Source organism: Crocodylus siamensis, chromosome 2, assembly GCF_052110815.1.
Source record: "Crocodylus siamensis isolate JL-2025a chromosome 2, ASM5211081v1, whole genome shotgun sequence".
Lineage (NCBI taxonomy): Eukaryota > Metazoa > Chordata > Crocodylia > Crocodylidae > Crocodylus > Crocodylus siamensis.
The window spans coordinates 102660593-102804771 of record NC_143396.1 but is presented as its reverse complement, the minus strand read 5'-3'; the positions used below and the strand labels follow the sequence as shown (position 1 = coordinate 102804771).

General features: G+C 41.6%; 1 long non-coding RNA gene across 1 annotated transcript; it reads right to left on the bottom strand.

The window, feature by feature from the left end:
• Window positions 1-51785: 51785 nt before the first annotated feature.
• Window positions 51786-118932, bottom strand: LOC149870584 (uncharacterized). Its single transcript, XR_016440464.1, has 3 exons — window positions 118779-118932; window positions 61166-61330; window positions 51786-52027 (listed from the first exon to the last, which is right to left on the bottom strand). It is a non-coding gene; the product is annotated as an uncharacterized LOC149870584 (long non-coding RNA).
• Window positions 118933-144179: the final 25247 nt, after the last annotated feature.

Genomic DNA, 144179 nt, shown 5'->3' with positions numbered 1-144179 from the left:
ATTTTATATGTAACATATCCATTTTTAGCAACATATAATATTTAAAAAACAATTAAAACTCATAAAAAGCATAGTTTAAGCTACATTTTTTTTCCACATTTAAAAAAAATCTTGTATTCAGAGAGAAGGTCCTCAAAATTATACCTGCTTTGAAAAGCTTTTCATTGCTGTAGGCAGAGCAAATGTGATAATGAACAAGATAATTGAAATAAAGTCACTGTGGAAGTGGAAAACAAAACTTTTTTTTCCCCTGTTTCACACATCATTAGAAACAGCAAGGCCCCATGCTGCACCCTTCATGCATGCTGACTTTACTCTTTTTCTGATCTAAAGAATTAAAGTAGGTCTTAAACAAGTCTTGGTTTTGAACAAGCTACCTAAAAATTACAGTCGTATAGACCATACAAACCCAGAGACGATTTCCACATGGCTAGAGTCCCAGTTTTATCTCCTTTTCTTTACCATAAGCAGCAGCATCTCTGGAATTCTGTGAAAGGACATTAAGGGTCAACTTTATCAAAGCACTAGTCATTTGCTTTCATGCTTTGTTGAACTGGAGTGGATTTAAGCTCATGATCAAGTAACAAAAATAACAGACATTTCTTAAAAGAAACATGCCTCCAACCACAGATGGACAAACAAGGTGCCATTTAAGTTCCTAAACATTACCATACAATAGTACTCAATGGGTGTGTCTACACATGCATTTGATGCAGCACCAGTTTACTCATGAGTAAATTAGTCATGAATAAACAGTCCCAGGCACATGTCTACATATGCTGGGAAGTGAAAGCAGATTTGCTGCCAGTCAGCTGCTGTTTCCTGGGACCCTGCAATGGGCCCCTGATGCCACTGGGGTGGAGATCCAGGCTCTGGCTGCAGCTGCCAGCAGCTGGCAGCCCTTTTTAAAAGCCAACCCTGCTCACTGCTCCCTAGCCAGACACTTCCCTGCCCAGGACCAACATGGACAGCACACAGCGCTCTCCTTGTAGCCTGTGCTTCCCCATGCCATGGCCGTTCCAGCCCCTGCCCCTGACACTGATGATGCTCCTGCTGGCCGATCATGCTGACCGCCAGGTGGCCCATGGCCACATCAGTCCTCCCAGCTCTTTCACACAAAGTAACTGCCTGCCTGCCTGCTGGCAAGTATATCTACGCATTTAAACAATAATGAAAGACCCTTGTTCACAATTTACTTGCAATTAAGGTCATTTATTGTGCAGTAAGCAATAAACTTTGCTACTGTGCAGTGAAGCATCTCGTGTAGACACACCCAGTTCCACTAAAACCAGTAGGGGCATACTCCAATGTATCAGGTAGGTATCCAAATGTAAGTATCTCAGTACATGAAAACTAGACACCAAGACCCAGGAAAGAAATCCACTGTTTCCATAGACCCCTAAATGAAACTGAGTCCCATTTAGGTACTTCCACATTAGATCAAATGCTAATGTACTTGCTTTTTTCACTTCCAGATTCACTAATCTACATATTTTTGTCACATGAAAATAACTTGTGTGATTTTAAAACAGGACTTCTAAAAGTTAGGCGTTGGAATTTACTAACAAAATCAGATAAAAGCAAAATTAAAGGTAGTGTAGGACTCTGTAAGTATCTGTATATGTGATGAGTGACTTCAACAATTATCTGACTAAATATTCCTTTCAGTAGTCTCTGGTATGATTCTTGTAAACCAAATGTACACTTCATATTTTTAATAGACTTAAGGAAAAATATACTTTGTCAAGGTGATAATTAAGAATGAGTCAGTGAATTGTAGCTATGTGTATATCTAAATACTGAAGATCTATGAAAGACCTTAACAGTTTTATACAGACTACATCTACCAAACATTTGCACTTTTAAGATGCAGTATTAACATACAGGAAAAAATGATTGTCTTGTTTCTCTTTCCACAAGACTCAGAGTTTTACTTTATCCTTAAAAACTGCCATTGAGCAGTTAATTAGTTTGCCAGTCAACTGCCTAAAATTGGATTGAGTGTTTTTTGTTGTTTTGTTTTTTAATTTCAGATCTTTGTGACTGAAATGGTGGGAAAAAGAGAATAACACTTACAGCTGCCTATAGGCATATGAATACAGTAAAATGAAGATGCAAAAATATTTCCAGTTTCTTTTTGGTGCATTGCTGCACAATACTGACCAATCAAAACTTTTTTCCATCATTTGCTCATTGATGCTATTTTTCACATTATAGATCAAATACTGTGGTATTTATAGAATTCATAGAATATTGAGAAATCATTTAAACATGCCAAATTTTGTCATTAAATATACCAACATGAGTTTCTGAAAAAGTTGTTGAAATACTTAAGAAAATGTAATAAGCTGTTTTGAAAGGAAATATATTAGTGGGAGTGTGTTGACAAAAATCTTGCTAAAGTACTAAAAAGAACATGAATACATAAATTGTGTTAATGTAATATTTTACATTAAATCTCTACTTTGATTTAAAACAGGAATTAGTGAAATTATGTTATTGTCCCCAAATCACACTTGTTGCCAATAAAGGTATTAAGATATTTGTTTTTCAAGTGACTTCTAGCCAGCTGAGTTTGTTCTTATACTCAAAGGAAAAAATGTGCCCTAGATTGTTGTTTGCAATGGATATTTTTCTTACACATCTATAAAGGCTCAAGTCCAAATTATACCCTGAATCAAGGTAATGGTCTGAAGTAGGTTCAAATATTCATACCATAATATATATTTCACTGCAGATGAAGTGAAATTTGTAGCAGTTACTGCTTTTTTGAGTTCAGCATCTCTTTCCACAGATGCTATACATTAATTACACCTATTAAGTTAAGCACATTGCTCTTCCATTTAAACAAATTTTCATGATAATTAATTTTTTTTACAGATATACCTGTTAAACATCTTTCCCTCCAACTTCCTTTTGGAAGAATATATACTTAATTGATAGAATCTGCACATTTGACCACAATATACATTATTAATTAAAATTTAAAAATACTATGGGTAGGTGGGAAAAAAATATTTTTTTCACCCCTGGTATGGACTGTTCCATGACTGTAGTCAAATCTGTAGGCAAACTTCTATGCTTCGGTTTATTCAGCTGCAAAACAACTGCTGAATAAACGAGGCTTCTCTACTTTATAGGGGTTTTGTGAAGCTTACAGTAATTAATATTTGAAAAGCACTATGATATTTTAGATGAAAGGAGCTATACAAGTGCAAAGTAGTCACTGAATTTAAGTATACTGGGGGTTATGAAATAAGGGACAAATACATTTAAATAGACTAACAGGAAGTGAATGATAGTTTTTGCCCGAATTCACAGAGTCAAAAAAAAATTCCTAAATGTCACATATTTTCTATACATATTATCACATTTCAAGCCTAGAACATTTTTCTGATTAGCCTGAAGTTAATACCAACTCTCTTTCTCCCTTGTTTTAAAGACAAAAATAATCTGCAAATGTTAGGTATACCCATATAGTTAAGTTGAAAACTTAATTTTCCAGTCTTGAAGAATAAGAATAACAATCTCTTACATCTTAAATGCAAATCACTGCTAAATGTTTTACATGATTTCAGATACGATTCAAATGAAGAATGTCTCTCAAATAAGAGCTGGACAGGAGAAGTCTCTTACCATACATAGTTCATGACTAGGTGCAATAAATATGAGTTGTCAGTAGACTGTTGAAAAGTGCATAAGCACCTAATTGTCACTGATTTGAAGTTGGATGTGTTTGAATATTTCACTTTGAGCCATCTGGTAGGTCTGTTTCGAGATGGTTAATTGGTTAAGTATAGTTAATGATTATTTTAGTCTATAACCAGTAAAAATATACTCCATATGTGTTTAAAGTGCAGATTTCAAACAAGGGTCTGAAAAAATTATAAGCTAGCGAAAACCATGCTCTCATTGCCAAAATTATCATTTTCATAGAGTTTTATTTAAGCAAATGATGTGTCAGGGAAATTATTTATCTTTCCCAAAGAACCTAGGAGAAGGTTCGGTCTATGAGGAAGATGCCAATATTTTCGGAAATCTTTGTTTTTATAATAACGACTATTATACCTTACTGTAATAAAATGCTAATTTCTGATCAAGTATGGGGTTTTGAATATATTCTCCTTTCAATGAATTTGTTTTTTAACAATATTCTCCTTTCAGTATATTTATGTTATTTAACATGAATGGAGGGAAGGTAGTAAGCGTAAAAGGACATTTCTATGCTGTGAAAGAACCATGCTAGGGAATCTCACAGTAAAGCATGACACATACAGCTTCCCACAGCATTAGAGTAGCACTGAGAGTTAGAGAGACATGAGAGAGTGGACATATTGGCACACAGACCACTCTTGTATGAGTGGCTACATTACAGTCATTTTGAGTTGCAGCATATTTTACTTTGGGGTTCCCCAACACTGTCCTTCGATGACATAGAAATGTTCACAATATTTGTAATGCAACTATTTCTTTCTAATGGAGAAGAAACACACTTCTGGATAATGAATTCTAGGGGACCTTTCCCAACTGTATTTTCCTTTCAATAAGAAAGATTAATTAAATTCTTGTTTTGATGTTTCAGAAGTCTGATATAAGTGCATATGAATCTTTATATGTAGTTGATTTAATAGACCAAATCCTCAGGTGCTTTAAACCATGTAGCTTTACTGAAGTCACTGAGACAGATTCTCTGTTCCCATAAATCAGTATAATTCCAATAAAGTTGCTCTGGCCATGATCCAGGACAGCACTTGTACAAGCGCTTAACTTTAAGTACTTGATTGGTCCCATTGACTTCAACTGAAGTGTTAAGTGAAAATGAACTTCATGCCATTTAACATTAGAGAAGATATAAGGAAAGCCAGAGTATAAATGCCACTTATGACAGCTTTCTACAGGCTGAATTTTAGCCAAGTAATTAGCATGAATTCAGTGGAACTGTTTATTAGGGGGGTGTGAAGCAAGCCGTATTCAATTCAGAATCACATTCAGCCCAATTTGGGGAACAGTGATTTGATTAATTGATTCAGATCTCTGTCCTGAATCAATTCAGCTGAATCCAAATCTGAAGATTTGATTCTGATTCAGAGAATCAGTGATTAGGCCATAGAGACAGCTTTATATGTTTTTTCTATATAATGCGAGGTACCAGGCACAGCTCATGAATGCTGAGATGGTGGGGCTGATGGAGCATCCTACAGCAGCATAGAGGAGGGGAGGGGAGCCCGGTCTACTCGGCAGAGGACCCAGAAATGGACCGGAAGTACTTCTGGTCTACTTCTGGGTGCACTGTCAAGTGTGCAGGCCCCTCCCTCCGCCCCCCCTGCAGATCAGTGATCAGCTGCAGGGGTACCCCTTGTGCTCCTCCAGACCCAGGAGGCACCAGTCGCTGAGCCAGGGGGCGGGGGCTGCATGCTCTGCATTGGACTCAGAAGTGGTCAGGAAGTACTTCCAGGTCTGCCACCAAGCATGCAGGGGACCCCCACCATGTTCCCATGGGATTCTCCATCTGCCCCACCATCTCAGCATTCATGAGCCACTCCTGGAACTTTGAGGTATGTATACAAAAATATAAAGCTGTGTCTATGGCCAAATTGTCAAATCTCTCTGTATCAAATTGGAGGATTCTAATTTGATTTAGAGAGATTAATGGGTCTCCTGATTCGGATTCGGAGATTTGGCTGCCAAATCGGGCCTGCACCTGTCGGGCTTCGATCATCTGGTCACGTACCACGCGGCTTTGGATGTATAGGATTGTCCGTCGATCCATCCCTGTGGTCCTGCTGAGCGGATGTCCCTCCCCTGGGTTGTCTCCTCCCCCAATCTCGCCTGCCATGACTTTGTATCTTACTCCAGTGGTGGGGTCTTACTACTGGGGTTCTCGAGCGCCTGGGACCTCTGAGCAGCAATCTTCTGCGAGGCTCCACCTCCCCTATACTTCGCCCTGATACCCAGCCTCAACGAGTTGCTGATGTCTTGCGGCCAGACCTCCAACTGTTGGTGTCCCGTGTTCTCTTGTAGAGACATATTATGGGCCCCCTGGACCCACTCTGTGCTCTACCCACAGGGTCTCACAACTGTCTAGTTTCCCTTGGGACTACACCCCCTTTTGATTGAGCCAACACGGGGGCTTTCTATACTATACTGCACAACCCCTCCAAAAGTGGGAAACAAAAAGAGACAACAAAAAAAACATATCAATACCAGAGTGGCTCACAGGCTATATAGAATGAGCCCAACTGGCCTCTTAATCCCCGACCTCCTGGTCCACTCTACACCAATAGGCCCCAGCCCCTAAAGCTCCTGACTGGCCCTGCCCTGGGTATGTACTACCCTGCCAGCTACCACATTCTCCCCTCCAGCCTGTGGGTTTGCTGGACCCTCGGTGATCCCTCTAGTCATGTCTTCCCCATGTCCCCTGTTGGGTGGCTCTACACAGCTGGACCCCATCTTCCACAGCCCCTCCCACTGCTTAGGCTCTTTGTACCCCACCTAGGGTTTCTCCTTGAGCCTCCCTGAGCCTGCACCAGTCCCACCTGGTGAGATATCTCTAGCTCTGCCACTCTCCCCAGCTCCTTGGGGGTACCTGTCATCTTATCTCTCCTCCTGCTCCCTTGGATCTTCCCATCCAAATCCTTTGTCCGTGTGTGGTGTGTCCTCCTCTCCTTTCTCTGTGCCATCACTGGCGTCTTCCCTGCGATGGACTTCAAAGCGCTCTTCAGCCCAGTAGGTGTTCTGGGGATGCATTCACCGCTGGCGACCTTCCGGGTCTTTCCTCCTCTCTCTCTCTCATGGCTGTGTTTATATTCCCCTCCGGCTCCTGCCACTCCTCTCCTCAGCTGGACGCAGCTTTAAAAAAATGCGGTTAATGAGGCGCGTGGGTTCTGCTGCCATTTCTGGCTTCACCGCTGCTCTGGCTACAAGTAAGGAATTTTTGTTTTCTTGTCTCTTCTCCTGGCTTCCCCAGTGCGTTCCTGTGTAACTTGATTCCTGGATGGATGGGGATGAATGAGGGTGCTTGAGGGGGCAGTAGGTGTAAAAATAGCTCCCCCTGAATGACCAAACCATCAACACCAATACCTGGATCAATGAGCCAGCCCTTGGAACCACCCTCAGCATCCAAGAAACAAAAGATGAGGCAACCCACCATTGTGTCAGGCTGCACATGCTCAGAAAGAACACCTGGGACAGGACTGACCTGGCCTGGACAGGCCCTCCACATATGAGATCAGAGGTAGTCTGCCCCATAAAAGGAGTAGCGAAGACTGACTCCTTGGGATGCCCTCTCCATCTGGACCAGCACCATGTCACACCACCTATCCACCCAGAGGACCTGCCAACGACCCTCCTCCAGACAACACCTACTGGACAAGGACCCCTTTCCAGCCTGGATTAGTAGCTGTCACCACCCACCCCCTCTTCAACCGAGGACTTTGACTTTGCTTCTCTTCCCTACCTGGACTCCAACCCTTCAACTGAGTGTCTTTCTCCTGCTGCCATTGTGTGAGTGTGTGTGCGCGTGTGTGTGTGAACCAATAACTCCATGGGGCTGTGCAGTGTGTTGTCTGTTTAATAAAACTGTTATTTAGACCCCTAAGTTGGGTTTTACTTTACTATGGTTTGGCCCTGCTCCAGTCTCTGCTCCTTGCCCCTCTAACTTCTCTCTTATTTCAACCTCTTCTGCTTCTGGCTCACTGCCACCTCCAACACCTGTCTTGAGCTCCTCTTTGCCTCCAACCCCTCCTGTTTCTTTGTCACTGTCTTATCCCCACTCCCTTTTCCTTTTCCCCTGAGCTCCCAGGTTTCTGCCTTAGTTTCTTTCCTGGCTGTCTCCACCTTGCCACCACTTATCTGCCCCCTCCCCCACAAATATCTCAGCTGTCGGCCTCAGTTTCCAGCCCCAGTCTACCTTAAGTAAACTCAAGCCTCAGTTCTTCAGCCAGCTTCTCTGTAATCCCCACATTCTAATCCCAGTTCTGGAAACTTTCACTCCCTACACTTTAACACTTTACCCTCAAGTATCCCAGGTACCCCCAAACACATACATACACACTGTACCATCCAAGTTAGGAACTTACCTATATGTATGTGTAGGTGGGTTGTATGTGTGTTGTAAGGGGATGGGGGTGCATCACTTACTGTGGGACCCCGATCCCCGGATGTCCCCTGGAGAGGAGGGGGTACGCGTTGGACCGTCCCGCTTCGCCGCTCTCGCCTGCCACGACTTGATGGAAATATGGGGGTTCACCCGTGCCGGGAAGCTGGCGGTCCACGTGGGGTACAGTACCTCCAAGGTCCAGGGGTCCTGAGGGCTCCTCCTCCCCTACACCCTCGCCCGGTCCTCCGGGGTGGGGAGCCTCCGTTAGGGGTCCCTTGTCTTCGTCCTAGCTCCGCAGTGGGGGGGGGGTACCCCACACTGCTGGGCCCTCACCAGGAGTCCTATCAGCACCTAGTCTCCCTGGTGCTGATCGCTCCACTAGTCCTGAGGTGTCTCTACCTCGGGGGCCTCACTCTCTCGACCCGGGGGAACTACAACTCTGCCCCCCCCTGCGGCCCGCAGCCACCGGAGGAGGGTCCCTCCGACCCAGCCTCCCTTCCCGGCTTCCTCCGGTGCAATGGCCACCGGTCCCTTTTGTACCTTCGTCCCTTCGGGGCCTGCTGCGCCCCCTGGCTCCGCCGGCTCCGGCCTTGCCAGCTGGTGCTGCGCCGCTCCTGGCTTCGCGGCGGCCGGCCTCACTGCCGCCGGTCCTTGCCGCCCGGCTCCCGGCTTTACCGCACCCGGCCCAGCTGCCTCTGGCCCTCCGGCTCCCGGCTCCGCCGCCGCCAGCTCCCCGGCTCCTGGCCTCGCCGCTGCCGGCTCCCGTCGCGTGGCACGCGGCGCGGCTGTACCTGTCTCCGCCGCTCCAGGCTCCGCAGCCCCCGGTCTCACCGCTCCCGGCTCCGCAGCTCCCGGTCTCGCCGCTCCCGGCTCCGCAGCTGCCGGTCTCGCCGCTCCTGGCTCCGCGGCTCCCGGCCTCGCAGCTCCAGGCTCCGCGGCTCCCGGCCTCGCAGCTCCCGGCTCCGCAGCTCCCGGGGCAGGCTCCCGCCGGAGCCTCCATCCTCCTCTGCTCGGGGTAGGCGGTTCCTTTTTATCTCCCCGCGCCAGTCCCGCGTCGGCATGGTTCCAGTTCCGGGAAACCTTAAGTTCCCGGCCGGGCTTCCGGGTCCGGACCCGGGAGCGGGGCGGAACTCCGGGGTTCCCCACTCGGGCCGGGCCCCTCAGGGTCCTGGCCCCCTCACATGTGTGAACTGGCAAGTGTGTGTGTGTGTGTGTGTGTGTGTGTGTGTGTGTGCACGCGCGCATGTTATATGAATTAGTGATCTGTATATAACCTTTGGGGTATATAGTGTATGTGCTTGGTGATAGGTATGCATGTGCCTAGGCTGGTTTGGATGTGTATGTGCACCTAATTGATTGTGTGTTTATATATGTGCAATTGTGTAACACCCTCCTGTCTAACAACACAATATTGAAACCCTGAGAGTTGGCCTGACCCCATGGGGCAACATACTGACCATTCAGTACTTTTCACTAATATTTATTTTCCACCCTGGCCTCACTCTCCAGAGCTCCTGGTTCCTTTACTTTGCCTTTTAACATTTCCATATTTTGCATTTGTAAAGCCTAAAGTTACAAAAAAATCCTCCACCTCTAAGGAAGTTGAAAAGAGGGATGTGATGAGATAATTTTGACAGTTTGGAAAAGTTTACTCAAACTATTCCTCTCTCACATTTTGTCACTCCCATAAAGAGTTCCCTTTCTTGGCATTTCCTGTTGTGACGGAATGCTGCTAATCACGTAACTAAAATTTGGCTTGTGGAAAAGAGTTACAGCAGGCAGAATTTGTCTTGTGACCTTCCTTCCTTTTCCCAACTCCACTGAAGCAGAACAATGTTTATTTATTTATTTTTAACTATTTCACTGGGAAAGGTGGTGAAATTTGCTGGATTTAAATACGTTTTTCTAAATCACAGCATACCACCAGTTATACTAATAATGGGTAGGTACCCTACATCTGTATTTGCACGGCTTTTGCACATTTTTGCCCTGTGTAACACCCAACAATGAATGGAAACTTTGCTTTCCCCACTGGATAATAAGTCCAAGGAAATGAAAGAAGAAAAATCATTGATTTGATATGATAATAAAGCAAAACAATCCCCTTCCCATCAAATCACCAATTTTCAACAAAGCAAAACAAGTCATTTTATGAAATTGGTTTGAGATAATTGCCAGTGAAATCAGGATACTCAACTGAGGAGAACAATTGTAATGACGTTGCAACACTCTAATGTAGCTTATAAAAATCTCCACTGCTATTACATTTCTGGTTATCTCACAACAAAAACATTTTAAAATCTATTCCTCATGTTACCCACATAACTAAAATATTCCTCATTCATACTGTCTGCAAGTCTCTTGTAGTTAAATGACTTGATCTCAGAAAGCTACATAAATTTTAAGCTGTTTGGAGCCATAAATGTGTCAGGAATCAATATAAATTCAAGATCATTACATATTGCATAGGAAGATCTTTACTGGAATTTGAGATGCTCTACAAATATTGACAAAATGTCATCCAAGGTGTTTTAAGGATCCCAATCACGGAATATTCACTAAATAAAAGAAACAGAGCAGACTGAGGAAATAAAGCATTTGCATGCATGGGTTCAAAACTTCAGAAAATACATCTTATCTTTTACAGCATATATACAATTTTATCTAATTTCACACACTTTTCAATTCAATTCCTAAGACATTAGAAGACATAGAAAATAAAAATAACCTGGTATCAAAATAATTAACTATGATTTAAACTTAGTGAAGGGAAAAAAAAAGGGAGGACTAATTGGCAAACTATTGCATTTTTAAAATAATGTAAAGGGTCTTTAATGAATTTATAGAATGTAGAGACAGGTCTCTGTGGGTGTTGCCTACTTTGGCATTCATCCTGCTGGGACTGTTATACACAGAGAAAGAAAGGGATAAACATATAGGAGTGCTAGATTATTTATTTCATTTTTTCCCCTCAACTGGCCTAATACAATCAGATCTCTAAGGAAACTTAACACCATGCTTGGATCCAGCCATAACAATGGGCCTTTCATTCAAATAGATTTTTTGTGCATTAAGCTTCCATTCTTTAGACCAGGGGTTCCCAATGTTTATGTGCCAAAGGGCAAATTCAAATTGAAAAGAAAAAGCAGCAGGCGCCAATAGGAATATTAAAGTTTAGAATTTAGATCAATTTGATCATCTCATCCATCACTTAAAATTGCATTAGATCTGCAACTTCAAAATGCAGCTTCACTTTTCCTACAAAAATATTTAGGTAAAAAATATTTGTTGGAATAATGTTTTTTACTGATTGTGAAAATGTGCTCAGGCACCTAAATAAACCTCGGGGGGTGCCATGGCACCTGCAGGCACCGCGTTGGGAACTGCTGCTTTAGACAATAAAAATATACACCTTGCAATATTGGGATCATCAGTATATAAAAAAGTCCACCTGTAATATAGAATTACCCACATGGGAATCTTTCTCTTTACCCTAGCTATGTAGGAGGTGCCTTTCCTTTATTTCTTTGCCCTTTGCCTTCCTTTCCTATTATGCCAAAAATTCCACTCCCTTTTTTTGCTATCTTTTAAGCATGTACATACATACACACATAACTTGTTTCCCATTTCCTCTTAGAGCTTTTCACCATAGATTATGTCACTGAAAGCCACCAGTTATCTTAAACCTCTATCAGCCCCTCTACCCATTCTGTGGAATCTCTGTTCTTCTGTCTTCCAAACGTCTTCTTCTCTTTGCCCAGCTGGTAACCTCTGGTGCAGTGTGTGCTCAGCTCTTCATCCCAAACTCTTGTTTCATTCATTTACAGCCACCTGATATTTTCTCCCCTCCTCACTTTGCTCACTTTAGTCCAGGAGATACAGTGTGACAGTTTGAATTAGTATTCAGAGAATCACATTGGATCCAGGTAGATACTGCTCAGTTATGGTGCATTTAATTAATATATACAATAAAAATATGTAATACTATAATACATATAAGTATAAAGTATAATATATATGTGTAAATCATAATATAAACACATTATATATAATACTATATATGCACGTATTTATATAAAGATAAATAAGATTAAATACAACACAACTCTCTGTGTGTGTGTGTGTGCGCGCGCACATGTGTGTGCGCGCGCAGCAGCAGTGCACCTTGTGCTGCTGCTAGCTGTCCCCAGGGAATGTCTGTGCCATATGCCGTCTGGGCTAGGGACAGACATTATACATAAATGATCAGAAACTGGTTTAAACCTGCAGCAAAATAGACATTCAGTGCACATAAAAAGACTTGAAAATGGCTGAAACTGGTGTGATAAACTTGGTTGAATGTACATTCAGACTTAATTGATTTGGCTCAAACTGGTTCATGCACTGTCTGTCCAAGACTCCGTGCTGGTTTAAAGTTAAATCAGAATCCCCCAGAATCCTGGCATGCTCTCTGGGCTGGGGAGGGCTCTGCTCTCTGCCCTGGTCTGGCCCCTCCCCTCTGCTCTCTAGCCATTTTAACAAGTTTTAAGATGGAGGAAGGAGTTTCTAAAAAAACCCTCTGGAGTCTGGAATAGAATTGGGTTCTTAACATCTGATACAATGATGAGAAAATACCTTCTTCTGAGCCACTTAACTTATATATTAGGAGAGAGAAGTAGGGTTGCAACAATGGGCAGGGACCAAGTCTGGAGAGTGGCTGCTGAAGGCAGTTCTCTAAAACAGGTGCAGGCAACTGAAGAAGAAAGAACAACCTGCACTGCATGAGCTATATTGACCAATAAGTTGCAGATGAGTTCAGCTAATAAAGTTTTAAGCCTCTTCCTTTGCTCCTTGTAGGCATAAGGAACAACTCCTCATGGCAACTGCCTCTTTTCCAAGTAAATGATAGCTATACAGTTTTATCACTGTTAAGTGACGTCACATACAATACTCTTTTTGTTTAAATCTAGTGTAAAATACTGTGATTTGTTTTCACATTTTACAGTAATGCTTTGGTAAATCAGAATTTAATTTTTTATTTTGACAGCAGACAATTTTATGCCTCAAGGTTTATTGTAATTGCATTCTTTGAACATATCACACAATTATTTTATCAATTAAGATAAATGAAAACTTATTTTTGTTTTCCATCATTACACACAAGTCTGAACTCTGACTTGGTGTGCCTTTGAGATGGATAATACATCACATTCTATAATTATTGGAAGGGTTAAGTAATCTCTAATTTGAAATTTTCAACTCTCTAATTGTGACATCAAAGGCAATTTCCACATGTATTACAACCACATAGGCATAGTGTAAATTAGGATCTAACTTATCATATCTATTTTAGTGTAAACTAGTTGTCACATAAGAAATTATAAAGATAGTTTTAAAATATTTGAGCACTTGATCAGATCACAGAGTGAAAATTGCTGATGTCACTTTGATTTTGGAAAACATATGTGTTTTGGCAAAAGCAACTATACTATATGCAAAAAATCCAATAGTCCCCAAAAGCAAATACACACACGTACACACAGACCACTTTTTAAAATTACATCTGAAAGTGAGGTAATAATATTTTGACCAAGGTATGTACTCATTAAGCTTCCATGAACCAACTCTGAAATCCCACCTGTAACCAACTCTCTTAATTCCACCTCACTTCTCACCTGATATTGCAATTCCTGACCTCTCACAACAACATTACCTTTCTGGCTTTTCACATTTTAAGTAGCAAGATTTCAATTCCACCTGTTCTTCCACAGGAAAAAGAAGACCTAAAATGTTTTTACCCTCTATTTTCAGTTAGTAACAGGGAGATGGGAACACAACTAGAAAAAACAAGTAATTGTGCTGAAGTTTGCAATGCTCTTATGAGATGGACAAATATATTTAAAGTTAGGTTAAAACTAACATACTTATTTTCATTTATAGCATAGGATCAGGTTGAACCCAGTTTCCTAGAGGTGAAAGTCTAGCATATCTACGGTCTTCCTCATGTAGCATATTTTTAAGTTTTGTAGTAAAATTTAATTATTAATATAAACAATTTGTCTAGTTTTGCCTGGTTTTTTTTCTATACAAACAATTAAATATACCAATGAAACATTCCTTTTTTTCTTCCTTGGGTGAAGAATAATACAAGAGAAAGACAAACAACACACACTATCTCATCTTAAAGAAAACAACTGGGAATTAATACAATCCTGAAGGCAACTTACATGCAATATATGAGGTCTGTCTTTACTACTTAGAGAAATGTGGAAATAACTTGAAACAAATTAGAAAAGCATTAGACAAGATAAGTGGTAATTCCACAAGAGACATTTTTTTTTCACAAACTCTTTGAAAATTGACTTCCATGGAGCATTGCTTTGTTGCCTCTAGGAATGGCAACAGCAGATATCACCGGTCTCTTTATTACCAACTGGAATTAGAGGGTGAAGACAGTTCAGGTCCTCTTTTCCAGGGGAATAACAGATGGAATTACAACTTGAAAAGCCAGAAAGGCAATAAAATGACAAAAAAAAAGAGAAAAATTAAATCACAATTTCAAGACCTACACCCAAGTTCTTAATTTGTGGATCACTTCAATGACACCTTCAGAAACTAATTGGCTATTTCAATTTCAAACTATGAGTTGAATGAGGTTTCTCATTTAAAAAGAGAATAATTAAAAATGAAATAGGGAATATAGTATATACTCTTATATAAAAGATAATATTACTATGAAATTAGATAAGGTTGAACTGAACATTTAACCAGATACTGTGTTCCATATAGTCATGGACAGCATTTTCTCAAAATCATCAATATATGTTTAACAGACTGCCAATGTGGACTCACCAGATTGGCCTGAGATACTTTCCCTGGGCTAGAAACTGCGCCGGTGAACTCTGAGCAACCCCAAGGGTAGGGGAGACGAGCCCTGCCCTGTGGAGAAGGAGAAGCCAGTCGAAAGACGGGGTTTTCAATCCCCTCATTTGCATGGAAGGGGGTGGCTGGGGTGGGGGGCCAGCCACCCTGAGCCCTAGTAGGCCAGTTTGGAAGCCAGGGAGGGGCAGCCTGAGGGGATAAAAGCAGCAGCCAAAGGGGCATGGGGGGGGGGGGGGGGGCTGCTGACAGTGACTCTGGGGAATGATGCAGGAGCCTAAGAAGAGCTGGGGTGAGCTGACCCAGCAGAGGGAGCAGACAGACCCCTCTGAAGAGCCTTGAAAGCCCTGGGAGAAGGCAGCAGTAGTCGGCCATGCCTCCAGCCCTGCAGCAGAGGGAGCAGTGGCCAGGGCCTGGGGCAGAGAACTGGTGCCCGAAGGCCCCATCACAGTGTGCTGGATGTGCTGGGCGTCCCAGAGGTTAGGGGTGGCAGTCGGCCCCCCACTCCACTGAGGAGAAGCAGCAGCGGCCAGGAGTGTAGGCAGCATCCTTATCCGGGCATGGGAGCTGGGCTGGTGAGTTGAGGAAACCGCTCACCTTCCCTGGGGAAGTGGGACAGCAGCAGGCAAGGCATTGGGATCCTGAGGAGCAGCAGAGCGCCAGGGTGAGGGTCCCTGGGAGCTTGAGGTGCAGGCTGGCGCTCAGAGCAGGATTAGCACACCACAAGGCATGTGGGGTGCCTGGCTAGTCAACTGGAGCAGGGGTTTAGAGCAATGACCCCTGGCAATTGCCTGTGCTGCTGACCCTCTGCCACTGACTGCCTCAGAGGGGACTCAGTCCTGTCCCTTATTCTGCAGCTGATTGTCATAGGATGGAGTCCCTGAGCTTTGTGCTTGGGTCATGCTGATTGCTGCAGCAGCCTACTCTGTTGCTCGTTGCTTGCCTTTTTGGTTGCCATAGAGGGTCACCCTTCAATCTCTTTGTGGGTTTGAGGTTGGATACAATTTGATTGCTGCAGACCAAACAAGCTTAACCTGTTGCAGTCTGTCGCTTATTGTGAAGCCTGTTGGAGCTGCTGGGAGTGAGCACCTTGCTTCTTTGTGGTAACATCTCAGCAGTGACTGAAAGCTGCCTGTTACCCTACCTGTGGTTCCTGAGTCAAGGTTGACCAATGCATTCTGGTTTGTTTTGTGATTACAGTTATGCCACTTAAGTTCACTTGTAAATAACCTTTCCTATTATTCTTGTTTTGTAAATAAAGTGGAAACAGTTAAATCAGTTAAGTGTTAGACCTTCTTGGGACCATGGGCTGCTCTGTGGGGAGCAGGGCCTGGCTGCAAAGTCAATTGGTGCTGGCCGGAAGCCCTGCCCCACACTCACCACACCATCCCTGATATTGGGCAGGGGTGGCAACTATTCGGCCAGGCACCCCACATATGGATATACACTTTAGTACCATTCTAGAGTTTAGATAATTAATATGAGCCCCTAAGAGGTAAAGAACAATGTTCATTCTCCCTCAGTGTCTTGTTTTACCTGAAAGTGCTGCAAAAGCCCCATGTTAATCCCTTCATATAAAAGGGCTGTATTTACATATTTAACAACAACCACCCCTGCCAATTTTGACATCCCCCAGAGTCATTCTAGTTCTCTTTTCTGAGGTGATACCCCGCAGATCGCATTTTTCCTAAAATGTTTGTGAACTAAAGAAGTCTCCTGCCATCAAAATGTCTGCAAAATGAAAATTCAGTAGTGAGTTATTAAATCCTCATTCTATGTACCAAGGGACCATTTGTGCAATTGCCCGTCTTAACCAGCTTTCACAACATGTGTTTTACTAAAAACAAATTAAGAACAATATAACCAAGTTCACCTTGTGACTTCTCCCCAGACATGACTGTTCCTCGAATTTCTTCCATCTGGCTACTCCCTAGTCTACACTCTAGATTTCCTCTCTCTCAGCTCCAAGTTCCCACCGTTAAGTGGTCTGAAGCCTTCTTCCCACATTTTGACTCTTTCACTTAAGTATTTTCCCCTCCAGACTAATCATTGCTAACAGGCCAAGTATGGAAAAAAAGCTGAATTCTGTCATGCTAGATTATTAAATCTTTCAGTTGGGTCACAACTAGCAATTATTGTTGCCTGGGCACAGATGCTGAAGAGCTGGAGGACAGAGAGTCAGAGACCTAGACTGTAGCCATAGCATTGGTCCATTCATTTGGCAAATGGCTTCTTGCTCTGCTCTCCTTCCCTTCAATCACAAGAGAAGAAGCTAAGCTGAGTTTTACAAAAGGGGAAAGTGTCTAGCAAGCAAGGAGATCCCTAAAGGATCATTCTGTAAAAGGAGTACGATAACAGGGTAATAAAAACTCATTGTCTGAACCCACTGGAGGAACTACCAATCAGTCCCTGAATAGGTGCCCTGACAGTAGGGAGATGGCAGGCATCTGTGGGTCTCTGCTTATGACCACAACACTTGCACTTGCAAAGTATGACATATTTGCATGCCTCACAAAGAGACAATTAGCAAATAGCTGATTCTGTTTTCCTTGGAAACCAAAAGGAGCTAAAAAAGGGCGGGGGGAGGGAGGAAGGATGGGAAGAGGCTGAATTAAAATGAAATTGAGTATTGTTTATTTTTCATTGCCTTCAATTTGAAATATTTCATCCAATTCACAATAAAGGTTTTAATTTGGCTACTAACCACTATATGAAAAGAAATAAAATTAAAGGGCTGAATGAAAGAGAAGCCACTGGGAGTCTCTTTTACTTCTGGTTCATGATTTTAAACCTGGGTAAATTTTATTTTCCATTCTTCCTGCCACTGGTGCCAGTGTTATCAAAGTTCACTGATGCTGGGAGACAAGGAAGCAAGTCCTAGTGTGGGAGGGATGGGACGATAGGTTTGCTGAGGTTTGGGGGACTAAAAATACCTCCTCGTTCAGGATGATGTAGGGAAAGCCTGGTACTCTCATTCTCTTTGTCTTAATCACTACTTAAATTTGTTATATAAAGTGAAAGGTCTAAGCTGGAGGCAACAAGAGAAGCTGCTGTTGAGGTTAGAGTGTTCATCTGGGAGTAACAAAGGTCAAACAGATTCTCTATCAGATTTAGGGAAGAGATTTCTAGTAAAGTCACATGTCTAAAGGTTGGGACAATCTCCTAGAGGTGGAAGATATGGGTTTAAATTATGTCAAAGGAGGAAACTGAATGCAAGTCTCCAATATCCTGATTCAGTGTTCTAACCCCTGATCTATTGGGAAAATGGTGGCCATCACCATTGCTGTCTCACAGGGCCTTGTTACACGTTATACAGTATGCTGAACAGGCATTTATCAGTTTAGTATTGTTTGGCTTATTGGAGAAGTCACACCTTAAGGCAAAAAACCACCTTTGGATATCCTTTACCTGTACACCTGTGACTTGCTGCCAAAAGCTTGCTAAGCAGAGGCAGGATTAGGAGCTAGGGGCAGTACCAGCTTGCTGCTTGAGCTTCAGATCACAGTGCTGAAAGCAGCAAGGCTAAAACCCCTAACTGTATAATCCCAAGGTTCCTCAAAAGGTTCCCTTTATTGCGATGGCCTCTGGGCCACAGGGAAGAGCCTGCAGAGGTTGGCCCTAACACAGCCAAAGCTCAAAAGCATCAGCAAAAGTCCTAACTGCTTTTGGTTTTCACACAACCCAGGTCTTGTCTACAAGAGCTAGGTGGATCCTGCCAAAATCCCAATTTGGATCACTGCAGTGTTTCTATTGAGGTTTCCCTTACAGCTGCAACTGGATGATAGAGTTTTCTTTAGTTTCCTGTCCTAAACTGAGTGGTGAAATGCAGACTTGCTGGTGACATTCCACCCTGGGGGAAGATGATCTGCATTTCAAGGATGGGCAAAGTGGTCCCTTTTTATTTCTTGGCCCCAACCTTTCTCCCTTGAGATATTGTAACAGTTCTTCACTGAATGGAAGTTTTCCAGAGCAGAGACAGTCTCTGGGGTTATACAGCACCTGCTCTCAAACCAGGCAGCTTGCCTCTAACTCCCCACCTCCCCAAGCTACTGCTGCCCAGGCTACTAGCCAGCCAGTTGCTGCCTAAGCTCCGAAAAGGACCGAGCCCTTCAGAGATCAGGTGACACCTGGCTGGGCAGCATCCCAGCATGCGATGGCAGTGGGGAGGAGGTGGCAAACTGTCAGCCTGAGCTTGGAGGGGTCTGAGCCTCTTTTTTCTCTGGAGCTTGCCCCCCTGTGCTGCCACCAGCTGAGCTGCTGGCCAGCCAGCCAGGCATTGGCTGAGCCCCAATCCTTTTGAGAGCAACCAGTGGCCTGGGCAGGGTTGGTAGGGTCCAGATAGAAAGAGGATTGGGGCCTTCGAAGCTCAAAGAGTGAGTTTTTCTGGTCAGCAGTTGGATCTCCAGGGCTACGGCCTTCTCTTTGCCTGACATCCCCGGGAGAAGGGATGCAATGCCTGGCCCCTCTGTACTTCTGCATCCCCACTCACCCTGACTCAGGAGAGGCCACTGCATCCTGGGATGCTGAAGGACTTTAATTTGGGTGAAATAGCTATGGAGAGTGGTCCCACCTCAATGGAAGAGGAGTACAATTAGATGGAATGGAGATAATTCTGCCCTGGAATGGTGTAACTTTAAGACAATTAGGTTGCATCCACATGAGCATGAATGTTTATTTACCTGGGGATAATAAGTAGCAACATACCTGTGCTGCTGCTACTTGTCCCTGTAGAATGCTTGTGTCACACATCCTCTGCCATGCAGCAAGTTTCCCTCGATGGGGTAGGGGAGGCTACGGGCAGCACTGTGCTGGCCCCAGCAGCCTTATCTGGGGGCCTCCTGGGGCTGCAGACTCAGTGATCTTGCTGCTCAAAGCTTGCCTGGCAGCTCAAGTATGGCTCCCACTTGTCAGGCTCCAATTTTGGGTAGCATGCGCTGTCCCCATGTGCACCGCCCAACCTTTTTCTTGTGGGTATGTGGGGTTTTTTGACCCCCGGATCTCCTGGGGTCAAACTCTCCCCACCCCCGGTGCTGCTACCTTGCAGCATGGAGGACACCTGACTATGCAATGTGTGGCACGACAGACATGTCTGTCGTGCCACATACTGCATGAAAATAGTTTCAGGGTAAATGAAAGTGTGTTATTTGCTGACTTAAGTTTTTGCTGAAAAATTACTACCATTCCTATTTTCAAATTCTATTCATAGGGATATATAAAATCCCCTTCCATAGACATTGAGGAAACTCACATTTGATTAATTTTATTTATTCTTAATTCATGTAAAAGTGATGGATGCTGCTTAGTATAGTAGTAAGTAAGTATATCCATTTTTGGAAGACTGCTACATGTCTAACTCTGCTTATCCCTTCTTTTGTGTCTTAAAATCAGAATTTAAAAGTAATTTTAATGTGGCATTTTAATTCACATACAAGAGCTCTGGTTTAGCTATATAGTTCAATTTCAGTTTACATACAATGTGAGCATTTGATGCCACCATATCTTTGGATTTAAAATGATCAGTTTGAAGATATCCACAGTGATACAACATTCACAGATATTGCAAACGTTCAGCCCAAGCATATAACCCCGATGCATACAAGGTTTGGAATTTAAGCTGTTCAATCTTTAATTGTAGAGTTGAAAATATGCTTGAAACAAATAGCATATATGTATTTTAAACAAATGCATTTTATCCTTTTTGAGAACTAATATATTAATTTCAGGTCTCTAATTCTTCAGAACCTTACTGCAGCAAAATTCTTGTGGACATAAATGGGAGCTTTCATGATGGATTTCGGGATGTGGTTCATCTGATGTGGTTCATGCCACTACTATAAAATACAATGGTTAAGAATCTGCCAGATGTTGCTTTATATAAAATAAATCTACTGATTTTTTAGGTAGCATGGAGTGAAACATGCAACACAATTCTAACCTAAGAATGAAAATGAAATATAACACTTCTTTCATCGATTCCTATAGTAATCATTAATCACTTTGCATAATCCTTTACAATTACTTGAAGATTGTAATGTAGATAGAGTGACATGGGAGTGTTTGGGGAAATACAATGGCCTGTGATATTTGGGAAGTTATTATAAAATGACCTAATGGTATTTTCTGGCCTTAAACTCTGTGAAATTAATAGGCAAGATGGGCAGAATCTGGCCCATAGTAATACCATGGCTATACTGGATGTTATTGTTGACTGCTGTGCAACACCTATATCCAAAACAATGAGCACAATAAACTAGATGAATTTAAAGTCCTCTGCACAGTGAGAAAAATAGGTTCACATGTTTCCTTACAGCACAGGCATTGTATTATCCATCATACAGAATTATAGAATTAGATCAAAAAGAACTGTAGGCCTATCACCTTCTGTCACATCTAGATCAGTTATCCGTACACTGATTACCATTACATGATGGATGTCAAACCTAGTGCTCCTAGTCAAGGTGATTCTCCAATATCTCCTGGCAAATTAAAGCATTTTATGCACATTAAAAAAAAAAAAATCAGTAATTTGTAATTCAAATTATAGCTGCTAGGGAAAGTGAAAAAGAATCCTTCAATTCCCTGCTTTTCACTTTGGGTTACTTGCGTCACATCAGTTTACATGAACTTACATCACATCACATACAATGCAACATAATGTAATATGGCACAAACTAACCCAATGTAACCTAAAGGAAGTTATGACTTTCATACATTAAAAAAAATCCACCCTGGAGATAGGAACCAGGCTGATCATTTCAGGACACTCCGAAGGATTTCAAGGCTGTCTTGTGCTTGTGTACTTTCCAATTATGTCACTAGTGCACCAGCATCAAGAAGAAGATTACTCCATGTGTCATAATCTCCTGCTCTTGGAATCTATTCCCCCCTGCATATAGTGAGATCTTCATTACAAGCCTTTCCGCCTTTAAGAATATTTTTGGTCCAGATACTTAGGGTACTCACATTACTTCTCAACTTGCCAAATAATGAACTATAATAATTCCACTGGTAAGAAACAGTTAGCATTGAGACTTTTTTTTTGTAAACCCTTTACACTATTTCACGTGCATACTATATATTTCAATAATAGACCTAATATTTCAAATAGTTGCCCAGAGGCTGATCAATAGGATACTGTTTTAAATGCCTGATTTTTGCTGTGTCATAATCTTTGGTGGTGGGAAAAAAGAGAAAGAAGGCTCTCAGAAAGAAGGAACAAGCAAATGGTGTTTCAACATATAGAGAGGATACTGAGCAAATCCAGCTAGATGGCTTGGAGCAACTCAAAAATGGCCCTTTTCTGTAGTGACTTATACAGCATGTGGCTTCACGTGACTACACTATCTGCAAATAGCTCTAGGTAGTGCTTTTATGAAGCCCAGCATGGTGCTGGGCAGGCACCAATAAATTCAGAGTCTTATGTGTGTTTGTTCATGCATGCTCCATACCCTCTAAAACAGCTACATTACATTCATTTTGGGGTGTACTGCCTTCAGAATGGGCATGCTCTGCTTCATGGTTCTTATTTCCTAGTGTTGTTCTCCACTACTGTAGAAATGCCCACCCTTGTGAAATAATGACCTAATAAGCCATGACTACTAACATTAAGTCATTACAGCCATCAACTGTGGTTAAACTCACTCCATCAACATAAAAAAACCAACCATGAGATAGCAGTAGACGTAAACATAAAATATTTGGATAATACATTCATTGGGAACAATTGCCAGAAGGAGAAACCCCCACATACAGTAGTCAGTGTAGTCTAATGTCACAGAATCACCCAATTACAAGATTTTTGCTATTTTAAAACATGTAGTCTATTGCACTATAGTATGTAATTCTATGATAATAGTGGGTATCCCAGTAAGAAAAATAAAAACAGCGGGCCATCAGTTAGGTAGGCTGTCCCCTTAGCAGACAATCCTCAGACATACCCCTTCCAATTCCCTTTGTTTTATTGCGATACCAGTCTATGAAGATGTACTCTGCTTGACAATCTCATATAAATTGCAATTGCTCAATGTTTGCTCCTGAGATCAATGATAAAAAAAATAATAAACGGCAGCTCTAACCTTCTTGATTACAATGCCTTCTGTTAGAACAATAGAGAACAGAAGTAGCACTTCTGCAGTTCTCAGGATGACAACAAGAACTAGATGAAATGCCAAAAAGACAATGTTAAATAAAACCTGCACAATATCCATTTTGTTTTGCATGGCTTGGGGGACCACAATTGAAAAAGGTCTTATTTTATAGATCCTCATTTTGGGGTGTTGTTCAAAAAAAATATTTCAGATTTTTTTTTTTTGAATTTGCAAATAGACACAGATGCCCCAAACTTCATTGAATAGAGATAATGATATGTATTGCCTCTAGCTGAACAGTACAAAACCATTGTTAGCTTCATTTGCATTAGCAACTATTCAGTTGCTCCATATGTCCATACAATATCTATAAAAGCTTTGAGGTCTTCATTTTTCTGTCAGAAGCTGTAAAGATTAGTTAATGTGTTTTTCTTTAGGAACAGACTATTTCCATATGCAGATTCATAAACTACCTGATGGTTTATTCAAATTCATAACACTAAGTATTGCAGAATATTTTGCTGCTAATTGAAAGCAGTATATTCCTTGAATTGACTTTTGACTACTGACCTCACTCACCTTTCTCCCTAGATTAACTCTGCATTTGGTCAAACTTTTTATAGCAAAGTGTAAAAGCATTATTACTTATTGTTTGTATGACCTCTCATCCTATGCCAACTCAGTCTCCTTTGGTAATGTGTGAAGTGAGTGTATGCTGAAAAGGAAGACACCTAAAATTCCACATAACTGAAATCAACACAGTTTCACTGTAGTGAACAAAGTCATTTTGCCTAAACCTAAATTTTGTTTTTAATCCGAGTCCATGGTGTCAGGGCACCAGTAAAAAAAGGGATGCTTTATGCTAACAGCAGTAGTGTGGATGGGCTCCTTTATGGCTGAGGAGAATTTCCAGTGGTCAAGTGTTTGTTCATATGACCTTCATATGATTAAGGATAGTTTAATGGGCAATGTAACTATAATGTTGGCAAGATGGCTTGCCAGACAGTACTTGAAAATCTGGCCCAATACTCTATGCAAATTCAAATGTAGTGAAGGGCTATGTAATCAAGTGCAGCCTTTCAAAGCATTTTTTTAAAAACTTTGATAATTGATCTGCATCCTTCACTGAAAATAACTCTGTTTTCACTCAATCAGATGCAAAATATTATAAGGCTATATAATTAAATGGGATTTTTTTTTCTGTGTGACAGGAGGCCATCCCAAGACCAGTCACACTATCAGCCCACTCACGTGTCTAGGGCAGTCTGCCCACCTGATTTCACTGCCATGCCTTTGTTAGAATTAAATTGTTGTTCCTCAGTGGGAGGGTGCCTATTTAATGCCCTGATGCCAAGGGCATAATACATGGCACAATGTCCCATACCTCACAGATAAAATCCACTATTAATCCCCTGGCCCCTTAGCTGGACTGCACTCAGCTTCAGGCCCAAACTTGGCCTCAGGCATCCTCAGATATACCTTGGCCACATACCTGCCTCATTGGAGTCTCTACTTCCAGTTGGCCTACACACAGTCCTTTAGGCCCCCACAAACCCTACTCTATGCAGCCTCTGGCTCTCTTTTCCACACTGGGTCAACTTGAACTCTGGCCCCTCACTGGGCTCCTGAGCCTTATGCCCCATGGGTCTCAGGTGTTTGTTGACATTGTTGGACCCTGCCTCAGGCCCCATTCAGTGGGCCTGGGCTCTGTGCTTTTTTGTTGGGGTGTGCTCCCCTAGCCTTTCTGCTCCACAGGATAGCCACAAGGCAGCGGGAGCTCAGGCTTTCCAGTGCTCCATACTTGCCTTTTACTAGGGAGGCACAGGTGTGGCATTTCCTAGAGACTGCCCTGCCACAAGCAGCCCCACCATACCATCCAACCCCAGCAGAACATAGTTTCAGTTCATGCCCTAGGACCAGGAACCTCCTCCATCCACATACTTCCTACTCTGTCCTCCAGGTGCTTTTGGAGCTGCAGGCTGAGCAATATTGCTCCTCTGGCTCTCTGGATATAACTGCCATCTCTGATCCTAGGGACTGGGCTTATACTGAAGCTGCCCAGCCCTCCTCCAATCCAGGGCCCTCTTGACCATATGACCATATGACCACTGCATTGAGCCTAACCACACTTGGTGACTCCTCTACAGCCTGCTCAAGCCCTTTGAAGTGTAGGCACCAAAGGTGTCCTGCCACATTCTGCTTGTGCATCACCAATAGAATTGTTAACTATGAACCAGAAATGTGCTAAGGTGCCTGCATAATTTATATATATGTGTGTGTGTGTGTGTGTGTGTGTGTGTGTGTATGGTGTTTGATATATATCTCCAATGACAAACATAAATATATATATATGTCTGTGTGTGCATGAGTGCATGTCTGTGCGTATACACACACACAGGTACGCATGCGTGTGTGTGTGTGTGTGTGTATGTGTGTGCACACACGTACATGTATTAAGCCAGTGCAAAGCAGCTAGTATTCGCTTTGAATTTGGATTCGGTTGATTCGAATCACTGTTCCGAATCGATTTGGCCAAATCTGATTCAGAGATTCAGCCTGCCACCGAATCAGCTGAATCTCAGAATCAAACATGCCCCATCCCCTGCCCACTCTCCCAGCCCTGTCAATGGCTGCTCTGCCTGGCCCCAGCTTCCTAGCTCTTTTAAAAAAAAAAAAAAAAAAAGGCTGCCCACACTGCCCTGTGCTGCATGGGGGACTCTACCATGAGCCCCTATCTCCCTTCTGCTCTCCCAGCCCCTGCATGGTTGCCCTGCCTGACCTCAGCTCTTTTTTTTTAATCCCTGCACTCACCAGCTCCTAACAGGTGAGGGGCAAGCCCCACTGCCCCCCACCGCCATACACTGCATGGGGGGGGGGCGGGCTCTGCCATGATCCCCTAGAAGCCCGGATGGCCACTGCAGCATCTGCTGAGTGCGGGGCTTTTTTGGTTCTTTTTTTAAAGAATCGGGAGCTGGGGCCAGGTGGGGCAGCCATTGGAGGGCAAGAAGAGTGCTTGGGGGATGGGGGCTCATGGCAGAGCCCCCTATGCAGCACAGCGCAGTGGGGGGCAGTGAGGATTGACTCCCTGCCTGGTACAGGCCAGTGAGTGGAGGGTTTTTGTTAAAAAAAGAGCTGAAATCCCGGGGCTGGGCAGGACAGCCATTAACATGGCTGAAAGAGCAGGCGGGGTTTGGGAGGGTGCTCAGGAGTATAGGGGAGCAGACAGGGGATGGGGCCTGGTTGGGATCCCCTCCCCCCTCCTCCAGGCATCTACCCCTCCCCCCCATTTACTGTCACAGAGTCTGGGTCCAGCTCCCTGTGGTAGTGAGTGGGGATATCCTGAATCCATGAAGCTCTCTGAATCTTTTCTAAATTGATTCAGAGAGTTTTGAATCAATTCAGACCTTTTATTGGTGTCCCAATTTGAGTTGGATTCAGAATTTCAGCTGCCAAATTGGGCTGAATCTCCTCCAAATCAAATCAGCACCCAAAACTTTGCACAGCCCTAGCATACGTGTGTGTATGTGCTGTGTTTCTCATTGGCAATTTTACACATACACACTCTTATTTCTTTATAATTTTACATTAAAAAGAGAAAATCTTATATCTTTAATAAATAATATTTTCAAGAACCTTAGAATGGCATGGTTTTATGTTTCTTATGACAGTATCTGGACAGAAATAAGTAGAGTAATAGAAGATTTGTGTGTGACAGAGATTAATTAGGAGCTCAAATGAGGGGCATTTGAATTTTGTGCTGTTAAGTTCAGTAAGCTCACTTTACTTAGCTAATATAAAAAAAATGCTTGACTGAATGTGCCCTTTATCCACTAAAACTGATCAAAAATATTTCTGAGAATTAATCAAATCATGAGTTAACATAGAATCTACTGGGTCCAAGGGAAATTAGGAACATGAAAGTTCCTGGTTACTGTGAGTTAAATTACAGGCTCTCATTTGTATATGATAAACTTTTGGAAATAGCCATGTATTTCTATATAGGATATATGATCTAAAAGAGAAACACTGCAGAGAATAATAAAGAATGAACAAATGAATAGACTAAATGAAAACTGTTTTGAGCATCAACATGCATTATGGACTTTTCGACTCGATCAGATCATCAATGTGAACTTACTGGTGTCAGAAGGTAAGATGGCCATTTCTTCTAGATTACAGTGAAAATCTACCCTCAGGAACACTACTTATGAGATTCTTATTTTCTAGTCTCAAAAGCTGGAAAGAACTTTAATGCAGTATGTGATTGAAGACATGTTTTGCACATTCTGCCGGATCGTCTCAAGACTAAATGAAAGGAGGCAGATTTTTGACTGATGACATAGGTAAAATATGGAGTGTTTGTAGAATTGGGATGAGTTACCTACCTCCTTAAGGATAAACAGAAACTATTCATTTTAGCTGCGTAGAAGTGTTTGGTGACAGTTTCTTTTTTTTCCCTCCATGATAATTTGAGTATTCTGGTTATGTACAGGTTATGGACTGATTTGGGAAATCCTATGTTGTGTATGTGTCAGCTTACCTGTTTTCTCTGTTGTCATTTTACTTTTAGAATGAACTCAAATTCCAAGGCTTGGTGATAAATGGTCATTAAAACTTTGCCCTGAACTTTCTCCTTGGCAAAGACAGCTTTTTGTGCTTAACAATGCTCTGACATTTCTGAAATGGACCTTTCACCCTGAAAAGTAAAAACGTGACTTTTTCAAAATATTCATTAACTTTTTGGCCAAATATATTTGGTGAAATATATTAAAAATTGTGAATAGTTTCAGCTGCCCCCAAATTATATATTTTGGTAAATAAACGAACCATCAAAAATGGATTTCACATAACTCTACTAACAAGTTCCCAGTTTCATCTCTTTTTTTTCCTCTGGTCCACCAGGTTCACTGGAGTTCAGAAAAAAAGCTGCTGGATTCCACAGGCATAGAACTGGGTCTTTGAATTCACTGAGGAAAAAGTGAATTTTGTAGGAAAAACATTAGAAACTAAGAACACCAGTTTTTAGCAGTAGAAATACTGCATAGAGAAACAGCAGATCATCTTGGAAACTCAAGATGACAATATGGATAAAAACAAAATGGCTATTTAAATAAGAATTACTTCATATTAGCTAAGCATACCTCCTGACCTCTGAGTATCTCTTTTAGCCTGATTTTATTAATCAAGTGTTATATTAAGCAAATGTGACAATCTCATTTAAGTCCTTGAAAGCAATGGAACTCCTTTTTTTTCCAATATATCTGCAACTTTTCTTGAGTATGGACTTAGCATTTTAAAAGCAGTAGAGTAAAATGTGGCCATGAAACATGCCATCAATTCTTCCTGCTGCATGTTTAGAAGCATATCTATATTTAAATGCATTAGTCATAATTTCTAAACATGTTCCCCTGTAAGTTTTCTCCTCTGTTAAAAGAAGCATTTGCTGTAGAATAGTGAATAGAATAATGAGCATGAATTATGCAAAGAAAATCTTTAAAGAAATTCTTGCATATTTTAAACCTGTTAAAAACTTGAGTTTGAAAGACATTGTCATCCAAAGAGATTCATTTCTTTTCATAATAATGAAAATCGTTGCAAAATTATAGAACAGAATGTGTCAGTTATGTCACTCTAGGCATAGAGACTCATGCCACAGTTATTCTTTTGAATTTTTTAAAGGCCCAAACCTTGCACAGTTCACATTATGGAAACTAAAAATAATTATAATTCAGTTCCTCAACTTAACTGGAACTTAGGGGAAAAAAGCCCTAATGTTACCAGTCTTCTATAAAAAAAATGTATATTTAAAATAAAATTTCACTTGAAATAATTTATCAGTCTTAGAAAAAGATGTGGGACTAATTTTCTTTTCAACTTCAAAGGTGCAAGTCCTACTGAATTCAACAGAAGAGGATCTTGGACAACTGAGAGCAGAATTTTAACTGGATAAATATTTTTTAAATATCTACTCAGGGAAAAATGGGATAATCATTGAAATATGCACACCAATCAAGACATCATTTGTATTAACATGGCATTTCTAGGTTACATGAATCTGTGCAAATTATGCTCTGAAATGGGCCCAGTCTGGTAATTTGTTTTACAGAGGCAACCCTCCCTGGGTCCACAGAAACTCTACTGGAGCCCCAAGCAGGATAGGGATTTGTATATGCATCTGGGATTTCAGGCATGACGCAATTGTGTCCGAGTTTATCCAACATCCAGGATCATCACATCCTAGTGTAACAATCCTCCTTTTCTCTCCTTTTCATTCTAATGAAGACTCAAAGGAACACAAAGGTTGTGTTCCATGTGGTAAATCATTGTGCGGGGTGTATAGGTACCTTAGAAAAGACATCACAAGGGAAGTGAGGAAGTTTCCTTGTGCTTTTCTCTAATCCCTTTAAAATTTATGCAGGGTCAGTCACTATCTGCCTCTCTACAGCAAACTCCTGTGGCAATTGGTAAAAGAATGAGCCATTTATTTCTGTATCTATTCCTGTGTTTTTTTCAATAGCTATTGCAAAAAAGTACACAAGGCAATTTTGTTTTCATTCTCTTTTTTCTACATTAGTCTGAAGAGTGTCTTTATGGAGGCAGTTTTAGTACACAGAGAAAAATGACACTTGCCTCCCGAGAGAATTGTAAGTAAAGGAAACTTTCTCCTCCCCTCAACCCCCCGTTTTATGTACGCACTTTCAAAGTCATGTTGGCTCTTAGACCTAAATCTACCTTGATCTTTAAGCACTTTGAGCTCTGCAGAAAAGTCAAGTTTGCATTAACTTTGACAGGAGCTTTCATCCCATCAGACTTTGCTTCTTTTGTTCATGGTGAGGTCTTTCAAACTACAAATGAATTCAAATTTCTGGATAATAAGAGAAAAGTGGACTTACACATAGTGTTTTAATTTTGAAGTATTTATTTTCTGCAGTCCTAGAAAGAGCATTTGAGAATTAATTAATTTCAGAGGGTTTTATGATTTAATAAATTATTATTAAAATATCTAGTCTCATACACTTGCAGGTATCAATATCTATTTCTGGGCTGGTTTGTGTCTCACACTGTTGATTGATTTACAACCTATTATATAAGATTTAAATAGGATTAAGGGAAGCCTAACAATAAACATTTGCTATGTGCATAAGAATTGCTTTCAAAAGGGCCTTCAGCACTACATGTCAGTCTTACATATGACAGCATTCTTACATATTTTAATGCTGGTAAACTTAGCAAAGGCAAGCCAAAGGGCAAAGGCCCATGAGTTCTAGTAGATACATAACTCAGTTATAAATACCAAGAGACAATTTCAGAATAATCTGCACAATATGTGCAGAAACCTGCCAACATGAAGTCCTACTGCCTAAATAATGTAGTATATGCCTTGAGTTTCATTATCTGGGTTTGTTTTTTTCCATCATTTCTCACAAACAGAAAAAGAGGAGAAGATCAAGTTTATAAAACATATTGTGAAATGTTTTCAAATTGTTACCAAGGAAAAAAAAATGCACAAGGTTTTCCTTTTCTGTAAATGCATAGTTGAAGTTTATAAGAATTAAGTATAATTCATTTAAAAACAGACACATCCCTTTGGTTCTGGCACTGCTTAGAGAACTTCCTTGCTATTTCAATTAATAAGAAAGATAAATGCTCAAATTTCCTTTTGTGCATCAAATTTGTGAAGTCCAGTCACAGTTCATTTACTAAGAATGAGTCCAGACATCTATCATAAATTGACTTAGCAAAAAACATTTATTCAAAACCAGAGACCAGGTAATGATGTTCAATCAATTAAAGTTTGTTCATCCATAAAGAAAATAAACATAGAAGGGGAATAAAAGATACTGTAATGCTAATAAATATTTGAATAAATATTGATAGAATTAATTGAATAAACAATGACAATATTGTTTTAGGTGTGTACCAAGCCCCAGTCTATTTGTATGAAACACAAAAACAAAACAAAAAACAAATCACAGCTTTGTGTGAAGCTGAAGACAGAAGAAACCTGGTCAAATCTGAGGCCTAGCAGGTCTAAATCCTGAAGGGAGATAGCTTCATTTAAAGTGAGAGCATGAGCGACTGGTGCCTCCCAAGGTTGGGGGGGGCACCAGATAGCCGATGGGGGGTTCCCCCAGATGCCGACTGCTGACCAGGTAGGGACAGGAGCTGTGCAGCCAGGATGGGGCAGGGTACAGGACTGAGCTGCAAGTGACTCTTCCAAGGGGTATGGCTTCTGCTGCTATGTGTACTGAGGGAGACATGGGAGGGGTGTGCGTGGGGAAGAGCAGGCTGCTGCTGCAGGCTGGGGCTAGGGCTGGGGCCATGGCCGGGGCTGGACCATGCTGTGCTCCAGGTGGGTAGCGGTGGGACTGGGAGAGGGGTTGCGGGGGGCTATGGCAAATTTTGGGGTGGCTGCAGTCCCCCCAAAGGCCCCTCTCCTAGCAGTGGCACTGCCTTCCCTGAGCACAGCACAGCCCAGACCCCTCCAGTGGGACAAGCCTGACACAGCCCCAGTCCCAGCCCACATTGGCAGCCTGCCCTGCATGCACAGATCCAGCGACACACCCCTTCATGCTTCCTGGAGTACAGAAGAAGCTGTGCCCCCTGGATGAGCCGCTTGCAGCTCAGTCCCACACCCTGTCCCATCCCAGATGTGCAGCTCTTATTCCCGCCCCACCTAGCCCCAGCCTCACTCCCTCTTTTACCGCTATGCACATGTCACCTGTGCTGCTGCTGCTGGAAACCCATAGCTGGGGTGCCTTGCGACCCTACCATTGCCCTGCATTTGGGGGGGTAAGCCCTGTTAGCTTCCCCTTTCCACCACCTATGCTCATAATGCCAACTACACCTCCAGATACAGGAGGCACACCATGCTCTTCTATGGGGAAATGTCTCAACCCTCCACACCTATGCCACCACCTAGGAAGAGTTGCAGCTGGTGGCAGCAGGTCACCAGTGGTACACAGTGCAGGAAGGCCCCATGGAGACAGAAGGACTGCATATACAGGAACAGTTGCCCAGGGACACATGAAAAGCAGGGTGTTAGTAATCATCCTCAGGGCATGGGGAAACCAAGGGTGAGGGTACAGCTAGAGCTGGATTATGTTTCCTTTGCCTCTTCTTGGGTAGCAGGGTCATTGGCCCTGAGGGGCAGGATCTGGGGGACAGCTCTAACAAAATGATGATGAAAACATAAGACATGGACCCCAATGTTGTCCACATCACAGGAGGCCCCAGGACAAACACCTGGCTCTCAACAGACCTTGACTGCTCTGAATCTGGTATACAGAAACACCATTTCCATGGCAGGGCCCAGGATGTCTGGCCCCTTTCCTTCAACAGCTCCTCAAAGGCCCTGCCACTGATGTAGGCACCCACCAGTTCTCGTGGTCTTTAGTATAGGGAAGATCACCCATTTCTCCTTATGGTCCTCATATGTGGGCCTGAAAAATGCACAGTCCCACTTCTGGCCCCAGTGTAGGGACCTTAACAGTGCCCACTCCTTGTCCTGATCTCAGCTCTGATTCTAATGGTTCTGAGGCAGAACCCATTGCTAATGAAGACAGGGGTCAGCACTGCATTGCATGGACAGAATGGGGACCCAGGTGCAGAGTGAACTGCATACCCCTAAGCTGTAACTGAGCCCTATGGATAGGAGGGCAGGGTGGTAGCAGGAATCAGGGACCTACAACCCATAGCACACTCTCCAAGGCTATCACTCAAAGGCACTTATACTTTCATAGTTTCTAGGGTTGGAAGGGACCTGAACAGATCATCAAGTCTGGCCCCCTATCCTGGGCAGGAATGAGTGCTGGGATCATAATACCCTCACCAAATATCTATCCAACATCCTCTTGAAGACCCCCAAGGTAGGGGAGAGCACTACCTCCCTTGGGAGCCCATTCCAGAGCCTGGTAGCCACTTTTGGTTCTTATATCCTTTTTTCTTGTGGCAAGTGACCTCTTCTGAATATCTTCCAGTCATAATTTTCAAGCAGCCCATCATGGCACAACATCCAAAAAGGGAATGTCCCAATGCATGTATAGCAAAACCCCCAGTATTCCATTTTTTTTTTTTTACCTTTTAAATGCATTCCCTCCCCTTTCCCAACCATTTCTGACTTGTTATCTCCCTCTCTATTGCCTATAGATAAGTATAAGTGAGCTAAGACATAGGATAAGCTTCAGCATTTTATTTTGGTAGCAAGTTGTATTTCTTTTGTCTTTTTTCTCCTTTATATTGTATAATTATTAAGTTTATATTGATTTTCACTGCACTATATTACTATTTTACTGATACAATATGATTTTGGCCTACATATGTAAGTTAGCATAAATCATGTCAAGTTTCCATTTTGTTTGTCAATTATCCATCTTTTCCCCATGCCCTGTTGTGTAACCTATGACTCATACCTACCCCTCCTATGTAACTTGGTTTCTGGATGACTTCATGCCCTTCAGGCGGGGAGGCTGGACTCAATGATTCTTCTGAGGTCCCTTCCAGCTGTAATGTCTATGAAGTCTATGAAATATACATCATTGTGTGCATGATATACAAATTAGTGATCTGTGTATGTCTACTGAATGTGTGGGTATTGACAACTCATTGTTGTCTAATTTTTGGTGTGTAGTGTGTATGTGCTCGAATTGATGATAGGTATGCATGTGCCTAGGCTCTTTTGGATGTGTATGTGCCTGCATTGGTAGTGTGTGTGTGTGTGTGTGTGTGTGTGTGTGTGTGTGTGTGTGTGTGTATGCACCTAATTGATTTGTGCATTGTATATGTACAATTGTGTCACACCCTCCTGTCTAACAGCACAATATTGAGATCCTAAGAGTTGGCCTGAATCCACAGGGCAACAAATGGAAAGAGGAGGGTGGGTACTGGTATTATGCCTTCATCCTAGTTGCTCAATTATTCATTCAATGCTGCATCAGCATGACAGTAGAGTCTGATACCTACTCAGAACACAACCCCTTTCCTTGGGACTGGATCACAGTTAAGCTGGGAATGCCAACAGAAGAGATCTGGCACAAGCGACTTACCATTTCCAGCTGCTCTCTCTGCTGGAGTGCCTTGCTGAGATATGGTGAGGACCAGTACTTCTGCTGTTATACCCCATGTCGTCAAAAGAGTTTGATAGTTTTCACAGAGCCATAGTTTTTCTATTCTCAGGGACAACACATGAATGCAGGAGGGGAGCCCACAGAGAATATAATGGCCCAGGGACAGGCTGCTGCACAGCTACAGAGTAAATGAGACATATCTCTGGGAGATGGTGAAGAAGTAAGGAAGAGATCCTAGAAGCCCTGTAGCAATTCCTGAGCACCAGGTGTATTGCAGACTTCTGAGGCCATGAGCTTCAGCACCAAAGTGAGGAGAGAGTACAAATATAGAAGGGGGGGCATTGTGATGCTAAAGGATGTCTACATCTAGTCTCCTGAGGTGCAGGAATAAGACAGCCACTCCATGTTTGAAGGAGGCTACTACACCTTCACAGAGCTGACAAAGTCCCAGCAGAATGAAAGGGAGTTCATAGACAGGGGGATGGATCACCTATGCCCCTGAATGACATCAAGGCTGTTTCCCTGAAAGATACCATAGCCCCCTGGGCACCATGTGGCGCAAGAAGGTTCTCCCATCCCCAGTTACCAAAGTGTGCCCCACCCTGGGGATTATTTTGCAAGCTGTGGTGAACAGGGGTCTTGCAAATGGAACACCTGGAGGCAAGGTGCGAGGGGAGGACTGTTCCCCTAGGAAACTTGACTGCAAGTATGGGGGACCAGGAGGCAAAAAGGTAAACCAGGCACGGTAGAACTGAAGACTGTGGCCCTGGTGGCTGGTGGCAGAAGGGGAAACCAGACATGCCATCTCTGGAGGGCAAGGACAGATGGCATGACTGGGACTGGACCACCTAGGATCCCAGGGCAGGCCTACCCCAGCTGATACAGTGTTCCTTGGTTCAACCACAACCCCAGCAGCTGTGGTGTTCCCACTATGAATGCAGGCCCTACCTTGGTACCAGGACAGCTCTAGCAAGGTGCTGGACTGCCCATGCAAGGGATGACTGCAGTCCACTGCCTCACTATGCCAGACCTTTGCTAAGATAGGGTTTAGAGATAGCACATAGAACCCCCCACCTCCTCCTCCCACCAGGACCAGCAGCCATGGAAGATCACATTTGGACCCTTAGGCCTTAGTCCCATTCCTAGGAACTCTTCTAGCTAAAGCAGGGAGAGGGACTTGCCACCCCTGGTCTCCGGGCATGAGGCATTCCCCAACCAGTCTAGGATCATGTGATTAGGGTCCTTGTAGAGGGAGAGGGGGATACCATTACCAAGGACATCCTTTTTCTTCAGAGACCCACAAGGAGCCCACAGTCTAGGCAGTGGAGCTGGCTCCTGCACTTCCCATACCCATACTTCCACTTACCATGCCTTCTTCTTCACCCAGGCCTTGCAGAAGACTTTAGCTTGGCATCATGGGTGTTGTGCATGATACAGGCAGTGGTCATGAGTTATCAGGTACTCCTAAGCCATGTTTATGCACCTGCTCAGAGTCCACAAGCGTACCTTGAAACAGCTCAACACACACTTAATTGTCATGCTGCATTTGCTGAGGCAGTGGTTGAAGTGTTCTTTCCTGTAGTCCATATGCCCATTCAGAGTTTCATGAGCCAGGGAAAGAGGTGGTAAACTAGATCCCTGATGATTAGAGTGGGAAATGACTCTGCTGATCCAGATACTGAGATCCTCAGGGCTATAGTATCTATTGTCCACCACATAGGGGAAAGTAAAGTTCTGGGAGACCCTGGAATCATGAACATTGCCTGCCCAGTTGGGGAAGATATGGGTGAAGTACCCATGGTGGCTGACAATACCATGAAGCATGATGGAGAAGAAGCCCTTTTACTGGATGAACTCCGCAGTGTATTGGGGTATGCAGAGAAGGAGGATGTGGGTGCTGTCAAAGGCTCCCACACAGTTTGGGAAGCCCATGCAGCAGAAGCCAGTGATGCCCTTCTGTGGGTTGATGAGGTGCATGAAGCAGTTCACCAACATATCCTGGATGATGCCACACACCTCCTGGACCACTTCTCTGGTTATGGACTCTCCCACACTGAACTGCTTGGCAAAGGAACAGAGAATGTTGGGGGCATTGAGCTTCCAAACAGTGGTAGAGACTTGTTTCTCTGTAGTTTGGGGTGGCCTTATTCCTATGCCCTGCCACTCAATATAGAGAGCCAGCTGGGTGACAATGTCCATGAAGGGGGCTTAAAAAATATGGAAATTCTGCAGCCACCTCAGGTGCCTAGGGAAAAACACTGCTCCCAGTCACTGCTGGTCTCACAGGCCCTGAACCACTGCTTAATTCCCACAGCACCCCAGAACCAACGGCATCAGGAGAGCCTCTGCTTCCTTGGTCAGGTGGAAACAGTTGATAGATTCCAGGACTCCTGGTAGCCATAGGGTCCAGTACGTTGCCCTGCATGAAACACTAGGTTCCTATCTCATAGGCAGGAAGGTTCATACCAATGCAAACATGCTGTGTTATGTGCAGATGAGCATGTGTAATGGCCCACAAACTCTGGTAAGAACTGTGCAGGACAATAAGGATATGCTACAGCTCTTGAAGTCAGGAGGGGTAGGGATCCATGTTGGGGTTCATGCAATGAAACTGATACATTTTCAATTAACAAGAGAAGGCAGTCAGTCTAGGTCTCTTCTGGAAGCCTCTTGGCAGGGCCAGAGGGAGGGGTCACTGAGATTAACCCCTCTGTGGGAGGGGGCATGGTCCCTTGTAGTGGTCAGCCACTCAGGACTCCCATACATGCTCAGCAATCTCTGGCAGCCCAGGGAGCCTGCTGGGCATGTTGGGATGTATACTGAGGAGTCCCTTGTCTGCCAGCTGTCACCATGTCTGCATGCCTTCTCCCCTGAACACTTGCTCCATCAGAAGAAGTTTAAGCTGCTCTAACTAAACTGCACAATTTAGACCATGTCATTTGAATGCTTGCACACACCCGAAGCGAAATAAACAAACAAGAGAAACAAAAGATGCTCTGTATGCATCTGACAGAAGAATTTGTTAACAGAAATTACAAAACTGATTAGCTAGATTCCTAGCTTAGAAGATAGAAAATAGAATTAAATGAGCAGAGAGATGGAAATAATTAAAAGAACATATTTCCTGCCACCAGGAGAAAAAAAGTAATAAAAAACTAATACCACACCAACATGAACAGAAGGAACAAAAAAACCCCACTCAAAGCATAGCAAAAGTGTTGACTAGAAAGGGTGAAATATTTAAATGAGAGTACAAATCTAAGTTAAAAGCCCTGCTATTACTCGAGTCGCATTGTGTGTCAGACTAGCACAGTCAGTCTCCAACAGTAAATGAACAGCTTATGGAAATAGCTACTTATCACTGTAAGCAGGATGGTGAAAGTACAACTCCAGCTGGGTCAGTTCTTCTCTCATAGTATAGAGGATTTGTATGCAAAACTCCTGAGAGTTCCATGCATAAATCCTACACATATAGAAATGTAATTTGTAAACATTTATTTTATAAGGGAATTTGTACAAGATTAGCAAATCTGTCACCATGGGGTCCAGATTAATGCATCAAATAGATGCAGCTTGCTAGGCAGGTGCTGGCAGGTTGTAGAATGCTCTTCCTTTCTAATAGAGGGCAGAAGGAGCCACCAGAAGGAAGAGGGAAACTCCCTTCAGTATATGCACTACAAAGTGCAATAACATACAAATGCCTAAGCTAATTGTAAAAGAATGAGCTGTGGTACTGGAAGCGGTATATCCAGCTGAAATGCAGCTCAACACAGGCTATTTTACCCTGCTGAAAAGAGAGGCAGGAGACTCCCAGGTAGGTAATTTATTTTCTGGGAAGCCTCCCTCCCATAACTCCTACTCTAGATACCATCTCTCCCCAGCTGTAGATCTCAAATCTCATGGGGAAAGGTTATCAACATTACTTTGAATAACTTTTTGGATATTCTGATGAAATAGAAATCTTTGTAGAGAATGTCCCCTTTTATCACTTTTCATTGCACTGTCATTTGGGAGGAAAAACAAATTTTGTCAAAAATGAAATTTGTTAATTAAATCTGTTTTTTTCTGTTCATTTATTTGGTGGTTTGGTTTTGTTGGTTTTATTTTGAAAGGACACAAGGAATTATTTTCATCAGACACTCTAAATGCATCATGGGGACAACATGCACTTAAGGATGAGTGTTAATTAAAAAGGATGGGGAGTTGGTAGACCTGTACCTATGCTTTTCAGGAAAGGTCCCTGAGTTATACTCCCCCTTATTTGACTTCTCAGGGACAATTTATTTTTAAATTATTTATTTTATATGAAGGATGCTGTTTATCTAGCTTAACCTGATTATTTTCCAATAGTATATGTGTGTGAGTGTGTGTGTATTCTGCTGAAACTTCCATCTGCTTTTTATCTTTTACATCTGCACTACTGTCCTGTTCCTCTTTTCTGTGATGGATGTTAAATATGTTGTAAACAAGTACATCAAGGAAGGTTTTGGATTCCACAACATAATGAATTACTGTCAGGATAGGAAACTAGGATCCATCTCCCAATCCTGGTGACTCTGGGGAATTCTACAGAGACATCAGATTCAAACTCTAGAGGGAAAATATCACTTTATACTTTTCAATTCTAACAAAATTAGCATGCAGCCTAAAATAGTTATGAGCAGAGTGCACTTCACACTCACTGGTCTTTGAAAAGGTTATGCCTCCATCAAGCGGCCCCTTTGTTTTCATATTTATTAATTCAGATTTTTTTTCTATTTGAAATTAGTGTAGAGAACTTCACATTTATGAAAATGTTTTCCTAAGGTTCTTTAGTTGTATTTTTGTCCTTTATGTCTGGGAAAAACTGAGATATCTATTTCTTTTCATCATCTCTGCTTGTTTTCTTCTGGTTCTATTTCTTTTTCTAATCCTTTTCCCTTTAAAGAAGCAATGACCTTCTAGAGTTACTTTGTTAAGCAGGTAATTATACTTCCCCAATACTACCCTGTGGTCCATGTGAGAGTCATACAAAAATGTTGGGGTCTTCTCCCCCCTCAGGTAATTAAGACATCTGTGATAGCTGCATTTCCTTTTTAAAAAGAAAGAAAAGGATTTTAATGTCATAAGTGGCAACAAATCAAAAGGCAACAAAAAGTCAGAATATTTATTGAAAAACATTGTGCTTCATCCTGCACACAAGTGTCTTTCAGGTTTAGTATTTACCATCAATACTGGCTGTATCTACATGAGTGGCAGACTACACAGTTGTTACTCTGCAGTAATTTGGTACTTGCATAACTAAGCACTAAATGACTGCATGGTAACTGGTGTTACTGCACTGTAGCATCCCTGCAATTTTTTTTCCAGATGCTACCACGCAGTAGCAATGAGCTCATTACTACTGCACAGTAGTGTTGCATCATGGTTAGTGCCCGCCTAGTTTACTGCACAGTACCGTCTTGCTTAGACGTGCCTGCTGAGTAGCAGCTGTTTATAGGATTAGACATGTTTCTTGCTACCTGTAGGTATCTTTCATCTAAAGACTATATGAGTCAGAGAGACTTGGTTAAGAAGAAATATTAATAGGGAACAACATGAGTGTAGGCATAGTCATAAGACATTCATACAAGAAAATTTGAGAAAGCTAAACCTCCATATAACATCACATTTTCTATCCACCAATTTCAATTCATCTATCTATACTGTTATCAGAAGGAGGTATCATTTATGACATTATGTTGCCCTTAGCAACAAGTCATCCTTTGTATTTTCTTTGATTGTAAGTAGAGGGTAATATCAGTTCTTGCTACACAAGTATAAAACATAATATAAACCTTATTAGAAAAATAGTAGCTGTTCAAGTCTATGGTAGAAAATAAAAGCCATTGTTTTATATGAATGAACTGTCGATAGTTTAAACGTATATTTTACTGTTTACATTTTGACAAATATTTCTGAGTCATTATTGAAATAAGCAGAAATATTACTAAATATGCATTAGTAAGGCCACGATCCTGGAAATACATATGATATGTGCTTAAGTTTAAATGCTAAAATAATTCTATTGTTTTTAATGAGGTATTTTGTATGTAGATAATCACTTATGTAAGTGCAGAATGATAATATGAATGGCATATCCTCTTCTGTGACAGGTGTGTCACACTTGGGAACAAAATCTTCTGGAATGTCCAGCCCACTCATTCCCCCTCTTGCTGTAACAAATCCCTGAAATGAGGCACTGCAGTTGCCTTACAAAGGTCCTCAGTAATAACCCAACACTTATTTTAGGTTCTGTGTCTCAGGCAGGCTTACTGGGCTGCACTCAGAAGACGTGTCTACATATTCAATTAATCAGAAGCAATAAACACTGGAGCAGTTTGAGCCAGGATAAACTACTCCTGAGTGCAGTGTTTACACATGCACCTGAGACAGCAGCAACTTGAGCCACAGCAGAGCAGGTCCAGGCTGAGAAGGGAAACGAGGGGTCAGCCCTGGGCTCTGGGTCACAGTGCTGGGTAGTGGAGGGGATGGCTGGGGCACCAGGGTGCTGAAAGTGTGGAGCCATGTGGTTAAGTGGCAGGCAAGAGTCTGGCCTCCAGCTGACTGGGCTGACCAAGTGCAATTTATGCCCCAGTCAGCTTCTACAGCCATGTCCTGACAAGCACAACTGTTTGATTCCTTGGGGACAAGTAGCAGTGCTGCACCTAGCACCACAGCTACTTGTCCCTGGGGAACGCCCTTGCCTTGTATGCTTTGGTGCATAGTACGTAACACCAGCTGGGGTTGGGGGCACTGGGCCCAGCACTGTGCTGGCCCCAGCAGCCTTACCTGGGATCCTAGGGGCCTCCCAGGGCTGCTGCAGCTGCGACAATCCTGCTGCGTGGAGCCAGCTGGCAGCTGCAGTGCAGTTCCAGGCAGCCTGGCTCTGCTTTGCTTTTCAACTGCACATGCTGCCCAAGCATGTGCTGCCCAAGCATGTGCTGACCCTGGATAGCCAGTGGTCAAAAAACCCACAGGAAAAAAACAACAGATCAGTGCATGCATGGGCAGAGAACAGCTGACTGTGCAGTACGTGGCACTGCAAATGTGTTTGTGGGGCCACATATCACATGGCTGCACTCATCTCTGGATGCACCCTACATGTGTATTTCATTGCAGTAAGTTACCCTGGCATAAGATAGTACTGTCCCCAACAATACTATCTTACTGCAGCATTAATTACTTTACTGCAGTCTAATACTGTTGCACATGTAAATGATGATGCTTTACTCCACAGCTAATTAGTCTACTCTGTAATAAACTGCATGTGTAGATACGGCCAGAGTTGCTTTAAGGTGGATACATTGCTTCATTGAAGGAATATGGCATAACCCAAAGCAGAATCAAGTGGACTAGACATGATTCTTAAAGTACCTTAAAGTACTTACAGAATGAAGAATGGATAGGTAGTCATAGTTAGCACCTGTCTCAAGAGAACAGAATTGTGCTGAGACATATCAAACAATTCTGAAGTGGTGTGGGCTTCTTCCTGAGGTTTCTTTTTTCCTTCGTATGTTGGACTCTTCTTTCCTCACAAGCCTTCATTCCATGATTGTTTCCAAGCAATCTTCTCCCAGTCATTTGGCCTGATCTTCATTACCTTCATTTTTCTCTTGCATGCAACTTTGAACCAGAGATAAGGATGCCCACATGGTCTTCTTCCTGTAAAGACTTCTCCATATAAGAGATTCTTAGGTAGATTCATTCTCTATATATGACCAAGCCATTGAAGTCGATGCTGATTAAGAAAAAAATTGTCAGAATGTTGGTATGTTCCAAGATACCAGTGTGGGCAGCTTTGTCCCACCAGGAAATTCCTAGAATGGAGTGAAGGCAATGTTAATGAAAGCTGTTGAGGCACTTTTCCTGAATAAAATATTTGGTCCAGGATTTGCTGCCATACAAGTGTGTGCTGGTGATGTGAGCATGGTATACTTTGATCTTGGTTCTAACAGTCGGTTTGTTGTTGTTTCATCCTTGTTTGACTTAGTTCTACCTGTTGTTGCATTTAGTTGTATTACTAGGACCATAAAATATATTTATAAGCAAACAAAAAAGTAGACTATATTTTATCACCCTAATCTATAGTATTAGAAGTGCTAGTTATATTTGTGGGAGTATCATAGCTTTTTATAGAGATAGGGATAGAGTTATAATGGAGTTTCATGAGATTCTATAGGAAATGCTCTTGAACAGTCTGTAGAAATTGAGAACACAATATTTTTGTCCATAGAGCTCAAAGCTGGAAAACAAGTAAAAAAAAAATCAAGCAGCATGAGCAAAGGTGGGGAAATATTAAAGAAAATTTGTCTAAAAATAACACAAAAAGGGAGACTAATATTAGGATATATGATAGAGGGAAAGAAAAAAGACAAATACAAGAAAGAAAGAAATATTTGCACTACATAAAGTTTAGCATCCCCAAATTGCATAAAATACATACATTCTGTTTCATTGTGGATATTTTCTAGTGAGAGGCAGACTTTGGTAAATCACAGATTTTTGGGGGCTTTTGTAACCTGAATTTTTGGGAAAATAAATATATTAAAAATTACAAACTGATCACATATTATAGTAGTAGGGGCCATATATCTTATTCTCAGCTGTCTCCCAAACAAAACAAAAAGAAAATAAAAAACTGAGCTAATATTGTCCTTCAGAGTATAATGAAAAAAGGGAAACAGTAATGAGAGAGGGAAAAAATCCAAATTATTACTAAACTGGAATAATTTTCTTAATACAGTAAAGCATTCAAACTCAACAATACCTGGATATCCATGACCTTTCTAGTATTCAAGCCCCAGGAGACTGACTGCAGCAGAACTTGACTTTTTGGGAACTTAATATATTTAGGCGTGGTCTATAAATATAAACATACCTTCAGTTCACACACTTAATTCTGATATAATATGATAACTTTTCTAATCAAAACCTGTAAGTAAACAGAAAAGAATGTTATTTAAAGGGCAGATACAATGAAAAGATTATATCCAAGAAATTAAACATCAGAAGATAGTGTGTCCTCTCTCTCTCATATTAGTCAAACCCAGCCTAGGCCCAGAAAAATTATTCTTTATGGTACATATCTAATTTCTACTTAGTCACCAGTATAAAGCAAAGTACCCACAATGAAACCATAGTGCACCTATATTAGGGCTCTGCAAAATGGCAGTGTTCTGCGCTAGCCCCTGCTGAGGCCACAAAGCCTGTCAAGTTTCAAGGAGATAGGTGCAGGGTTTTGGGGGAAACTACACCCCAAATTGTGCATTGAGTTGGTCCCTGAGTGAATCATGATTGATAGCATAAACACAGTAGCTAGTGAGGACAAAGAGTTAATGAGCAAGGATTAACACCTACAAAATCACAGACTAAGGAGAGGAAAGAACCTATACAGAGCCAGGAACTGCTTCTGCCCCAAGACAGACAGTCAGTTGCACAAGTACCCATATCACGAGTTTTGTCTGTCATCAGCTAGAGGTGCAGGGCCCCAAAACCCAGAAGCCTCTGCACCTATCTCCTTGAAAGCTTGCAGGACTTGTCACTGCAGCAGGGGCTATCAGGCCTGCAGCTTTCACCCTGCTGCTCCTTAACATGCACAGTGTCACCCATGTCATGAGTTTTGCTTGTCCGCAGCTCCAGGTACAGTTTCCCCCAAACCCCTGCACTATCTCCTTGAAACTTGGCAGGCTTTGTAGCCTCTGCAGGGGATAGCTTGCCTGTAGTTTTGATGCACTGTGGCTTAACACATACATGTGACACAAGTTTTGCTTTCAAAACTTTGGCATGCAGTTTCCCCGACCCCCCTGCAAATATCTCCTTGAAACATGACTAGCTTCATGATCTCAGAAAGGAATACCATTCCAGCAAGTTTCATCCAAATCAGGCCAGAAATTACAAAGTTATAGGCTGTTTCAACCTTCCCCATTATAGCCTATGGGCGAAACATCGAAACGGCGTTGAAACAGCAACACGCAAAGCCCTAATCTATATTACAAAATAACACCATAAATAAATGTTACACATGTTGGTGCTGTCTCAGCAACTAAGTAACTGATCAAATGGATGATCACTTTCTTGATCACTTATTCTTGATCACTTTCAGGTCAGGCTTTAGTCTCCCTGACAGTGGGAAGAGAAAAAGCTGCTTGTATTTCCACAATCTATATTTTGTCTCCTCTGTAGATAGAAAACTTAAGTTTCCAAAAGGACACTTAATCTATATTGGGGGTAGGCAACCCCCAGCATGCATGCCAGAGTGTGGCACACAATGGCATTTTGCTTGGCACGTATGCCTCAGGGAAGGGGCTGGGACTGCAGTGCCACAACAAAGATAGGGCACCTTATGGCTCCCCCCATGACCCACCCCTCCCATCTTGTAACATCTACTGGGCACTTTGCCCAAAAACATTGCCAACCCCTGATCTATATCCTTTCAGTTTAGCGCACAAAAATATAAAACTGCTTAAAGAAAATTTGTAAGAAAACCCTTTGTGGATTATTTAAATTTTCCCCCTTAAAGTAATATGAAGCCACACCCATTCTTAGCATCTGATGAAGGCTGCCATCATCTATGAAAGCTTATGCCTTTTTGAAAGTGTTTCAAGGGTGCAATTTTACCCTGACTTCCTTCAATACAGTCTGGCAAGCATAGTTTTAAAAGTGATGTTCCTTGGGGAAAGCGGGGGGGGGGGGGGGAGGGAGAAAAAAAGAAAAAAAATTCCTCTTCAAAACTTGCATCTCAGCTTCTGGCTAAGCACAAAAAATTGTCTTGAGACAAAGCTGGGTTAGTTTCCACAATTTCAGTGTCCTTCATAGGAGCTGGAAAGTAGCCAGGAAGCTTCTGTTCCTGAAAATATATATCATTTCAGAATTATTCTTTCTTCTTTTTCTGACCAAGCAAAGCAGTATCTTCACAAAAAGGCTTTAGCAGCCTTTAAAATTTAGAAATGATAGGCAAATTAGAGGGAGGAGAGCTATGTTTCCTTGTGGATCTTAGGTCAATTTCACTCAGTCATTGTCACTTTCAAGCTTAAAAAATTATGTTTGCAAATGACTTGCTTTACATTTTTCCTCTTAAGAACAACAGAATTATTATTTTTTTAAATCCCTTTAGACAATAAAACTCTTCTGTCCTGATGCGTTATGTGACAGTGACATTTCTCATACTAAGAATTTAAGCATATACTTCAAACTGTTAGCTATTTATTTTATTTATTTATTTAAGTTTATTTAAATTCAAGAGTCTGAGATAAATACTATTTGGAGTCTTTGGAATAACTCCCACTAGCTTTAATGGCTCTTGGATAAAGCTCTCCATTAGTATAATGCGCACAAAGCATGCCAAATAGACCAAAAGGCAACTTTACTTTAAAGAACTTTTTTTCAAAGTGCATCAACACCAGTGCAAGCTTCTGCATGTTGCCTTATGTTGGTGATGGTAGTGTTGCCATCACCACCCTGAACTTGACACTTCTGTTTCACTATTCATTCAGTTCTTTTTGCTTTGTTCTGAGACTACAAGTGGTACTGAGAATCAGTGTAAATCTACAGTGTTTCCATATGACAAATAATATAGTACTTTGAAATTAGCTTAAGACTTCCAATTCACTATGTAAAATGGCCCCCAAATAATGGTGGGTTCCTTCTCCTCTTTCTTCCCATGATACTGCCTGCCTTCCCTTTTTTGTGCTGCCTGTCTTCTTTCCCCTCCAATTTCTTCACCTCACTAAATACTATCCACATAAATTCCTACATAGTTCCAGCTACATACTACATTATGAAATAAAGAGGATATAGGCTAATGAACCATGCAAGGAAAACATTTTCTTTCAGATATCTAAAGTATTATTTTACTAAAAAATACAGCAGTAAGCAAAACAATGACCCTATGCACTATTAATATAGCCTAGCATACATTATACTTATTGTGTGATAAGCATACAGAAAGTGCTCTATGGATATTCACTGCACACAAAGCACTTTAAAAATGGCAGATACCAATCTAAGATAACCCTGGATGGATGTGGTATCAGACTAAAATTGTTTTACGTTGGAGTGCTTTATTGAACATCTGTACCATATCCCAGCATGACAAGTTAGACCACAGTCCTCTGGTATCTGAGGGGCCCCTCACAGGGTAGTGTGCTAGCCTTCATCACTACCTATCTGCTCCAGAAAAGTACCAGTCCAGCTCCACCCCCAGACTTTCACAGATTGGAGACAGAAAAGGCTCTTTTTCCTCCTTGTGCAGCCAGACAGGGGGTGGCGGAATGGAACTCCCATGACGCATACAGATTCCCTCCCTCCTGTTTTCTGGCTCATATCTTGGGGAGTGGGGTAGCTGTTTCTGAGAGGCAGGGAGTCTCCATTCCTCTAGCCCTCCACCCCCAGATCCTGGTCTGGTGAAAAGTTGCATGCAGCACTGAGGCTGGGGCAGAGCAATGAGAATGGAGCCCCCTAGTAGATAGGTGCCTCCCAGTTTAATGGGGGGGCTGAAGAGGTCTTTGTGGTGGGGGGGGCTCTGTTCCCCCCTGCCTACTCATCCTGATGTGGGCGTGGCCCATCCCCTCCCAAGACCCATGCCAGCAAGTTGAGGCTGGGGTGGGGCATGTGGCAGGGGATTATATTCCCCCTCCTTGCAACCCCTGCTGACAGCCACCAGCTGATGGGGGGCAAAGCTGGGAAGAGGGGCCTCTCTGACAGCATCCTGGGAGGCATGCAGAAGCACCCCCAGCCTGCTGACCTCAGCCGGTGCCCTCCAAGGGTGAACTTCAGTTCTGTTCAGTCCTGTACAAATCTAGGGTGCTTTTAGTAAAGTGTGAAAGTTAGAGTGCTTCCACATTAGGATCCTGAACATCTGTACTTAGCCACAGTGCATAAGCAATACAAGTGTATCTTAAATTAGTCCTGGTGAAGTTAGGCAGACAAGATTCTTTGGACAATTACAATATAAATTCTATTTTTTTTATATTATAGTGGATAGCCCAGCATCCTGTTAGTCATGTACATAACTGCAAAATTGTAGTAATTATTATTTTACATTACTGGACTGCTTCCATAGCCAATGATGAGGTAGTGTACCGTACTTTCTGCCATACCTCCCCCATTTTACTTTTGTACACCCTTCCATCCACTTTGCTTGAATGCAGTGCTCTGATGAGATAGTGGATGTCTGAGTATTTACCTACCAGTTTACAGATACAGCTCAGATTTGTGCATCTGAATCTGGAAATGCATATGCGCTCTGAAATTTGCAGCCTTAACCTCTGAAATTTTACATACATTATACAAAGTATCTGCAATTAAATAAGCTTAAAAATAAGAACTGCCTAGCTAAAGAACTGTGTAAATACATTTCATTTAATTTATGAAAGTAACTTCATATTAGATATTTTTCCTTATTCACCTTTTTCCTCTATCCAGAAGTGCTCATTAATCTTAATGCCCCACCCCCCCCACACAGCGTCACACCTACTATGTCAACTATGGACTGTGCTGTTGCACTGAGTCAATCTAGATAATTGGTTACTTGAAAGACCTTGATCCATCTGTGGTATTCCTTCTATGCTGACGTAATGTCTCCTTTCAGTACAAGTAGGAAATTCAAGGATGAGTTCTAACCATTTCAGTTATTGGTATTCATGCATGCTTGTTCAGATGGATTATTGTTACTGCGCTAGGCAGCTAACATTAATGTCAAATTAACATAAAATATAAGGATGACAATATGCTGGAATTTGTATAATATACACTTGAATCTAAAGGTATTTTGGAATTGATCCTCAAGGACTAAATAAGACATTTTAGTTAACTCATTGTAATATCTTTCCTCCCCCCCGGCAAAAGCAGGGATCAGCAACACTGGATAAGGGATACCATATAATTCATAGAGATGGACTACATTGGCTTAGGGTTAGTTTAAGGGTTTTTGAATTTTAGGGCATTTAAAGCTTCAAAAAAAAGTCTGAAACACTTGCCTGGTGGTGTCATTCATAGAGACACTTGCACTAAGAGTACAGCAGTGATTAATATAGATTGACTGATAATAATCTTGATTGAATATTAATGGTGATCTTGTTATAAAAACAGTGCCCCCCCTTTCCCTATTCAAGTCAGTGTTTTGACTGGCAACAGGGAAACATGGTTGAAGAACCATGTCACTGGTATAACACCAATAGAATTTTCTGTAGATCATCTAGAAATATTCATGGCAAATTTCAAGCTTTAGGAATTGAACCTATAAATATTAAGAAGGTATAAGAATAAAAGCCAATAAAACTCTTCATGCAAATAAGTGTTACTCAAGTTAGTGCCTGGCCTGCATAATTGGATCCATGTAACAGAATGTAGACTGTAGATACAACAGTATTAAAATTGCAATATTTTTCTTGCGCCCCATAACGCCGGTGCACCCTTGACCTGCGAGCCTGGGTTGGCACAACCGGCTTGGCGCGAGGAGGGGGATTTATAACCGAGCAGGTGGGTGATAACGGTATGATTTAAACACAACGTGATGGTTTCACAAAAGATTTATTTTACTTACGCTTCTGATGGCTTGCAGCGTAGGCAGAGGAGCTGATTGATTTAGTTACAGCATGCAGATATCATGTTACCCAGCATTTACAGGGTGGGTAAGACAGTTCCTTCTGAGTGATTCATATAAGCCATTGCAGTCTGCAGATTACTAAGAGCTCTTCATAAGAAAGATAACGCCAAAGATAGAAAAATAAATGGACCAGTAAGACGAGATACGCCAGAAAGATAACGTAGGTGGAGAGATGCATGATCTGTTTTTCTTGAGTGTATACACAGTTCTCTGTTCTCTGCTTTGGGCGGAAGTTCTTTCAAAGTTTTATTTGACACGGGTGACCAATTACTATACGCCAATCATAAATAATTAACGAGCTGGCACTTGTGCTCTCTATGTTTGCTCAAGTTTCATAAAAAAGGGGGGTTATTTTTACTTGGGTGGTACTGGTCCTGTTTGGTCACAGGATTGTGCGCATAGCATATTTAATTTTACAACTTCATTAAAGTAGTTTCATTTTTATCTGGTCACTATGGGTACCGATATCTCTTGTACTGAATTGTCAAGGCCAGTTTCTCTCTCTAGTGTGGGAACTCAAGGGATTTGAAATGAGGCACAGATAGGGGTGTGTATATGCAACACTGTTAATACAGAGGGATAAATTACAACCACAGAGTTTGCTGCGTTAGCTTCTGACCCTTTGCCATTTGACCTTTTGGCATCGGCATTTGAAATCAAAGACTTTTATCTTTGACATTTTCAGACAAAACAAGTTTCTCCAAGTAAAATCAAAGACCAAATGTAAGTCTTTTGTTATATCCTGTTAAATACTCTTTACTTGTGTGGGTTTAACAGGTTATAAAATACAAAGGGCACATCCACACATGCAGGCATGTGTGCTTGCAGCAGCTCAAATGGAAGTGGCACAAATTTGAGCCAGGGCTTTTTGTCTCAGCATATGTGCCCAGACATGCACTTTGGTGTGGGGCAAATTGTGCCGCTTGGGGCATAATAACCTTGCCTGGCTCCTCCCAGATCTGCAGCCAGGGAGAGCTAGAGACTGGGCCCAGCACCTGTGCTGGCTGCAGCAGTATAAAAATCTGCCCTGGCCAGCACCTCAGGGCTACTTGCTCTCAGGAACCCCTTGGGTAGTCCCCATGAAAAGGGGCTACTAGTTAGCTTGGTCGGTCTTAGCCCATGGTAAGTGAATGGATGCATAGACAGAAGCTTTAGGGGCCCGGCCAAGTGGTATCTGGGACACTAGCCTCTTGTACCCTAAAATCCATGTTCTTCCACAATTAGAACAAGAGACCACTATACATGCATACACACACACACAAAGGGATTGATTAGTTGGACAATGTTTATTGATATATTTACAATGTTAAAGCAATATTTACAATTTGAAAGCCTACAAGTGTTTCTATCATCATAATAAAATAATATCTAAATATCTATTTGTGTTGATGTGTGTTCTTGGTTTTCTTTTCACATGATGGGTGTGTGATGGGGGTATGGGGTTTGCACATGGGGTGTAGCGGGATGCAGGTGGGCATATGGGTAAGGTGGGATGAGAGAGCAACTGTGGCAGAATTGTGGGGGAAATGTGGGTGTGGGGGAATGTATAGGAAGAGCTGCTGAGGAGTGGGTCCCCTGCCCTCCCACAGGGTGCAGCCCCCCCACATAGCACATGGGATGCCTCTCGCAGGGCCCCAGCTCCCCCCTGCAGGGTTCCAGTCCCCCCACAGGGTCTCAGTCACCCTACAGGGCCATATGACCCCCCCAGTGTGCAGGGTCCAAAATGGACCTGGCGCTGGCTATGGGAAACAACCTGGTGAGGGGGGTGCGGGTGCTCAACCACCTGGGCGACAGTGATCATCGCCTGCTGGAATTCACCATCCAGCGCAAGGTGACAAAGGCCTACAGCAAGGCAGCAGCCATAGATTTCAGGAGGGCAGACTTCAATGAGCTAAGGAGAATAGTTGGAGAAGCACTGGGGTCCCGGAGGGGAGGGGAGGGGAGCTAGGTGTCCAAGGAGAGTGGTCATTCCTTAAGGAGACAATCCTCCAAGCCCAAAGGGAGGTAATTCCAACATGGATCAAAGGGAGCAGGAGGGCACATAAGCCCCCATGGCTCACCAAAAGCATCCGGGAATGTCTCCTAGCAAAAAGGGAGGCATACACCCAATGGAAGGGAGGGGCCATCACCAGGGAGGACTGTACTGCAGTTGCTCAAGGATGCAGGGGGGCAGTCAGGAAGGCCAAGGCAGAGATGGAACTGGGACTAGCTTCCTGGATTAAGGACAACAAGAAGTCCTTTTTTAAATACATAGGGGGCAAAAAGAAGGTTCCAGGTAATGTGGGGCCCCTGTAGGACACATTAGGAAATTTGGTCGTCACACCAGACGACAAAACCAACGTATTTAATGATTTCTTTGCCTCTCTTTTCCTAAGCAGGGACTGGAACAGTCAGCCCCCCCCGGACCCCCCTTAGATCCCAGGGGAGGCACACCTAGGCCAAGGGTTAGTGAGGAACTAGTCAGGGAACTTCTGGAAGGACTGGATGTATTCAAATCAGCTGGTCTGGACAATCTCCACCCTAGAATACTGGGGGAATTGGCTGAGGTCATTGTAGGACCCCTGGCACAGCTTTATGAACACTTGTGGTACTCTGGTGTGGTGCCAGAAGACTGGAAGAGGGCCAATGTGGTTCCCATCTTCAAAAAGGGGAGGAAGGAGGACCCAGGAAACTATAAGCCAGTTAGTCTTACCTCAATCCTGGGCAAGCTTTTTGAGAAAATTATTCTGGCGCATTTCCATGAGGGGCCAGCAGGGGAGATTATCCTTAGGGGTAACCAACACGGGTTCATAGCGGCAAGTCCTGTCAGACCAACCTGGTGGCCTTCTATGACCAGATCGCCAAATCCTTAGATGAAGGGGTAGCAGTGGACATAGTCTTCCTGGACTTTCGGAAGGCCTTCGACACTGTCTCTCACCCTGTTCTCATTAAGAAACTGGGGGACTGTGGTGTCAACACCCACACAGTCAATTGGGTCGCCAACTGGCTGGAGGGCTGCACCCAGACAGTGGTGGTGGATGGGTCATTTTCGACTTGGAGGGATGTGGGCAGTGGGGTTCAGAAAGAGAGACCAACACTCAGTCTCTCCAGAATAGAAACAGTCAATGTTTATGACACTCAGAAGATTGAAACTCAAGTCTTTAATCTAAATTTGTCCAAGCACCTTGGTCTCTTTCACCCACAATGAATTCAATATACCAGGCTATTGGCATTTCTGTGATGGGTGATATTCTCTCTTGGATAGATAGGAGAAGTCAGCATCTTCTTCTTATGGAAAACAGGAAATGGATAGCTAAGATGAAATGGGAAAAGATTTAATTTTCAAAAATATTGTTGGGATGAATAAAACATTTGCCACCTGTCTGTATAAAGAACATACCACAACAAGTCATGGACACAAAAGCAGACTTAATGTATATGCACATTTATGCCAGTAAACAGCAATTGTTCATGAGTTGCAACAGAAAAGGGTCACAATCACAGTGATTCCACAGGTAACTCTTTTTCAAATTTGAGCAAACACTTATTCATTTGAGGTCCCAAGCTTATTCGTGATCCCCAGGCTTATTAACCACTACCTGAGCAATGCCATCTCAGCTGGTTGAACTTGTAGCTGCATATCAGAGCCCATCACTATGTCGAGGTTCTAATTTCCACTGTCACTTCTTCATACTTGGTCCTATAATAAGTTTTATTCATGGCAGAAGTGATCCAATCATAGGAGCACTTCTGAATTTTAAAATAAGATTGAAATGTATATTATCTGTAAATTAAACATTTGCTAATTAACAAGAATGCCAGAAGAGAGAATTCTAAGGTCAGTTACTTGTAATTTATTTTAAAATGTTCAGAAAAATATTTTAATTCCTCATATTTTGCATATAGTATAAGTTGGAGTTTTTCTACTATTTAGGTTTACCATTCATTCATTTTTCTTTTTAGCTTTAATCACACCCCCATCTTGGAAATTTAACTTTCCTTGAGACAGGGACCAAGTTACCTTATGTGAGTCCTCCAGTTGGGCCCTCGCCTTGAGTGACCTTATCCTTCAGATATTGCTTCTAAACTAATCTTATCATGAAGTTTATTGCCTTTGTTAAGGACGATCTTATCCCCTAGTAGCATAACTGAAGGCGGGGCGGAGATGAAGGCAGCAGTGCAGGTGCTGTCTTTGTAGTGGGACATGTCACCAAGAACAACATGGTGGCCAATGCCATCTTATATAGAGTTGCTGAGCAGGATAAAGAGTTCCCTTGCTATGCCTCTGTTATTGCCTACCATTCTTGCTATCTTCTTTAAGTATTGCCAGAAGAAAAAACACATTATGGCACAAAAACTAAATGTGCATAAAATAATATCTTACTTTTCAGACATGAGAGAAATACAACTGCAGTATTTGGAGTGCACTCAACTAGAGAGGTCAGATGTACTAGGAGAGCAAAGGTAGTTTATGGTATGAGAACTCTCAAAGAACAACTACAGTGTTGGATAGGAATCCTCTCCATTTTCCATATACTTCACCACAAGAGGAGTAAAAATGTTGGGGTTAAAACAGAAGAAACAAGAATGCATACAAATATAATGAAATATTTTCAATAGTGTGATCAATAATCATGTGCAACATGAAAAAAATGTCAAAATGATTCACAATTACAATACAAAGTTTAAAGGAAATTTAAGTACCAATAAATGACACATGATAGCAATCTGAGAGATTACAGAAATGCCAGGAACAACTTTTTAAAATAGATGCCAACTGCAAATTACAATAGTCTATACTATCCATGTAATTACTAAGGATGACATGAAGTCAGATCATTGAAAACATAAATTAAAAAAAAAGAGATTGGAAGTGTGTTGGGATTTTTTTTTTATTACAAAGCTGAATGCTTTTCAAGAGTTGTTCAAGCCAGAATACAACTATGCTGTTTCATCCGCTGAGGACAACAGTTCCGGGGGATTGAAGGAATAACATAGGCACAGTTAAGTTAACCCCATATAAAGGGGTTCTCATCAAGTTATCAGTAATACCAGTATTTTTTCCTTAAATGTGATTGAGGAATTAACCTACCAGGTTGGTATCTATTAGGAACATCTGGTGACAGTTGCTCACAAAAATGGATGTCAGTAATCTTTGGATCAAGTGATTTTAAGAGAAATTTAGACCAGATGATGTGTGATTCCTTGAAAATAGAACTACCAGGCAATTGTGGGTAATCACAAGAAGTTTATGACTAGAGCATAAAAATGTCAGATCATAAACCACAGAAAAGCTAGGTCAGCAATCCCATAAATTCAGCCTATATGTGATGCCTGCAGAAGATGCTAGTAAAAGTACAGATTTTGACATACATGGAAAATATGTTTCTAGATAAGAAATAATCATGGTAGACACATTGTCAAGCAAAATTTACCCTGATATCTCATGGGATGACCCATTACTAAAGCAACATGTATTCCCTGTAGGCTCACAATTACCTATTTCAGCAGATTTAGAAGACAAAATGAGAGCTGCCACTAGCATGGAACAAGTAGTACAGCATTTGACCAATTTAGTATCTACCGCATATTCTGAAAAAGGAAACCATTTAAAGGGGTGCTTGCAGCTATTCTAACAATAGGATAGACTCGGAAGACTTCATTCTGATAGAGGAAATAATAGCTCTAAGAAAATATTGAACCCCTCTCAACCTCCATGAGCACAAAGACATTGCAGTTCCGTAATACAAAACAGCACATAATGAATATGCTTTCTGTTACGCACAAGTATGAAGGATCTGATGCAACATTACATTCTTTATGTCAGAATATACATGAGTAAGCATGATATGTCACAAGCTAGACAATCTAGCTAGACAAGCTAGACAATTATTACTTACTATATAAAGCTGTTAATTATTGTGCAACAGCCAAAAAGTTATGAAACTGAATTAAACCTATTTAAAAAAAAGAAAAAAAGAAACACATTGTCGTGGATCACTTCAGTAACTATCTGAAACTTAGCTGACCAACAAAAAAAAATCCCTTAAGAGTTATTAGAGTCATGATCTTAAACTTAGTCATCATTTCTGCAGGATGATCAAAATAGACAACAGGCTTCAATTATCAGGTAAATAATTCAGTATATTTCCAATGGAATACAAATAAAAAAAAACTTCAACACCAAGCCCAAAACTTCCTCAGTTAAATTATTTTTTATTTGGTACAAAGTTTCCAGGATTTAAAGGAAAACCTCAAGGGCTTGAATCAACTGGCAAAGGAGGCTACTTTCTTATAGAAACACATAATACAGATCATGTGTATGGTTTACACAAATGCCAGTGTCCAACTCCAGAAAAAACACGAGTTTGCTGGCTGCTTGAAAAGCAAGCTGTTATTTCCTTTAATTTTTTTAGACATTATTTTCTAAGTTGATCTAAACCCAAAGGGAAAAAAAACCCCACATAACAGAAAATGGATTTTAGGCAGACTTAGTATTGAAGATGACAAGAAAAAAAGATTCTCAGAAATCATTTTAGAAACATTACAGCTGAAGGAGTTAAAAGTAATATTGTGAGATACATGTCCATGAATCAAAAACAAAGAATATGTGAACCACTCACTGTAAAAACCAAATATCAGAACTCATACCCCTGTGCAAAAGATGGACTGGCTAGACCACTCAGAGAGACAGGAAACATCTGAGACCTGCCCACAACATGATGTGCTCTAACTGATTTGAACAGTAATGATACAGATGGGACAAACCAACCATGTCAAACCCAGCAGACCAGCTTTATTGTTCATCACATTGGGATTGTATTACACACAATTCTCTACAGAATAGCTGAAGAAAAAAATAGAGACGGTAGTTTCAAGTGAATACACATGTGCACTGCACCAAACCTAACTATAACAGCCCAAAGAGGTTGGGGTTTTTTGTTTGTTTTTGTTTTTGGGGGGAGGGGTTGGTTTTGATGCTTATCTATTCCATTTTTAATTATTTGGATTATAGCTACTTTTGCAACTGGACAAAAATCAGAAGTTCTTTTCCCCTAGTTAAATGTCATGATGGCATATATTGTTTTGAATTAAATAGCACTTTACATTTTTCCTGTCCCAAAGTCGTTAATGGTGTTCAGATGTTCATCTTAAAAATATTTTACTTCAGACCTCATTGGTGTGCTTTTCCTATTACAGTATAATATTAGTCATTGCTTGCTTTGTTCTGTATGTTTGGCTTCTTTCCTACAATGAAAATAATAAAGAACCTTTAATACATTTGAGATAAGAGATTTAAAATGAATCCATGCTTACAGTAAACTTATTGACCAGTTTGGGATATGTATTGCTATTTCAGTTTTATATAGACATAGACACAAAATCTCTCTTTCTCTCTGTCATGTACAGTATGTAATATGATCACTGTCTTCTTTCATCATCATTTTATCCTGTCCAAATTAAAAAAAAAGAATTCTTCACATGGCATTACCATGTGATAATATAAAGAAGAAGAACCATCATAAGCTTGTGCTAGACCATACTGCTCTATGTAACTCCTCCTTCCTTACATACTGTGTAGGTATGCAATAAGCCTTTTTCCATTTATTGTGTTATTTGTTATGCTTTGGTATCTCCATCATATAACTATTCCATACAAGACATTTCTATTTTATTGATAAGAAAATTAAATAGCCTTTCTCCTTTTTTTCTTTATGAGCAGCAAAACACACCTCAGTTAGCACATCTTAGACAATCAGATACATATCCAAGAAAGTGAGATCAGTAATTCAGTTTGGGCCTCTAACCATTAGAAGAAGAAATGATCTATAATTAGATAATAAGTAGCACACCACGATGGGTAAGTTATAGGCTATCCAATAATACATATTTTATTCTTTTTTTTTGTGAAATAAATGAAGCTGTGGCCTTTCATACAAACAACTGTGCATTCATTCATTTAAAATAGGGTAGAACATTGCTATTGCTGTGCTTTCACACTATGTTTGATCATCTGAGATGCATCATTACGATTTTTGCATATAAACTACAAAACAACGAAATATTTTAAACATTATTTAAGATCTTAAGATTTACGTTTTTAAGGTAGGCTGCTGTTATGCTTTCTTAAGGTACAGTAACATTTGAACTGACTAGACAGTAACAGAACATATCTGTTAACAGATTATAAGTTTCTGTCAGTATCCTCAAAAAAAATTCTATGAACAATTTTAAATAAGGCTGAGAGGAACCATAAACAACGCATGTTGACAAGAAAGATGTTAACATTTAGAAACTAAGAGGATACCTTAAAAAAAAACAACTTACATAGCTTGAAAAAAAGACAATACTTTGTTCACTTCACTAGGAGAAAGATCATAATTAACAAATTAAATATACAGAAAGTCTGTGTTTTTTCATTCTCTGTTGTCTCGCCTACCAATAAACAATTACCACCCCCTTCACCCCCTAGTAATTATCCACCCTGTAGATTAGGTAGAAAATCATTTGTCCTCCAGACATTCCAAATAGACATCAACTGTAAATGGGACTGAGGTATTAAACTGTAGCTATAGTATTCCAAATATTATTGTAATATTTATGTTATTCCAATTGTTCTTTGTTCCTGTACTGAGCTATATTTATTGATGCCAAAAACACATTTCTAGTTTAAAAAAAAGAAAGAAAGAAGTAAGTAGTCATGTTGGAGGGGGTTGGTTTGGAACACTAATAAAGCACTTTCACATGGGCAGGCTTAAGCTCTCTGAATTAATGGGAATAACCAATGATTTAGCTGTAGTTCATATTAAATAAGTAAGGAAGAAAAATAATTTTAAAATTTCTATTCATACTGCCATGGATGCCAGCTCCAATGAATAAGCTAAAACTTATTTTGGATCATGATCTTTGTATAAGGGTAAATATAGCACTAAGCAGTGCTGATCATGTTGTTGATCTAAGTTGCATGTCTCCATAATGTTGCGCTGAAATGTCCATCTAGTTTGAAGTATACAACTTAAAGTTATATTTAATAGGAAATGTTCTAATGTAATCTGTTTCTTTTGAGGGCTGCATTTTTTTCAGGGGGTAGTGAGGAGAAAAAGAGGAGACTTCCTTTAAAAAAAAAGGGAGCTCAAAATAATAGCATCAGGAAGAACAGCAATATAACCCATTTTCGAACAGTAACCTGAAGAAGGTGTGTTAAGAAATAAAGCTATGCTGAAAACTAAGAAAACTGTCTTAATGGCTGCTTGGGCCTATGTCCAGCAGCTGGAAATTTCCTGACTGCACATCTGTTCTTGAATGGCTCCAAATAGAGGATTTAGCTTACAGCTAAAATGCAGAACGTATGTAGATAATGAAATAGTTGGCCTTCCTGTATAACTTGAGATAGTGTATAGTATTGCTAATTATTGATAAGGGTATAGAAAAGAGAGACCAAATTCAAGCATGCTCAAGAAGCTGTGTCATGTTTAAACTGTCTTGCTAATTTGACCATGGTGTATGTAACTTTTCTCTTGCTTTCTGTAGCTTTATTCATACCACCACTTTTATCACCTCCCCACCTGCTCTTCAAATCTGATTACGCCCATGGTCTCCCTACTATCTTAAGTGCCAAAATCTAGTCAGTCCTTTCTCAAATCCAAATTTAGAGGCAGGGGTGTGCTCCTTGTGCCACAGGAAAAGGTCTCTGCTTCTGTTATGTCTACTTTGTAACTGATATTTATGCTGATGGGGTTTAGAACTTGAAGCATGACAGTTTAAGTGTATATAGTCATATAAGATTACTGTACAATTTTAAACGGGTACAAAAATGACATTTTCACTAACCCAGAATGAGTTAGCTGTGCAGCTCTGATAAGAGCCATTGAAAAGTATATACCACAATCAAACTTCAAAAGCTTTTATAGAACACTTTGGCATGGATGTACATGTTTGTGTGGTTGTGTGTGTGTGTATGTGCACGTGTGTGCTTATGCACACACATCCCTATTTCTTTCTTTTCCTAAATCTTTTGCAGACCATTTTAAGCTACTGGACTCGTGCAAAGATGATACTTGAATACATTACTTTATTTGCAGTGAGATTTTCACTGTTATATCATTCATTAGACTGCATAAAAATAGTGGCATTTCAAACAGGGTTTAGGATAAGCCCATGATTAGCAACATGAAATACATTCAGTGATGAATGTTATTTAACTGGCCTCAGAAAAGTAAGAAGCTTCTCCATACTATTACTTGCTAGAATATTGTGGGAGGATGTTGTAAAACAAGTTTTACAATTATGGCTTATGTTGATTTGCATTAATATTTAACATCACAAAATGACAAAATCCACATAAAATTACCCTTGCTACTTATAGAAAATTCCAATTTTGCTGCAAAGTTACTTGTGTGCTGTAAGAAGAGAATTCAATCTCTTAATTAATACATTGTTTCTTTGGAGATATTTATTTAACTTGATCTACTTGATAATATGCCTGTAAAATTGGATACCACAGGAAATACTGTGTTAAACCTGCCACAGTCATCCCACCTTTATTCAAAACACAAGCTATTTTTGTGTTGTCATGTAAATGTGACAACACCTTTGTTTATAGCAGTTAAGTGTAAACTGCTTACAGTTGTGACATCCTCAGGTGCTAATTTTGTTCTCTTGATATCTTGAGCTTCTCACAGCCAGGTACGGTGCTAAGAAACTCATTGATTCCAAGATTTTAAAAGCTGAATGTAACTACTATAAATCACCTAATCCAACCTCCTGCAAAACAGGGGCAATATAACCTCACCCAGCAATTTCTGCAGCAGAGAGAACTGTTCTTCTCTATGTAAGTGAACACCATTATGAACAGCAAATAGGAAGGTTTTCCAAGTATATACCCAGGAGACTTTGGTGTGTTCTGCAATAGTCCAGAATAAATTTAACAGCATTTAAATATGCTAGATGTTAAAATAAAATCTTTAATCATTCATGCCCTACATTCTGAAACATTCCTTGTAGTTTTCAAGGCAATCAGACATATACAGCATTACAAAACAGAGCTTGTGAAAAGCAGTAGGCAGCTGGAAGCAAATAGCACAGGAAAGTGACATTACCAGTATTCTCCGCAAGAATCCCAATTTCCAGTAAAAAACAAAACAAACACTCTCCCCTTCTTATGAAGATCAAGTTGGTCTTCCTCCCTTCTATTTACATTCAAATTTACTTCCTTTCTGTTGCAACTGAGGTGTGTGCGGTGGGGTAGGGAAGGGGGAGAACATATGGATGGAAAGGAAAGAGCTGGTTCTAAGAGGAAAAAATGATAGTATAGAAAAAGAGGTTGGTCAGGTGCATAAAGAAAGGAAGGATGATAGAGTGGATCATAGAAGGAATACAACTCCTCTTCAAGAGTAGAGCTACACTCCAGCTTTTATTCTATATACAGTTTTAAAATGACAATCTACGTGTAATCTACGGTCTGGTTTCTAAGCATACTATAAAAAACTTCACAAAGGTCCTGGTATACCACATATAAAAAATTACATTATTATCACATGGTCGCCAAAAGCTTTATTTTTTTCCAACCCTGAACACTATTAGACAGCACCAACCACTATTGTAACTTACTTACATTCAAAGCAAAGCATATCAAAACAAAACAGCTTTTTCTTCACAGCTCTTTCCATTTTCCCCTATGACAAGTTTGGGTTTCTCCTCTGTTCCCATCCCTTTTAATATTTATCCTTCACATCCTCAAGCATATAACACTTCATTTCAAACCACTCTTGTCCAAACACTTCTATAATATCTTCAGACTCCTTTCTCTTCCTGATAAACTTCCATAATAGTTTTTGCTTCTAATACTCAGATCTCTCTAATGAAATTACCAAAAGTCTGCCATTGTCCCTCTGTCCCTTTAAGCTTTTAATGGCTTCTATTCATTCTAAGCTGATTCTGCTGCCTTTCTTGATTAAAGCCCTATATAGGAGAGGGTTTTTTTACTTTCCCATATTCAAATACACTAAGATTTACTCTCATGAAAAATATGCCCTCAGTTTCTGCCAGAGATTAAGTCAAAGACACAATTCAAAAAGGTGTGGGGGAGAAGCTATTCTAGAATGAGCAAATTATATTGTTTTCTATACATCAAATAGAAACGTTTTTCCTCATTTAGCCATGCTCTAGTCCAACTAATACTAAAGAAACCTACCCTTGGTCCTAGCCAGCTACCAAGTCAAACTTCCCACTTCTGAGCAAGGCCATAGGGGAAGGTAGTCAAAGGCTTAGATTAAGGTCTATTATGGAAGCTAGTATTTCAAACATAATACAATCTGGACTTAGGTCAGAACATAAGAGATGAAAATGCATTAGCAAAAATAATCTTATTTTGTCAATGAAGAAAGGGGAAGTATCCATGGACTTTTCTTCAACATTAAACACTGTTAAGTATGAGATACTGCTTTCTTACCTGAGAGATGTGACCAAGTTCAACATAATGATCTTGAATAATCAGAGCCTTTCTGGGATGGATACTCCTAATCAACAACGAAGAGAAACTGTTCCACCACTCACTCAGGTAGTCCCACAATGATCAATTTCCCTTCCATCCATTTTTATCATGTAAATATGTACCCTGGATGAAAAGGAAAGATAACAAAGGCTCAAGTACCAGTAATATCCAGATATTACTGCACACCATTATTGCAAGGATGATTTGGTGCTTGGACAAGAACAGCCCATGTTTGAAAAAAAGTTGAATGAAGTTTAACCTGAGCAAGAAAAAGGTGATACTCATGGGCAACAAAAACATTTTAAAAGGCTTGCACCCAGAAACCAATCCATTCAGACCAGTTTAGAAGTTCTCTTGGATTTTTCATAAATGCTTACCCCCTAGATAGCAGTACCTATGTGTAACACTGTACCACTTCTGGTTTGCTTAGATACTTTGTCTTATGTATATATACATATAATCTATATCTATCTATCTAGAAGAGAAGATAACTACCTCTCTATAACTATATCTGTCTATAAAACTCTTTCTATATAGAGAGAGAGATAGCTATCTATCTATATCTATAAAACCATTTTGAGATAAATATCTAGAAAGGGTTTTATCTACCTATCAACTCTTTCTAGATATATAGACATAGATATCTCATCTAGATATCTATATCTCTATAGCTATATATATCTACATGTCTATATAGATATCTAGATGAGCCGCTAACATGAGGCTCAATGTATGACCACACTATTATTGGTAGGATGATTTAGTGCTTGGAGAAGAACAGCCCATGACTAAAAAAAGTTGGATGAAGTTCCTACTATATAGCTATCTACTATCTATCTATCTATCTATATATACCTAAGCATTATAGATATATGTATAGATATAAACCTTTTCTACATATCTATCTATCAAGATAAATGATAGATAGATAAACTCTTTCATATTACTCCATATCCTAAGATAGTACACAATATACAATCTACTAAGTGTTGTATATTGATTGACATGCCATTTAATGAAGGCCCACAATGTGCACAGCATGAACTGCAAATTGTCCTTTTCACTTCTTGGATATTCAGTTTCACAAATGTCAATATAATGCTTAAGTCAATACTAAAGTCAATTAATTGACTGAAGACAACTGGCTAAGATTAGATCATGTTCATGTAAAGATGGGCTAGACATCCAGTGGTGTGAGGAAAAACTATGGTGATTTTGGTATTCACAAGATGGAATTACTTATTATTGCTTTATCACTTTATAAGTTTGCTATCTATTTACTAGAGTCTTACTTTACTGTCTGAAGTGTTATTCTAATATCCTTGTTTGGTCAAAGTAAAATATAACTGCCTATAACTTAACACAGGAATGGCCATAGTTCTTTGGGGCCACACTATGCCCATTTTCCTTCTTCCTTTTTTCCAGCCTGGTCTCATTCTGTTACCTGCCATGTCTTGATGTTAACATTAATATATTTGGGAGGAGGCTCCCTTCAGAGACCCAGAGTTGAGTTTCAGTGCCTTGCCTCCACCATGCTGATCATCAGGCTGCCCAATACACACTCTGCAGCCTGAGCAGGGCTTGGTCTCTCTCTTGTCTGGCCCCCCTGACCCTGTCTTTATTTAGGATTTAGGCCCTCACAGACTACCAGGTGCCAGACCTTTTCAGGGCTTTATCTGGACTTTAGCCCCTCATAACAGAGTACCTCTCAGGCACCCAACCCATGGTCTCCTCCTCCCCTTTAAACCACCTCAAACCTCACTGTTATCATAAACCCAAACACTAAACCTATAATTTATCTCACTCCCTGCAGAGCTCCTACACTCACAGGGTTCTGTGTCACAGTGACGTCACAGTCTTGTACAAAGGTTTATATGATCCCTGATTCCTCCTCACTTTGATCACCTGACCCAAAAAACAGGACTCAGACACTGCCAATCCTTCAACCTCCCTTAAATCCCCCTTCATTAGCTACTCATCCCTGCAGCTCAGCTTCCTGCAGGCTACATTTCTACAACCTTAGGCAGACCATAAGGAAATCCCAAAAAACTGGGACATCATCTTGGAAATCTGGGACTCTGCTCTGGGACACAGGCTGATACTGAAAACCTGCTTTGTTAAAAAGATACCTTACTGAAAAAGGACTTCGCTTACTCCTGTCATCATAACTAATTAGGAAATGTCAATAGTTTGTGTAATACCTATGATTTCCTTGATTTCTGTGTTTTTATCCAAAGACTAGCGGCACATATACAAAGCTTTTCTTTTTTGATAAAAGGATGATAGGGATGTACTAAAATACCCATGTCATCCATTCCTGAATGTACCTGTTACAGCTACTCCAAATTATGCTACACCAAAATAACTTGACTGACTGTCAGTGAGGAACACAGCTATCTGAAGTACACATATGTGGGCAGATTAAATTGTAGGGAAATACATTAATATAGGTCCTAATATGACTTCATACGTCTTAGAGTAATTATTGGCCACAGGTGAATATCTTTCTTTGGGAACCCCTCACTGCTGAGGATGATCGTCTTTCATAATTTTCTTATTGGTGTGTTAGAAAATGTGTGACGAGGCCTATCTGGGATGAATGAACTTTATTGCAAGTGAACATATTATGTGGCATAATATGTGAGGCACAAAGATTTTGTAAGGTGATACTTCTATTGGACTAATTGAATAGATGAGTTAGTGGTAGACAAGCTTTTGAATGCAAGACATTCTTCTTCAAGGCACTTCAGCTGGCATACTGTATTTACTTGAATATAAGATGAGGTTTTTCCCTACCGTCAACATGGGGTGGAAATCCCCTAGTCTTACATTCATAAAAGAAAACCTCATTAAATGTTTTATCTATCATTAAACTGCTGCCAAAAGCAGCATATGCTCACTAATGGCTCAAACAGTTCACCCAGAATCCATTGGTCTCTCAGCCTGTCACCTATGAATAGCATGGCCCCACCCTCCACACTATACAGCTGGACCAGGTTGCATTGTACCTTATCTGCATATAAATTTTTGAAGGATCCCAGGGCTCACAACAAGAATGCCTGGTTCCAGTCATGAGGGGGGCTAATTAGCAAATGGATGTTGTGTAGGGGTATCTGGAGTACACACTCATACTAAGCAGTGATGAGCTGTGGGGTCGCCATGCCTTGAAACGCTGTGGTCTCTGGTGGGATTCAGGCCAATGACCTATATGGTAAATCATGAGCCTTTTGGTTTGGACTAATGCCATGCATAATTTGTACTATATATAAGAAGGGACAGAAGTGTTACTTAAAAGTACGTTTACAGAGTACCTGTGTTACAACCTATATGCAAGTTACTAGATCAGCATTTTCAAATTTGCTTGTCACTTCCATGTGCTCAGGAAAAGCAGGGTTTGAGAGTAAGGAAGGGCAGAATGGCTGCAAGAGAAAAGAGTTGAAAGGGTAGAAGGCAAGGTGGCTACCTGACTGCCCAGATTTATCTTCCCTGCTTCTAATTTCCGTGCGCTCAGGGAGAGCAGATTTGTGAGTAAGGGTTTGCCCTCCTCCCACTGCAGCAGTGGGAAGGGGGGCAAAATCAAGGCAAACCTCCAATAATTAGATTCTGTTGCTGAAAAAATTATAACAAATTTGTAATTTTTCCATACATACTATTAATTATTGAGGGGCTGCCTTATAATTAGAGCTATTTTATTTTCAAGTAAGTACAGTACCATTACCTATTGTTACCTACATCTTTCCTTTTTTTTATGCTGTTATTGGTGCAGCGGCACCTTCATATTCAAACAATTGTACACAATTACTAGCCAAACTGAATACTGTACCTTCCAGCCTCTTCCTCCTTTAGAAGGTGACCTTTAGTTATCACCTCAAATATTCCTATTGGTTTTGGACATTTTTTTCTTTACAATGCATTTAGCATTTTCAGGCATTATAAAAAAATAGCTGTTTTACCAACTGTAGATAAATGAAAACAAAACTTATTTTCAAGACTATTTTATGTATATTTTATTTATGTATTTTAGATATCAGTTGGACCCCAAAATTGTGAACTTTTTAATCCTGGTGTACTTTAGATTTAAATAATACTATAACATATGATGCAGTGGGGCATACATTCCATAACTACTAAGAATCACAAAGATAGAAACTTAGGAAAACAGGGCTGGAAGGTACCTCAAAAGACCAGAACACCACAGGGTTGGTACATGTCATCTAGCTCACAGAGCTTCCCACTTTAGTTTTCACTGTTCGTACTGTACTATATGAAGTTATCACTTGTATCAGTTAAACCCTCACTTTGGTGACATTAATTGCCACTCCCCTGCCACCAGATTTCCTATGCACAATATGTTGGTCACTTCTGATTTAGCTGACTCCCTGGTCAAGAAAGAATCATCCCTACCTAAACTATCCCAGAAAAAAAAGGTTTGTTAAGCCTGCATTTACAAATTTCCAATAATGGAAACTCCATAATCTCTCTAGGCAATCTGTTCCAGTGCTTAACCACTCAAACAGTCAAAAATTGCTTCCTAATGTCTAATCTAATTGTCCTGTGTTGCAATTTAAGCCCACTACTATTTGTCCTATCCTCTGTGGACAGAAAAAAACAGTTCATCACTATACTTTTTATTACAATTATTTTCACCTTTGAAGACTCATCAAATCTTGCTAAATTTTCCCTTCTCTGAACAATACAATACCAATTGTTCCAATTCCTTTTTTTTCTCAGATGCCATGAATTCTAGGCCTCTAGTTATTTATTTGCTTTTCAATGGACTGTTTGGAACCTTAATCTTGTTCTCCAGGTACCCAGCCAAATTGGTGTCATCTACAAATTTACTACTGTAAATTCTATTCCATCTGCAAAATTAGTAATTAAAATCAGTAAATAGTACTGGACCTGGGTCAGACTCCTAGAGAATCCTGTTTGATAGTTTTCCCAAGTTTTTCATCTAGACATTGATGAGTAGTCTTTGAGTTTGATTATCCAATGAGTTATGCACCCACATGGTGTAGTTTTGTCTATACCATATCTCTTTAACTTACTCATGATTATGTCATGGGATGCAATACTGAAAGTCTCTCTAAATTCTAATACTCCCTCTATAGGCTCATTACCTCATCCTAGGGGGAAATAGGTTGGTGAAAACATGAAGAACTTTTCCTCAACAAACCAACTTGGCAGTTAGTACTATGTAATCAGCTATTTTCTTAAAACATGATTATTTAATATTATGCTTCAATATCTTTTCAGGTTATCAGTCAGACTAGATGGTTAATAGTTTCTTTGGCTCCCTTACCCAAGCTTCTGCCTCTGCTTCTCCCTCATCACTTCTCATAGATAACACCCATTTGGATGGGGGAGTGAAAAGCTTACTAGCAAAGTTTGTGGATGACATGAAGTTATGGGGCAGTGTGGTCATGTCAGAAGATAGGTGGCACATACAGGTGGACCTGGGAAGGCTCAACAGTTAAACTTCAACTGGTTCCAGTCTGCCTAACACTTCCAAGTATAAGGTGTTCCATCTGGAGGCAAACAACCCTCAACATACATACAGGCTTGGTGGTGACAGCTTGACTTGCACCGTGGCCAAAAGGGACTTAGGGGTAATGATTGACCACCTTATGAATATAAGCCATCAGTGCAAGGCGGTGGTCAGCAGGACAAACAACACGCTAGCATGCATCAACCATTGCATCTCGTGTAAATCTAAGGAAGTGATACTTCCACTGTACTCAGTACTGGTGAGACCAGAGTTGGAGTCCAACTGCATCCAGTTCTGGGACTTGAATAGAGATGTGGAAAAACTTGAGAGGGTCCAGAAAAGAGCCACCTGTATGATCAGGAACTTGCAAGGCAAGCCATATGAGGAAAGGCAGAGGGACCTGGGTCTCTTTGCCTAAAGAAAAGAAGGTTTAGAGGGGACTTGATAGTGGCTTAACATTATATCAGAGGAGTGCATGAGGAACTCAGCAGCATCAGTGGGTGCTTGGCATGCCCCCCGCCCCGCAGGAGCATGCAGACGGGAGGGCAGAGGGTCAGTCCCCCAGCGGCACTTATGGTTTTGCTGGTGGCACTTCAGCAATTAGCCACTGGGGGACTCCACCCCCTCCTCAGCAGTGGGCTTCCACGGGACCCACAAGCTCAGTGATCAGCTGCTGCGACCGCCGCTTGGGGACTCCCCTGCTTAATGATCAGGTGACCCCCCCAGAATCATGAGGCACCAGTCACCCATGCTGGGGCAGGTGATGCCCAGTTGGGGAGGGGCAGGTGTGGAGCAGAGCCATGGCTAGTCAGAGGGTAGGCTCCTGCTGCTGCATGCACCTTGGGAGGGCAGGGGGGTGTGCTCCCCCAGATCTGTGCAGGGCAGGGTGGGTGGTCTGCAGCCAGAGCTGTGCTTTGCTCTTCTCAGCAGAAACTGGGCTCAGGGCAGGTGGCTTGGAGTGGAGCTATGGAGGTGGCTGTAGCCACCCCAAATTTCACCATAGCTCTGCTCCCAGAAGTGCTGCTGCTCATCTGTCACATCCCCGGCTCTTCCCAGTGGATGGCAGGAGGCAGAGGTTCAGCTGGAGCTGTGCTGGAAGCAGGACTACAGCAAAATTTGGGGTGCAGGTCCCTCCATAGCCCTGCTCCATGCCACTGCCACTCACTCTGAGCCCAGTCCCCACCAAGAAGAGCGCAGCATGACCCCAGCTGCAGCCCACAGCTGCAACCCACCCACCCCACCCCAGGCGGATCCTTTCCCACCACCTGTGCCCTCCTGGAGCATGCACAGCAGCAGAAGCTATCCCCCCAATGAGCCACGGCTCCTTCCTGTGCCTGTGCCTGTCCCTCCCCAGCTAGGCAGTGCTTGTCCCAGCCCCCTCCCTCCATCACTGTGAGGAGGGTGTTGATCTCCCCCACCCCAGAACCGTTCTATCACAACAGACCTATCAGCTGCACACTGCTGGACTATCCTCCTCACTGCCTGCATGCTGTGCTGTGGCTGCATGCACTCATGGGAATTTATCAGCCAAATTATTGGCCACTTCAGGCTGATTTCTGATGCAGTCAATTTTCTTTATATCAGTACTAATCTGATATCAGATTGATGTATCGGTACACCTCTAACACCTTGGACTTTCAGATTTTGTCCCAAGTCCCAACATATTCTATACTCATTCTTAAAATACATGGTCAACTTTTCACTTTTTGCCTGATTCCTTTACATTTTAAGTTATTAAAGAATTTGTGATTTAGTCTAGCAGGTCTCTCACGCTTTCTACCCATCAGCATACTCATAAGTATGTTTCTGTGCCTTTAACACTGTCTCTTTAAGGAACAACCAACTTCTCTTTCTCTTAGAATGGCCTCCCATGGGAAACTGCCTACCAGTTTTATGAGTTTCTTAAAATCTGCTTTTCTGAACTCTATAGGTCTTTTTATTATGCTTTATTCTGTTCTGCTTTGTTCCTTTCCTTAGGATTATGAATGCTATCATTTGATGATCACAGTTGCATAAGTTACTTTCCAATTCAAATTCTCAACTGCCTCCTAAAGAGTAAGAAACACATTGAGAAGAGCTTTGACCCTTGTTAATATTTTTACAATTCTACCAAAAAAAATAGACACTAATACCCTTTTTACCTACCTGGGAATTTTTTCTTTTTCATTTTCAAAATGAATTCCACTGTGTAAAATATGTCAAAAACTACATGCTACACTAAGTTAAGATGCTGGTGTACAGATTATATAACTTTAAATGACTTGTCTTTTTATGAAACTGCACAGCCAAAATATCTGGTCTGACTTTTCAAGTAACACCAGAGCCAAGGAGAAGTGATGCAACACTAAAGATAATAGGTGCTAGGTATTGATATTAATGTACTAACATTGATGCAATGTTAATATCGACACCTGAGAGGCTTAAGCACTGAATCATCCATAATGATGCCATGAAGTACAATAAGGTATTGAACACTTTGAGCAAACTTTCCTTACTATGGAGATGAATAGGCAAGAGAGACAAAGGAAAAGAGCTGTGACCTGACATCACCAGGATCCAGTCCTTACTTCTGTAACTGTATGCTATGTCTGCAATTGAACATGCAGATCTTGGATTAGCCTCTTCATTCATTTCTGGACTAACTGATGACATACCTACTTAATAAAAAACTGCCATTCTCATAGCGAGGGCCTGCCATCACCTCTGAATAGCTGCCATAAGAAGCTCCTCTAATTCCTGATACTCCTGCACCTGATCTAATTGGAATTCTTTATTCTTGAATATGGGTAACTAGAATTATACACAAAAATTGAGACAATGCGTTACCAGGGTCCCTGTGCAAAGGCATTAGTACTTCTCTAACTCTACTAGAAATACCTAGTCTCATGGCTTTGTCTCACATTATGCTTAGGATGTGTTTAATTTAGTTCACAGTAAGCATTACTACAAGTTAAAAAGTTTCTGAGCAGTTGCACTGTAATGCATACTATGATTTTAGTCCTCTAGACAGGGCTGGAGCTGGCTGTGCAGTTGATAATTGGCTGTTAGGCAGTCACAGCCCCAGCATGGTACTAGAGCCAATGTGGACTGCTGAAATTATCTCTGTGGAGCAGTCCTACAATAGTATAACTGAACACTATCTGAAGATGCTTCTCACCCAATAAGTCTTAACTTTACTACCATACAGTAGCACTTAGCCTGTGTTTTCCTGCTTGGACTTGTGTATGCTTGTGTTTTAAGTGCAGTTAACACTTAATCCATATACATCCTAAAATTACATTTGCCTTTTTTTTTTTAAATAGCTGCAATACACTGGCAGCTCAGGCAGCCTGCCCCCATTATATGCTAAGATCCTTCTCTTCAGTCATTTCCAACTGTTAATCTAATTGTCACTATTATTCCTAATTGCATGAACCTGCATTTTGAGTATGAAATTTGGATTACCATATTTATTTGCATTTCACACACCTTTCCCTCAAAATTTAGTAATAGAAACTTAGGGTGTGCATATTAAATATGGAAAATAATTTCCACAGGAGGTAGAGGTGATGCATAGAGCATGATTCTCCTCTTCAGCCTCAATTCTGCTCCCCCTGCTTCATGGTCAACAGCTACTATTTTAACCTTCTCACTGCTGCTACTGAATTAAGACATTTAGAGTGTCAGTCTGAATACAATAAGATTATGGCTCTGAGTGGGATAACCTTCTAGCTGTTGCAATAGAAGCATCTCCCACAGAAGAGGGGGAGTAAAAATGATGAAAGGACTCCATCTCCCACCCCCATCCCCCTTCATGGCCAGAACCTACTGCCTCTGCAGCAACAAGTAAGACTCTGTCTGTTCCCCCACCTTTCTTTCCAGGAGAATTTTTTTCTTAATTCTGCCTTCCCAAAAGAAAGTGAGTACCTTTGGGAGCATGTGGTATGCAAATAAATACAGTACTTAATTTCAACTGGCATTTGTTATTTATCAGGGTTATTCAATTCTTCCCTTATGCTTTCCTTGTCATAAACTTGTCATAAACAAATTTCACTAGTTTTGTCATTCCTTTTATGCCAGGTTAATTAATGAAAATGTTAGTTGGCTAAATTCCTACCAAGACAGTCCCCTGACAAACTCTACTCCCAAGCTCACAACATCCCCTTTCAACACTACCAGATGCCATTTTTCCAGCCACTAGCCAGTGTAGCCAGTTACATTATGCACTTTATAGACTGTCATGATGATTCCCATCTGCTCCCACTTAATAGAGTCTCATGTGATATCATAGCGTGTGCTTTTCTGGGGTCCAGTTAGATGGGCTAAACCTGGGGTGGGCAAAATTGGTGAGGCCACAGCTGTAGTGCTGCACCTAGTTCTGGGCCCCATGCTTTAGAAAGGATGTGGAAAAGTTTGAGAGAGTCCAGAGGAGATCCACATGCATGGTAAGAGGTTAAGATAACAAGCCTTATGAGGAGAGGCTGCAAGGCATGAGACTCTTCAGCCTGGAGAAGTGAAGGCTCAGGGGTGACTTGGTGGCAGTCTATAAGTATATAAGGGGTGTGCATCAGGATCTAGGAGAATGTTTGTTCACCAGGGCACACCAAGGGAAGACAAGGTCTAACAGTCACAAACTGCTGGAAGACCATCTTAGACTAGACATGAGGAAAAACTTCTTTACCATCCAGAGTCTGGAATAACCTTCCCACCAAAAGTGGGTGATCTGACCCCAGCTGACTTCTTGCCCCTTGGGTAGGGGGGCTGGACTGGATGATCTCATGAGTTTCCTTCCAACTCTAATGTCTAGGAAATCTATGAAAGTATGACCCGCAGGCAGGATCTGGCCCGTGGAGGGATTGTGTCTGGCCTACAGTGGATCCCACCTGTTCCAGTAGCCATCTGGCTTTTGGGGTGTCCTGCTATCCCCAGGTGTGCAGTAGATCTGGAGAAGCTCCATCGCTGGACTGCATTTCTAAGCAGCCCAGAAGGCAGTGGCTCCTTCCAGCTGCCACCACTGCTGGCCCCAAACCCTTGGTACTGGCAAAGACTTGTGTGCACAGCCCCAGCCCTGGCCTTGGCCCACCTTGTGCCTATTCTGGACCCACCCTGACCAGGGCAGACCAGCTCTAGACCAGCTAGGACCCATTCTCACATCGCTGGCTCTGGACTGCCCCATGCCTGCTCTAGACGTGCCCACCCACGATGAGTGGCACTGGTGGCAGCTGGGCAGATGCTGCTCCTGAGTGCAGAAAAAAGCAGCCACACCCTCTCAACACTGACCTTTCTTGCTATGGCCATCCAGAGCCCATGCCTAGATTGCCCTGTGGTTTCTCTTTGACTGTGTAACCACCACCTCCAGGCCAACTAGCTGGGCAGTGGTAGCAGTAGAGAGAAGCCACAGGGCAGTCTGGGCATGGAATCTGGGTGGCTGTAGCAAAAAGGGCCTGGAAGCAACAAGGGGCAGGTGGCCACTTTTTTTCCCCATGCATACCAGCAGCTTCTGCCCAGTTGCTGCCTTTGGTCATCTTTGGCAGGCGTGGGGTTGTACATATGGGTCCCAGCTGGTCCACTCCAGCCAGGGCATGTCTGGAGTGGGGTGTGGGGTGGGCTAGGTTGGAAGTGGGGAGGAGCTGCAGGCTGCACAAGCTCTGGGCTGTTGTGGGGGGGAGGCACACAGAAGGGATGCTGACCAGCCCACAACAGATCCCCAGAACTTTCCATGTACACCAACGGCCCAAATAATTGCTGACCCCTGAACTAAACCATGGTTTTCAGTCATGATAGAAAAATCATTTTAATCAAAGTTGAGTGTTGCAATCTAGCTTTTATAAACCCATGTTTAATTTTCTTCAGATATCCATTTTACTTCTGCTGTTTAATTATGCCTTCCTTCAAGTTTGTTATGAAACTGCATATCACGGAGATCAGACTAATAACACCTGCAGTAGTACTTCCCCTGAGGCACTCATGCCACTTTTTAAATATTAGTAATGTGTGTGGTATTTTGTAATCATACATAAGTTGGACTTGGATAATATTGTTATAATTACTTGCTAACAGACTATTACTATTTTTATTCTCTAGTCATACAATACCATCTCTGATTTGACAGATTCATTAAAGATCCTTGCTATTAGACTTGCAATTCCATGTGCTGACTCCTTCATAATCCTAAATTGTAGATTATCGGGTCCTCCTGATTCAAATAAATCAGCTTGGAGTTTTCCTTCTATTTCACTTACAGCAGTTGTCATATACTTTCTCCCTTAAACCTTTGTCTGCTTATTGAATATCATTGTTCTTGCTGAAAACTGCAATGAAGTATTTATGTTTTAGACCACACTCCCTAGATATCTTGCAACTCAACTTCATTCTCATTTTTAGTAGCCCCTTTTTACTTTCCTTGATCTTTTGTCATGTTGTTAAAGAAAAACCTTTGTTATTTGCTTTAATTTCCTTTGTAAAGCCTAACTCATCTTGGCTTTCAAAAATTCTCAGTTTTTTCCTCTTCCTACATTTCTTGAACGAGCGATCAGTGGAGAGGTATTTTTCAATCTATCTAGATTCTTTATTTATTCCCAATATACTTATGGAGATGAAATTTATTCAGTTAGATCCCTTTCCTACAAGGGAAATCTTGAAAAACAAAATTCCAGATGGTTCTACTTTTGTTTTGGGTTTTTTTCACTTGAAAAATTCCAGGTCTCCTCCACTTTTAGTCCCTGATTTTCTCCGTTCAGTTGTTTCCGTTAACTAACTCTTAGTTTCTCAAAGTTTACCTTTACGAAATTGAAAACTGTCCCGGGGTGGGGAACCAAACCCCAGAGTCACGGTGGGCCGGGGTGGCAATTAGACACGGTAACAGGCCGGGTTCTATTGGCTATGGAGAACTGAGGCACGGGAAGCGTAGCGGTTTCTTAAACAAGTTGGAAATTTCTTTGACTTACGCTTAGGTGCGTGGGAGAACTATGTCTTCAGTTACAGTTTACAACAACAACAACAAGAACAACAAAGGGGTCTGTTGGCTCACGAGGTTCAGTCAAAGACCTAGTCCCAGGGCTGGTCAACAGCTCATTGAGTGGATAACACAAACAACAAACTAACTGTAACACGGTGAATGATGAAAACGAGACGTGACGCCAGTCCAATATTGGTGGACGATCGAGTAGTCGTAGAGTAATGCCGAGGTCGGGATTCCAGAATGTTGAGGTGAAGTCGTAGTGGGATGGTCCAAAATCGTAGTCAGCAATCAGTCAAATTGAATCAGGAACCAGGAGATCAAAATCACAATCGCTCTAACCAGCACAGAGTGCTAATCTGGGGAAGGAGACCAGTAGGCCCAAGAGCCTGACTGCCAGACAGTTCCTGGAAACACCAGCCTCTGTCTGCAGTGACGCGATCTTCTCCCCCCAGAGGGAGGGGCCCTCAGACCTTTTATAGCAGCCCTATAGCCAATCAGGCTGCTTGGCTAAGAGAAATTTCTAGAGGTATTACCTCATTCCAGTCGTACACTGGGCATGCTCTGCACTAAGATCTGCATAGCAACTGAGTCTGCTCAGAGCTGAAAGTGGGTCAGGGCTGATTGACAGCTCCTGAGGTCATAGAAGGGGTAACTCAGGCCCTGCATGGAATTTTCCACTCTCAATCAAACTGAGTTCATGCATTGGCAGCACCTATACTTAAAATTTTGCTTCAACAAAAACCTTAGTACAAATTTTCTTTTGTTAATTTTTCCCTTTAAACTAAATCCATTCATAAACACTTAGTAACTATGTTGGCTATCTTATTTCACTATCATTTTTAGCATCTTCAACTTTGTAATGTGATTTTTACCCTTATTCTGGCAGATTTTGAATTTTAAGACTCACTGCTGGTCTTATTTTTAGCCCATGCATTTATCTATTTATTTGTTTGAAAACTAACTAGATTGAAGGCAGGGTAACTGGGTAAAGAGAAAAGGCAAGAGAATAGCCCTTAGTCTCTGGTCCTGAGGAGGAAGTGTTATTGATATCAGCCTATCTTATATTTCGTCTTTATGTATATTTCAGACAATGAGTTAAATGTGTGCCCAGAATATATGACAGTTGCACTTTTCTAAGATAAAACATATCATCATATATAATTTGTTTTGAAAATAAGAACTTTTGCTCTATAACAAAATGTGTGAGATGGGAATTTGGTTTTGTTTCTGCATTGTACTTGTTTGTTTTAAACAAGTATGAAACAGGAGATATCATGGTGTGCTGGAAAATACAAAGATCTCAAGTTCTATATTTCATTGTCACCCTCTACAGAATTTGAATTAGTGAAAAGAAACGATCTAACCTGCTAAGACTAAAGGAAAAATCATCTTCAATACTAGACAAATCTAGTATTTAGAAATGCCCTATGTCTGTGTATTACTTCAGTTTTCCTGATAGTTGTTTAACAACTATTTACACTAGTTTTTGTTTTGGTGTTCAATAAGCTCTATATAGAGAAAGAAAGAGGTTTCAAATTTAAAATATAGGTGCTAACAGCCATGTATAGTTCTTTAAAGCAGTATGGAACAGTATTTTAAGTCTGATCTATATTTTCCCTACATAAACATGAAAAAATATGATTCATATCACAAGGAAAATATCATTTCCTCTGAGGCTTCACTCCAATAATCACCTCAAAGCGTGATACTGTTCTTTCCTTATATGTTCAACAGCTAGTTCTGAAGCACTCAGATAACAGCAAATAATATGCATTTGTCTTTCCTAAAAAAAAACAAAAACAACATTTCCAATGCTACTTTATTCTGTAAGGTACACTTTACTGTTAAACACCAGAATGATGTTTGTTCGCATTGCAAAAATAATGGAGATAGTGCCTTTTTGCTTAATTTTACATTTGCACCTTATTTTCAAAGCATTAAATTACTAAATATCCTAATATTATTTTAAAATCTATACAATATTCTTTAAATGTAATTTGCTAGTCAATTTAAATGCTAGAGATCTTGAAGCCAGAACACCACTGATTCTGGCTGCCTGAGGGAAAAGCCTTCATTACCACAGTTTCCAAGGTATGACAAGTGATTGAAAGACGCATTCCATTATACCACTGGCTTTGAAACCAACTTAAATCATGGACTGACACCTGTAAATATTGAACTCCTTTGTTTTTTTCACCAAATTAGTGGAGTCTAGCCAGCAGGAGAAGCAAGCAGATAGATGATCAATACAGGCATCATTTATAAAACAGAATAAATGTCACTCAGTAATATAGCAACAGTTAGGAAGGGAAGATCCAAGCTGTGAAATGTTTTAAATTTAAGGGCAAACAATACCATGTCTGATGCAGTACTGAAAGTGAGATACAGTCCTAACAACAAGCCTTTGATGATCTTTGCAATAGCCTTCTGATGGAATGCTAGAAGAAAATTTTAATAATAAATGGCAAAAGAATTAGGACCTTGAAAAGAGCTTTAGTGTAGTCTGAATGAAGAGAAAGAGGGATGGATCAGTTCTTGAAAACCTAGTCCTTCTAGGTCCTATGTTCATCTATAAATTGAGAGAGAGACTGAAGGCAGCCAGTAACTTTATGCAATAGAGCCTCCCCAATGCCTTAGCTTTTATGCCCTTCACAGCTAACTAAGATTTCTGAACTGCAGGAAGGACAATGGACTTCCAAGAGCCAGACAGCCTTTCCAAATATCGAGGATATCTTGTATAGTCAGTGACAAAGTATCCAGATTTTTTCAAGACCATTCATTTTCAAAACAAATGCAACAGAGGTAGCCATAAGAGTAATAGTCCTGACACAGGGAGTCAGGGACTTTAAGGACAGAATGGTTGTGATTCCCAAGTGAAGGGAGTTGCTCATCAGGGGCTTCAAAAGCTATTAGGAACTGATGAGGAACTAGTGGCATTAGGCTGTGAGGGACTAATGCAGAGTGGAGGACTCTGCAACAGGGTGATAGGACCTCACTAGAAGAAACAAAATAGTGCAATAGGATGGAGCCCAGCCTAGATAAGACAGTTGCTCCTGCAGCAGTTAGGTAAGCCTGTAAACCTAGCGAAAAATACCTACAGCTGACCAAGGGAGATACATGACCCCAAGGGGTATGGCTTAGTGGGTATATGAACCCAGGGATGGAGCCAGTATAAGAGTCTGGCCTGGCAGGCTGTCCTGAAAAGTACTCTGCACCAAGCAGACTATGAATGATGGACTGTCTGGGATCTGCCTGCCCTGGAGGCTGAAAACAAAGAACTGGAGGCTGGTAAAGGGTTCAGCTGTGACATATAGCCAGAGTGCTTAGCAGTTTCAGTTATAGCCCAGGGGCTTACTTTTTGTTATGGTGCATACTGGAGGACCAGGAAGGAAATAGCAGGGGATATTGGAGATCCCATCAGTGCCTGAGGGGCATGAGATTTCCTGGAAGTCCATGAGGAATGAAGCCTAAGCCCATGAAGGCAAGATCCAAGCACCACAGAAGTGAAGCCTGAGCCTGTGAGAAGTAAGCCTGAGCCTGTAAGGGGTGGGACCAGAAATTTTGATGGGTAAATCCTGAGCATATGCAAGGGAGAAACCAAAGACCGTAGGGCAAGATCCAAAGCCTAACAAGTTGGCACCAGGACCAAGGTCCATGCTCAAGATAGGAGCAATGTTCAGGTATAGCACCAGGCCCAAGCAAGACAGGTACTCCAGTAAAGACCTAGAGAGGCCTAATATTGGATCAGAGGCAACACCCATTGAGATAAGCAATGAGTAATACCTGTGAGGCATGGGCATGGTTGTAGGGAAGGTCAGAGGCCATGAAACTAACCCATAAAGTGATTGGTGCCCTAGTGCACTGACTGGCAGCAAGTGAGGGGCCATTCTGGGTACCTGGGACAGCCTCTTTTTCTCATGTTGATTAACTACAACAAGGCATGGTAGGCAAGATGAAGGAGGAACACTCAAAGAGCCAGAGTGCAGCAGGTCAATAGGGGACATCATAGCCCTAGGCCTGCCACATGTCCCAAAAGTACAAAAGGGTAGTATACATTTGGTAAACTCCTCCCTTGAGAACATTCTGCTGCCAAATTTGAGAAGGTAAATAGAACATCAAAATGCTCTTGACAACTGCTTTCAATCATACTACACTAAAGTAGCTAATTCAAATAAAAGACATTAGTGAGAGGATCATGGTTACTTGGCTCACAGCTATACTGTTTCTCCATGGAGTGTGCTGATAGGCACTAGAAGAATCCCCCTTTTTTCCATCCCCTGGCAGGAGGTATTGTTTCTACAATGGATATTCTTATCACACTTCAAATCTAGGACGCCTATGTTAGTTTTCTAAAACCTACGATGACTCCCACAGTGGCTGAGAACTACCTGAGGAATTTGAGTACCAGCAGACTGTCCAGGAAGCACCTAAAAGCAAGACTACAAGGTTCAGAAAACCTGCAGGCATGAAGGGGGTACCCTCCTTTCACAGTTACTTTCTGTGAACGTCTTACTTTCTATACAGCATTGTGTCTTTTCAAAGAAGTAACCCTCCAATGAAGCAATAAGTATCCAATTTCCTCCAACAATTCTCTGAAACATATCTACATCTTCCATTTCAGCAGAGAAAATTTTCTGTGCATTCTGATATAATATTCTCTATTGAATGACTTCTCTTCTCCCTTAAGATACCCTAACCTCCACCTAGCAGGCTGACAGTATTCTTTACGACATTTCTAACTAGTGTTTCTATTCTGACAGCTCTTATTCTATTTCTGTGTATAAGTCTTGAATGTCTAATCATCACTGAAACAAATCTACATTCTTCAACCCATACATTCTTCAAATGCCTTTTCATAGCTTCATTTGCTCATTCCCTTCCTATTTCCACATTGCAAACCGTATTATGTTTTTCTGACATTCCTTGATTTACTTTCCTTTTTTCTTTTTTACTCAGTCTTTTCAGTGACATTTCATTTTTAGGCTAGCAATATCATTCTTGTCTGTTTCCATTTTTCCTCCCTGCATGACACCCTCCTCAGCCTGACTTTACTACTGGATCCTAACATGCTTTCAGCATTGCACAATCAAGGTAACTCTTGATCCTAACTTCTATTCTGTTGTTCCCTATCATATAGTGTATTTGTGAACAATAATGCTGAATGACTGCTACTACCAAAAAACAATCATTATCCTACTAGTAGTTAAAACATTATCCTTGATGCACCATTTCAACACTCTTCAATCTTTTGGGCAACTTATTTCTCTTAATTGCCACATCTCATGCAGCATGTTATTCTTATGGAATTGTGAAACTTTTTTATCCTCTGTCTCTATTGTCTTACCAATATTTGGGAAGTTTTTCTGGAAAAGACAAGATTATTTGGTGTAATTCCCTAAATGCACTATATGCCATTTACAGTATATGTCTACATACCATTTACAGCCTGTAATACCTGTTATAAAGATACATATGATTTAACAGGCATCTCTCTCTGTCTGATAGTCCCTGTGTAGAGCAATGAATTACACCCAGTGAGAATGCCCAGCTAACCTTTAGCATGATCACACCTCAGTAGTGACTAATCTGAATGGCTGACAAACAATTAAAGACTTGATCTAATTTTAGGGTTACCTATCTGGTTCTAAATTATAGATTTACATCATGATCTTGCAAGTTTTAAGTCATAAGAATAACTATGCATGAGTACTCCAATTTTAGTGAAATGAATTAAGTCAACTTAAATGCATAAAGGTCTGCAGAATCAGGAGATCAAATAGAAGGGTTTTTATAGGCCAACTTGGATTTTTTATTAGTTTTATCTGTTTTAATTTATTCCTGTGTTTGAATATTTGTTCAACTCTTTTCCATTCCATACTTACATTGTTTAGCACATGGAGGAATTCATAGATGTTTTGCAGATAAATAAAATTAGCACCATGATTATCAGTGTTATTACAGTCAACAAAAATATAATTAGGGAATTCCTGAATATGCTTGCTCTACTGTACTTCTTTCATAACAATATATACATGTCTCCAAAGTGCTGTAGACTTTGGAGTTATCCCATCACCAAGAACTTTATGACTCCACATGGGAGTAATCATCAGGAAAATATGAACACTTAGGAGTTAATTTACAAAATGTTACATAAGGTTTTAATGAAATGAAAAAGTTAATGAAAGCTTTGCCTTTAAATTCCACAGACAGCTTACACCTCAGGGAAAATGTTAAAACTAACACTCTGATTAGAAGAAATTCTGCTGTATAACTCTTTTCTTTCTTTTGCCTTAGAATGTTTTTAAAGAAAAACTACCTGTGTTTCTTTTGAATTTATTTGCTACTGCTTATTTCTTACTTTAAGTGAAAACCATTTGTTTTTTAAACTACAGCTGGTTGCTCTGGAAATCATTGTGTGTCACATATAAAGTATTTTGTCTTTTAGTGACAGATAAGTAGGAGTAACAAAAGCCAACATTGTTTCATGCAAATGTCCTCGGTAATAAAAAACAAGGCAAATATATAAAATATTAAACAATATGTAATATATCATTAGAATGGTTTCTAGATGGGGGTTATTTTTCTTTAAGGGTTTCTATATAGTGTAAGAATCTTTTAAAGAGAGATGTTTTACAAGTAACGACAGATATACCAATTAACCTCTATAGATTTAACAGTGTATTTTGCACTTACTGGTCACAAAAATGAGACTGATTCTCTAATTGAATCAACAGATCTGCACTGGAATTTGGTGTAATGGGGTGGAAAACAACATTCCAAACCTGCAATTCAGACATTTCAATTGCTCTCTTTCCATTTGTTCTTCCTATCACCTTCAAACATGTAGAAGTCATGCCCAGGCAAATCAGTTCTATATCATCAAGTTCTGTTTCCCTTTCTTAAATCATTGTGGCAGGATTCAAGTCTGACATTACTTTCTAAGAGGGAAAGGCACTATACAATCATCGGACATCTTGCATTGTTGCATACCTCGGGCCTTAAAAACCCAATATAGTGTCCATTTATGATATTTACTGTGGTGGATAGCCACAAAGCTGCCCAAAGAACTAAAAAGATTTGTATTTTGAGTAGAATAAGTTAGAGGATTTGACCAGCCTGCATATGACAGACAATAATAAATATAGGTACAAATGTGTGGGTCCACGTAATTGAATGCACAATTATTTACTAATAGAAAATTGGATGACAAAGTAAATATTTATAAATCATGCACATATTCTTAATTTGTATTATTCATGAGAAGACATGTCATTCAACAAAAGGAAAAGAAAGAAAAAATGGTATAGTACAACAATAAGGTTTATGAATTTTACTTTCAGCATGGATATGAACATGCATATATACAAAGTGATAATGTCTTTAGAGAAAGAACTGTATCTCATTCACAAAACCCATAAAGTATCCATAAAATATTTAACCCCCTTAGGGTACTAATAATGCAGAACTTTGGGATTTGCACCACCCGAGGATCTGGCTTTTCTTATTAAAACATTTACATTTTTAGACTAATTCCAAAAAGCTAATATATGAAAAATCTTCAGATTAGCTTTAACGTTTCTATCAATTTTGTAATAGCAAGTAAGATAACTTAGGAAGGTATCCTTGTAAAGCAGTTACAAAGCTAACACAGAAACCTTACATATAAAATAATCTTTTTAGTAAACCCTGCCACTTTTTATCCTGGAAAGAAAATGTTATTGGCCAAGTTCCATTTTTTTAGAAATCAGAGTTTACAATGGAAATGTTGAGGGGCCCTTTACTATACATACATCAGACACATCTATGATGTAATTAATCTTCAAAATATTTTGTAACATTTTTTGTTCCATGTATTATATAATTCACCAGAATATCCATCTTTTAAATGTATTACCATGCCTCAGCCTCAGATAATTCTCATTAGTTCTGTTAATATTCTCACTTTCACAAAGTAGGCCATGTATTAAGTATTCATAATTTTTCATACAAATTTCATCATTTTTAAAGTTTCAGTTTGACACAGATCAATTAATCATATTTTGTCACCATATCTTTTATTTTATTACTTTTTTCATTTCCATAAAAGCCTTCCTAGAGTAGTATATATCTACTGCTGTAAGTACAGTGAATATAGTTATGTTCAGCAGGGTTTTGATACCTCATATGCTCACATTCAAAGGCACAATGAGGCTGATGAGAATGAGGGTAGGAGGATTTTAGCAGCGATGCTCAACACAATGGAGCAAAAAGAGGCATAGGCCATTAACACAAAGAGTAACAAAGGCAAAGACCCGACAAAATATCATTATTTCCCTTTATATTGTGTATTTACTTTCCTCTACATACAAAGCAATATACACCATGCTTTAAATGTTCAAGAATATTATATTAAAATATTTGTGTCCTTATACAAGCAGCAATAAAAGCTAGATGTAAACTAGGAATAGCAGCTAAACATCTGCAGCAGCTTTTCCTCCATTCAGAAAAAAAGTCCACACTACCCTTCTCTTTTACTAGAAAAAGAACATTGGTATTCTGTGTGATGAAGGATATGTGGAAAGAAAATTTAAGGGGTAAGCCAATGTGTCTCATGGTAAACATAAGACATCAAAAATGCCAGGGTATTGATAACACACATACCCACAGGCATGGCATCTGCATTCTATGTCCCTATAAATTGTTACTTTTTACAGACTGGGATATTTGTTATCAGTACAGAAGATATAAGCCATAAGATGTCACAAATGGCAATGGCATGGCTACTTTTACAAGCTGAAAAATGCTCTGGAAGGTTTAACATATAAACTCCCATTAACTGCAACAAAAAATCATAACCTTCAGTTTTGCTGATTTCAAAAACTGAACCGTGATTTTCTAACATCCAAAATCTGGCTGGCAGATGCTATTAGTGGAAGTCATTTATAGCTGTTACCCTTTCTACCATGGAGAAAAGGACTATGTCTGAGTCAACATGAGTCATCCGACTGCCTGTGCTTGGCTGTTGCTGTGTTTACTGGCCCTTGCATAAGACTGTCAGTTTCTAAACCCAATTCAAAGAACTGGAGACTGTCAAATTCTTCTGGACTGTTACAACACAGAAGATTGCACTCTGACTTACCAGAATGGATGGCACCTTCCTGGAAGCAGTCTTGCAGTCAACATTACTTCAGCATATTTTTAAGTATTGCAAACATTAAACAGCAGAAGCTTTTTGTGAATTTCAGACATACTTTCTATAAAAATTCCAACCCCTCCCTCCCCCCAACCGCCTCTGGTAACATCACACTTTTACACATATTTCTCGTTTCTACAGTGGCAAAAATGTCATTTCTAGACTCTTATCAAGTCACCAGGTGTAGTCACCTATTTGAAGTATTACACTTTCTGTCTTCAATTATCTGATAAAATAGACCTGAATCTATTCACATATATCATAACAATAAGTTGGCTTTTCTCCTTTTAAAGTTTTGTAAAATCCTTCTTGACGCTCTCTGGCAAAGATTAAGACCGTGAAAACCACATATTTAAACATAGAGTATGCTACACTTCACCAATAATAATCAAATGTTAGGAGTGAGGGCAGCAAGCCAGTCAAATGCCCCACAGCTGGTCCTGGTTGGGAGTGGGCCTGCCGGCTGTCAGTGGTCTAACCACCCCAGCTGGCCCTAGTTGCTGCAGGCCAGTGGCTGTCTGCTTATTAGCAGAGCCCTTGTAGTGCCCAGCAGGCTAGTTGAGAGGACAGATGCTTCTGTTTAACCCTGGGCTTCTGACTCCTTGTTTTTGGTATTAGGTATTGAATATCATGTACAGGAGTTCTGCACCTATACCATGTATAAGTGTTATCATGTATAGGTGCTACTGCACCTAAGCAGTACTGTTTTGTACTATGATTATCTCCTGTTGCTGCCTGCTGCTATGCTTCAAAGTTTTCAGTTAGGCCTTTTTGCCTGCTTACAGAAATTCAGGGAGGTTAGATCATATTACAAATGGCCATGCTACCTAAATTAGCATAGGGAATCAGGGGGCTCCTGGTCCTGGTGGGTAAGGGAAAGAGCCCTGCATCCCCCACACTGCCCCACAGAACCCATAACCCTCCTCCCCCCAATCCCACCAAACCCTCCTGGACCCCAGCACCCCCTACAGACTCCACCTGCCCCTCTAATCCCTATCATGGATCTCCAGATCCTCCCTGGATCCTGCTTGCTGCTCTGAATCCCCCTGGGCCCTCCATCCTGATTTATCTTAAATTGACTGGCTATTTTTAACTTGATCTAATCTCCCCCTAAACTCCTCAAATGTCTGTACACAGCCTTTATTTGGTACAATGAAGATGTTTACTCTGTTGTTCTCTCTCTCTGATCTCACTGGGACAAACAAACCCCTGCAATACACAGAACTTAAGTTTCCTTGTCTCTACTTTTGCTTCTTAGTTTCTTAGGCCCTGCATCCTGCCTGGTTCCTCCTAGTGCCATCTCCTCATCCCTAGATCCTGTTTTTTGGCTTCCTGGCTTCATCTTTTCTCTTTGTTTCTGCCCATAAGTTTCTGGTTCCTGTCTAGGGATTTCTTGTTCCAGACTCCAACCTCAATCTCTTCTACTTCAGGCTGTTTTTCCAGCTCCTTGCTTCCTGTACTCCAGGTTTCAGTCCAGACTTCTGTCCTTACAGCTGGTTCATGGCTTAGCTTAGTAATCACCTGTATCTTAGTTACAATACAGCTATAGCTGTCTGTTCTGGACCCTCTGGCTAGTGAGTTCAGCCTGGATCCCTACCTCCTGTTCCTGATAGTCTGTGGTTTGTGGTTTTACTCAGAGAAATAGGGCATGTTCTGGTCCTTTATAGGCCACAGTCCCATGACCCACCTTCTCCTGACACCAGTTGGAGCTCTAGCTTTCCTGACCTTGCCTGTTTCCGATCCCCTTAGTTGTGACTCTTTAGAGTCAAACTCCAGCTGCTTATATCCTGGGCACACCTCTGACACAGAAATAATAATAATCCCTCTTATATATGATGCTCATTCCTTCCCAAAATTGATTCTTAGTACATGGATCCTTATAAACACATAATAGCTGTAAGGGTTTTGTTCTCATCAAACGGGGACTTAGAGAATGAAAGAAGACAATGCAAGTACAACAAAGAAAGGATGGGGCTGGGGCTTATATACAGCGCTGGGATTGGGACTCCTGTGTTTCTCCCCAGTTCTACAACTGATTGTGGGACATTGAGAAAGTCATGTCATTATGAGCCTGTGCTCCTCATTTTGCGAAGTAACTCTAGGCTCCTAAAAGGCTTCTGGGAGAATGAAGCCTGCTTTTTGCTATTGTCTTTTTGCAAAAGCAGTAACCTTTAAGCAAGCATTTTAGGATGTGAAACAAGACTAACTGTTAATTATAGGCAGCATTGGGTACTAACACAGAGCAAATATGTCTGTATCTAACCACGTCAAGGAAGAGAAAAGAAAATGCACAGTATATAGAATGCATTATAATATCACACTTAAGACTGATCATTATAAGTTATTATAAGACTGATATTATAAGTTAAGGTCATGATGGGGACCATGTGGAGGTCTAGACTGGCCACACAAAAAAAAGAAGGATATATCTAAATTTGAACTAGAACAAGTTTGGCCTGATCCCAGTGGGCCTCCTTTGTGAACTAAAACTAACCTTCATATAACTGTTACAAGCTTGCTACCTTGTTGACTATGCATAAGGACAGGTGAGCATAAGAGAAAAAAAGACAGGAAATAAAATGAGACAACCACAAGACATGTGGAAATTAAACTGCTGAAGAGGTGGGGTGGTAGAATTTGATTTGATAACAGCAACCAAAGGAAGTGAAGTATAGAAGAAAAGGTTAAGAAGAAGAAAGGCATTTGGGTATGTAACACCGCAGACACCACTGTGAAGGTGCATAGAAGACCCTTGCCTGATGACAACAGCCTAGCCAGTGATGTTGCCAAGCAAAAAGTACTCGTCCTGTATGTAATTTATTTGATCATTTCATTTTCCTTTCTTTAATCTGTCAATAAGTCAATGTATCCTGTATGACTGGGATGGTTTGAAGTCTCACTTATTGTTACTGCCCCAGCCATTTCAAATCTACCTGCAGTTCAGGTGTAACAGTTACTATGTTCCTTATTCTGCTCATTTGTAAATACAGATAATACCACCTTTTTGTCACACAGTTGGGAATATGCTTAGATCCTAAGGTGAAATCTTTAGCATAAATGTATTACCATCATTAACAAGACAAGTGAAGAGGAATCAGAAAGTTCTCTCAGAACCCCCCCCCCAAAAAAAACAAACAAACAAACAAAAAAAACCCCATTTACTGAGTTATTTGGAATTGGATGATTGTGTTTGAGGCTGAGTGAAACAGCCGCAGTCAGTTTTGCTTAACACATTTTATATTAAGCCACGTTCAGGGACAGTACGGCTCCAGACAAGTTGCAGAATGTTTCAGAGAAAAAAGTTATATGGATCTTGCAGGTATGTCATTTTTAGATTCATTTTCTGATGCACCAGTAGACCTTTTATTGTGTAGGATCTTCACTGTAATATCACAGGACTTACGCCAATTCAACCAGGCATTTAACACATAAAGGATTTGTGTCATTTTCTGTTTCAAAATTTCCACCCAATGGCCAGTGAAAAGGCAGATATTTTAGTGAAATTATATGGATAAGTTGGAAGCCTTGAACAAGCATGCTGAGCAAGAATGACTGTTCAAGAAGAGACTTAGATAAATACGATTTATACTAGTGCCTAATGTTACCCATATATTAATTTCAATATGCAACAACTATGTTGTGATGCTATGTAATGTAGGATTGTGGACTATCTAGATTTTAAATGCTAGCCTTCAGCAGACTCTGTAAGTCAGTCCGGGACCACACAGGCATCAGAACGTCAACAAGGCTGAAGGTTTACAAAGCCATTATCTTTCTGACCCTTCTTTACGCCTGTGAAACCCAGACCATATACCAACATCATGCTAAGAAACTATACCACATGTGCAGCCTGCGAAGGACACTAAAGCTCAAATTGAGGATCAGCTCTCCCCAGTATGCACACCTACTGAAACTGGCACAGCTAAGATGGGCCAACCACTTCTCAAGAATGCTGGACACTCACCTGCCAAAATCTTCTATGGCAAACTGTCAAATGGAGTACGCTTTCTCAGAGCACCAAAGAAGCAGTCCAAGGACACCCTAAAGGTGTCCCTAAACAGTCTGGGCATTGACCCAAGTTGCAGGAGCAAATTGCTCGTGACTATCCATCCTGGAGGTCCCAAATCCAGAATGAAGCATTGGCCTTTGAACAAGAACACACGGGAGAAGCAACGAAGAAACACGCGGCCAGGAAAATGAAAACCTCCCGTATTCAGTCCTCATCACTCTCCTGCCCCTGCTGCAGCAGATTGTTCAAAGCAAAGATTAGACTTATAAGTCACCTACGTACTCACGTGACCTAGCCTCCACCCCTCTCCATTCTCTCCCCTTTCCCTTTTTTCTCCTTTCCCTTCTTACTCCTTCCATTTTTCTTTACAACTTCTTTTCTTTCTTCTTCCCTTCCCCACTCCACTGGATGCAGTCATCTTCGCCCACAAAGCATAAAAGTATATATGTATGTATAGATGTTAAATTTAGAGAAAAAAATACCCAGCCTTTCTAAAAAGAATTAGGATGAAAAGCTGGACTTTTTGCTACATAAAAACAGTAATACCAATAACAACAATAATTATAATGTTGTTTTATGGTGCTTGTCATGAGTATCTTTACAAACTCTATTCTTACCCAGAGGAAACTCCATTACATTAGCAATGACTAAACTTGAACTTAAAAACAAAAATAATTTACAGAGCTATGATCTAGGCTTGTCTCTATAAATGAAACAGTAGGAGGAAAAAAATATCATTAAGCCAACAGTGTTGACAAATGAAACTCTGGATGATGATTTGAGAAAGGAAAATTTAACAACAAAAATGAACATACTGCATCCAAGCACAAAAACCTTCTCAAAGCTTTAAATAGGAAGATTATTTGAGGCAGAAAGATAAGAGTTCTGATTTATATGTACCAGTTCTGATATGAGCTAGCTAGACTGACTGCCTGCTCTCATGCACTGGCTTTATGTGCCTCCTAAGCCTTGCCCCATCTGACCTCCTAAGCCCTGCTCCTTCAGCTCCCTGCAGGTATTTCCTCCCTGTGGTTGATGAGCTGCCTGCTTTCTCAGTTGGGCTTAGCACCAAGGCAGGCTACTTAGCTATCAGGTGCTCTACTTCCACTCCCTGGGTGAATCACACTCCCAGGATTAGTCCTTTCCTGGGATTAGTGGCTGTCCACTTGCTGGCAGCTAGCTCCTTAATAGATAGCTGACCTCCTGGTTGCCTGTTCTCTCCCATAGTCCCTTGCCTGACTGCAGGTGTTTCTTACTTTCTTTAATGCAGTTCCTTCTTTCAGTGGCAGGAGGTCCTGGCTACCTGCCCTCTCACAGCTAACCCCACTGCCCTGCGTCCTAATGGTAGAGTTTTCTCTCCTTAAAATGGCAAGAGCCTCCAGGCTTCCTGTCACAGTGGGGCACAGTTAACTCATTTGGAATGGCCCCCTTCCCCCTGCCACACACACATTAGGGTGCACTAACTGCTGGACACATAGCTCTTTATGAACCTATACAAAATGGCTTCATCACAGAGAATTTATCTAACTGGTCACACCCATTCAGCAGCCTGTTGAACCCAGACACACAGATCCGGGGAGCTAATGTCAATATCAAAACAGTCCTTCCCCTCTCTTTCCCCTCCCTCTCCTTAGTTTCTGTTTAGCTGCAAGCAAGCCCACCTTTGAAACTCAAAACGTTTTGAAACTCTCAAAATGTTTTGAGTGCCCTCATTTCATTTTGAAGCTGTTTCAAAGCCTCTTGTTTCATTTTGATTTCACTGTTTCAAGCTCAAAATGAGTTGAAACAGCTCTGACACAAAACACCTGTCAAAATTTTGCACAGCCCTACAAGACAGGTCTCTGTTAAGATAATCTGTGGTCCACTGCTGTATATTTTATAAAGTGAGAGGAACTAGTAAAGAAGCAATGGTTACCTCTGCGGATGGTAATTACTTATTTACTGATATTAGTTAATTGCATTAAACCTGGGTTCTGCCTCACTTAAAGAGAAAACAGTGGCAGAGCCAAGTTAGATAAATATTTGCATATTCTTAGGTGACATACATTTCTATAAAAATTCAGGGAATGGTTATTTCATATGCTGGTTTTATCACAAGTAACCTTAATAGCACTGGAATAATGAAACTTGTTTGTTTGCTGTTAGAGTTCTGCAATGTGTGGAAGAGAGCAGAAACTGCCATTGTCAAGGCTGAAGTGTGCATCACCCAAGTGATGCACTTTTCATAATATAGTCATACTATATTAAGAGAGAGGACCTCTCTCAAAAGTACATCTAGGGGAGTGTATGCATGCTACAGTTGTACTGAAAAGTTTGAGGAGAGATTGACTGGTTGGACACAAGTACATTTGGAGCATTTCCAAAAGGCAGCAGCTGGTATGTCGAAAAGCCATGAATGATACACACGTAGTAAATTTCAACACTGCTTTATCCAGTGTATAAATAGATCATTAGAAGACTTCCAAAAGCATATACAGGTTTCTAGGGCTGAGAAAAAAACTAGTGGAAGCAGCTAAGCTATAACCCTCTTAACTTTTGCTACATTATAAATTGTTTAGCATTATACTTTCTATTATCATTTTCTGATGTCTGTACTAAAGCTCAAGCATATACTATATGACAATATTTATTGTGAAACTTATTACTTACAGAACTGCTGATATTGTCTCAAATTAAATAAACGATTTTTCACACTAGATATTTAATTGAAAATCTGCAAGTTGCTCAACTTTAAGTAATACAAAAACACTATTTCAGAAAAAAGTAAGTTCTAAAATTTCACTTCTATTCAATATTTTTTGTTGCGGGGGGGGGGTTGGTGGAATGGGGAGGCTGCTTGTTTTGCCAGTTATTCCTTTAAAAATATTTATTCTATTTTTCTTACTCTATTTTTTTTTACTTACTGCATTGTTCACTTTCCTAATGACAATTATGGCAAAACAGGGGCAGGTTAGACCTTTCATAAGTTTTCTTTATGACACACTACAGCACTTTAAGAAGATGTTAATGTTGTCTAAGGCACAACCAAGGGATCCAGTAGCACATTTGGGTGCTTGTACTCGTGATGAAAATTGCCCTTTTTTTGTGAATTAACTGCATTACAGTTTTCATGTACAGGTTTTTCTAGTGAGCTATTTTTATATATATATATATATATATATATATATATATATATATATACACACATACACACACGTACACACACACACACTTTGCAATTCAGAGTAAAACACATCCCAATATATTTTAGTTTGGATCACCATGAATTAAACCAATGCATCCATGGTTCTGTCATGTGAAAATAGAAATTCACTTAATGGCAAGTAATGAGCCCCTTTGTCCACCAGATGTCACTGCAATTTGTGTAGTTCACCCCTCTGACCACCACATGTCACTTCGATTTGCAGATAGAAGAGAAAGGATACCTGCAATTTGCCATTATTTCTGTGTAATGTTTATTTTCAGACACCAAATGTAGTAGCTCAGCCCAACATGAATCAATCTTCTGGTCACCTACCTGCACAGACACCCCGTGCCTCCCCCACCCTCCATACCCCAAAGCTGTAATCATATGTACATGGACAGAGCCTTTTACTTGCATGAACTCTGTTAATACTGCTCCATCAGTGTAGCAGAGTTCTCACACATTAATACAGTTTCAAGCTCAGGGCTTATCTACTGGTTTAGTTCCTACTGGTTAACCCAGAAAGGGTGAGAAATGGAGAAGCTGTAGTGAAATTAATGAATTCTGTATATAAAGAACTACTTCAAAAACAGACATAAACCAAGAAAAATAAATTCTGCTTTAAAATAACAAAACCAATTTTTCGCAACACGTCCTTGCAGAACCTAGCTAGACTGGGTATTTCTTAGTTGGATATTGAAACTTTTCTTTGATGCACCTCATGAAGTTTTTGATTAAATCAAAATTAAAGGACTCCAGCTGGATAACAACTGTGAAAGAAAATGCTCTCTGAGGGAATATAGTCCTTAAGATATGTATCAGTGGATGTTTTAATAGTTACAAATATATTTCAATTAGAAATTAGAAGACATTTAAGTCACTGTTTAGACCAATTAGATTTGGCCAAATCCAATTTCTATTCTAATCTTAAGGTAAAATCTAACTTCTACACTAATTTACGCCCCCCTCCCCCCCGCCTCCCCCCTACTCACCTACAGATGTGTTGGGGGTTTTATTGTGGTTGGGTTTTTTGTTTTTATTTTTATTTTTTACCAGAATTACTGGTTCTACCAGTTTTTCCAGTTTCGGGTGAATTTGTAAAACAATGTTCCTTAAATAGCTTGAGCCAGAAGACATGAGGTTCCAGCCTGGAGTAGATTTTGACAGCTGCAGGACTGATCCTACAGACTTTACCATGGCAAAGCAGTAGTCATCTTCTTACTGAACAGGTAATAGGAAAGAGATAACAAATGAGGATGAGAACTTTCCTGAGCCTTCAGCCCAAACTCCAACCCGCTTGATATTCAAATTGGATTTCTTAAACTTGGCCTTTTTTGCATGCAGAAGCAGTTTGTGCCTCTTCTGCTGAGGGAAAGCCAGGACATGTCCCATGGCATGTCTAGCCCTGCTGAAACCAGGACAGATCAGAAATCTCCCAAGTGTCTGTCTTTGCTACACCAGGTAACCAACCTTTAGCTGAAGACTTGCATTCCTTCATACTTTTATCTCCCTGCCTCCCCTCATCTCTACCCATCGTCTTCCAAATTTCCACTTATTTACATTTTCACAGACTTCTTGTTATATTTTTAGCTTCTTTTCTACTCTGGAGATCTCAGAACAGCATCAGAGTCTCCCAGTGCCTGAAATCTTCCAAAGAACTTTTTTTCCCAACCATTTAGGCCATGTGTAGATGAAACGAGAGGTTTGTGTGCACGGCACTTTAAAGCGGGCTAAATGCTTTTGCACCTCTTTAATGGTGTCGGTGTTCGCACACCTCAGTGATATACTGCACATTAATTTCAGCTATAGGAAATATGGTGGCACAATGTGCGTTAAGTGACTCAGGGCACAGCAAGCTAAAACCATGTAGCCATGTGGAAGTGGGGGCCGGATGACGGTGCAGGTGACCAGAACTTGGCATGGGGCTCCCTGTGGCTATGGCTTGCGGGAAGGGGTGTTTCAGGAGTGAAGGGATTACTGGTTTGCCAATGCCCCCTGCTGTAACTAAGTACCAAAGAGATCAGAGGGATGGATTGTTATATGGCTCCCCTGCTGTAATTTACTGTAAATTGCACACTGAGCTTCATTCGATTTAAAGACTGGCACCTGTAAACATTGACACATCAATTTAAAATAAATCTTTTTTATTTTTAATACACGCTATTTAATTTAAGGAGGATTAAACCCCATCACATGTACAAGCACCCTTTGATAACAGTCTTTACATACCTTAAGAGCAATTATAGAGAGGATGGAGATGAGATTTTCTCTGCGGCTGTTAGGAACAGGGCTAGGAAGAATGGCCTCAAGCTACAGGGGAAATTTAGGATGGAACTTAGGAGAAACTTTCTGACTATCAGGGTGGTCAAACACTGAAGCTGGTTACGTACACACACTGTGGAAACTCCATCCTTGAAAGTTTTCAAGAGCAGGTTGGACAGGCACTTGGCTAGAATGATCCAGCTTTGAGGAGTGGGGTGCTGAACTATGGTCACAGAAAGAAGAGCAGCTTTCCGCTTTTACTCTTAACACTTTGCAGCAGGCATTCTGAGTTGCAACGATCCCCCCAAACAAAAAGAAGTTCACTGCTGGATGCAGGGGAGAGGGAGGCCTGGAGAATGCAGCTGCTGGATGTGAGCCTGAATCAGTTTCCCCTAGCAATGGCCATCCTCCCTCCCAGCTCAGGTACTATTTTCAGAATGGGATGGGGGGGGAAGAAGAAGAGGGAGCTTGTTCTAAGGGTTCCCCCCAGCATCAGGGGGGCTCCAATCCACCCACCCCACCCTCCAGTGCCCATTGTAAAAAACCTCAGACCAGACTCCCTCCATTCCCTTTCTCCCCCTCCTATTCTGAAAACAGCTCTGAGGCTGGGAGGGAGGTAGACAAATGGTACTGAAAACACTGTTTTGAAACATCTTCATCTGAACTTTCATGCAATAAGGGTTCTGATTTTCACAGGATTGGGTCCCTTCAAAGTGCTTTGCAGTCATGCAGTTCTGTTTGATCATGGCTGTAGAGTGCTTTCAGGGGCCACATTGGGCAAAAAGTGTCACTTCTGTCTGTGCCCTATACAACCTTGTGAGGTATCTTCCAGCACTACTTTCTTATGATCCTATATTAGTTAGCCTTATTAGTATCTGTTAGCTAGATCAGCCCTGTAGCTCATCATGAAATATCTTGTCTCCAGTGTTATCCAGTAACAACTGCTTTAGTGAAGGAAATAGGCCAGAGGGAATAACTTTTCGTAGAGTTTAGCTTATGCCCTACAACTAACTTATGCCCTTATTCGTGTTTATCTTTAATGCTGACTATTAGAGCACTGTTTTTCTGTTTTGCTTGGGGGGTTTGTTTGTTTGATTTTTTTGTTTTGTTTTGTCTTGTGTGCTGCCCACATACATTTGTAAGGCTTTTGTGAATCCTAATCCTACTTAGTTCTTAGCTCTGGTGAGTTATCTAAGGTTTTTCTGTACTTCTACCATACAGCTGCATGGAAAATGGTTTGGATACTTCAAAAATATTCCCGTTTAGCACTGAAATGAAGTGGGGGAATAGGGGAGAAAGATTAGCAGGCAAATAAATACACCTCACAGAGCTGCCTGCTAGCTGAAGTAGTCACAATATGTTAATTCATCCAGTATCCTAAGAGAATGCTCTAAACCCAACTGGGTTTTTTAGGGTGGGCTTCTCAATCTTTTCTTTTGGAACTGCCCCACTTTGTTTAAAAAAAGAATTAAACAACACTATTAAAGTGGTAAAGCCATGGATTAAAAAAAATTAGAAAATGTAAGATATAAGTGGCATGTGCTACCTTAATTAGTCCTCTTTATGTGTATACAATGACAGTCTTTAATTACATGATTACATATTTTTCCCCAACACCCTCAACTCATTCACTGGCCAGAATAAATGGTGTTCATTTTATGAACAGCTATTCATTATTTTATTTTATCCTCATTGTTCATTATATGGCTCAAGGCTTTATGTATTTCAGCTTTTCCAACCCTGCTCTGACAATAGAATTGTTTACTCATGGGCTTTTCTATGGCACTCATCACTGCAGTATCTAAGCATTTCACAAACACATTTGTTTTCATAATATCCCTGTGACATGAGTAGTTATCTCTATTTTACAGATGAGAAAATGAACCTCAGAAAAAAAAAATTGTATCAAAAGTTTCTCTAATTTTGTTGTCCCATCTATGGCATATGCCACGTGATATTTCAGAGTACTTAATATTTTAGAGAACTTTTGTTAAAAGCACAGCACAGCAGTTGTGCAGACCACATCTCATAGACACAAGTCAGGCCTTCAAGAAATGAGAGACCTAACTAATGGCTACCTGAACATTAGTGATTTGACTTGTACCATTTATGAACTGTGCTTCACCACCTTCCTAGTGAGAAAAGTTTCCCTAAAATCCAACCTAAACTTCCTGGGCTGCAACTTGAGTCCACTGCTCCTTGTGTCATCTGTCACCACTGAGAACAGTCTATATCTCCAGTTCTCCAGTTACAGCTGCCTCATTTTCCATTTTTCACTCTCATTTTCCTCTTTGCCCAGTCTCCATTATTCCTCAGACTTATGATCCTGCAGAAAACACCCAGTCTAAGAAGTCCTAGTATCACCCTAGAAGACTCCACATCCCAGTCCTAATATGACATCTTGAATTCTCTATCCAGCTTCTCTGTCTCCATGCAACTCTACAACTCCTTTTCTACAGTCCCTGTTTCTCCTGTATTCCTCAATCTGATCCCCTTCTCAACTTTTATTCAGCTGCCCTCAATGGTTGCCAACTCTCCATAAATTTACGGGCAGTCAGTAAAATTCAGGCTAAAATGTCTGTCTACAAAGCCTATGAAATTTGAGCTGTTTATAAGAAATCTAAGCAGCTGGAGCTCATTGAAGGTCCCTAGTAAAAAAAAAATGGTGATTTAGACAAATCCCAGCAGCACCATGTGGTATCTAAGTAGCAGCACAGCAACCTGCAGCAAACTTTCTCTTAGTGTTTTGTAGACACCTCCCCTATAGCTGCTGCTGTGTCTTACCAGCCACTAATAATACTACTGGGTTATAGGGTGGCTTCTTTGGAGGTCCAAGATAATGGGGAGTGGGGCTGATAGGGGTAAGGCTAAGGAATGGGCTGGGGAGAGAAGCATGGTACAGTGTGTGGTTAGGGGCATCAGGGTATGGGGGTGAAAAGAGGTCCCCTGTTTGGGGGGAAGGGCAAGGCCTGACAGAAGAATATATTTACATTATGTAAAACACATATATCAATGAAAGCATGTGCCAGTAAAAAAAGTTTCATTGTCAGTAAAAAATTTGCAGATTGTCAATGCATTCCAGTGCTTGGGAACCTCTGGCATAAAGTTTGAGATAATTATCAATAACATGAGGTAATGTATAGTGCAAGGAAAAGTGAATTTCTCCCAGAAAAAGAATTTTAAATGGAAGAAATTTCAAGATAAAAGAAATCCAAAGATTAATTTATGGAAATGCCCAAAGATAAATCCTTATCTTTGCCTTTTATTGACACTTTAAAAAAGAAAAAAAAAAAATCTCATAAAATCTTTTTCATTACCATGTAAACCCAAAGAAATGGAAACATAAACCAGTTTCTCTATTGCTGCCATGCATCAGTACTCGCATGAATAAACGTCCTTTCCCTTTCTTACTATACTCATATTTTCCTGCAAATCTCCTCTTCCTCCTCTTTCCTGCCAACCACAAATCCCTACCAGTTCAAATACTTGCAGTCTTTTCTGTCTTTCTGGTCTCATATCCCATAACTTAAATTTCCTTTGCATGCTACATCCATTCCATGCAACATTCCTTTCCATGCTACATCTTGTGTAGTAGTTCTGGTGTAATAGATACATTTTAGAAAGAAAAAAATAGGAGTAATGTTAATTTTACTCTACTTTTCAAAATGGAAAGTTTTTAGCCAACAAATAATTTATATCTAATATCTCAAAGAATTTCTCTCTTTCAAAATGATTTATTTTTTTCTTGGTGAGACACAGGCCAGAGGCAGCCCTCCAAAGGCAGAGAAACCAAGCTCCCCTCATGAAAGATGAATGCCCCCTACCCTATCACAAGTTTGAGAGGGGCAATGCAAGAGTCAGAAGAAAATATTAGCCATCTTATGCAAGGGCGGGGTTTTAGAGTCAGTGGAGGTGAAAAATCAAATAAAAGATGACATTTTTGAAAATTATTGGTTCTTCATAGAATTACCAGAAAAAAAATATTTTTCAGGTTCTGCAAAAAGAGAAAGAACAGGATCATCGTCAAGGAGAAAAAAAGTTCAGATATACTATTTGTAAAAGACTTCAGTGAGTTTTATCTAAAATAAAGTTTGAAAAAGGCAGTTTATTTTATTAATAAGATAATTAGGGACAAAAAAGCTCCATTGCTTATATCGTAATAAATACCTTAAAGGATCCATTTTTAACCCATAGGTTAAACTGGTTAACAGGGGTGTACAAAACGGGTTATATTTGATTCAGATTGAGATTCAGCCAAATTGGGGACAGTGATGGAATTAGTTGATTTGGATCACTGTCCCTGACTCAATTCAGCAACAAATCTTCAGATTCGGATTTAGCTAATTCAGAGAATCAGTGATTCAGCCATAGAAACAGCTTTAAATTTTTTTTCTACAAACTTTGAGGTGAACACTGCAATGGTAGGGTGGATGGAGCGTCCCACAGGAGCATGGGTAGGCAGGGCCTGCATGCTTGATGGCAAACCTGAAAGTGGACCCAGAAGTACTTTTGGTTCACTTTCAGGTCCACCAGGAAGCATGTGGGCGGGCCCCCAAGCTCCCCCGGCTTGGCAATTGGCCCCAGGGCGACCCTGGGTGCTCCTGCAGACCCAGGAGACACCAGTCACTGAGCCAGGAGGGTCACAGGGGAGGCCCTCCATGCTCCTTGGTGGACCTGGAAGTGGACCAGAAATGCTTCTGGTCCACTTCTGGGTTTACTGCTGAGCATGCTGGGGACCCCCCCATGCTCATGTGGGATGCTCCATCTGCCCCACCATTGAAGCATTCATGAGCTGCCTGGCTTCTTGAAGTATGTAGAAAAACATTTTAAAGCTGTGCTTATGGCCGAATTGTCAAATCTTTCTGAATCTCTCTGGAGGGTTCCAATTCTATTCAAAGAGATTAAAGGGTCTCCTGAATTGATTTGGATTTGGAGATTCTGCCACCATATCGAGCTGAATTTCTGCAAAATTGAATCAGTGACCAAAACTTTGCACGACCCTGCTGATTAACTTATGAGTTACTCTGGATTCTAAAAAAATTCACACCGTATTCAGAGTAAGTGGTATATTTATTTTCCATACTTAACAAAGGGGATGAATCTCTGTTCAAACTGAACAATTCAATGACTCTTCAGTTACAAGTTGCAACCAGTGCCTCCATATTAATGAGTGATAACTAAGGCAAACTCTTAACAGAAGATTTAAAGTATGTGGAACTACTTTGCCTCAGTTTTCACAAAAGACTGTGGCTGCTGATACATGTGACAATGTTTTAATTCTCCCTAAATTGAAACAGTGGGTTTTTGATTGGTGGGTTTTTAATTGTGTCGCTTAAAAACACATCATTTCAATTTAGGGACTTCCATCACTGTAACAGAACAGTGACAGCCCCACGTCATTTTACCCCCCTCTCCCCCACCCCTGTGGCCAGGCTCCAGCAGAGGAAAAAAAAAGCTGGTGAGGGGCCTGATCCTTTCCCCCCCTCCAAGACTGCCCACATCTCCCATGGCAAGGGGTGAACTTCTGGTGGGCTGAGAAGCCCCTGAGCTGCAGGGGGCCCCAATGCTTTCCTCTGCACCAGTGGCACCCCCCAGGACTGCCACTGGGGGGGTGCTAATGGGTGGGTGCTGCCCAGAGGAAATTACCACAGTGGAGGAATGGACTGCCCCCACACACACACAGCTGAAGGCCTACTGGCAGCTTGCCCCCTGGACAGGGAAGATGCAGACAGGCTGCGTGAGGAGGGAGGAAGGCTCCTCACCCCTTTTTTGTTTCTTTTCCTCAGCTTTTTTTCCCCTTCCCCCTCCCCCAGTGGATTCTGCCTGTGTGAGCTGCTGCCAGATTGTGCAGCCTCTAAGCTGTGTGGGGTCTGCTGCTTCCTTCTGTGGTGGTGGCACCCCCCAGGAGTACTTGGGTGGGGTAATAGTGAGCAGGTGCCTCCCAGTGGCCACCACTGCCATGGAGGGAAGTACTGGGCCCCATGCCACAACACAATATTGAAGGAAATAGGCATAATCAGCTTGCTAAAAATCTGCTTAAGAGGGGACATGATAGCTGTCTTAAAATAACTGAAGGGCTTTCATAAAGAAGAGGGAACTACTGTTTCTGTCTTGCTACAGAGAGGAAAACATGCACCTGCAGCAAACTGGTTTAAATTGAGTATCAGGAAAAAAATCTTTACTGTTAGAACAATAAAGCAGTAGGACAGACCCCTAAGGAAGTTGTGGGCTCCTCATCACTGGAGGTGTTCAAAAACAGGTTGGGCAGGCATTGGTCAGGGACGATGTAAGCATAGTTATGCCTATGCTCTATTATGGATTTTCCTCCCGCTTCTGGGCTTTGCTGGTTGCCACATGGGGCCAGAAGTGAAAGTTTTCCTCTCCTGCTGCTACATGTGTCTGAATTTTTTAAAGCCTCTCATAGGCTCCGGGTGTTAGCTGCAGCTAAGGCTGGAGATTTTTAATGGGGTGTGCCAACACTCCTGCTGAAACTTAAACGCGAAAATTCCTGGATAGAGGATTTTGCCCCTGTGCTCAGGGTCACCCTGGTCACCATATTTGGGACCAGGAAGGAATTCCCCCTCTCCCCAGGTAGAATGATACAGACTGTGAAAGATTTTGGTTTGCCCTGTAACATGGACTTCTTAGATCTCTCAAGCATATTTTAGCAATCTTTGCAGCTGCAGAACATTAGCTGCTATAGTCCCCACTGCTTTATCTGGCGCAGATGAGGGTTTTATGTCTTGTAATTGTGATGACTTGACTGTATAGATTTAATAATAGGTTAGATGATGGATTTGTATAGGATGATTTGAATAAGGGTGATCCTGCCTCAGGCACGGGGCTGGATTACACAGCCTCTACAGGTCCCTGCCAGCCCTACTTCTCTGTGATTCTATAACACAGAATTCAGTGATCAAGAATGACAGAAAGCATTCTGACTTAAATATTCAATTGAAGTGGGAGAGAGATAATGCTATATTTGTACAGTGATGTATAAGAAATGTAAAAAGTACAAAATGAGATATGGAAAAAGCAAAATGATGCAATAGATAAAGAAGACTGTTATATACTCCTTAGCCTCCTGAATGTATACCATGACAACTTTTCCCCCTCTGAAGTACATTTTGTATATTACCTTACATATTTTCTATTATACTGCATACATTCTCATCACATCTGCATGCTGCTCAGCAAAAAACTACAGTAAACTTTGTTTTATAGCTCATTGCCCAAAACCTTTGCTATTGTTATTTCAGTTACATAAAACTAGGACACCGTTAAGATAACACTGGATCTTTATATCTCAATGATGCCTTTAGGATGACTTACTGAGAATGGAGGAGTGCTTTATTTATTTATTTCTTGGTGGAGAAACCCATGATTCCTTTCCACCTCCTTAACTGCACATAACAAACCTTGTGATCTTCCCTACTCTCAGTAGAAATGACTTAAAAAAATAAATGACATTAGCAAACCCATTCAGCTCGGAATCGCTTAACATTTCCTGACACTACCATGCAAGACAATTATTCTCTGGTTTATACAGTACGCTATGCTCAGCCCTTGGCTGTTCTGCGAGTTTCTCTTACACAAGTATAATTACTTCAGGGGGATTGAGTACATGGAACTAATTGATGTTTAACATTTAAGAAATGTAACACAATTTTATGCCTGTGTAAAAATGTCAAAAGTAATTCATAGGATTTTTTAAAAAATTCACCGTTGGCAGAATCAATAGCTACACATGGGAAATTATTCAAAATAAAAGTGCCACTTCTAATATAGAACTCTTACAGAAAAAGTAAACTTTACCATTGATGTTGGCCCAGATACACAATGACAGCTGAGATAGAAAACTTGGATACAGAGTCAGAAATCCATACTTGAAAAAGATAAACATGAAGCTATCATTTCCTGGCTCCTGGCATTGAATCTCTTTAATGCTCTAGGTCTGATGTTATTTAACCCAGTTGACTGAGTCATTTTAGTTATCATAAAATATGGTTGATACATAAAGAAGAGAGACTGTTAATGCCAATCTGAGAAGAGCATAAACCTGTAATTTAATTACAGAGTAGGGATGTACATCAGATTTTCTGATTTGAAAACCATGGACCTGCCAGCCAAACTAAAAGAGAACCACCATTATCATTCAGCAGAAAGAAATCATACATTTGCACACTAGCCACTTCAGTACATAATCATCTATTACAATTTAGGCTTAAGAATTTCAAATATCACCAATACCAATATAACAGATTTGGGGAGGTGGGGTGGTGCTTTAAAATTCTTGATGTGCTATATATCATAATACCTTGGGACAAAAACAGTACATCTCTGAGCTGGTTTGGAAAATCAGTTCCTTTTAAAATATAATTTTTCTCAAGATGGAAATTTGGAAAAAAAAAATCAATATTTTAATATTCACATTCTTTTAAGTTACTTTTAATTAACTTATGTTTTTAATATTCAGACCAGATCCAGCTGACTAAGCTGTTTTGTTTACTGCTTAAGAAGTGTTACATCTCCATCATGGGAAATGTAATCTAGTTAGGGATCCTGACCTAAAGCGTATAAAGGGGTCTTTCACCTCTGTGGCTGATTCATATCTTCAGCAGACCAAAAGTCAGATGACTACCTTGATATACTACACGCATCTGTCAGCTGGGTACATATGGCAGAGACTGAGTAATCCTCCAAGGACCTCAGCCATTAGGAAAAAATGGAGATACGGATTTTAACTCTCATAAGGTGGCCTAGATAAACTGTAATTTATTTATTTTAAATCATTTGAAACTAAACATTTTGGGATAATTAACCCTGTGTTATATCTCAGGTCAAACTTATGTGAGGCAAAATACTTCATTTTGATTTTCTAGGAGGAAAAATAAAGGGTTCTGAGTAGAAATAAAGACTTATAAACAAAGTCTTGATGAAGCTGCATTTGTTGTTAGCAAATCATTCTGATGAAAAATTCTCAAGAAACTCTAGGTATGTCTCCACATTGAGCAGCTCTGACTCTATTCTGAAAAAAAAAGCTGAAAATAATTATTGGGATTAGTCAGGAAATTCCCATCAAATTATTATTCAGTGGAAAAAGAAGTTTCTTCCAAGATTCTGAGGCTTCCAGGACTTCCAGGCTCTTGGTGATCAAGATAAACAGGCTGGAAAGAGTTAAGAGGCTGGAAGCTCAGGCTAATTGGCAGGACATACTGACAGCAATCCAAGAAAGTTTCTGGTGGAAGCATAGTATCAGTGTGAACTTCATCAAAATAGAACATCGTCTCAGAACAACTCTGCTTCAGTAAATTAGAAGATTAGACTCTAACATGTTTCACCAGAACTTTTCCCACCAGTTCTATTAAAAAAACATCAACTCTACAAAACATATAACATTTTGGCCTTGATTAGGCCAAGTACCCACAAAACTGTGCTCAGAAAATAAAAGTACAGATTTTAAGGGTTTTTTCATTCATTGTGCATTTTCCATGTTGCAAATTAAAGGATGAAATTCTGGCCACAAAAAAATCAATGGGAATTGATTTCCTCAAGGAATCCATTTCTAGGTATTTGGAGGACAAAAAGTTGATTAGGAACAGTCAGCATGGATTCACCAAGAGCAAGTCATGCCTGACCAAAACTGATTGCCTTCTATGACAAGATAACTGGCTCTGTGGATGTGGGGAGAACAGTGGACATGATATACCTTGACTTTAGCAGGGCTTTTGTTACAGTCTCCCACAACATTCTTGCAAGCAAGCTAAGGAAGTATGGGTTGGATGAATGGACTGTAAGATGGATAGAAAACTGGCTGAAGGATCAGGCTCAGAGGGTAGTAATCAATGGCTCAATGTCTAGTTGGCAGCCAGTATCAAGTGGAGTTCTTCAGGGAGTGGTCCTGGGGCTGGTTTTGTTCAGTATCTTCATCAGCAAGCTGGAAGATGGAATGGAGTACACCCTGAACAACCTTGTAGATGCCACTGAGCTTGGTGTAGTAATAAGTACCCTGGAGGGTAGAGCTAAGATTCAGAGGCCCATGGAAAAATTGAAGGATTGCACTAAAAGAAATCTCACGAGGTTCAATAAGGACAAGTGCAAAGTCCTGCACTTAAGACAGAACAATCCCATGCAACGGTATAGACTGAAGACTGACTGGATAAGCAGCAGCTCTGAGGGAAAGGACTTGGTGGTTACAGTGGACAATAAGTTTAATATACGAGCCAACAGTGTGCCCTTGTTGTGAAGAAAGCTAACAACATATAGGCTACATTAGTAAATGTGTCCTGAGCAGATCAAAGGAAATGATTTTTCCCCTTTTTTTGGCACTGGGGAGGTCACATCTGGAGTAGTGTGTCCAGTTTTCATTCCCCCAAAAGGATTTGGATAAACTGGAAAGAGTCCAGCAGACAGCAATGAAAATGATTAGGGGGATGGGACACATGACTTTTGAAGCTGAGGGAGACCTGGCATTTGTACATGACACAAGATTTCCCATCTATGCTGCCACAGCTGTGTTTTGCCTGGAGAAGAGAAGACTGAAAGGGGATTTAATAGCAGCCTTCAACTACTGAAGAGGGGTTCAAAAGAGAATGGAGCTATTTCATTCTCAGTGGTGGCAGATGACAGAACAAGATGCAAGAAAAGTTTATTTTAGATATTAGGAAAAAAACCTGTCTCATGAGGTTGGTAGTAAAGCACTGGAACAAGTTACACAGAAAGGCTGTGGAATCTCTACCTTTGGAGGTTTTTAAGACCAAGCTAAACAAAGCCCAGGCTAGGATGATATAGTTGGGGATGGTCCTGCTATGACTAGATGATCTTCTGAGGTCCATGCCAATCCTAATTTTCTATGATTATATACATTTTAAAACTGACTCCAGTGGGACTGGTATTTCACCCTAACGATCTAACTTCTGTATGCTGTTAAACGAAGCCTTTGGTTCAGCTAAGCAGTTAGGCACAAGTGCCATTGTTTTTATGGGAAGTATCCTATTTAAAGTGAAGAACATTGTTAACTCACAGATTTATGTCACTGTGGCTATTTATGTCTATGTGCCTTACTGATTGGAAGTAGAGTGCTCAGCAAGTTGCAGGATCAAACCCTTAATATGGACAGTAGATAAAATGATGCATGGTACATAATGGATTGGTGAGTATACACTATAGCTGTGCTGTATTCTGAGGTAAATTGTGTTTCCAAGCTGTGAATCTTAAATGAATACCTATTTATGTCAATATGAGTCAGGGCCCATTGGGTTTTTAAATAGGCAGGAAGGACTGTGAAAAATAGGAGACAGGGATCCAGACGTTTTCATCCCTCATTCAACATGATGTTTGAGACTGGCAAATGAATGGGGGAATGTATTCACTCACTGAACAATGAAGATTAAAAATAAATATAGAACAGCTGCATCATTAACTGTGTGCTATCCAATCTGCACACTAAGTGAGGCAAGGGTCTGGTGAAAATAATAATGGGTTATTTAATTAATGATTATATTGTAATACTTGTGCCCACAGAAAAAGAGGTACAGTTGATTGAATAGTATTCTATATCCCATAAGTATGGCATTTTTATATTCCTTAAAAGGAATTTTTATCAATTACTATTATGAAATTTATTACAAGTAGAGTTATAAAAATATTATTTTAATTATATGCACAATATGATAAGTCAGAGAAAAATCTCAGGTAGAAACGTGTCTAAAATGTGACATACTATAGATTTAAGATTAAAATTTAAGTTTTAAATTTGTAAATAAATATACAATTATATGCCAAATTTCAAATTATTTTATCAATTGTTTAACTTTAATTGCTTAGTATATTCTACGTAATTTATTATATACAACTTAACTGAGTATCAAAGTTAAATAGAAGGACATAAAAAGTGGAGATATTTATTTGTATTACTCCATTAGTGTTCATGGGACGCTAATAACCCTTCCTCATGCACTAAAAACTTGCCTCTTGTATGAAAACTGTGAGATATGTTAATTCTATAAAACAGCAAGCAGTAAAATTTTAATTTATTTCACTTTAAATTATTAAGTGCTGCAATAAGTATATATTATCAATAAATTATGATAGTGAATATTTCACTGTATAATTTTTTGAGGGTAGAGCTAAGAGAACCAGGTGAATTGCAAGAAAGCTTGACAACCAACCAATGTTCTCCGAATTTTTTTGGTGCCATGGGTGTCATTTGTTATTTCTACTTTCTATGGCAATAGTACAAATCAGTTCAATCTTTACCATCTCCCCATTCAAGTATAGCTTATTGTTCAGTGCATATACATGCACATATTGAATAGTAAATTACTTTATCAGCAATCATCTTATTATGCCATTAGTTTTTTGTGTTCAGAGGCAGGCACAAAAACAATAGAAAGCCTACTTAAATCATATCAAAGTTAGTTCATTTTGACAGCAAATGGCCAGAGGAAAGTTAGGAAAGGTGGGACACACACACACCTGCTTCCTCTGAAAAAGATATGAAATATAGAATTTGATACTTTAAAAAAAAACAGCAATAAAATTAAATGGATGGAAAGCTATGCAAAACACACTGGAGAGCCAATAAGTAATGCATGATTACAGATCTGGCAAGGAATCACTTGCCAATTCAACATGTATTTCAACTGACAAGAAAGAAAACCATTCTAGACTCTGGAGTAAGTAATACCAAGGGTTTGATTTTAGACACACAGAGATAAACAGAATTGAAAAATATTGATCATGTGTTTATTTGGCTTGAAATTTGAACAAGAATGAAAGGCCATGAAGGAAAAGAAAACACAGTGAATTTTACAAAAGGGAAGAAAAAAAAAAGCAAGTGATAAAGAGTATGATCAAACAACGTGACATAGAATAGAAGAAGTTCCAACTTTGTCATGAAGGGAGTGTTCTACAAATAATTCCCCCCCTCCCCAAAACAATACTATACAATGCTCTCCATAGAAATCAGTCTGTGCCCAAAAGGCAGATATATCTAAATATCTGCCTACACACATGCCAGACACATGCTCCGATATGTTCTAATTAGCACACAATCAAGTTTTGTGTATTCACCATCCCCCACCCTTCAAAATGGCATCGGGGCACTTTAACTAAAGCTTATTGAATGAGCTTTAGTTAAAGTGCCCCTGCTGCCATTTTGAAGCACAGGACACTGAATATATGAGATATTGTGGGCATTTTAATTAAAGCAGCTCTAATTAAAGCAACAACCCAGACCATGTGTGAAGATGCTCTGGCAGAGCACCTTTGGTGCTCACCACTTTAAGGGGCGTTGCAGACAGCAGGCCAACTGGCAGATGTGGCCCAGCCTTGATGAGAAGTTTACATGGCCACAGCCTGAGCCATGCGACTAGTAGAGAGAACTAAGCTGCCTCCATTTTAGCTCAGGCATCAGAAGATGGCAGGAGGTTCCTACAGGCCCAGTGGGGTCCCAAACCCCAGGGAGAAAGCTGATGCCTAGAGGGAGCTAAGTCCAGCCTAGCAAGAGGGGCTAACAGCTTATATGCTTACAAAGGGGCCAGGTAAGATCAATCACTGCCCAGGAACTGAGAGCACTGAACAAAGCACCATGGGCACTTCCAGAAGCACTGCGGCCATTTCCTGGTCAGTGAGAGTGGCTGTGGTGACACACCCCACCCCAGTCGCTGACCGGTTGCTGCAGGGGCACATGCCTCCCAACTGGCAACAGTTGCCATGCTATGAAGCTTTTATCTAGGTTCCCTGGCCCCTTCCTTACTTCTAAAATTTTCTCTCTGCCTCCCAGTAAAGTTAGCTTAAAGCCTTCCTTGCTAACTTAGCAAGGTTGTATGCAAAAACACTCTACCACATCTCTTCCCAGTAGTCTTTTTACTTGACAGCATATGGTATATATCATTCATACTCTACTTAAGATGGCCAATTTAAGTCAGTTTTGCCACTTTAAAATATTCTTTAACACCGGGAAGTTCTTGTAGAACAATATGTAGACCAGTGACAAAGAAAAATGGGCCATGGTTCACAGGTCTATCAAATGTACTGAAAACACCTGAAGGATTTTAAAACAAGGAAGTGTCGCAGGCATTTCTTCCGCAAGAATATAAACAAATAAGCATTGGTCCAATATTTCTGTTTCCTTAAAATTGCCCTCCAGCAGACTTCAAGAGTACATAAGAGTTCAAAACAGAAATAAAGCAGTAACTAAAGTAGGAACATGTTGATTAAATGGCAGCAGTAATATATATTGGCTAGCTGCAGCAAAAGAAGCAAATTTCTCTAGGAACCACCTCAAAGTATCAAATAATGGGGCTTTTTTGTTTGTTTTTTAAGAAGTTAAAAGAAAAGGAAGGGATTCAAGTTCAATTTGATTTGGCCCTTCAATAGCCAAGTCATCCATCTTTTATTTGAGCTCTTGAGTTTTTGTATGCCCTCCCTCCCCCCAGTTCTTCAGAAGGAAGCATTGCAGTTATTCAAACTATAGATGGTGGACAAAAAACTATCTACCTGAAATAAAATGTGCAAAGCAAGGTTGTTTGGGCAATATCTTTTATTGGACCAATTATATGCTTGGGGGAGAGTTTAGAAAAGCTTTGGGGAACAAAATGCTCATTTTCTTGTCCTGAAGAAGGGTTGTTTATGCCAAAAAGCTTGTCTAACATCTCTTGCAACTATACAATTGGTACAATAAAATATATTAACAAATCAACCTTAATTCTTGTACATCTCCTGAATAGTCATGGTTATGAAACACTCCAAACTTACCTGGAAAAAAAAATCTTTTGAAATGGATCAATTAGTATTTTAAAAATATGTTACTTACTCCCCTGCTCACAATAATCCTTAGAAAAACAAAACTGACATTCATATTTCCCCTTTTCCTTGCATGAGTACTGCTTTATTCTTGAAAGCTTGTTTTGCTTCTGTAATTTATTTTTTTAAAGCTGGCACTGGATCATTTGTCTGGAGGGAAAACAAATGTGAAAAGCTTCTTAGAATCTGCAAACAGATATAAAGAGTATTAAAGATAGGGCAGTGTTTTGGTCTCCCAACTTCTACCATCTCTTTTGAAATTACAAATATTCACAATCTTTTTATCGGGGCATTATGTTAATAAAGACCTTGAAACAAGTGACTCACAGAAATATAGAAAAAAAAACAAAACGAAACCTGAGCCATTACTGAAGATATATTTTTCTTCTCATTCAAATGTAGTCAAGAAGAATATTGTAAATTAAAATCAACACTATAATATTATGTGGAAAGGCTATAGGAAAGAAACTAACATCTTTTCTTAGCTATAATTACAGTTTGCCTCTAAGTGATTAGGTTGCTTTGAGGCAAAAACACAAACAAACATGCTGCTTTTTCTATAGTATCTGCGATATATATATTACAGTGTCTAAATTGGTCAAATCTCACCAATTTTTCCATTTGGGGGAAACAAAGGATTCTTGTTTTTTCATTTAGACTTCTTCTAGAATGGAAAACTTTGTTAAATATGCCTTTCTCTAGTTAAAAAAAAATCCCTAGACAACAATTTGCAATTCTCAGACATGGAAAGTTTGTCTATATTACACTGTAGCCAAGAATCTGTTCTTATGACTCCAAGGAATAGCCAAAAGTAAGAAATTCATTTTGTGAAAATAACAACTTTGACATGTATTTTAATTCTACAAACACTAATATTTTGAGAGAAACAATGTAGTTGTAAAAAAAAGCCAGATCAGTGGTTGGATGCTCACCTGCAAAGATGGAAGCAATCAAATTCAAGACCCTGTTGTACCGGGTTGAGCACACAAGGGGAGCACACAAGTGAATCAACATTTTCTGATTAAATTTTTTTCATCAAAATATTCCCTACCAACTCATCTCCTGGTCACAACAGACTTTCCTGTTATCCCCTCAGCACTAGGGGATTAAACCACTTCAGATCTAGTTATTAATGCCAATTCATTGAGAAATTTTGTTGCTATTGTTGTTCCCATTTTGCAGAAATATATCAGGAAGATGACTTAGGTCTGAGATAGAATTTTGGAAAAAGATTCCAAAATAAATCTGTAACTAAGAAGTACTGGGAATACTCAATCAGGTGAAAAAGGTTCTTGAACATGATCCCCCCTATATCTATAGGTGAGCATACATTCAGAATGTGCTGGTTAAGGTATGCCCTCACTGGCACTGAGGCCTCTACATGACACAGTAGTGTGCCCCAGCCTTAGTCCAGTCCACCACTTTAAATAGCAACAGGTGAGCAGTGCACTGCAGCACAGCAGAACTAGCAGCATCTCAGGCAGCCAAACTGTTACAGACCAGAGACTTTCTTTCCTGTCCTGCAGGAGCTTCTTCTCCAGAAGCTGCCAAAGAACTCCCCCTGCCAGCCCTAGCTCTGGGGCTTAGATCTGCCCAGTGCCGTGAGTCCTCCCAGTCAGCTGAATGGGGACAGGTACTAGAGGTGTTGGTTTAAGGACATGGCACTGACAGACCAGGTTATTTGGGTCAATCTGGTATCTTTTAGTCTATCAACTGTATAGTTAAAGAAAGATATCTTAGCAAGCATTCAGGTTAAAAACTCTTTGTCAGGCTGAGGAAGCACCTGCAGTCAGTGTGTGTGCTGTTACTGGATGGAAGGAATGGTAAAGAAGCCAGAGGCTGGCATGCAATGCAGGCAAGAAAGCCAGTCAGTGAAAGTGGAAATGGAGACATCAGGGGGCAAGAAACAGGCTGGGGGGAGGGGAGGGGGGGAAGGTGGAGGTAGAAGGTAAAAGTGGAGAGGTACCTGGGGAGTCAGATGTCCAGCATGTTGTAGCGTGTCATAAATCCAATGTCTATACTGAGTCCATGAGTTTCTGGTGCATTTTGAAACCAGCTGGGTGGTAGTGATGGCACTACCACTAGCAGCCCTGTCCCTCTCCAAGACATCCCTATGAGTTGCAGCCTATGTGCCACACAGCAGATGCCAACGAAGTTCATCATGGACCGCCTTGACCATATTGGCCCCACTGTTGGTGAACATGAACCTGTGGATGAGCTCGGCCTGCTCAACAAGCCACCACTGCACCATGCAGTTCATAGCCACCATGATTTCCCTTGCCATGTGGTACTCATCCAACACCAAGGCTTAAAGGAGAGCACACCAATGGCCTGACTGCTTGCACCACTGCCCTGTCAGGGAGAGGTAGTTGTGGATTCCACCCTGGCTGCTCCAGATGTCAGAGGTGAAGTGCAAGGCTACCTGCATTCCTGCCTTGTGCAGCTCCTCCCTCAAGTACTCCCTGCTTGCCTCATATAGGGAGGACACCACCATCCTCCTAAAGGCGTTTGTGCCAGGGCAACCTCTAGGGGTGCTGTGAACTCCCCTAGTGCCCCCTGGCTACCATGTCAAGCCGGTTTAAATCCACCATCTTTATCTCACCCACCACAACTTTGATGTTAATATGTTCAAGGGAGGCTGCCTTTCTACCTTCTTTGGCACGGCCTGGATGTATCCTGGCTCGGTCTAACCGCCTGGTGCACTCTGACCTTTGGGGCTATGCGTGAGTCCCACAGTCGCCCGTGCCCTAACAGGTCCCCAGACTTGTCTCCGTGCCCACCTGTCTCGCCACGCAGCTCTTGCCCGCACCAGGGCCTTGCCTCTGTACCGTCGCCCTCCCTGGGGCCTTGCCTCTGTACCGTCGCCCTGCACTGGGGCCTTGCCTCTGTACCGTCGCCCTGCACTGGGGCCTTGCCTCTGTACCGTCGCCCTGCACTGGGGCCTTGCGGCTCTCGCCATCCACACCAGGGCCTGCCTTGCCCCACGGGCCCCGCCGCCCTCACTGGGGTCTGTCTCCCCATGGGCCTGCCTCTATATTATTGCCCGCGCCGGGAACTCTCTCTTATACCATTGCCTGCACCGGGGCCTCAATACCGTTACCCGTGCTAGGGCCTGTCTCTTATGCCATCACCCGCCCCGGGCCTCACACTCCTTGCACTCTTGCCCCCAACCAGGGCCTGTGCCTCATGCTCCCTGCCCACACTGGGGCCTTGCTCACTCTCTCTGCCCACACTGGGGCCTCGCACTCCCTGCCCACACTGGGGCCATGCTTCACGCTTCCTGCAAATCGGGGCTCAGACGGCCTTGGCTTTACCTGGCCCCCAGACCCCCTTCTTAGGTCTTACGCCCACTGGGCTCCTCACAATGGGGCTCAGGCGGCCTCAGCCTTACCTAGTCCCAGACCCGCCTTCTCGGGTCTTATGCTCACTCGGCTTCTCACAACTGGGCTCAGGTGGCCCCAGCCTTACCTGGCCCCAGACCTGCCTTCTTGGGTCTTATGCCCCACTGGGGCTTCTTGCATGCACCCACACTGAGCTCCTCCAGATAATCGCCCACACTGGGGCCGAGGTCGGGACACCCCAAAACGCAGTGCCACTCTCCGATGCTAGGAACCCCCCCACCCACACACTCCTGAGGAGCTCCTATGAGGCCTCCTCCAACCCCTACAGCCTTGCCCGGTCCTCCGGTGTCATACAATAGCAAAACCAAAAACTCCAACTCCTCGGTTCCAACATAAATTTCAAGCCATCCTGGCTATCCTTCACATATATCCTTACCAGAGTTTCCTCCACCCAGTATTGTCAAGCAGATGCTCTCCGGCTATCAGAATTTCTGTTATGTTCTGCTCCGCTTGCTCCAACAGAGCTCCCTCTTCCTCTACTGCCAGAGGGGAACTGACCTCTGGCCTCAACCTGGGTTGTTTATAAAGGCCAGGGCCTGCCCCCTTCTGGTCAGCTGACCAGACTGGTTGTCTTGGCAACCCACACCTGTGCTGCCTTGGTGATGGGCAGCTGAGCCCACATTACTACTTATCAGTAGCAGGCACCTTAGTGCCCTGCTACAGTGGTGCATGCAGGCACTTGGTAGGATGGGGACATGAGCACTCTGAGCAGCCTGAACCCTGGCTGCTCAACTAAGGCTGGCCATCTAGAGCAAGCACTTGCCAATGCTCTGGGTGACCTTGTTTGTCTTTGCAGCATGCCCCTCTTTGTCTGTGGCTTTTCCCCACTGCTCCAAGGTGGCCTGCCTCTGTTTTGGGGGGATGGTGGCTTTAAAGTCAGAGAGGACTTCCCTTTGGGCATGCTCCCACTGGTGCCAGGATGAGGAACAAGGGCAAAGGGGTGCTGCCTCCTGAGATGCAGCACGTCATCATGGTAGTGAAATGTTTCATTTCCTTGCCCCGGCTGATCTGCCTTTGGCACTGCTGGCAGATAGCATACTTGGGATGATTTTCTACTTCAATATGATCCCACGCTATATGATCCCAATCCCCTGCTTCTGGGTTGAGCATGGGGATCCTGCCTTAACACTCTGCTCAGCAGGCTGAGGCGCAACAGCAGGTGTTGCCCTGTGGGGTCAGGCCAACTCTTGGGATCTCAGTATTGCACAGTTAGACAGGAAGGTGTGACACAATTACACATATACAAACACAGAACTCAATTAGCTGCATACACACACACACAGAGACACGCACAATGGCTGCAGGAGAAAGAGACTCAGTGGAAGGTTTGGAGTTCAGGTAGGGAAGAGAAGCAGAGTCCAAGTCCTTGGTTGAAGAGGGGGTGGGGGGTGATAGCTATCTACCCAAGCTGAAAAGGGGTCTTTGTCCAGTAGATGTTGTCCAGATGGAGGTTGCTGGCAGGGCCTTTGGGTGGATAGGTGGTGTGGCATGGTGCTGGTCCAGATGGAGAAGACTGACCCAAGGAGTCAGTCTTCCCTACCACTTTTATGGGGCAGACTACCTCTGTTCTGCTATGGGGAGGGCCTGTCCAGGCAAGCTCAGTCTTATTCCAGAGGGTTCCAGGTGTTCTTACTGAGCATGTACAGCCTTGGCACAATGCTGGGCTGCATCATCTTTTGTTTCTTGAATGCTGAGGGTGGTTCCAAGGGCTGGGTTGTTGGTCCATGTATTGGTGCTAAAGGTTTGGGCATTCAGAGGGAGCTATTTTTAGACCTACTGCCATTGTCTCTCAAGCACCCTCATTCATCCCCATTCATTCAGTGACTAAGTTACATAGGAGGGGTAGGTGTGAGCCATGAGTTACACAACCAGGCAGGGGGATAAGATCAAGGCTTGACATTCCAAGATGGAAACTTGACATGACTTATGCTAAATTACATATATAGGCCTAAAACAGTAATCACACAATATAAAAGCAGTAAAAAGAAAAAAATAATACAAAACATAATAATTATCACTTATAAAACAGTGGATATCTATATCAAAATAGCAGGATATTTATTTGCAAAGAGGGGAGAGAAAAATAAAACTTACTACCTAAAATAAAATGTTAAAGCTTATCCTACATCTTAGCTTACTTATACTTATCTAGGGAATAGAGAGGGAGAGAAAATGTCAGAAAAGGTTGGGGAAGGGGAGGGAATGCATTTTAAAATAAATAAAATAAATAAAAATTGGGCGTTTTGCTACACAAGAGGAACTGACTCAGCTGAGCCACTTCCCTCCACAACCTCCTCTGTGGTGCCTTCTTGAAAAGGGGAACCGGCTCTCAGTGAACTTTGAGGGGTGGGGAGCACAAACCCTGATTCCCCTTTGGTTCCCAGTATTTCTTTACCTAGGATGCTCAGATCCTGTGGTTTCAGATCCAGCTCTTCCTCTGGCAGTGGGAGGCTCATGCTCAGTGATAAAATTGTGGTACACAAGACTGTCATTCTGCTGCTGGCACCTATTTATGGTGTTAAGGGAGGTGGTGCAGGTGCAGGGACAGGTACTGCTTCTACCTCCTTGATCCCACTGGCAGCAGACGACTCACGGCTGCCAGGAAAGAGGATGTGTCTGTGTTTGTGGGGGGGCAGGAACTTGCAGCTCTAGCTCTCCCCCTACCCCCCTAGCCCCTCTCTCTCCCCTGCCAGGTTTTGTGTTTAACAATCTCTATCTGACTTCTTCTATTATGTATGTGTGTGAGCGTGTATAGTATATATGCTTCCCTGCACAATAATGGATCACACTGCCAGGGAAAACACAGCTTCCTTTTTAAATGCATGGGGGAAAGAAAAATCACAAGAACAAATATAAATTGAAAGAAATGGATTGGATAGGGATAATTAGAGGGATTCTAGTTAGTAAGCTATATCCAATCCTTTCCAAGAACAGAAACTAATAGGAGATTGACTAGGTAGGAAGCCAAGCCAGTCCAGTACCTTTCAGATGCTGTTACTCAGGCAGAAGCCGCTCACAAAAGGCACAGAAAGTCTGCAGACAGAGGCTTGTATGCCATTTCTGTGTCCCTCCCTCCAGAACACCATGATTGGAAGGGGGGCTCAGGGAAAGATCACAGACACTGGCCAGCTAGAGATGTCAGTCTTTCCCCCCTTGATGCCCCTCCCTGTTCTCAGTTTCTGTTTCCCTGAAAGACTGCCTTCCAAATCAATATGAAGGCTCCAAATTGATTCAGAGGTGGATTGTTTTTCTCTTCTGATTCAATTTGGATTTGATGATTTGGCCTCTGAATCGGGATAAACCGTCTCTGAATTGTATCATGAACTGAAGCTTCACATGCCACTAATGGAAAGTCTTTGTAGGGAAGCTATTGTATGAACAGCCTTCAAATGTATGCTTTTCATTTGGGCAAAAGGTCATGAGATCATTGTAAGGGCTCTATGTCAAGAAAAGAGATCAATGCTTTATTAAGTTTTTTATTCTCAAGCTGTATCACTTTTCTGGATCATAAACATAGATCCCAAGAAAGAGACTGAAGACTGCGATAATATTTGCCAAATGTCAGTGTCAACATATATAATAAAAATTGGGAATGATCCTAAAGTGAACTTCATTGAAAATTATGTTAATCCAGCTCAACTCCTTGAGTCTCTCATTTTTTCAGGCCAATTTATTCCAGCAGATCCCTACAGCTTTCTTGTCTTACGTGCAGTATTAAAGCCTGTAGGGTCTTTTCAGTGAGCTACTGCTGATACTACTGTATGTCTGTCTTTTAAATCTATTTGAAATCCACATTTTAATGCCATTTGATCCTGAAAAACTGTGACTTCAGAATTCAGTTTCTTGAGTCACTGAAATTCATTGCCTTTAAGCTATATTCTACTCTAATGCATAGTTTCTGTGTCTCGCTTTAAACACCATGATATTGTACAGTAATTTCTCACTAGAAATTAAGCCATTCTAAGACAATGTTAATATTTGAGAGATTCCATTTTTAAATACTGTTAATGAAACTGTAAGGTGTAGATATTAGACATTTGAAAGAAATGGGAAGAAGTAAAGAAAATGTAACTAATTCCACATTTTGTGGGGAATAATAATTTTTTTATTTACTTTTTTCTCCTCCAAAAAGAATATGAATGCAAATTAAAACATTCAATTATAATTCTAATAGTGACCTAATCCTAAATTTTCTAAACACATGTATGCAAAGAGAGACCCCATTTCTAGAAAGATAGTAACATATTTGACTGGGCATTTGAGTTTGTCAAAAATAAGAGATGATTCCATTTCCTTTTTTTCTCCTTGGGTTCATATTGTTTGACCACATCTTAAAACTTAACATATATAATATCACTTACATTAATATTAAGAGAAATGTGTGCCTTTGATTATTGTAAAGGTGGGTGGAAAGGTTTGACATATTTACATTCTATGTACATATTTAGATTTTTTGACCACTTATTGGCTTAATTTTCTGTGCTACTGAGAACCTGCGCCTCTCATTATATTCTCCTGCCACTAAGGTATTTATTTTCCCCTGTGTGATCTAGTAGGTTTCAGAGCTAGATAGTCATGCAGGAAACTGTTGCTATCCAAAGAATACAGTTACCCTTTTTAATGATACTATAAACAATGCTACTTTCATCAGTTAGTGATTTGTGGCAGTATTTTACTATAGTCACAAGATGAAAATAGATGGATGGTTAATTTCCCAAATGGTCAGCAATTAGCATCCAGATATTAATTGTGACTGTATATCAACATAAATATGTTTGGCTTACCAGTATTTATGCACACAGGGTTTTGGTGATGATCTGAAAATAACATTATCCCATGAAATTACAACTCCTTGTAATAAAGTAATTATTATGTTTAGTTAAGTGTATATATATTATACACAGACAGAGAGACACAAATACACACATTACATTATACACACGTGTGTGTGTACACCATATTTATTCACACACACACATGCCCATACACACACACACACACACACACACACACACTCTCTCTCTCTTTACTTGAACACAGGGCATATAAAAGAACTCACTAATAACTAGATTCTATATATGGAAAATGTATAAACTTGTTATAATTTTACAGGTATAGGAGCTAATTATTGGAAGGCCTTGAATTAGTCCCCCCTCCCACTGCCACAAATGGGAAAATAAATACGGGGGTGGAGGGGTGGTCAGGTAATCCTTTCCTCCTTGCTCTAACTTCTTCCACCTACAGCCCCTTCCCCCTCTCCTTACTCTTCAACCTGGCTTTCCCTGAACACATAGACATGAGGGGCAAATTTAAAAACTCTAATTTTGAAATAAATATGTCTGTAGTCATTTGCATATAGCACCCAGAAAGTTGTATCAACTGGAATTGATGCATATTCCATTTTTGAAACTGCTGCAAGTTGTAGCACAGGCACTTCATAAACACATCTTTAAGTAGCACTTTTGTTCTTACTTATATTACAATACAAATTATGCATGATATTAGTACAAAGCCAAAGGGCTCATGATTTACCATCTAGCTCACTGGCCTGGGCCCCAGTAGTGTCAAGAGTATTAGCCATGGCAACCTCACAGCTCAGCTCTGCTTGTTTTGTATGCATACTCCAGATACCCTCAAAAAGCATCTTTGTGCTAATTAGCTCCCCACTCATGACTGGAACTGGGTGTCCTTATCTCGAGTCCTGGCATCCTCCAAGAATGTATATACAGATGAGGCACAGGAAAACCATCTCATGTTGGGGTGGGGCAATACTAATCATATCTTAGAGACCAAGAGAGGATGACAGAAGGATTCTGGGTGAGCTGTTTGGGGCCCCATTTATTGATGTTTAAGAGTGGTGCCAGATGTTTAAGGGTGGTGAAGAAACAGGAATCATTGGAAATGGGAAAGAAAGGCATAGCTCTGCTATAGGAATGAAGAAGGCAAAATATATTCAATGTACTGGCGCAGCATGGCTAAAAAAAGATCTACATTGATGGGGATTGTAATCATTGGGCACTACCATGTATCTTATTCACACTGGTTGCACTAACCTAACCTTGTGGTAGATTTTTATTAGCATGTTTATCCCATATGGGCCATGTGTTTTACAGTCATGCTCAGAGTTGGCTGCATCTAAATCAACTTCATAGTCCATTAATGAGCACATGCTGCTTTTGGCAGCAGTTTAATGCTGAACAATATATGTGAATGTAAGATGAGGGGATTTTCCTTCAGTCCTGCTGGAAGAAAAAAAAACCCTCAGCAGATCATGGAGTGGTGTAAAAGGCATTTAACCCGCTTTAAACCCACTAAAAAGTGTTGTCTACAAATGGCCTATAAGCTTGAACAGATTTTATTACACTTGATAAAGTAACAGACTTGAATCTGACAAGTAAAAAACCTCTTCCTCTATTTTTAATAATCATAGCTCTAATAGAAACAGAAATAAAGATTAAGAAAGCAAAGTATTTTATTATTCAACTTTTCTCCACATAAAAGTGAAAACTTTTTCAATATGAAACAGAGATTCACATGGTCCTTAGCCAAAAGATTTAGGGCCTTGTTACACAGTAATTTTGGGTGGCTTCTAGAGCTCTTAAAACTGGGACTGTCAGCACATTAACACTTGAAACTAGTTTTAAAGTACTGGTTAGGTAGTTGAAAGTTACACCACTTCAGGGCAGAATTACCTCTGATCTATGTTATCCAGCTTGTGTTAACACTAAGATTTAGCCACTCTAGGGAAAAATAACAATAATTGATGTTTCTGGCAAGTTATAGCCAAAGGGACAAAACAGTTTAATATAATTTCTGTTGTGTATATCCCTGAAGATACAAGGGTCCTATTTTTTAGAAATGAATTTAAGAACTCATCTGCACATAGTGAAGGAAATGGTAGCTTCTTGTTGAAGAAAATTTTATCTGCTAAGCTACAAGTAGATCATTATCTTATCTCTGAACCTCAAGTAAGATCATATATATCCACACTGAAAAATGTATAGGCCCTCAACCTTGATTTTCTCCCCCCAAAAACCTTCAAGAAATTAATTGACTGTCGATGCCCAATTTGGACCAAAATGTTTAATATTTTAGAAGGCATTTATCCAAAGCATTGGACTGAAAAACATAATAGTCTCAATTTTTAAAAATGGTGATAAAAAGAGCCCGCATCTTATTGCCCCATTAGCCTTGTGTATATTCCTGCCAAAATATTTGGGAGACATTTACTTATTCACCTTCAGACATGGATCTCTGAAAATAATATTTTGGGAGAAGAGGAGGCTGATTTTAGAGAATGCTATTGATCATGGACCACTGTTTTGCATTGTACTATTTGGCATCCACATATGTTAAAAGACAAAATCATCTATATGTACCCTTCATGAATCTCAAGGGAGTCTTTAACTCCAGAGACAGCGTGGCAGAGAGCAGAGGATGAGGAGGGGAGCCATGAAATGTGCAGGACAGGTTACCATGAGGATTAACAAACAGGGAGTGGGAAACCACCCTTGGACCAGACTGGTTAAAGAGGGACACCTGGGCAACTGATTAGCAGCCACCCCAGGGCTGATCAAACAGAAACTAGAAGGAAAGGAAAGGGGGAACCACCAGATTAGGAGACACACTTCTGCAGGGAGACAGCTGCTAAGAAGACAGCCAAGAGAGGTTTAAGAGTGTACAAGCAGGGCAGGCAAGAAAAGGCCTGGGAAGATCTCAGCCTCAAAAGGACAGCAGGTGCATCTACACATGTACCAGACAGCACAGTAACCACCATTACTCAGTGGCACACAAATTGTTTCTGTCCATATTGCACAGTCACTCATTGCTACTGAGCAGCAGTGTCAGCGTCACGGTTCATGCCCACTGATGCTATGTCACTATAGCTCGTGGCTACAGCTATGTAGTATCTCATGTAAACGTGCCCACTGCATCTTAATAGCCCCAGGCAATAGGGAAGTACCCTTTTCTTTAGTTAGAGGGCCAGAAGGGCCTGATTTTTATTTACTTCCTGGAGGACTGGGGGGGGAGGGATTAAGAAAAGGGATGAAGAGGAGATCCCCACAAGATCCCCACGTGAGCCCAAGTGGGCTCAGCTTCAAAGTGAGAAAATGACTGATACTTGAGGAATATGGAGCAAGAGGGTGTCGTGCCCGACGACCGGTGCACCCTTGACCTGCGAGCCTAGCTCGGCACGACCAGCTTGGCATGAGTAGGATCGGTAACCGGACAGGTGGGTACTACCGGTGAGTAGGAGTTAGGTAACTCAAAGCGTATTGGTTATTGATAAGAGTTTATTTTACTTACTCTACCGATGGTTGCAGTGTAGGAAGAAGAGTTGATTTTTCAGTTACAGCATGCAGATGTTATGCTACCCAGCGATTACAGCGTGGGTTGGAGACTTGCTTGATACAAGGTTTGAGCGATTCACACAAGCTACTGTGGTCCGCAGACTGCCAACAGCTTTTGACCAGAAAGACAGATGAGCCAGCCGGGAGGGGGTTTGCCAGGAAGAAAGATGGTGGCGGGGAGATGTCCGCGAATGGCCAGTTAGCTGACTGTGTTTCCTGGGCGTGCATGGAGTTCTCCGCTTTGGGCGGAAATTCTTTCGAAGTTATACTTAACAGGGTGGCCTATTACTGCATGCCAAGCATGAATAATTAAAGGGTTGCCAATCACAACTGCGAACAGACTTTTCTTTGTCTGCTCAGGTTTCATGCTGGCTTGGCCATGTGTGTTTACGCATGTGTTTTACATTTAGCTACAGAGGAGTAATGGTGCAGAGCTACAATTACAGAGTATGTTGTGCTAGCCTTTGAACTTTTGCCATTGGCATCTGAGACCAAAGGCTTTGATCTTTCACAGAGGGAAGAAGCCCAGTAGGTGACTGGGGCAGGGCCCATCAAAACAGTCAGGGCATGGCAAAGTCCCACTGATAGAGATGAGACAGGGATACCACAGAGCTCCCAGACTGTGCTTCAGACTAGAGGAATAAGGGGACTGCAGAGCAAGAGAGAGAGCCAAGCCCCAAGGTAACATCCTCATTAGTGGTGAGCAGCCTCCCTCCCCAATTCACCATCTCATCTTAACCAAAACTGCATGGCAGGCACTGAAGTGGAAGCAAGCATTACCCAAGATGAGATCCACGGCAGGAAGGCCAAGCAAGGACCCTACTATCCTGTGACAACAGATTAAAATTATGGAAGAAAATGGCAGTAACATCAATAGACAAAGCTCTCTTACATTTAGTCATCACATACTATTCCAACACAGAATCAAGGGTGCATTATGGGATTGGTAGTGGCCCATCCAATAGTTTCCCAACTAAGACAGGGATACATCAAGGATGTTTTCTTGCTCCAGTACATTTCAACTTATTCTTGAATGACTTAAAACAGGTTCTAAGAGGGAATCTATACCCATGAGTTTAACTTACCATCTTTGTTTCTTGCCTTATGCAGATGATGCAAAGATTCTGTTCCAATCCCAAATCAGTTTTCAAAGATTTTTAGATGCCTTTCAATAGTATTGCACCTGAAATAGCTTAGAAATCAAAACAACTAAAACCAAAGTAACAGTCTTTGGAAATGAAAGAAGGTAACAGGATTGGTTTCAATTTTGTGCAAACTGGTAGAATGCACAATCTTACTGTATGTTTTTTATAAAAATTATTAGTTATATAAATTCTGTTTAATGTATTTATATATAATTTTCTATTGTTAATATTAGTATACTGTTTTGGTAACTATCACAACACACCATGGTCATAGCAACCTAGGATGTGGAAACAGAAGCAGCAGGATGTGGAAGCACCATAGAACTAATCCAAGGGAAAAGTACAAATACTGTCAAAAATAGAGAATCTACAAACAATGAAAAAAGTGAAACATCAGTAATATCTGAGGAATTCTTTCTGTGCTCAAGGAATGCAAGAACAAAGTAAGAAAGGCTAAAGTGCAGTTGAATTTCATTTTCAGAGAATATTAAAATGAAAGGCAAAAGCTTCTTTGAACATTTAAATGAAAAGAGAAGCAGGAGGGGAAAAGTGGGGCACTAACTACTGAAGGAGTAGTGGAGATCAGAGGCAATCCTCTTGCACTGCAGGAGGGAAATTTTCAAAATGCATCCATCTTAGGAATATATGCAAGGGCCTCTTGAACATGCTTGGTGGAGAAATGGTGATGGGCTGGTCATGTTGTTGGGTGTACCACTAAAGTTGAAGGAAATATACATTATCCTAGGACCAGGTTGGAGTGTGTAGCCATTGAGACCCAGAGGGGAGTATTTTGTGAGACCCATTTGTGAACAGGGGCAGAGCTAGTTGACTGAAACAGACTGCCTTTTTTAAAACCAGTGATCAGGCCTGAGTAAGCTTTGGTTCCTGCTGTCAGAGGCGTAACAAATCTATCCATTGTTCCAGAAACTGATGGAGGTTGAGAGAAACTGGGATGACTTTTCTCTCAGCCAAAGAGGTGTGAGTTGTGCATGGAGAACCTGCCGGATGGAAGAAAAACAACACAAACATGTTGGATCTAACTTGGGGCTTCAGAGGAGGTGTATTCAATCTGCACTAAAAGCAGTTTTCACAGCTTTCAGTTATAACATTTTTAATGTTTTCTTTGTAAGGTTTTCACTTATTGTTCATTATTCCTTTGTTATAGTCTCGTTATTGTCATAAAATATTAATTTTGACTTTTCTTATTCATTATTATTCATTGAAACAAAATTAATGCCAAGGATCCCAAAGTAGATTCTTCTGATTGTGGAGGGGGGTGGGGCAGGGACTTAACCCAGAAAGGTTATGCACTTAATATTGCATAGTCCTTTCATAAACATGGCTCTAGACTTGACCAAACACTTTGACTTAGTCCTCAATCAGAATGATGCTGCTATTGAAGAGATTGGTGGTACATCACAGAGCAATGGAGACATGAATACAGAAATCACTATATCTAAGAAGCAAACCCAAGATTGCTTTCTTTTACAAATTAAGGGGCCTGGAAAATCCATAGAATATTGAAACACAAGGCTTGATGCATAAAATAGCAACTTCTTGAGGACAAATTTCATCAAATTTGATAGTAACTTATGACTGGAAAATAGCAAAAATAGTGCTTATTTAGAGAAAGAGAGACAAAGAGAGAGAGAGAAGGTAATCCAGACAATGACAGGCCTGTTAACTTGATTCAACAGTCAGTATGATCTTAAAATAGATTTTGAAGGAAATAATAGTAAAAGATATAGAATGAAAGAGAAAATGGAACAAAGCACAATGTAGGTTTATCAGATGTTGGTTGTATCAGACTAATTTAATATCATTCTATGACAAGATGATAAACTTCTTGAATAATAGCAATGCAGTGTCATTAATTTATCCAGATCTATCTTGGTGCAAAGGGAGAATACAATGGATTAAGTGAAAAGATGATTTTTCTGACCCAAGACTATGGTCCTTGGGGGCAGGGGGAGAAAGGGCATGTAGCAGCTTAGGTAAAAGTGCAGAGGTGCCTGGGGTGTCAGGTGTCTGCCTGGTCGCAGTGTGCCAGAACTGCCCTGTCTATATTGAGTCCATGAGTTTCTGTACCTACTACCTACGAAGCTAATGAAGTGCAGTTCATAGGCCCAGCTCTGAAAAGTGGTTTGTACATTCAAACAAGCACCTAACCTCATCACCAGAACTGAAGCCAACTTCCTAGAGCTCAAAACACAAAACCTGCCAACTACCTCCAGCACCCCCACAAACTGTAAACCAGAATCTATCAAAGACAACAAAACACAATTACCTGTGGGGGCATATTCCTCACAAAAAAAACCTCTGCCTCCAGTCTCTCAGGCCTGATCCTGAGAGGAAACAAATTACGACGCAAACCACTTTTCAGAGCTGGGCCTATGAACTGCACTTCATCAGCCTCCTAGGTAGCAGGTACAGAAACTCATGGACTGCATATACACAGTGGAGTTCTGGCACACTGTGACCTGCTGGACATCCGACACCCCAAGCACCTCTGCACTTTTACCTGCATTGCTACATCCCCCTACTCCCCACCTAGCCTGTCCCTCCCCCACCTGACGCCTCCATTTCCATTTTCACTGACTGGCTTTCTTGCCTGCATTGTGGGCCAGGCCAGCCTCTGGCTTCTTTACTATTCCTTCCATCCAGGACCAACTGCAGGTACTTCCTCAGCCTGATAAAGGAGTATTAAACTCGAAAGCTGGCATCCTGCGCGGCTAAGCTGAGTTCACCAGGAGCCTCACAACTGCACTGCAACCAGCAAGCATTAGGCCTGTCAAAGACCTGACAGGTCTGGGTGTTCCCCAGCCAAGACTTTGTGTGTGCATGCATTAGCTAGAGGTTATGGTGCCTCTTTACCCACCTTTCACCTGGGGATCGTTCGTCCTGGCATTTACGGGGCTGCCATGCCAACAGCAGTCCCACCAGGCCTCCCTACCCTGGCAGAGTGTAGTTTTAGTGGCCATGCCCAGGACCTGGGGCCTCCTCCTTCCCCACAGCCCCAATCCCATACCTCCAAGTTTGTCCTGGAAGGTGAATGAGCTCAGCAGGGACATGTCCTTCCCCTGCTGGCTGGTGATGCAGTTAGTGCTCCTTCCAGCTGAGAGCAAGGTATTAATGGCTTTTCAAAACCTCAAAAAAGGGAACTGGTGCAGATGGAGCAAGGAGGGTGGCACTCAGTCCATCTTCAGGTGGAGCTTAGGGAACCCCAGCAGCGGGAAATTCACCTTTAGGAACATGAGCTGCTCCACAAATGTAGGATCCAAGCAGGTATGGTGGGGTGTCAGAACATCCTCAGCAATGCTGAACATCCCTTCACTTGGAACACTGGTTGGTGGACAGGACAGGTGTTGCAGAGTAATCATAGCCAAATCCTGCCACATCTTCTTGCAGTTTGCCCAGTAGGCCAAGGGGTCACAGTCCAGCGGCTCCACATCCTCAGTGAGTTAGGTAGCCACCGAAGCCTCAGTGCTACTTGTCCAAGGCTGGAGTCTGGTGCATTTGGACACCAGCATTGAAGGCATAACCCATGGCCCACATTGGCAGTGGCTGATGTGAAGGAGACTGGCTGGCACCAGTGCTGGTGCTGGGAGTGCTGGCATGGGAAAGTGGATCCCCCTCTTCCATATCCCCTCGCTTCTGCACTTTGGCCTCCCTGACTTTGTTCACCAGCACCTGCGTCAAGTGATTAAGGGTTTTGGGGCTGCCAGTGCACATGCTCCCCTTCACCCTCGGGTCACACATGCCCACCATCACGTGGACCATACTGGACTGCAAGGGATCCAGCTGTCTCCTGATGCCCTCCTTCAGCCGCCTCATCAGTGTCTGCACATTTGGTGAGAGTGGCCTGCCCCAGCCAGGAACACTGATCCCGTGGAACTTCTCCATTTGGTTCTACAGTTCCCTCACTAGGGGAATCACCTGACTGAGAAAGGCATCACCAGTGCTAACGGTCTTGGTGGCCTCGAGGAAGGGCTTGAGGACCACCAACATCTGGGAGATGATATCCCACTCAGCTCTGTTCAGGGGGTGGCTGATCCCAATCTCCCCAAGCAAGGCCATCTCATGGAAGGCTTTCTGTTGCTTGACCAGAAAATTTTCCAAAACAAGTTTCCAAAAAAATAGGCAAAGAAGGGCTGGAAACAGGGGCTTTTATGCTTTTTTTAGTCCCACCCCACAGTAACTGCCATTGGAAAGGTAGCTAGGGAGAAATCCTTCTCACTAGGTGCCTACAGACATCAGTCTTCCCCCCCACACTCCCCTGCTCCCTCTTCCTCTTCTAATTGCCTCAAAATGGCCAAAGTGGGTCTGAAGCATCCAAAGTGGATTGGAAGTGCTTCAGATGCCCCGATGCACTCCGGACACCATTGCTGGGATCCCACTTTGATCCAGAAGTGCCACTTCGGACACCAAAGCATCTGAAGCCGCTCCGGATCTAAAGAGGGATCTGAAGACTTGCATAGCCCTATAAGCAGTGGCAATGTGTAGCGGGTGCACATGCACCCCCTGAGAGTGCCAGTATACCCCTGTCTGGCTGCACTTGCTGCTTAGGCAATGGTCAGGGTGGGGGGCAGGCAAGAGCACCAGTGCCCTTGCACTGGTCGATTATGGCAAGCACTGGTCGATAGCTGTAGCCACTCCCAGAAGCAGCCGCAGTGGGATCAGCCACGGAACCACAAAAATAGTTAAGGCTAGGGAATGGAGACCTTTTCTGATGAAGGAAAACTAAAGGTGTTGGCTTGTTTAATTAGATTGAAAGAGGATATAATTAGTCTTTACAAGCACACCCATTAACTGAATATTAGAGAAAGACATTTTAGACTGAAACAGAAAACCAGTACAAGATCAAATGGCTAGAAACTGACTATAGCTAAATTTAGCCTGGATATTAGAAAATTACTGTTAGAGCAGTGCAATTTTGGAATAGCTTTCCAAGCAAAATAGTTGGGGCAAGGAACTTTAATTTCTTCAGGATTATTCTAAGCAAGTTTATGGAAGGGATTGTATGTAGGAGCTAGATTTCTCAGTGGTGGCAGATGACAGAACAAGGAGTAGTGGTCTAAAGTTGCAGAAAGGGAAATTTAGGTTAGATATTAGGAAGCATTTTCTCATGAGGTAGATATTAGGAAGCATTTTCTCATGAGGAGTGTAGTAAAGCACTGGAACAGGTTACCTAGAGATATTGTGGAATATTCATTCTTGGAGGTTTTTAAGACCCACCTAGGCCTGGTCTGATATAGTTGAGGATGGCCCTGCTTTAAGCAGGGGGTTGGACTACAGGACTTCCTGAGGTCCCCTCCAACCCTCATTTTCTGAGAGGACATGTAGTTTTGGTTCACAAATAGTTACATCCAATGTGAAGTCATGCATCTGTGATCCCCAGGTCAGAATATAAACACAGATTTTGTAGTGTGGATGGTCTCCAGTAATGCCATTCCTCAACTTCTGCTGGTTGTCAGGAGAGGTGAGAAAGGAATGTTACTGTTTTTTAGTTTTTTTTCTCCCTTCCCCTTTTCTGGTTACAGCTCAGGCTGGGGGCTGGCATGGTTAGGGTAGCTTGATGATCCAGCCAAATCTTATAAAACCTAGTGTTCCTTTACTAGAAGGTCTTGTTCCTACACTCAGAGTCCTACAGATCAAATTTGGGATAGAAAAGTTTGTTTTTCCCGAGGTCAGCCTGATATGGACTGTAGCATTTTTGATGTGGGGAAGGGGTCTTGCCTTTTTCTGTACTGAGGGCCATCTTTCCTATTCCTAGGACTTTTTAAGCATACATTAACTAATTACTTCTCTGTCATTGCACTGGCAATACAAAGCTGACAACAAATTGGGAGTATTTATATAATATCTTTGATCCTAATCAAATTGAAACTCCATTGTGCTGTGCATTAGAAAAAGCTCAAGTTACAAGTAACAGTCACTTCTGAAAAAGATGTACAGACAAAAGGTTACAAAAGACAGATTTAAGGTAGGTGGGTGCAAAGTCTAATCAATTAAATATAAATATTTTGATAAAAATCCTTTGTCATACCAGAAAAAACTGACAAGGCTTCGAAATATATAAGCAGCCCTACATTTAAGCAGCCAGGGGAAACCAAATCTTAATTTTAATGAGAAATATTAAGACAGCTGTATTTCCCATAGAGTACCTTTTTGCAGTTCCAGCTCTTTCTTCCCTTGAGAAATCTAGTATCTGCTTCTTTTATGTGGTTTAGTGGGACAGTGATAAAGCAAGACATACAACTGTTTTTAGCTAGCTACACAAAAAAAGTCTAAAAAGTGCTAAGCCAGTCAAGATCAGAATCCTGTTTCATGTTGTATACAAATAATAAACAACAAATCCAAAATATAAAACCATATTTTTCTAGTGAGCAAGTGAATTCAAAAGACATGACAGAATATAACTATGTTTAATGTTGATATTATTTTGTAAATATTTGTAGACTATAACTAGGGAAATCATGAAAACCCAACAGTAGTTCAAGTAAAGTTGATTATGTTTGTAGGCATTTGTAGAATTTATATTGCAACAAAATGCTGACTCTTTATAGAAAGAATATTGCAACAAAAACTGCTGACAAAATCAACATTTCATATTATTGGGAAAAAATATTAGTCTCTTCTATAATGAAACATGATTGATGTGCACCTATATTAAACATTTTTCTTTCAGTCAATTTATTCTCAAATCTGTACCCTCAATTTTTTTGTTATTCTCTTTTAAGGTGCAAAATTAAAGTAATAATTTCATTACTTACATGGAGGTAAAGTGATTCTCATATGATATTTTTGTGTGCAGATGATACAAGATTGACATTTTATCATTAATGCATTTGTGGTTACTTTCTAGTAATATAAAAACTTTTTTCCCCTCAGATCTCAAGTAAATAAAAAGTAATTAAATGCATAGCAACAAATTTGCACTAGATATAAAGTGAGGTAGCTCCATGAATTATATCTGGTCTAAGCAAATGCTTAACAGTTACAGATGTGGTTATTAATATAAACATTAGATGTATTGATGTTAACACAAACTCTCTGCAATATATAAGCATGATGAAATCAGTCCTGACATTTTGTGTTTGTAACATTTAGAAGCTCATGAATGTATATGGTCTGCAATGGACAGAACTGCAACATACAGCTAAGGAGGCAGGTTTATTCCACAGAATCCTGAATATCAGGAATAAATGGTTACAGAATACTATTAGGCTAGCCAACCTAAATATGCCAAACCTGGCTGTTCCAACTAGGAAAAAGGTTTGAAATTGAAACCTGAATTGATCACGAAGACTCCCGCTTACATTTGTATAAAGCCACTCCCTTTCTAGCACAGCATCAGGGCTCCTCTATTTCTAAGGGAATCAACATTAAGGTTGAAAAAGGGGCCAATGCCTTACTTTTTAAATGCATAATATTCATATACGACATTTTATATAAAATTCAAGCCATGGACATAAATAATACTCAAACTTGAAAGTCCTCTTCTGCACCAGGCCAGATGGCCATGCATTCCATTTCTCTATATACCTTGGGAATATTTTATAAGAGACCCAGTCATTTGTTAGTACTGCCAAACCCAGAAATAAAAAAAACAGCAGCAATTTAAAAAATAAACAAAAAAAAGCATAAACATATGTACCTGCATTGTTTTAAGCCTTTTAAGATGTTACTTTCAAACTTTTTTCTGCAACCTTGTTTTAATAGAAGCTGTGATTTTCACAATAATCACACCACTCCAGGAGCTAAGGATTGAAGTCAAACATAAACTCCATAAAGACTTGCACTAAAATACTTTTCCTAGCCTCTGACCACTCTACTCACTTTTCCAGCTGTCTGTTCTGAAAAAGTCTCTTGCCATTCCCTCAGGACAGCATGAGTAGATAGCTGGTCAAATGGACACCCCAGAAGTAAAAGGCTGCTTGGTAGCCTCTGCACAGGAAATAACTTATGCACACAGGACTTGGGCCCATTTCAGAAGAATATTGAGAAAGAAGCAATCTTTATTCTCTTTCAGGAGACATAAATCACATTAATCTCTCACTCTCCTGGGAAATAGTCTCTGTCTCTTCAATGGTAGATCAAAATCAACCTGTTGACTGGTTTTACTGTACACAACAGTACAAATCTGGAATGTTTACTAATGCTTGTACACATAGGTGGCTGAGTTACCAAGAATACACATATTATTCTGAACCCCTGGTGCTATTAGTGAATTACTTATTTTGCCAGCTCCACTCCATATTGTGTAAAACATATTGGAAATGTGTTTTTGAGTCTGGATAGCTAATTCCTGCAACACTCAACTCCTCAGAATCCATAACAATAATTTATGAATGCAAACTATAGCTTCAAAGATATTTCTTCCAATATACTGTATGTGTTTAGAACAGCATCATCCAGGTAGGCCTAAAAAATATCTCTGATTTAAGATGTGCACACAGACAGGAGATCATTCTTCTTAGACAAGTTAATTACAAAATTAACTTCAATGAAACTTTTGGTTTGAGTTACTAAATAGGTTACATGAAAGATACACACTTTAAAAAAAAGTGACAGTAAAATTATCTATAATTAGGACCAAATGTAGGAGGAAGATATGAATAAAATGAAATCCCTTCATAATTTTTTTTTCCTGCTATACCCTGTTTGGTATCAAAATCTATGTTTAAATAAATTTAAAGGTAATCCAAACTGATTCTGATTTTGACAGTGCTGGAATGATCTATTCTTAAATATTTTTTGTGCCACTATGGTGTCAGCTGGAACTATTTACTTTTCTCTAATTTAACATATAGGAATACTGACCCTCATAATTCCATATATGAATTTAAGTTTAAATTTAACATGCTAGATTTAACCCAACAGGCACTGGCAGGTAGCTGCTCACCCCAAAGCCACAGAAGCGCTATATGAATTTACACTTATTACAATGACAAGTTTTCCAGCTGTGCTAGGAGTTTCATTGGAGAAAGTAAATTGTAGTTACCATGTAAGTTTCAATGGAATGATTTGAAAGATATACTCCATTTCCTGTTTTACCTTATTTAGTGCTTACATTTGATTCTAGTCCAACTGCTCTAGTCCCTAAAAAAAAGCAGCTAGCAAAGAAGAGGATAAGATCTCCTCTTGTTCACTGCTTTTTGTGACTTAGCCTTAAGGTTAAGATGACAAAAATAGACACATTAACAGTTTTTCCAGGTCCAGGACTTGAACTGGATGTAATGGGATCTGGGCTGTACTTTGTGTGTTTTCAACCAAGATGGTTCCACCAAATTTTGAAAGAGTATATACACCTGTTTTCCAAAGGAGGGGGCTGTAGTTGCCTCAGACCCATACAAGCATGGCTGTACTGAAGGAATTGCATCCTAGTACATGCTATCAGAAGCAAACAAACCAAGATGAATGTGACTCAGAAATCATAATGGTTTATAGTAAATATTAGATTTTTTTTTAATTAGAAATGTTATTTTACCAAGCCTATTTTTTTAACTAAGAATTTCAAAATGGAAAGGTATATTTTTCTTCTTGCCCCTCCTTCATACCCCTCTTTTCCTGGGGTAGCAGGAGGGGAAAGGAGGTAATTAATGGAAGATAAAAAAGAAAAAAAAAAAAAGAAAAGTAAAATCTGACTTTAAAATTATTATTATTATTATTTTTTAACTCCTATGGTATCCTTATTTAGAAAATAAAAAGTAGGCAGTTAAAATCATCAGACATCACAGCAAGACCTCCTCAGCCATCCAAGGCAAAAACTGCAATCAAGCATGTAGCTTCTCTTGAAAACTCCCAAAGAATATGAGATTGAATGACAAAACAAACCTGCTTTGCTGGAAACTATTTCAAATTGACCGGAGTGGGCACATAAAATCCAAATGGCAGCACTGTTTCAATGTCTTCTAGGGGCCTAGGAATGGCAAAGAGATTCCCCATTGGTGACTGTTTAAGCAAGCTATATGGACTCAAACAGGTATGTTTTCAATAACTCGTTATTTAAGTAATAGTGTAACATCTTAAAATAGGTGAGCTCTTAAAAAAAACAGTTATTTAACGAATAATTCATAGTGTTGGAGCACAGGAAGCAATAAACACCTTTTAAAGGCCATTAAATGTCAAAGTGAAGCTAAAGTGTTCATAACTTCAAAAGACTTCTATTGTAAACCTACTCACACTATGAACCTTATTACCATTACGAATACACTGAAATGATGTTGCTTTGTTCTCTGTATGCTTTTATCAAGCGATTCATAGCAGGTGCCAAGTTGACCAAAATTCTCTATTTATTATTTATGCATGTTGAAGACAGAAGTGGGGATAAAATAAGAGCACTTTTCTATAGTTATCTGTCAGTATGTATATTTGGAGAGATCAGAGGCAATGACAGGAAATGATTTAAATGGGTGGCTTGCATGGAAATTGTTGTTCTTAAAAGAAACAGTTTCCAGTTGAGTTTGAGTAACTTGTGTTTGGGATGTGAAATATAGATACTTTGTCTGTGGTTATGTGATGGCTAAGTCCCTACTGACACTTATAATGTTTTAGTGGTGCTACTAAGGCTAACTACAGATGCTCAGGAAGTCTGAGACAGAAGCGGTCTAAATTTCGTGCTTCACTCAAAGCTCCCTAGGTTAAGTCAGGACCAAGCAGAACAGACATTCATTCGTCAGTGGGGGTCACGCAGGCTACCTCCATGGGCTAAAACCAGCAGGTTGGGGGTGCTCATGCATGCCACCCAGAGTGCTGCCAGAGAATGCCAAACCCAGCTGAGCAGCCAGCCATCCCTGATTGGCCAATGCAGTTCCTCTCCCCAGACCCCATCCACCACAACCAGCCATCTGTCAGTTGTGGAAGGGAGGGAAAGGGGAAACAAAAGGCTCCCACCACACACACACCCAGTCCCCACAGACCCAATCCAGAATAGCTGGAGGGGCCTGCATGGTGGAGGCTTTGTCCCCCACTGCTTGGCACAACTGGCCAGTGTGACCCCATCTCACCTCCCTCCCCAGTAGTTAGCTATTAGTAGTCATGGGAGAGGGAATAAGAGAGTGGAGGCCACCACCACACAGGCTCCCTCCAGCTGTATGGCTTGGATATGGAGAGGCTGAATCCACATGGTGGGGACCCTGCTCCTCCCCCCTTTCCCCACAGACAGACATACACACATACATAGTGGTCAGGGCTGGGGAGAGGATCTGAGCTGGCTAGCTGGGCCAGGCAGTGGAGGGAATGGAATCCCCACCAAGTGGGCCTTCCCCAGCTGTGCTGCCTCAGGGCTGGCCCCAGCCCCCACAGCCCAGCCCCCACTGAAAGGTGGTGCCCTGCCTCCTGCCTGGGCTGGCTCTGTGACAGCCTGCTTGGCCAGAGCAGATGAGTATGGCTGTGGTTATCATGTTACCATGCAAGGGGCAGGTTAGTGGAGGTTCATAAAGCAGATGGGATGCTGGGGGACTGCAACTTAACTTGACTCAGGAGGGAATCTGGTATAGAGGTTTGATAGATGAGTCTAACCATAGTTTGGGTCCAGATCTGGTGCAAGACATATGGGTGGAAGCTCATCACACCCTTGCAAGCCCAGGACACCCAGCAACCTGCAACAGATGTGGTAGGCCCCCAACCTGACCCCCAGCAGAGCCAGGAGGTAAGTGGGGCTCACAGTGGGAGGGAACTAGACAGCTGCAGGGCAGCTGAGAGGAGCTGAGGAGGGCCATGCCCCTCCTCCTGGCTCCTACTTAGCCCAGGCCCCAGGGAGCCATGCATCCCAGTGCCACCTGGCATGCAAGATAGGGGAAAGGGGGGTACTTACCTACCTCATTCTCCAGAGGGCTAGGGGTTCCATAGCCCCTAGAGTGGTGTGGTGCCAGCGCTGGACCCTATTGTGCATGTGCAGGATTTAAAGAGCCTGCCAAAAGGCAGGAAGCTGCAGTTTGGGTCTGACTCTGGCATGAGACATATGGACGGAAACCCATCATACCCCTGCAAGCCCAGTACCCACAGCAGATGTGGCGGACTCCCAACCTGACCCCAAGCAGAGCTGGGAGGTAAGCAGGGCTTGCAATGGGAGGGAACTAGACAGCTGTGGGGCACCTGAAAAGAGCTGAGAGTCATGCCTCCCACTGGCTCCTACTTTGCCCAGCCCCCCAGGGAGCCATACAACTGGAACCTTGTGAACAGAATGTGCAAACAGACTCACTTTTGACCCAGGGTGTGAGTTAGCATGGGATTTCATGCAAGAGGGTGCACAGAAGCAGGACTAGGCTCCAGGCAGTGGGCCTGAAGAGAAGAGTCTGCACAGCAGTAGCCCAGACTATTACCTGTATAATGGTGGTGGGGATGTGCCACACCCCAAGGATTCTCTCCAAGTCTGGGCCCCACCCCACCCCCAGTACTGCTGAGGCCTCCACCCATATGAAATCCATGGTTCCGTCCCACACCCAGACAACGTCCCTGGCTTTTGGTTGTGGGAACTGCCTGATACACTTGCAGGCACCTGGGATCAGGAGCATTGCCACCTCCCCTTGTGAGGTTTGCTTCACATTGGAGACCCTGGAGTACCAGATAGGGGAGCTCCAGGCTGCAGTGCAGAGGCTGTGTGCCATCAGGGATGGTGAAAAAGAGATTGACTCCTACTGCCAGGCCCTTCACCAGAAGTCAGAAGAGCCAGGGATCATCTGGACAAAGGTTGTTTCCAGTTCCAAGGCACACTGCACCAGGGTCACCACTCCCCTGGACTTTCACAACAGGTATGAAATCCTCACAGTGCCAGATGAGCTTGCAGAACTATTAGCTCCTATACCTGATGAAAAAAGGCATCCTGCAACCACCCGAAGAAGAAACACAGAGTGGTTGTTGTGGGAGACTCCCTCTTGCTGGTGACTGAGGGAGCTATCTGCCACCCTGACCCCTCAGCCCATGAGGTCTGCTGCTTCCAGGGGCCCATATGTGGGATGTAGCTGAGAGGATCCCAAAACTTATCCAGCCCTCTGACCACTACCCCATGTCCCTTATCTATCTGGGTGTCACGGAGTCACTTAAGTGCCCCGTGACTGTGAGGGTGATTGGCAGAGTTGCCAATCACCCGGGCAGCTCAGGTGCCGGTTACTAGGGCGACCAGGCGGGTCACATGGCCAGAAGGAGGCAGGGCCAGGCCTTTAGAAACAGCTTAGGCCACAGCCTGCCTCACAGTTCCCTTCTGGCTGCTGCAGGAGCAGGAGCTCTGCGGCTTGAGCTGAGTGGTCCGAGTTAAGTGGTCACAGCCTTACCACCCTAACCGGCTGCGATGATGCGGGGAACAAGATCGCCCTGAAGGGAGGTAGGACTGAGAGCCCTGGTGGGGCTTGGAGTTATGGTTAGGTGTACGGAGCCTCTGTGTTTATGTTGCAGCCAGATGGCTTGAGCTTATGTTACAGTTTGCACCGGAGGACTGGGTGAGGCTGTAGGGGAGCGAGGAAGCCTCATGGGGGCTCCCCAACAGCTTCGGGGTTCCCGGTGCCCAGTAGGGGCACAGTGCCAGTGGAGCACTATTGTCTGTGCCGGAGAGGCACCGTATTGCGCCAGGGAGGCGCAGTGTTCGGAGTTGCAGACCCCAGCCCATAAGGGCAGTGTTTTGCCCAGTGAGGCAACCGGACCCAGAGAAGGGTCAAGGGGACAGGCACGGCGGCGATCGCCTGTGCCCCCTAGCGTGTGGAGCGTGGTAAAGGCCTGAGAAAGGGCAAGGCCCCAGAGCGGGGCAGGGACAGAGCGCGAGGCGCGCGGTGTCAGCCCTAGAGAGGGCAAGGCCCCAGAGTGGGGCAGAACAGGCGGCAGGAGCGAGCCGACCCAAGGGCGCCGGCATTGGGGCGGCAGGAGCGAGCCAGACCCTAGGGCGCCGGCTTTGGGGCGGCAGGCGCGAGCCAGACCCTAGGGCGCCGGCTTTGGGGCGGCAGGCGCGAGCCAGACCCTAGGGCGCCGGCTTTGGGGTGGCAGGCGCGAGCCAGACCCTAGGGCGCCGGCTTTGGGGTGGCAGGCGCGAGCCAGACCCAAGGGGCACCGGCTTTGGGGAGGCAGGCGCGAGCCAGACCCAAGCGGTGCCAGAGAATAGCCGGACGCCGGCGAGAACCCGGCCCAAGGGTGCCGGTATTGGGGTGGTGGTAGCGAGCCAGACCCAGGGGGCACCAGCGATTAGCTGAACGCTGACAAGACAGGCCCAGGGCTCAGGGAGTGGGCTGGAGATAGGAGCCCGGCCCAAGGGGGCGCCAGGTGGGTGAGGAGCCCAGGGTGCCCGAGAGAGAGAACGAGGGCGCCCAAGGCTTGGGGCGTGCTAAAGGGGAAGTTTGGAGGCACGCATAGCCCTTAAGGCGGGGCTCATATAGATACCCCATTTAGGAGTAGGGACAGGAACACCAGTACTGTCAACTGGGGAACAAAGGCAGCCTCCCATACAACTTATTGGTCATCAAAGTCGTGGCGGGCGAGATTCAGAGGGTGCTACGTTCACCCTAACATGATGGTAGGGGGCGCTAGGGAGTTCACGGCTGCCCCTAGTCCCCGCTCCCTCACACTGGGCATGAATGACACAGTTGGAGCAATCCCAGCCGGGTCATGACTGACTAAAGGACTTTAGGAGAGGGGCTCAAAGAGCTGGAGGCACAGGTGGTTTTCTCCTTGATCCTTCCCATTATGGCTCAAGGGCACAGGAGAGTGAGAAGAATTTAGGAAGTAAACAGAAGATTTTGGTGCTGATGCCATCAAGAAGGCTTCGGCTTCTACAACCATAGCCCACACTTCAGAGAGAGAACCAGTGAGTTATTGGAGAGGGATGGCCTCCACCTCACTCTCACAGGGAAGAAGCTTTTCTCAGCCAGAATGACTGACTTGCTTGACCAGGCTTTAAACTAAGTTAACCAGGGAAGGGCAGATAGTTTCTGGTGCAGTCCCACTAAGCATCAGCTACTAAGCCATCAGGTCAGGCTGTACAAGGAAACAAACTCCTACTCCACCCCAGGGATGGGGCTCTTCCAGGAGTACAAGGAAACTTAGGGCTGCCAATGGCAAATTCACTTGCCTTTACACAAATGCCAGGTGCCTGGGCAACAAACAAGAGAAGCTGGCGTTACTCAAAAGCAGTAATGATTATGATTTCATAGGGATAATGGAGACCTGGTGGGACTCCACCTATGACTGGACCACAGGTACAGATGGCTACACCTTGTACAGGAGAGATCATGTTGCAAGGAAGGGCAGGGATGTAGCTCTATATGTGAAAGACCATGACACCCACTTCCCTACAGGTGAAGCTTGGCAATGAAGGAGGGCGACTTGAGACCCTTATTAAGAATAAGGGGGGAATGTTGTGAAGGGGATAATGGTAGGAGTCTACTACAGACCTCCTAATCAAGAGCAAGAACTTACCATGAATTCTCCAGGGAACTGGCTGAGGCTGCATGCCCTCAGTCCATGGTTGTCATGGGTGACTTAAACTACCCGGACATCTCATGGGAAGAGCACTCAGCCATATCTAATAAGTCACAATGCTTCCTCACAAGCATTGACCAGCTTTATTTGTCTCAACAAGTCTACAGACCAACAAGGGGCAAGGCACTGCTGGACCTGGTACTGGCCAAAGGGGGTGATCTAATCAGTGCACCTGAGAATCAAGGGGAAGCTGGGAGACAGTGACCATGAGTTGATCACTTTCTCTATTCATTGCAAAGCTGGCAAGTCAGTGAGCAATACGGAAGTCCTCAACTTTAGAAAGGCTGACTTCCACAAGCATAGGAGGCTAATTGATCAGTCCCTGAGAAACCACAACCTGGCAGGGAGGAATGTCCATGATGAATGGTTGCTCCTCAAGGATGAAATCCTTGAAGCACATGGTAAGTCCATTCCAACCTACAGAAAGTAGCAAAAGGGCTCAATAGGGAACTCAAGGACCTCCTGCACCTAAGAAAAAGAAAGGATACATCACTAAGGAGGAATACTCAATATTAGCCTCCACCTGTAGGAAGCAAAGTAAGAAAGCCAAGGCTAAAACCAAGCTCAAACTAGCCACTCAAATTAAGGACAACAAAAAGTCCTTCTTCAAATATGTGGGAAGCTGGAAAAGAACAAGGGTAACACTGAACCCTCACGTTAGGACACTGAAAATCATTTTATTACTTGAATCTGCAAGGTGTAGCGTTTCTTCAATCTACACTATATCCCCTGTTTTATACATTTTTAAAGTAATAAAAAAAAGAAATTAAATAATTAAAAGTGAGATAAACTTGATCAGAAAACATGAACAGGGCAAAATGGCAATGTTCAATAACATGGTTGGTGGTAGAGTCATTCTGAGGTCCCATGCAAAGAAACAAAAAGAGAATTTTGATTGTTAATGTGCTTGAAAAAACAACACCTTCCCTACATACAGACCTCATTCAGCACAGAAAACTATTACATGGTGGTTTTTGTGCCTTTAGTATCATTTCTTCTGCTCTTAATTTCTACTAGTAGAAGTGGAAGTTACTTGCCTCATGCCACTGACTAGATGTTGAAGAGTAAGGCTCTCTACTACTTTGCTTGTTTGAAACAAATAATAAACTGTTATGCTGACACATCAACACTGTTCCTTGAGAGAGCTCTCACAGGGAATGGCAGGATTTCTACCCAAGATGTACCCTATAAACTTAATTTTCAAAAGTACTCGCCTATCACCATTGTGGATGGATTTTCAAGACTTCAGATTCTACTCAGGCACAAATTCAGCAGGCTAAACACCCCCCCGCCACACACACATACATGTATACCCCTCAATTCCAGCAACTTCCATTACTCTCCATGCATACCTAACTAGATTTTTAAAACAGTCCAGCTTTTAATTAGATGCACCGTAATGAAATGACACACAATAACTGCTATCACTAGATAGCAACGCTTGGCAGTAATCTAGGACTAGAATAGAAACACACTTTTAAAGCTGATATTGTAGGAATTTAAGCAGCAACATGCAAAAAACCTTACTAATTAAGGCAACCCACAGGCAAAGATATAAAACTACTTTTTGTAGATAAAAGTACTACTTTCCTCCTTTTCCCTACCACACCTCTTTACATATGAAAAGCAATTCAGAAGAAAAGATATTTATTCTACACTGTTTGAGATAAGGTTACAGTTAGCATACAGTCACTTCTAACACTGACATCATAGGCGGTTCATTACTTAATTTAGGGTCACTTAATTACTTATTTAAGGTTACCTGTTTACAGTTGGATTTGTTCATGCATGTTATCCTACTTTATATTTTGTATGCTGGAACCATATGCTGGATTTTCCACTGCCTTGTTTCTTAGTAGGTTAAGGCACAACAATGTGAGGACAACAAAAATGACAATTCCAGTCCCAAAGCATCTCTGAGGGTACTTGCAAACATTATACTTAAATTGACCCAACTAGAGTTTGGTTGATGTAAGTGGCAATCTGTAGAGGTTCAGGGAGGTTACATCAGGCAAGAAAATGGTGGGTCCCATCTAAATTAGTTCGCCCGAGAAGGTAGACTAACTTAGGTTTGGAACAGATTAGCTTCAACTGGTGAGCATCTGGACATGTTCAGGGATGGGAAAGCCAAGCCACTTGACCAGCACCAGGGGCTGTGCTCTCACAACCCCTGCCCCCAACCCTGACAGGACTGTTTTAAACTCCTGACTCTCAATCCCCAACTGGATCCACCAAACACCCAAAAGATCCCCACAACCCTCCTCTCCTCTCCCCCCAACCAAAATTACTTATACCGAGTTCCAAGTGCAACTCCCAACATGGGCAAATGTTTGTACACTCGCAATCTATGATCACATGGGTTAAAGTAATGTGTGTGACTATAGACAGGGTACAGTGAACAACTGCATGCATCTTGAAGCTGGACAGTTGTCCCAGACCACTTTAATTCATAAGCCATTATTTGACAAGCTTATGACTATGGTCCAAAAAAATCTTGGGATGTGCGTATACCACAAATGCACTGTGTCTTACCAGTGCAAAGATGTGAGCAACCTCACATTTGTAGTAATTTTTACCATTGAAAAATAGTTGTACAGATGCTACTAAATCAAAATGCTAATAATTTACAGCCATGTACCCTCATGAAAACAATTAAACCAGAGAAGACACAAAGCAGCAAGAACACAGCCTTATATTTCCCACAGAAAGAAGCAAATTTTAATTCAAACTTTAATAAAATAGGTTAGCAGAGATGGATTTTGACCCGAAAACCCTTTTACAGAATTTCAGAATCTCAATGCAGATGCTATATATTTTTGGTAGAGTGGCTGTAATTTTTCATCAAAACATTTTCATTGATATTTTGTAATAAAAAAAGAAAATACAGGAAAGCTCTACTTTGGAAAACCTGGAAATATTTTAGGAAAAAATTAAATTTTCCCAAAAAATGAAGATCGATTTGCTTTCAACCCAGTTATGAGGCTTATTGACATTAAATAGTCCTGGGACCCTAATTCCCATTTTCAAAAATGACTTTGGGCCATAGGAAACTAAGTTCATTGATCTTCAATGAGATTTAGGCTCCTAAGTGGCTTATCACTTCTGACAGTGTTGAAGTGATATTGTAGCTGTGATGGTCCAGGAAATAAGCAAGAGACAAGGAGTTTTGTGAGTGATATTTTTTCATTCTATCCCAACTATGCAATTGGTCCAATAAAAGATATCACTCACAAAAATCCTTTCCTATTCCATTATCATTTCTGATGTTTTTCTTTTGCTATTTTATATAATAACAGAGTAAATCTTTAATACTACTTAGGGAAACTGTACCCCTTAATATGTGCAAATGTAAGTTGCTTCTCAAGCTGCAGTAATTCTAAAATCTGTTCCCCTACACCACCCTTTTGAATATGAACTTAGGAATCTCTTTTATTCTCAGTATGTTTTGCATATAAAAGATTATGCCTAGCATATCTATTATATAATACAGTTTTCCAAAATACAAGTTCTGTTTAGGTACAGTGAAAATAATTAATAGAAACAATCATTTGAAGGAGCAGGCCAACCAATGGCAAATAAACCTATAAACCTACCTAAAAATAGCTCAGTAACAAGTGAACCACATTCTAGTTCTTCATTATACTGTATTAATACTATATAGCAAAAACAGTATGGGACATAAGTGGAAATAACACATACAAGAAACAAAAGTACAGAATGTGGGATTAAATTTAAAGATTGTATTAAAAACATGATTTCCACAAATCATGCTTTCTACTTGCTTGTAGTATGTTTACACTGCAAACATAATGTGCTGCTTTGCTCAAGCTACCTCCTGAACTGGAAGCCATCTAACTGCATTCATATCATGTGCTCAACACTTCATATTCACACTACTTTGAGGTTAAGGAACAATGTGTTGGTAACAATGAAAAGAGAAGGGTAAGTCAAAGCATTTCTGAGACTATACACTTGTCCAGGCCACTGTAGTTCATAAGACATTATTTGACAGACTCCAGAATATCATGCAAAATATTCTTGGGACATGTCTACATCACAAGCCTACTGTGTTTCACACTTCTGAAAGTTAAACAACCTCATATTACTGTGAGATAAGTGCATGCATGTGGGCAGTTTCTGGGGAGGTTCTTTTGTAATAATTTGTTGATGTGACATACCCTAAAATGAAGTGGTATATTTAGTCAACATTACTTCATGGCAGAAATGGTTTTCAACATAAAACGGAAGCTGCAGGAGGCAACTAATGAAAAACAGAAATGAATATGAAAGAAATCTAGATGTATTTCTAGAGGAAATGATTGAGGGACGCAGAAAAAAGCTGAAAAAATGGGATTGAGATCAGCAACAAAAGGAGCAGGCATGCTGTGTCAGATAAGAATATCAGACATTTTAGGAGCAGGAAAATGTTATCTTGCACAGCAGGGTTATACTGTACTTTAATTGAATTCTGAAAATTCACTGAAAAGGTTATGTGCAAGAATACTATGTGCATTGAATTTCTATTATGCTAGTGAAATAGTGAAAAGTTTTCTTCCCTTAATCCAGTACCTGTTGCAAAATATTTTCCTCCATTTTAAATTTGGACCAGTTTGTTTATTGTTTCTTGGAAAGATGCGCTTGGCAACATACAACAAAAACCAACATTGTAGAACTTTTCTATATCCCAAGTAGCCTTATTCCCCACATTGTGGACAGAACTGTATAGAATAGAGACAGTCTAATCCACTACATATGAGACTTCACTGGGAGAAAGGAAAAAGATGACACACAAGTAATGAGTATATGGGGTGCAATTTTTATGTCAGTCCCATAATTGAGTTATTTTAGAACATGCTTTTAGTGGGTTTATATTATAGGGTAATTTAGGTAAAGGGAAAGGCAGGAAAAGATTGGGGGTGGGGGTGGGAACAACACCAAGGAAACACGCAGTTGGAAAGGCGTGGAAAGAGAGATATTCTTCCCATTGAAAAAACCATGGAGAGCATGAGAATTGAAAATAAAATAAGACTAAAGGACAGGGTAAGAAGAAGACTGTACAAGACTGAAGGAAGGGTTAAGGAGTCTGTACAAAGCATCCAGACTCCTTCTTGCATTATGTGAGGACATAATTGCATACAGTTTTCCCTGAAGACTAAAACACTGCTGCAATCACAGCAGCGCGTATAGGCATAAACTAGGTAATTTAAAACTATCTAACCTGAGTAGTCCAGGAATGCAGCCACATTAACACAGAGTTCAGTGTGGTGTGACCACACAAGTATTTTCTAGCTTCTTGAGCCTGCACTGGGCTCTTGCATTTAGCCCCAAGTGTCTTTCACTACAATGACTCCACCACAAAGTTACTCTAAGGGAGATGTTAGGACAAATTGCAGCTTAATCCCTTTCCACTTAATCCCTTCCCATAGAGCTGGGTCCCCTTCACAGTTCTTGGCCTGAGTGACTAACTGTGCAAAGTCATGAGTTGTTTAATGTTCCCTACATTTTAACATGCTTCATATAAGCCTGGAACTATATTTTACAAGTGTTTTTTTTAATTTAAATAGTTAAACAAATTTACATAACCACTGTTGGGTAGGCAACCCATTAACATTACTTCTGTAAGTACAGGTTAAACACTAACAAGAACTTAAACCAAGGCATGCTATTTCATGAGCAGTTACATTTTTAAATCAGTTTCTTTGTTGTGTAAATCTAGTCAGTAGTGTAACTAGGGCAGGGTGAGTGGGGCACCAGCCACAAGTGCTGAGTATTGAGAGGGCACTGGAGTTGCCTCCTGACTCTAAGACCTTTGCCACAGCCACACCACCTTGCACTGCCTCTGCCCAACCATAGGAATAAAGCAAGGCAGGATCACACCAAACAGTGCTGCTGGGGGGGGCGGGGGGGCAAGGTATAACAGAACAGGTTTACCCTCTTACCCCTTGGGAGTCTTTTCCAAAGCAGGTGAAACCCTATGCCCAGCAACGTATTTGGAAGGTGGGGGAGTGGGGCATGAATGGGGAACCAGGGACAGCTTTCAGGGAGGCTGGCCACAGGACTGCTGTTATCCAAGTCATTGCTCCTTTAGCAGCAGTGTCAAGTGCTAAGTACAGACGGTTAAGAAGCCAAAGGTTGAATCAATTCAATTTTCACAGGGTAGTCTAAGACTTATAGATTGAACTGATATGCAAGTGTATAGACATTCACTGTTGATTCTGGAAATGTTCTATGTGCCTGCAGTGGCCCAGGCCAGAATCTGGGCAGTGCTAGGGCATGCCTTCCTGATTGGCTGCAGAAAACAGCTTGGGCCAAGCCTCCCCCACCCTGCAAGGGGGTGAGGGGTTGCTAGGGAGGTGCAAAGCATCCTGGGATCTTGGGGACTGTGAGTTTACTTGAATATGGAGAGGATCTGGGACAGAAATTCAATAAACCAGTTTAACTTAAATCAGTTAAGTCTGATACTACATCCATCCAGATTTATCTTAAATTGTCTTTGGTCATTTTGAAAGTGGTACACTGACCTTCTGCTGTGTTACAGATTTGAACCAGTTTCTGATCATTTATACTGGTTTATATATGTAATTTATGTCCTTAGCCAAGAAGCAGCAGAAGCCTACACTCTGCAGAGAGCAAAGACAGGTAAGACTTTGCTTCTCCTCTCTTCTCCTCTCCCCTCACCCCCTGCAACTCTCCAGTGGTTGGCATACCCCACACCATTCCTCCCCCCGCCCCAACCATTCCTCTAACTAAGCTTGTTATGCCTCTGTATCCAGTATTCATTAAAGTCAAAGAAAAGTGCCTTGTTAACACCCAGATACTTTTCAATGTGCTTTCCTTGATTTGTACACATCTCTTGCATTCTCATTTATAAATACAGTTATATACATCACCTGATTCATTAAAATAAATGCAAGGAGGCTTGGATTTGGACTTCTAACTATAGACATCCATTATGTTAACCTTAGCCTGAGGTTTTTCATCCAATGTGTTCTTCAAAAAGATTCAGTTTAGTCTGATATATTTTCTTCTGTTTCTCTATATCATAACAAGGCACCATCTCCAGAGGCAGTCTAGAACCCCTAGAGGCCCCCAAGAGTCCTTTTAATTGAATTTGCTTCTGGAAATAATCTGCCCTTTGAACTCCTGCCACATCTTGATGTTTGTTTGAGTTCTAAAAAGGCAGGATGCCCCAGGCTTCCCAGATCAGTTCTTTACTCTCAAACACCCAGAGGTGAGGAGCTCCTGCCTTAAGGGCTAATTGCACAGCTCCATGCCAGCTCTATACCACCCCCTTTACCATGCCCCATGCCTCCCAGGTTTTCCCTCTGTTGGGATTTCAGCTAAGTCAGCCTCTGCCCCTTTTATGTTGCTAGGGCACCTAGCTTAGACCCAGTGTGTTGGGCCTAGCTTTGAGGCACTAACTAATCAATCATACTCTCATCTCTGGGCCCCTGGCCCTGTGTAGCTGCACCCCTGTGGCACTGGGCTTTCCAGCCTCTATAGCTAAACCCCTTTGGGTGCTAATGAAACCTCCACTTCCCCTCTAGCCTCATCCACAAAAAACTGGTTTAAACTACAATATAAACACTAAGCCCCTGGGCTATTATAAATTAAATAATAGAGACTGTGGAAAAGACTTACCTCCATCTGATGAGTAGAGAAGCCATCAGGATGATGCACTAGAAAATGAAAGTAAAACCGTGGCATTCCAAGGTACTGTGGCAAAGAAAGAATAGAAAAGAAGCTTGCTGAGGCTGAAGGAGCCAGGATCAGCTCCCATGTTGGCGTGGGCACGCTTTATAACAGTGTGCCAGGACCAATTCACTGCCCAGAACTCTGAAACAAACATAAAAGGACCAGCAGGGAATCAGCAAGGGGGACCAGAAGTGAGGTCCCCAACTGGCATGGAGGGGCCATAATCCCAGTCCAGGGATCTGGTGGCTACCCCAAGGTGGAGTTTGCTTGAAGAGTCAGAGCCAGAGATGATTCTATAACTTACCAGCTGAGACTCCATGGATCTTGGAGATTCATGAAGCAGACTGGATCCTGGTGGGACCAGATAGAGAAAGGACCACTGAACAAACAACCCATGAACAAATGACATAAAACTCAGGTCCAGGTTGACACACTGGGAATCATGACAATCTGAGGCTGATGAGACACATAAGTAAGGCAAAATGTGGCAGGGAATAATCGGGTCAAATAACGTCCTGATCCCTATGTAACGAATGAAAAGGGTTAAGAATACCAAGTGTGCATAAGACCAGCTTTGGTGGAACAACATCTTTGGTTGGTGTTAGGTGGAGTGTAGGGGAGGCAGAGCCCCAAGCAGGAAGGGCAACTGGAACAACCAAAGGAAGGTACCAGGAGGGATGGGATAGACCATCTTCCTCCCCATTAACATTAATTTTACAGTAAAGATGTGGCAGATGAGACCCCCCTGGAGTGCTGACTGAGGTGCAGTACATTAACAATTCTGTTCCTTCCTCAAGCTATGGTGAAGCCAGAAAAATCCTCAAGACCTCAATGCACAGGCAAAAGACATGGGAGACTACAGAGGCAATGAGTCTGCTTACCCTATGGCTTCTCCTCTCTGGGTCACTCTGCTTGGTTCTCTGGCTTGCAAGGCTGGTTTCCAGATCCCTGGGGTCTTCAGGAGCCCACACTCTGCCACAGCCTGGGCTGGTTTTTCCAGTTAGCTTAGCCTAGGGATTATATAGCTCTGGCCTGAGCTCTCGCACAGTTAT